The 121725-nt window shown below is 43.2% G+C and overlaps 3 protein-coding genes, 1 non-coding gene and 1 pseudogene across 7 annotated transcripts; 1 reads left to right on the forward strand and 4 right to left on the reverse strand.

Moving 5' to 3' along the window:
• Window positions 1-30108: 30108 nt before the first annotated feature.
• On the reverse strand, window positions 30109-44067 carry ZNF287 (zinc finger protein 287). The gene is made up of 6 exons (XM_057714573.1): window positions 43859-44067; window positions 42436-43034; window positions 41466-41566; window positions 40015-40141; window positions 39522-39608; window positions 30109-34272 (listed from the first exon to the last, which is right to left on the reverse strand). Exons 2-6 carry the CDS (start codon window positions 42836-42838, stop codon window positions 32708-32710), a joined length of 2283 nt encoding a protein of 760 aa, XP_057570556.1. The 5' UTR covers window positions 42839-43034; window positions 43859-44067; the 3' UTR covers window positions 30109-32707.
• Window positions 44068-44096: 29 nt separating this feature from the next.
• On the forward strand, window positions 44097-49588 carry LOC130840307 (ferritin light chain-like; annotated as a pseudogene).
• Window positions 49589-56737: 7149 nt separating this feature from the next.
• On the reverse strand, window positions 56738-56809 carry TRNAW-CCA (transfer RNA tryptophan (anticodon CCA)). The gene has a single exon. It is a non-coding gene; the product is annotated as a tRNA-Trp (tRNA).
• A 10177-nt stretch (window positions 56810-66986) lies between these two features.
• On the reverse strand, window positions 66987-93698 carry ZNF624 (zinc finger protein 624). 3 transcript variants are annotated; one of them, XM_057714572.1, is made up of 6 exons: window positions 93637-93698; window positions 89147-89235; window positions 86893-86958; window positions 83288-83414; window positions 82479-82565; window positions 66987-67463 (listed from the first exon to the last, which is right to left on the reverse strand). In XM_057714572.1, the coding sequence occupies exons 2-6, from the start codon at window positions 89231-89233 to the stop codon at window positions 67429-67431; spliced, it is 402 nt and encodes a 133-aa protein (XP_057570555.1). In that variant the 5' UTR covers window positions 89234-89235; window positions 93637-93698; the 3' UTR covers window positions 66987-67428. The 3 variants fall into 3 exon arrangements, with proteins under 3 accessions (XP_057570555.1, XP_057570553.1, XP_057570554.1); XM_057714570.1 differs by lacking the exon at window positions 66987-67463 and adding an exon at window positions 75345-77812; XM_057714571.1 differs by lacking the exons at window positions 66987-67463; window positions 83288-83414; window positions 86893-86958; window positions 89147-89235; window positions 93637-93698 and adding exons at window positions 75345-77812; window positions 83199-83244.
• A 5395-nt stretch (window positions 93699-99093) lies between these two features.
• ZNF286A (zinc finger protein 286A) lies at window positions 99094-115362 on the reverse strand. 2 transcript variants are annotated; one of them, XM_057714575.1, is made up of 6 exons: window positions 115262-115362; window positions 114765-114975; window positions 113850-113938; window positions 110224-110338; window positions 109088-109180; window positions 99094-102150 (listed from the first exon to the last, which is right to left on the reverse strand). In XM_057714575.1, exons 2-6 carry the CDS (start codon window positions 114799-114801, stop codon window positions 100922-100924), a joined length of 1563 nt encoding a protein of 520 aa, XP_057570558.1. In that variant the 5' UTR covers window positions 114802-114975; window positions 115262-115362; the 3' UTR covers window positions 99094-100921. The 2 variants fall into 2 exon arrangements, with proteins under 2 accessions (XP_057570558.1, XP_057570557.1); XM_057714574.1 differs by having other exon boundaries at window positions 99095-102150; window positions 115151-115268.
• Window positions 115363-121725: the final 6363 nt, after the last annotated feature.

Here is a 121725-nt window from a genome sequence, read left to right on the forward strand (position 1 = left end):
GTGCTGTAACTACTGAAGCCTGCACACCTAAAGCCCGTGCTCTGTAACCAGAGAAGCCACTGCAATGAGGAGCCCACACACCACAACAAAGAGTAGCCCCCGCTCGCTGCAACTAGAGAAAGCCCTCGTGCAGCAATGAAGACCCAATGCAGCCAAAAATAAACAAATAAATACATTTAAAATAGAAAAGATCGCTCAGTCACATCTGCGAAGTCCCTTTTGCCACAGAAGCCAACACACTCAGTGGTTCTGGGGATGAGGACGTGGACATCTTTGTGGACCACTGTCCTGCCTGTCACACTTGTGCTCTTGCCTTTTTCATGGTTGATGTGAGCAGAGCCCTGAGCAGCACAGGGCAGCAGAGGCCAGTCCCACATGGAGGCCAGCGCCAGCTGCACCTGCTCCCCACCCTCTCTGCCGGGCACCTACAGGTATTTGGGAGAGAGCAAATCCCCCACCCAGACCCTCTGTGAGCCACTGGCCAGGGGATAGTCCCAGGTTCCCAGGTGCCAGGAGACACACCAGCCTCTTGTGTCCTGACAGCGCTTCACTTCTTTCTGACATGTTATATTTGTCAAAGCTTTCCCATCCACAATTTCCCTTGACTCCAACGCTGTCACAAGTGCAATGGGGTAACTGTGCTGGAAGCTTCCCAGCTCAGCACTGAGACCAGCAGATCCCGGGCTCCTAAACCCCAACCTGGGGTTCTTCCTAGGATGCTGGGCTTTAGGGGAAAGACCCAGGGCACTTGTGAGGGGGCTGGTTCCAGCTCCCCTATCAACTGCCACGTGGTGAGAACTGCAGTGTCATGAGCCAGGGCTTGGAATCACACAGGCCTGGTCTGAGTCCCCGCTCAGCCACTTACAGCTGTATGACCTTGAGCAGGTGGTTTAACCTCTCTGGGCCTCGGTGCCTCCTGCATTTCAATGCTGTGAGGATAAAATGAGATTGTGTGTGTTTCTAGCTTATATAATCCCTGACGTATATACTACACTTCATGAATGGCAGAGAGAAAGTTTAATAGATGACCACAAAAACAAACAACCTGACGTAAAAACGGGCAAAGGACTTGATAGACAAGTCTCTAAAGAAGATGTACGAATGGACAATGAAAAGATGCTCCACATCACTAGTCATTAGGGAAATGCACAGCAAAACTACCATGAGGTGCCACCTCATACCCATCAGGATGGCTACCACCAGATACAAAAACAAAAATAGGAAGTTTCAATGAGGATGCGGAGAAGCTGGAACCCCTGTGCTCTGTTGGTAGGAATGTAAAATGGTGCAGCCACCGTCATGGGAAAAAGTATGGTGGTTCCTCAAAAAATTGCAAGTAGAACTACCATATGATCCAGCATTCCCCTTCTAGGTATGTACCCCAAAGAATTAAAAGCAGGCACTTGAACGGATATTTACACACCCATGTCCACAGCAGCGCTATTCATAATTGTCAAAAGGTCGACGACCCAGTGTCCACTGACAAATGAAGGTCTGAACAAAATGTGGTCTGTGCATCCAATGCAATGTTATTCAGCCTTAAATGAGAAGGAAATTTTAGCAAAACAGAAGCACAGTCATAGAAACAGAAAAAATAGGTGGTTGCTGGCGGCGGGGGGGGCATGGAGGGAGGGAGGAGAGAAATAGGTGAGGGAGATTAAGAGGTACAAAGTCTCAGCTGCAAAATAAATGAGTCAAGGGTATGAAATGTACTATGTTGACTATAGGGGATACAGTCAATGATTATGCAGTATCTTTGTGTTGTGACAGATGGTAACTAGACTTATTGTGGTGATCGTTTTGAAATGTATAGAAATATCTGACCACTATGTTGTGGACCAGGAACTAACATAGGGTTGTAGGTCAATTATACTTCAAAAACAAACAAATAAACTCGTAGAAAAAGAGATCAGATTTGTGGTTACCAGAGGTGGAGGTGGGGGGGAGGGGGAACTGGATGAAGGTGGTCAAAAGGAACAAACTTGCAGCTATAAGGTACACAGCTACTAGGGACAGAATGTACAGCATGGAAAATATAATGAACACTGCTGTGTGTTAGACAGGAAAGTTTTAAGAGAGTAAATCCCAAGAGTTCTCATCACAGGAAAAATTTTTTTCTGTTTAATTTTGTATCAATATGAGATGATGGATATTCACTAAACTTGCTATGATTATAATTCCATGATGTATGTAAATCAAATCATTATGCTGTACACCTTAAACTTGTATGGGGCTGTATGTCAATTATATCTCAGTAGAGCTGGAAGGAAAAAGAAAGAAAGAAATTCTGATACCTGCTAAAACGTGGATGAACCCTGAGGACATTATGCTGAGGGAAATAAACCAGACATGAAACGTGGAATATATGATTTCACTCACCTTGGGTACCTGTAGTCGAATTCATGGAGACAGAAAGCAGAAGGGTGGTTGCCGGGGATTGGGAAGGAGAGGGATGGGGAATTAGTGCTTAATGGATACAGAGCTTCACTTTTGCAAGAAGAAAAGTTCTATAGGTGGATGGTGGTGATGGTGGCACAACAATGTACTTAAAATGCCAGTGAACTTCACACTTAAAAATGGCCAAGATGGTAAATTTTATGTTATGTGAATTTGATCACAATGTAAACAAAAACAGACAGCCACAGTGACAGTCAGGGCAGTGCCTTCCTTAGACTGTTCTGGAGCCCAGGGGTTTACACAGTCCAGACATAGAGTAAGCACCACAGCAGCTCAGCTGCTGCTCCAGCTGACGCGGCCTGTGTGGTCCCTCTGAAGGCAGGAGGCACCTCTTGCTCTCCATCAAGCTTGAGCCCTAGGATTGTGTCTAGGGCTCCTGGGCAAGTCAGCTGGTCCTTCCCGCCTTGGGCAACCACTAGCCACCCCCTACGTAGAGCACGCCAGGTAAATGGGACACCAGTGGGTCTCCACCTGTTGCAAAACTTCCCTCCAAAAAAGAGCTGTCCCTTCAAAGGACTTGAATAGACATTTCTCCAAAGAAGACACACAAATGACCAACAGGTGTATATAAAGATGCTCAACATCACTAATCATCAGAGAAATTTGAATCAAAGCCGTGACATATCACCTCAACCTATCAGAGTGGTCATCAAAAAAAAAAAACCCACCAAAAAGCATAAAATAACAAGTATTGCTGAGGGTGTGGAGAAATTGGAATCCGTGTGCACTGTTGGTGGGAATGTAAAATAGTGCAGCCACTACGGAAACAGTATTTTATCTGTTTAATTTTTCCTCAAAAAAATTAAAAATAGAGCTACGATATGATCCAGCAATCCCACTTCAGGGTATTTACCCAGAAGAGTCAAAAATAGGCTCTCAAATGAAATATTTGCACTCTCATGTTCAGACCATCATTATTCACAACAGCCAAGGGGTGGAAACAACCTAAAAGTCTGCTAATGGTTGAACGGATAAAGTAGATGAAATCTATACAAACAGTAGAATACTATTCAGCCTTAAAAAATAAATCCTGTCACATACTTCAACATGAATGATCTTGAGGACATTCTACTGAGTGAAATAAGCCAGTGACAAAAGGCCAAATACTAAATGATTCTACTTATATGAGGTACCTAGAGGGGTCAGACTCATAGAGAAAGGAGGTAGGATGGTGGTTGCCAGGGAAGGCGGGAGGGGGAAGTGAGAAGTTGTTGTTTGAGTATTAGTTTCTGTCCTGCAAGATAAAATGTGCAAGCGATTTTCTGTACAACAATGTATGTATAGGGACTTCCCTGGTGGTCCAGTGGGTGGCACTGCGCCCTTCCAATGCAAGGGGCCCGGGTTCCATCCCTGGTCAGGGAACTAGATCTCGCAGGCATGCCACAACTATGAGTCTGCATGCCGCAACTAAAGATCCCACACAGCGCAACCAAGGATCCTGCATGCTCCAACTAATGCCCAGTGCAGCCAAAATAAAGAAAAAGTGATACTTTATTAAAAAAAATCTATATCTAGTAACAACACTGTACTGTACACTTAAGTATTTGTTAAACGGGCACATTTCATGTGTTTTTTTTTTAACCACAAACATTAATAATAAAAGAGCTGTTTCTTCCCAGTCTTAAGGAAGCCATGCCCTCCCCTGGTCCCACCACTCCAGAGGGGATGGCTTGGACCAGCTTCCCTCCCCTCCCCCATCTGTGGAAACTGAAGTTTAGTTCATTGATCTGCTTTCCCTTGGGAACCGGGTCCCGCGTGGGAGCTTCCCTCAGGTGGCCCCAATATTCAAAGAAACAGTTAACTGATTTCTCTGCCCTGTTCCCCAAAGGAGAGCCTAGACTGGCCCTTCTCACAGGAGTCAGGAACACAGGAAATTGCCTTTTCCTTCTTCCGAGTTGCCTCCAGTTTGTGGTTTACTTATGCAATCAGTGTTTGAGTCTGTGCTATGTCCTAAGCCCTGGGGTGGGCTGTGGAGACATTGTAGTAAACAAGGACAGAACCCTGCCTCGGGGAGTTTACTTCCCAGCAGACACACAAGGTAGCTTTAGAAGGTGCCAAACACTGTGATGAAAATAAACAAAGGGATCTGACAGAGTCATGGAGGTGTGCTGAGGAGGTAGTAAGGATGCTTGCCTTGAGACTCAATGTGAGGAGTATAGGGCCAGGAGGGATGGTATTCCCGGCAGAGGAAACAGGTTGTGCAAAGGTCCTGGGGTGGAAAAAGCCTGGCGCATCTGAGGGACAGTGGAGGCTGGTGGGGACGGGGGCTGGGTTGGGTGGGGAGTGCACTGGAGGGAGGTGGGGACATAGCAGGAACGGTGTGTACAGGGCTTCCTGGATCAAGTAGGCTCAGGAAACTATTAGCTACTAATATGCAAGTAGCTCCATGAAGGGCAGCACCTAGGGACATCCTTGGGTTCTCACCCAGGTCTGTAATCTGCCACCTATATAACTCTAAGTCAGGGGTTCTCAAACTTGGGCATGCATTTGAGTCACCTGGGGGGTTGTGACAACACACAGTGGGCCTCATGCCAGACTGCCTGATTCAGTAGATCTGAGCGGGACCCAGAACTTGCATGTTGATCAAGTTCCCATGTGATGCTGATTCCCTTGGGCCACTTTGAGAATCGTGCTCTAAGCAAGTTACTGAGTCTCTGAGTCTCTTTCTTCACCTGTAAAATTGTGCCCTTCTCTCCTGGTCGATGTGACGGTCAAATGAGATAAAGCCCTTTGTAAAAAATAAAAAAGACACACAGAGGGAATGATGAAATTAATGTTTAATAATCACTCCACCCGTGTGTGTCCTTCACAGTTTACAAAGAATGTTCGTATGTGATGCTAGCAGCAGGCGCCTCAGGAGCAGTGGCCGTTTTATTTCATTTACCATAAGTCTGGCTAACTCTTGGACCACGTATGTGTCTGAATCCCACTGGTGCCGGGAGGATGGACACCTGCCTTGCCCTGCCGGGGGGGGGGGGGACCTTGGATTCCCCCCTGTTGTTCACTCCACAAACAGAGGCTTGATGATCTCCAGTGCCTGTGGTTATTTTTGTTAACCATCATCTCTTCCCACGCCTCCCCAAGAAAAAGTCATCCTGTGAGTCATCCGGAGGCCCAGGAGGAAGCCACGGTTGCTCGGCTGGTATCTGGCCACTGGGACAGGGACAGGAGGAGTGGTGAGGTCTCCTTGGGCTTTGAAGAGAAATCCCACAGATCCACAGACTCCTGGAAGGTCGGCTTCTAGAATATGTGCTCATGATGTACGTTTGGTGTGTATGTCTTTATTTGTATTCACTTGCAGAGTCAACAAATATTTGTTGAATATCTGCTACGAGGCAGGCTCTGAGGACACAGTCGTGACAGGGCAACAAAGTGCGCCTTTCATGGAGTTTGTGTGTCTGATATTCACGCAGGGAACATATACTGAAAGCCCACGATGTGTCTTGAAATTTATAGTCTGGCAAGGAAGACAGACTTTTAATCAGATAAATGAAGTAAAGTGTAATAGGGCTTGTGATGGAGAAACACACAGGGTGGGGGACGGTGAGTCATAAAGAGGAGGAGGGCCCTGAGGAGGCGTCCCGATGAACTGGTTATTAAAGGCGGTAGCGTTTTCGAGGTTAACTAAGGCAAGGCCTTCTGCAGAAAGGAAGCAGCGTGCTGTAGCTCAGCACATGGGCACCTGCAAATGGTTCCACAGAGTTGAAGTATCGGGTGCCAGGGCTGGAGGGGAGGCTGGAAAGGGCAGCAGGGGTCTGGCCACGGAGGCCCTTAGGTGACCAGGATGTGGGGCTTAATCCTGCATTCAGGGTATCGAAGTGTTGAGAAGCTCAGGTGAGAGAGTGAACAGCGATGGGGCTGTGCTGTGCGGGGTGATTATCCTGGAGGACATGCGGAGGGAGCCAATAGGAGGGCAGGACTGGAGGTCAAGAGAGGAGGCTGCACTGGAAGATGTGAACAGCGATGCAGGCTGGAGCAGAGGCAGGAGAGGCAGGGTCAGAGACAGACTCTGAGGATGCAGGAAGGACAGGCCTGGTTACGTGCTGGATGAGGGGCAGAGACATGCCGAGGGCAAGAGCAGCAGCTAGAGGAGGGAGAGCGTGGGGAGAGAACGACTTCTGTCCTGCACACGGAGAGTCTGAGATGCATGCTGGGAGAGCGCAGGACCTAACTAGACGCGTGAGGTTGAGAAGCAGCACCTAGAAGGAACCGAGCCCATGTGAGCGGTGAGGTCGGGGGTGAGGACCTGGACGGGCAGATCAGTGGGTGCTGTGTTGTTTAATATGCTGGAGGAGGAGGGGAGCCTCTGAAGAGAACTTGGAGGTGAGGTCAGAGGAAGATGGCAAAGTTGGAAGAAGTAGGGTCTTGGACAACTGCTGTGGGAGCCAAGGGTGGAGAAAGTTCCAGAAAGAGCAGTCAATGGTGGCAAATGCTGCAGACAGGTCCCTGCAACGACTTGGAACTTTGGGTTCAAGAGAGTGAATTGAGCCCCTACCAAGAAATAACTATTTATGGAATGAATGGAAAAAACTCGGGAGGTGAGACTCTGAACACCATCTCCAAAGGGCAGTCACTGTCATATGGGTTCATGCCTTTCTCATTTTGACTCTTCTGTTTTTATGAGAAATCCCCATCTTCTAGGTGATCAGTGAGAGAAAGAAAAGGATGTTACAAAGGAGTGGGAAATTACACTCGAAATCAGGAGAAAACACACATGTCCAGGTCTAAGAGACTTCAAGGAATTACTACAAGGGGTGATGCAAACAAGAGCAGATTCCAAGAAGAGCCTGCAGACACCTTGGTCATCCCACAGGGAGGACGAGTGGAATGGCCCTCAGCAAAGCCCATGTGCCTGAGCTTTGGCAGAAGCAATGCTCTCTTGCACATGTCACGCCAGGGCTACACCAGGCGCCAGGCTGGGCAAGGACAGTGCAGGGACTGAGACAGACAAGGTTCCGGCCCTCAGGGGCTTGTGTTCTAGTAGGAGGGATGGACAGTGAACCAGTAATCACAGAGTGCGACAGATGCTGTGGAGGAAACACACTGGGATCAGCCAGTAGAAACAGGAGGGCATTACTTGAGACAGATGACAGGCAGTTTATCTCACTGAAGAATTTCCAACTTTAGTCACATAGCAGACTTCAAGTGCCATCATGTTTATGACTGATCACATCCTGCACTGTTAGAATTTTCTTCTGTTGCATCTCGGACGACCCTTGCTGGCAACAGTAGGAGTGTGAGGGGAGAGGTTGTGGGAAAATAATTCTGTGATAGGCTCCCTGAGGCTACACCATGACCCCTGGCTCACAGCAGCAGGACTGGGGACAAAGTTAGGTCACTGGGAAGGTGAGCAGATCTCCACTGAATAGAGTGTGTGTACGGTGATTGTGTATGTGGGCGCAGCTCCGTTCCTCACTGCTCCCAAAGCACGTCCCCCTCCAGCCACAGCAGGAGCTCAAGGAGAAGATGCCTCTCCCTCCTGTGTGGAGAGGCTTGACTGCAGAAATCGCAGAGGGAGCCAATGCCCCCAGAACGGTGGCGGCAGTAGGTGGAAGAGGAGAGTCTCATCACTCCGCCGTCTCTGGGGCAGGTCCACCTGCTGCTTTTCCTGGGGTTTGGTTTCCTGAGACTCTTCCTTTTGTTGCCTAAGCTGGTCCCGTTGAAGTTCTGTCATTGGCAACTCAAGTACCCCAATCCTTATAATGCAGCTGAGGCCACACTGAGCTGGGATCAGATCACAGGGTATTCTGGAGTCGAGGCTGTGCTGAGCAGAGCAGGGCCCCGGGCAGTGGACTCTGGCAGGTCCGGCCCCATCATTTAGGGGAGGGGAGTTCCTGTCATGGCTGCCTCACTCAGAGGTCTCGGCTCCCTAAGGCTCCTAATCAAAACAGACTTTTGGGGGATGTCTGTTTTTAGCCAGGATGAACTAAACTGCTGTGGCAAACAGACCCAGAGATGCTTATTGGCTCAGACACAACATAAGTTTACTTCTCATTCACATATGACTGCAGCATGTGCTTCCAGCTGAGGGTGACTGTGCCCGTATGGTGACTCAGGGTTCCAGGATCCAGCATGCGGCTCTACCGCAGCCTAGCTGTCATCTACATCTTGCCAGCAGAAGGGGACATACGTCGCTTCAGGTCACATTCTGTCGGTGAGAACCAGTCACATGACCACACTGAACTGCAAAGGAGGCTGGGAAATGTAGTCCAGCCTTGTGCCTTGCTATAACCCCCATCGCTACAGAAGGGGAGAATGATTTTGTTGGGCAGAAGAGTTTGACTTTGAGAGGACTAAGTGGGAGGCACTCAGCTGTTCTTGACCTTGATACTCCTGATGTTGTAACTGGACAGTTCTTTGAGGGTGGGAGGGGGGCCGCCCTGTGCGTGGTAGGATGTTTAACAGCATCCCTGGCCTCTACCCACCTGACGCCAGTAGCATCCCTCCCCCCACTCCCAGTCACGACATCAAAAGTGTCTCCAGACACTGCCAAACTCCCTGGGGCACAAAGTCACCCCTGATTGAGAATCACTGCTCTAGACACTGAGAGTGATGTCAGAATCTTTGTCAACCGAGGATGAAATGCAGTGAAATCACCTGCTCTCACTTTGCCACTTGGGAAGCTCATGGTGTGGCTGTTGGCTTTTTATTTTTTTAATAAATTTCTTTATGTATTTATTTATTGGCTGCGTTGGGTCTTCACTGTTGCACATAGACTTTCTCTAGTTGCGACGAGTGGGGGCTACTCTTCATTGTGGTGCACGGGCTCCTTATTGCGATGGCTTCTCTTGTTGTGGAGCACAGGCTCTAGGCACGCAGGCTTCAGTAGCTGCGGCATACAGGCTCAATAGTTGTGGCTTGTGGGCTCTAGAGAGCAGGCTCAGTAGTTGTGGCACACGGGCTTAGTTGCTCCATGGCATGTGGGATCTTCCCAGACAAGGGATCGAATCTGTGTCCCCTGCGTTGGCAGGCAGATTCTTAATCACTGCGCCACCAGGGAAGTCCTGGCTGCTGGTTTTTGCTCACGAGACAGACAGATTAGCTGAGGCGCTGACTCGAAGACTCAGAGAGAACTGAGGGATACGAAGCCCAGCCCCAAACTCTTGAGGGATGAGAACAATGTTAGGAGGTTCTGCAGACGCCCGTCACAGCCAGGCAGCATACAAAGAAACGCTCTACGCTTTCACTCCATACAAAACTCAAAATGGCACTGGCTTGTCTGCAAAAAACAGACTTTCTGAATTATTTGGTGCTGATTCCTTGACATTTCTGTGAGAAATCTTTTTGATACCTTCTCTATCACGAGGCGATATTTGTAAGCACTTGGTGAGTCCTTGCTCTTAACGGACACAGTGAACAAGGGGTGGGCAGACCCCCTAGGAACATATCTGTTTGCAGGAAATGGGCTGCCCTGGAATAGGCAGCGAGAATTCCTGGCAGCCTTGCGAAAACCAGAAGTACTGCCACCCAGCAAAGCATTAGGATGCCAGGAGTCGGCTTTATCTCCTAGAAACCCAGCAGTGCTGTTCTGACTTCAGAGGAAACAGTCTTCTGCCTGTAGCTGGCAGAGATTCCTTCATATTCCAGGGAGAACTTTGGGACATGCTTCTGGCTTTGTGCTGTAGTCCCTGACAATGAGCTCTAGGTTTGTGTGTAGCTGCCCGTATAAAAGTATTAGTTTCCTGATTCACCGGGAATATGCAAAGCTCTTGAATATTAAATAAATCTGGTTACATAAGTCTTTTATTTGAAAGCTATTTGAAATGAATACAAGGTCATAATCAATAAAGCTCAGCTGGAAACACTGGTGAGAAAAGGAACAGAGACACTCTCTGCTGCTGGAGTTGCACAAAGTAGCAGCTTTGTGTCAGACCGAGCTTTGTGTGCAAACAGCGAAGCGCTCCTTCCGATGGCGAGCGATTTGAATGAGCAGCCGATGCCTCGCAGACCCGTGCGGCTCATCCTCCCTGAGCAGCCTTGAAAACACTGGGCTGTTTGGCTTTTCACCAGTTGCTGTTTAGTCTGAAAATACGACGAGAAACTGGATAACAATCTGGGATAACAGAGGGATGGTTCCCGCGGGCCCGGAGCCCTCTGGGATCCGGCCCCGGCCTCCTCCTGGCCACCAACACCCCAGGACATGCCAGCCCCACACTGCCCAGATTGCTCCCCCTGCAAACCCCAGGGCTCCACGACCACTTTGTCAGGTTTCAGGATTCAGTTCACATGTTTCCAGAAAGGCTTCCTGACTTCCACTGGTCTCTCAAGAGGTGCTGGCTGGTCGCTCCCCGTCATGCCATCGACGGGCCTTTGTCACCCAGGACACTTTATAGCACTTTACTCCCCACGCTGTGCAGATGCCTCGACCCTGCCTGATCACGAGCTCTGAGGGCAGGGCCCGTGTCTCATTCCTCTTGGGAGCAGCAGTCTGAACACAGGGTCTGGAGAAGGTTCGTTCAATAAAAGTGATTGAACAAAGAAATGAACAGTAATTTTACAGCAGATGCTGTCATGTGGCTCTTTGCTTTTTTTTAAAATTGTGGTGAAATACACATAACAAAAAATTTACCATATTCACCATTTTGAAGTGTACCGTTCAGAAGTGTTAAGTACATTCACAGTGCTGTGCAGCTGTCACTATCACGCATGTCCAGAACTTTTCCATCTTCCCAAACTGAAAGGCTACCCATTAAATGCTACCTCCCACAGCCCTCTTCCCCCAGCCCCTGGCACCCACCCTTCTACTCTCTGTCTCAACGAATTGGAGAGATCCACATTCTAGGTACCTCGGATAAGTGGAATCATACACTATTTGTCCTTTCGTGTCTCGCTTATTTCACATTATGTGTCCTCAAGGTCCATCCAGGTTGCAGCATGTGTCAGAATTTCCTTCCTTTGTAAGACTGAATAAGACTGCATGCTGTGGGTAGAGCACATCCTGCTTGTTTATTCGCCCCTCGATGGACACCAGGGTTGGCCCCACCTCTCGGGTGCTGTGAATGGTGCCGTGTAGACACAGAAGCACAGACACCTGCTGGAGTCCCTGCTTTCAGTTCTTTTGCGTGTGTACCCAGGCTGCTGGACTACATGGTGATTCCATGTTAATTAATTGTTTGAGGAACATACATGCTATTCCATGCACTTTACACGCATATTTTCATTTAGTGCTCATAACAGTCCTAAGAGGGAAGGCGACTATCATTCCTTTCTCAACGGACGAGGAAACGAAGGCAGAGCTAATCTGCCAATTTCACAGTCGACCAGTGGCAGAGCTGGGATTGAAACTCACAATCAGATTCCCACCCATGCTTTTGTGCCATATTTGCTTTCTTCCAGAAGTGGCGGGGGGGGGGGGGGGGGCTCCCTCACTCTGATGGGTGAAGGACCTGTCTTGGGTTGGGGGAAAGGACCTTCCTAAATAAGAGGCATCTTGTTTGTAGGTGGTCACGGAGGTTAGATGGGTCCAGCCCCAGTCCTTCACGGGCTTGGATATTCTGTCGTGAGGCTGTAACACGCGCTCTGGTGTTACATATCCCAGGATGAGACAGGTTAATGAGCTCACACTCAAGTGTGGTAATTACAAATTTGCTGATTCAACTCTCAAAAACAGCCTGGTTGCTGTGTGTTCCTCTTAAGTGATGACTTAATATGGCTCGGAGGTCATTTAAATCTGGAAAAGACCTCTCAGGTTTTGTAATCCAACCTCCCTTTTAGTGGTTCGGGCATTGAAGAGAGAGTTGGTTCATAATCTATTAAGTCATTCAGAAATCATCTACCTGTAATGAACCTTCCCCATCTGTCTCATCAGAGACCTGGCAGCTGGTTACTTGCTAAATGGTGGTCACTCACAGCCAGATACACCACTGCGTCAACAGACACAAACTTCCCTTGCTTAGTAGCCACTGGACGTAAAGACTTGGGGCAGAGAAGAAAGGCCAGGAATAAGACGCAGGTACATCGTGCCAGATAAAATATTGAAACAGAAAACACAGTATACCTAGATAAACTCAAGGATAAGATGAATATTTGAAGATAGAAAAGATCAAGCGTAAAAGAGATAAATACTCCCTTCACAGAAATGCAAAGCAGAGCAGACTGCAGCCTGGGGTGTGCTGTGCTCTGGTCCGGAAGTCAGAAGAATCGACTGGGAGTTTGAATCTTATGGGATAAAGAGAACTAAAAATGTTCCACACAAGGCTCACTGCTGGAAGTGAGAGGCAGAATAGGTCATGAAAGGAAGTTGGGAAAAAATAAACAACTATTGCTGATGGCCACCTGGGGAGATGGCATTTCCTAGACTGTGAGACTGGGGAGGAAGGACTCTGAAACCACCACGGGGCAGGGGAGGCCTAAAATGTCATTGTAAGACTATGGCTTGGCCAGGGGTCAGGTGCAAGCAACTGTAAAACCAATAGGCAGGGAAGTGTGACCCAGGTAAGAGAGAAGAGAATAAAAGCTTTCCAAGAAAATAAAAAATTGGAATGTGAATCCACTCCAAATTCACACTTTGGAACAGACGGATAAAGACTCCAAAATAATGTACATGTGGCATGCTCAGAGAAATACAATAAGGGGTAACTTCCACTTTAAAAAAAAACAAGAAATTTAAAAGAAAAGCAATCAGAGGGGCTTCCTAGGTGGTGCAGTGATTGAGAATCCGCCTGCCAATGCAGGGGACACGGGTTCGAGCCCTGCCCCAGGAAGATCCCACATGCCGCGGAGCAACTAAGCCCGTGCGCCACAACTACTGAGCCCGTGAATCACAACTATTGAGCCCATGTGCTGCAACTACTGAAGCCCACGTGCCTAGAGCCTGAGCTCCGCAACAAGAGAAGCCACGGCAATGAGGAGCCCGTGCACCACAATGAAGAGTAGCCCCCACTCAGCACAACTAAAGAAAGCCTGTGCACAGCAAAAAAAAAGACCCGATACAGCCAATAAAATAAATAAATAAATAAATAAATAAATAAATAAATAAATAAATAAATAAAAAGAAAAACAATCAGAAATAAAGCAGCAACCGGTGATGTTAAAAAGAAACAAACAAATCTTCAAATCTTGGAAAGAGAGAGAGTTGTTGAAATTTGTAAAAATTACTCTGCATATGGAATAAGCTTGATACTGGACAGATTCAAAGAGAAAAATCAGTGAATTGAAAGAGAGACAAACTGAAACTAAGGACAAAATAGCTGCCCCTATTTTGGGGGAAAATCAACAGCTGCCCACATGATCTACTTGGATGACTCCCCCCTCAGGTCCTTTTCTCCCCTGCTGGGCCATGGTGCTGAGGTCCGCGTTCCAGCTCACTTCCTAGGGGAGCCTCTCGGGGCTCAGGACCACCAGCCTCTCCCAGAACAGCCTCTCCTGGAGTCAGGCCACAGCTTCCTCAGGAAGCGCAGGCACAGAGCGATGAGTCCACTCGGGCCATCTCTGATGATCTCTGTTCGGGCCTGAGCTTAACCCACTTCGAGCTGTTTTCATACCCACATGTTATGGGGCCGCTTCAGTCCTTCCCTAGTCTTACAGCTTCAGCAATACACCTAGAGAAGCCCGGGGTGTTTCCAAACTTCTTCTCAGTGAGAGAAAAACCTCCAAATACACGTGTGAAAAATGTGGTAACTCCTAGCTCCTTCCCACTCTTGGGTCCACCCTCTTACACTAGGAGCGTTCCGTGGATTCTAGATTCCTCCTGGAGTCACAGCTCACAGCTAAGAGCAGGCTGAGTGCAGGAATGAACTGTGTCATGTAACCTTTATATAACAAACGCAGAAGGTGAGCACCCTGTAGAAATGGATGCTCTAAAAGGTCTTCGGACCACTTCTCTAAAGGTTCCTGGCTGTGTATGCTTCTCACAGTTACAAAGTGCCCTCCTGTCCTGGTCTCCTCTTGTGTTTCTCTTCCACTAACCTGATGTGCAACCCATGATTCCATGCAGTGAGACCTATGTCCTGAGGGAAACAGGGGCTGCACAGACCCACAGGACAGTGGTTAAGGCCACCTTCACGTGGAGGCCCCTGCACTAAGGTGAGTGGTGTTTACAGACTGGGAAGTTTTTCATTTTCTATTTTCCTCAGCTGATACCCAAACTGTATCCAATAACTTTAATTTACTTCCCTCCTCTTTGTTTTTGCCATTCTGAAAATGAGTGCTTCCTGAGGTCATAAGATAGTAAGTCTGTAAGATAGAATAAGCTCTTAGCTATTTTACAGAAGTCTAATTCTGTTCAAGTATTGGCCTGCTTTTCAATCAAAGGCTAAGCTACTAGTTGACTAGGTTCTTTAAAAGCCCATACACTTGGGACTTCCCTGGTGGCGCAGTGGATAAGACTCTGTGCTCCTAATGCAGGGGGCCCGTGTCGGGGGAATAGATCCCGCATGCTGCAACTAACGCTGTGCTTTGCTACATCACTCAATAAGAACCACAGAGCTTATGGGGACGTGGGGATGGGTGACAGCACAAAAACGCTGTCAGTGACAAATAAAGATAGGAATTGAATAAAAACGGTGGCACAGTTTTACACATGCTGGATGTTTAGGAAATACATAAATACTACAACACATGGGACTGTACCTTGAGAAAGTTAGCTTGTGGATGTGGGTATCAGAAGGGCTGCAGCTTTTGGCTTATTGTGAAGTGTTGGAAAGAGGGTTACCTGATATTGCATGGGAAGTTGTGATGACAAGTATGGATGGGGTAGACGTCTGAGGCGTGTGTGCACACACGTGCGTGCGTGCATTCTGTATATTCCTGAACATGTCTTGGTTCTCCGGGGTGCAGTTATCTGCACTCACCTCATGTTTTCCATGGGTGAGATCGCACATCATCAAACTCAAAATCTGCCTTAGACTCAAACTGGTTCCTGACACAGCAGTTGCAATGCAACAAATCTGTTTTCAAAACAAGCATCACAGAAGAACTGACTATATTTTAATTATTGAAATGCTAATTCCAGGATTTTTCATTAATCTCTTACTTCGCATTTTGATTCAATGCACCCCCAAAAGATAATTTCATGAACAAATCATGTGGTATTACCTAGGAGCTTAAGATATTACAATTAAAAAGTGATTATAGAACTTTAAAGGCCACCAAAAAAGGAAGTTCTTATGGTGATTTAGGAAGTCCTCATAAATTTCCCAGAGGTTTTTGCGCACATTAAAAAAAAATCATAAGCACCTTGATGTTGGAGAACAAAGAGAATTAGATAAGAACTTAGACTACAATATTTTAGGGCCAAAAAAACCTTTAAAATTTACCATGAGATTAAAGGCTATTTTATTTACTTATTGGAATAAAGAGATTTAGTAATTAGATTGGGAAGATATAACATTAGAGACATGGTTATAGGTTAATGTTTATATACTTTTTTGAACTAAACAGTTACTTTTTTTTAAACGGGTTATTTTAAAATTTAAGTTTCTTAAACTACATGTTACAATTTTAGTTTAGCAAACGCATTTCTGTTTTTAGAGAAAGTTTGCATTTTTATGACCATACATTAAAAAAATAGCCCCCTTTTCCTCTGACTTATTCATCTTCACCAGGATCTGGGAACAGACTACAAGGAGGGAAATCTTAGAAGGATTTCTCACATTCAACACCATTTAAAAATCTCCTTCCATCATATATTATATGATGCTATCTAGGCAGTGAAGGATATGCAGTGAGGTATGAATCTTCGCTGGAAGCTTTTGCATGTACTTCATGAGATTTCTCCCCAGTAAGAATCTTCTGAGGTCAAAGTGGGCTGAAAGATCATGTTAGTATTTGTACATTAATTAAGAAAAAAACCATTTTTATTCACTATGAATTTCCTGTTGTTTAGGAGGGTGTATACTTCGGTGAAACGGTTTCCTCAGTTTCTACAGTGATGAGATCTTTTCCTAGTGAGGATTTCAGATCTGATCTTTAATAAGATATCTACTCTGTTTGACAACTGTGTCACATTCAGGACATCTAAGGTCCCCCCCACCCCCACCCCCCATAACAGGACTCCTCAGCTGGCAATAAGGGATGAGTTATGATTTAAGGCTTTTCACAGTTATTACATTTATAGGGTCTCTCTTGAGTGTGAGAACATGGAGAATAAATTCTACGCTCTAAGTGAAGTTTCCCACACATAGTGCATTTGTAAGGCTTTCTTCACTATAAATCTTCTAATGTTCAAAAAGGACTTTGTAATCACGGAGAAAGACACCCTACACTCATGATGGTCAGAGATTTTCCCTAGTTTGGATACTCTGATGGGAAGTAAGAGATGACCTTTTACTAGACACTAGGCATTTGGTACACAGGTAGCCTCTGTCTGTATGAATTCTGAGTCTATGGAAGGGATGAGCTGAACTGAGGCATTCCCACAGTTCTTAGCACTTGCTTTGGAATCATGTATTCCACTATGGATTTTCTGATGATGCTTGAGAGATGAGCTCTGGCTGAAAGCATTCCCTCACTCCTTACATGCAAAGGGTTCCCTGCCTGTCTGAATTCTGTGGTGTAGAATGAGATGTGTATTCTGCTCCAAATATTTCTGCATATTGCACTGAAAAGATGTCTCTGCAGAGTGGACTTCCTGATGTAGAGTTAAATACGAATACAAGTATTTTCCACATTCATTACAATGATTGGATGTGGTGATTTGCTAGAATGGCTCACAGGGAAACATTCACTTATGTTTACCAGTTTGTTATAAAGGACACAAGTCAGAAAGAGCCAAATGGAGAAGTCTCTGGGACAAGGCAAGGGGACGGGCGCAGAGATTCCATGCCCTCTCTGGGCACATCGCCTACCTGAAAGACCTCTGAACACCGCTGTTCAGGGTTTTTATGGAGGCTTCATTACTGTGAGATAATAGAAAAAAAAAAATATATATATAGGTCTCTGCCTCCAGTTCCGATACAGAGTTCCTAAAACTCTAATAAATTCTTAAGTGATAAGAGCACCAGGAGCATCTTTTCTTCTAATGAGGTGACTCTGGGTGGGCTCCTGGATGGGGGCTGGTCACCAGGAAGACTAAGCCATGATTGGAAGCTTGGAATTTTCCGTTCCATCCCCCATCCTCCTGAGGGGGGAGGGGCTGGAAATGGAGTTAATAACTGGTGATGCCTCTGTGAAGAAGCCGCCATGAAGTCCCAATAGTAGGGGGTTCAGAGAGCCTCCAGGTGGGTGAACACATATACATCTGGAGGGTGACACACCCCAACTCCATGGGGACAGAAGCTCCAGTGCCCCTAATCTTCCCAGACTTCACCCTACGTATCTCTTCACCTGACCATTCATCCGTATACTATATGCATCTGTTTATTATATCCTTTGATAAACTGGTAAACCTAAGTAAGTACAGATGGTCCTCCCTACCCACCAGTTTCACATCCAAGAATTCAACCAACCAGAGACTGAAAATATTTGAAAAAAAAATTTCAGAAAGTTCCAAAAAGGAAAACTTGAATTGCCCTGCACTGAGAACTATTTATATAGCATTTACATTGTATTTACAACCATTTACATAGCATTGACACTGTATTAGGTATTGTAAGTAATCTAGAGACGATTTAAAGTATAAGGGAGGAGGTGTGTAGGTTACATGCAAATACTAGGCCATGTTACATAAGGAACTTGAGCATCTGAGGACTTTAGTATTCTTGGGAGGTGGGGATAGTCCTAGAACCAAATCCCAGCACATACTGAGGGATGACTGCATTTCTCTGAACTCTCTGAGCCTCTCTAGCAATTTAATCAAACCCAAGGAGGGGGTTATTGGAACCTCCCATCTATAGTGGCTGGTCAGAGCGCAGGTGATAACCTGGACTTGTGATTGGCATCTGAAGCGTGTGTATATTTGTGGGGGGCAGTCTTATGGGACTCTGCCCTCAATTTGTGGGATCGGACACCAGCTCTGGGAAGATAGTGTCAGAACTGAGTTAAATTGCAGGACAACCAGCTGGTGTCACGAAGAATTGTTTAATGTAGGGAAAAACCTTCACCAAAAAAATTTGGTGACCAGCAGTGAAGTGTTTTGTGTGACTCACAAGAGAGACGAAGTAGTGAAGAACTGGGTTTTTCCTTGACAATCACATATGCCTGATTGATTAAATCATTGGACATTTGTGATTAAGTCAACCTCCAGTTCTCTCCCCTCCCCAAAGATCCCCTTGAGCTGAAATTCCAACCCTCTAATCATATGGTTGGTTCTCCTGGTAACCAGCACCCCCCATTCTTAGGGGGCTTTCTGAAATTCACCCCATTCATATAAACTCAGGTGTTATTATGAATCACAAAAGATGCTCTTTTCACGTTTATCACTCACAGAACCCAAATATTATAACGAATGATGCTATTTTATTACTTAGGAAATTACAACGGTGTTAGAAGCTCTGGCCAGGATTTTAGGATGAAGCCCCAGATATGTATTTCTTATTATATTCCAATATCACAGTTAAAATTGTAGTTAAATTTGTATTGTTGCATCTAGCCAATAGCCCAGCCAGAGCAACATCATTGCTGCGGACGGACCCATCCCTACAGCATCAAGGGCAGGAAAGGAATAGCCTCCAGGACATTATAGAAGCTGCTCTTTTCCGGGCTGGACTTTCCCACTGGGAGGTGATATTGAAACCGAGCAGGACCCTTCAGGGCTCTAAAGGGTACCAAAGCCCCTCTGTGTCCCCTGATTCTTGTTTGCAGAAAAAGACTTTAGTCTCCCAGGCCTTCCCTGAGTTCCAAAGAGCAGGCACAAGCAGTAACTAATTAGGGAAGTGAGGGAAAGCAGAATCAAAGGAAAAACAGTTAAGAAAAGTAATGACAATAGGTCAGGGATAAAACAGAGTCCTAGTTCTTCCCAAGGGATGTAAATAACAATGTGACGCATGCAGGAACTAAGACCCCCCACTCCCACCCCGATGCTCACTGACTGCAAGCACACAGACCCCAGACAGGCTGGAACCAGAGGTTGATGATTAAGATTCCTGAAATACCACCCTGTTACCTCACCACCAACCAATCAGAAGCAAGTCATGCACTCCTTGCTTGGCACCCTGCAAACAAACGCTGTACTTTCCTTCACCAGAAGCCCGTGCCAGCAAATTGGCTTTGCTGTGCGGTAGGCTAGCGGACCCAAGATCAGTTCTGTGACAACACTCACAAACCCTGGAAATGAGGTGAAATTAATTTCTAAATCAATAATAAAATGAACTGTAGTCCGTATTCTCTCACAATTTAGTGGCAGCATTAGAGCTATGGGATTTTTACCCACTCCATGTAAATAAGACTTGAACAAAGCCACTCCTTTGAATGCCACTGATTTTTATTTGTTTTTTAGTTTTTCAAAGTGGTAACAGACATCGCCCCAGAATGCCCTGTACTTAACTTGGTAAAAAGATTTCTACAGACTTAAAGATGTGCTTTTCTCTTAGATGAGGACTGATTGGCTAAACAATGATTCCACTCCACTTTAATTCTCCAGGATATAACCATTTCCACAATACAGAAGATTACATTTTAAACATTCCCTTCGTTTTCTTACAAGCTTAAGATCTCCGATATGCAAAAACCATCCAGTATCTATGTTCACTGCACATCATAGCTATTCTGTGAATCCTCAGACTCACCATTTCTCTGATCCTCATGAGAAAAACACAGGAGAAAGGACTGCACGATTAGAGGCTCAACCAGATTTCAATTATTTGCTTTATTTTCCTTTAAACCTCATGGCACCCAGGAGACAGTTTCACTCTGTGTTTTTGTTTCCTGCAAACCTGCCGGCCGCCCACTTCCTGCCTCATGTATTGAAGACTTTTGCTCCCAAACTCCCTTCCACCCCAAGTCTTAGCTTCCTGCTCAGTGAGCTCAGCGTCCACAGGATGACCGACCCCTCCCAGACGCGTTGCTGTTTGAGTATCTCCCCGCCACCCACCTCTGCCCTCACGCTGAGGCTGCACCCACAGGTCCCTCCCCACCCCCACCCCCCCCCCCGCCCCAACCAGAAACCTGCCTCTGGAACATCCATTTCAGACCCCCGTTCTCTCCCCACAGGGGTAATAAGTCAGGTCACATGAACCTAAGATGCTCATACCCTTCTACCTCTGGGAGAGCTCCATTCACTCACCCCACCCAGCAAGTTGGTCATGTAGTTCCTCACTACACTCCCTTGTCACGCCCCCAACTTCCCCACAAAAGCCTATTTAACTCACGAAACCCACATTTTAGATGAGCCCCAGTGGACTCCTTCTCCAGGCCTACTTTCAAAAGACTGCTTGTTTCAAAGAAAACTTATACTGTCGTGTTAAGTTTGCTCCACTTTAAACTCATGACCCAACGGCTCAAACCAGCGTGCCTGGAGACAATGTCCTTTCCCTGGCTGCGCCTCTCTCCGAGACTTCTGCTTCCAAGACTCACCTTTTCACATAATAATGGTTCTTGCACGGCTTCTGGTCTGACGTACAAGGCTGCAACAGACCCGTGCCCCCACGACAGCACGTAGGAGTGCGGAAGAAACTTTAAGAATGACATTTCTAAGGACACATAGGTGAGATATGGATGCAAAGAAGCCTGGAGGAATTGGATGCCAGAGAGCCAGGGGCCCTTCCCAGCAGGCAGTGACTGGCCTCCCTCCCCAGGGACATCCTCAAGGGATCGGGTTTGCTGGGGTGCGTGGAGGGTCTCTGCTCGCTTGAGGAGATGTCAGCGGAGGGTTTTGGTTTTTTTCTGAGTGTTTGTAAAATATCTGGTTGGCATGTTGGACCGAAATCTGTAGGAAGCACAAATGCAGAGCTAATGCTACCTTTGCTGAGTGTGGGCAGTGGTGCTGATGGCACGGGGTCTGCAGTCTGGCAAGATGAGGGCAGATAAGAAAGACGAGCGGGCACTGGGATCAGCCCGGCCACACTGCAGGGGACATCTGTCACCGGGGGACACCTGCCTTCAATCCTGCTACCAACAGCGTGCTGCCTGGAAGCTGTCCCAGCGCTACAGCCTGACTGCACACGCTGACCTGTCTCCCTGACTCACAGGCTGCCTCTCCTGCAGCCCCTAGAAGGAGGCTGTTTTCAACCGGTTGAGTCAATGGGGAGCAGCGTTGGCCTAAGGCTCCAGGCCACTTCTTCCGTCTTAATTGCAGTCAATAATGTGCTTAGAAGCTCGTCACATCCTTACAGGAAAAACTCCTCTTCCCGAGCACCCTCCTTTATTGAGAGGGTGAGGGGAGACGTTGTCACACATGGAGCTTTAGGGAAGGATTCTGGCTTACACACGATTGAACTCGAATTCCACGTCAGCTAGAACAGCCTGCTGTGGCCGGCGACGTGCATCGCACCCCTGCTGTGACCATGCGAAGAAAGGACGTGCTGGCTAGAAGCAAACACCGTCCTGTTAAAGATGAAGACGAAGTGCCTGCCTTCCTGGGCCACCGAGGCTGGGACCTCTTCGATGAGCAGCCTCCCTTCCCAGGCGCCGAGGCCATGCTGGCCCGCGGGGCACGTGCTGCTCTCCTCTGAAAGCTTGGAGGGATGGACCCCTGCCTCGCCGGACCCTTGTTCTGACAGGACGGAACGCGTCCCCAGAGCCGGGCCTCTGAGCTTCCGAGCGGCGACCCTGGGGCCGCAGGCCTCGCTCCGCGCAGATAACACTCGCTTCTGGCCCTGCTAGAGGACACGGGTGCCGGCAACCGCCCTCGCCGCTCCGCGTCACCCGCAAAGCGCCCTCACAGTTCCCAGGACATAAACACAGAATCTGGGTAATAAAGTCAAGTCTAACCTTTCTTGTTCGCTGTGCTGAGTCTAGTCTCACTGGCCTCGCGCTCGGCCCTTCAGACCACAGTTCCGGGACAATGGCAGCGACCGCACCTCAGCGCCTCAGCGCGGGGCGGGTGCAGACGCACCGCCCACGGCACTCAATCCAAGATGGCGGCAGCGGGGCTGTGCAGACGCTGCACACGACGCTCAATCCAAGATGGCGGCAGCGGGGCTGTGCAGACGCTGCACACGACGCTCAATCCAAGATGGCGGCGACGTGCGGCGCGCAGAGACGCTGCACCGGGCACCGCCAGCTGCAGCCTGGGCAGCGCAGCCCCGCGAGAACCCTGTCGTCTCCCCACCCTCGAGGCCCTCTAAAGCGGCCCCACCGCCGCCTGTCTGGCTTGTGGGGAGAGCTTGTCCTCTGCATCCTCTGACCGGAGAATAGAGCCTTCCTTTGCTTCCTAACCCTGCGTGGTCTCCTGTTGGCTCAAATGACGTGGAGCAGGAGGACAGTTGTTGGGGCCCGACCTGGGAGGGTCGGTGACCATTGGTTCTCTTGTCTTGGGCTCACTGGTTCCCCCCAATTTTAACAAGAGTCAAATCGGCTGCCAGCCTGGAAATCAGTGTGAAGAGAGAGCCTACTTCTAATGTTTTATTCCTTAACAGCAAGAAGAGAAATCAGGCAAATCGGGCGTGTTGAGAATGCACAGGACAGAGTGAATGCTGGTGTTGGTTCTGTTCTTCACTTTACTTTTCAGCAGGGTTGAGATCTTTAATTAAAATAATGCAAAAGGGAATATAACTTTAAAAGATGTCGGGAAGGCTAGGTTTGCTCCCTCAGGTTAGAAAGTGAAGGCTGGAAAATAGAGACACAGATGTAGAGAACAAACATATGGACACCAAGTGGGGAAAGCAGGGAGGGTTGGTGGGGAATGAATTGGGAGATTGGGATTGCCATATATACATTACTAATAAGAAGAAATAAAATAAAATAAAAATAGGAATGTCTGGAATTTAACAAAAAAAATAACCAGTAGTTTGACAATTTTTTAAACTAAAGATTGGTTGCATATACTGTATATATAGACATAGCTTGATTCTGTTATTATGGAAGGCAAAAGTTCAACTTTTCTATTTAGTTTTTTCTGTCTCTGTGAGTCTGGACTTTTTTTTTTTAAGAGTAATAAAAGAAAATGTGACAGTGGGAAAAAAAAAAGAAAGAAAGAAAGTGAAGCCAGTGAGAAGTTGTGAGGTGGGGGGAAATCCTGAATTCCTTATTTCACCAAAGGGAAAGTGAAACATTAATTTTGTGCCTCTGCTAACAGAGTAATTCATATGCATTATGTTCACTTTTTGTTTTTATAAAAGAAATATATTTCCATGGAACTAAAAATACAAACAGAAGGATTTAAATGAAAGCAAATCACGCAATTGCTGGAGTAGCAAAATCACATTCTTTAGATTGTCAGTATCATTACTGATTTTTCATCTGCTTATTTTACCAGTGACTGACAGACATATGTTACATTAGCACAGTATGACTGAGCATTTGTTTATTTCTCTTTTCAGTTTTGACAGTTGTTGCTTTGTATATTTTGAGGTTATGTTAGGAAGTGAATTTCAAATTGAGAACTTTTGTATCTTTCTGCTGATTAAGCTTTCTATTGTTATGAAAGTTGGCTCTTCATGTCTAGTGACACTTCCTGCTTTCAGGTCTCTCTTGTCTGATATTAATATTACGACACCAATTTCTTTTGATTAGTGTTTGCACAGTATATCTTTTTCCATACTCTTACGTTCTACTTTTCTGTGTTCTTATATTTAAAGTGTCTCTTTTATGCTTTTTTTTTTTTCTTTTTTGGCTGCGTTGGGTCTTTGTTGCTTCGTGCGGGATTTCTCTAGTTGCGGCGAGCGGGGGCTACTCTTTGTTGCCGGATGCAAGCTTCTCAGTGCAGCGGCTTCTCTTGTTACAGAGCACAGGCTCTAAGTGCGCAGGTTTCAGTAGTTGTGGCGTGCGAGCTCAGTAGCTGTGGCACATGGACTTAGTTGCTCTGAGGCATGTGGGATATTCCTGGGCCAGGGATCAAACTCATGTCCCCTGCATTGGCAGGTGGATTCTTAACCACTGTGCTGCCAGGGAAATCCCAAAGTGTTTCTCTTTTAAACAGAATAATTGTTTAAAAAATCCAGTCTGACAATCTCTGACTTTGACTTGAAGTATTTATTCCATTTATATCTCCTGTAATTATAGATGTGTTTGGGTTTCAATCTACATTCTTCCGATCTGTTTCCTACTTGTCCCACTTAATCTATGGTTCTTTTTCTCTCCTTTCTTGCCTCCTTTTAGAAGCAACCCGAGTGTCCATCACTAAAGACTGGTTGAATATACTACAGCATATCCAGACACTGGAGAGATACACAACTGTGAAAAGAGGAATGAGAACCACCTCAGTGATCTCCAGGGTCTGTTTTTATGTGGAAGAGGTGGAGTGACGTGTGTATAGTAGGTTACAGTCTATCTAAGTAAAGGTGCAGGGAATATACCATTGACCCTTGAACAGCCTGGGTTGGAACTGTGTATCCACTTACTTGCAGATTTTTCTCAATACAGTACTATATGGCCTATGGTTGGCTGAATGAACAGCTGCTGAGCAGAGGGGAGGAAGGGACCTACTGTAAAGGTACAGGTGGCATTGCCCTGCAGGGTCGCTGCTCCCAACCCCCACGTTGTTCAAGGGTCAACTATGGACGCATACATTTTCTCATATTTTAAAAAATGGAAGAATAAACTATAAAATTTCTAAATGGTTAGCTTTGGGGGAGGGAGGAAATTGGGTAGCCAGAACAGGGATAGAAGTTGGAGTTCTCTGAAGTACTTTATTTTGTAGATTTTACTTTGATAGCATGTAAAAACTTTACCTAATTATAACACAAAAAATACAGTAAAGACAAAGCAATCCTCCAGTCTTGTAAAGTAGAATGAAACTTTATATTAGTGTCTTAAGACCACTGTCTGCATTGTGTGGAACGCTACCAGACAAAAGACCAGTTTCTCCAAGAAATACATTGAAAGAAATAGAACTGTCAGAACTTACAGATTGAAATAGAGACTTACAAGACATATCAATAACTTCAAAGTGTGCAACTTTCTTGGATCCTGAATCAAATATACAGAGTGTAGAAAAACACAAAAAATTTTACATCCAGCAGGGAAATCTAAAGACTCAGTTACTTTTTGATAATACTAAGGAATAATTTTTTTAACGTCATAAGTATATATCATTATGTTTACAAAGTCTCCATCTTTAGTTATGTACAGCCATGTAATCAAGAAAAACAAAGGGTCTAGAAACGCATGGAAAAAAATTAAAGAAATACGAATAAAAAAAAAAGTCTTCATCTTTAGAAATGCACACTGAAACGTTTACTGATAAAATAACATAGTGCTGCGATTTGCTTCCAGATCACGGGCGGTGAGTGTCGGCGGCGGCCTGCAGAGAGACCGGCTGGCTGTCCAAGCAGGTGGGCAGGTACGGAAGGGCCACCCGCACACGAGAGAGGCTGCTGCACTCTTGCAGGGAGGCGATGGGAGCGGCTACAGGGGCTGTTTGAATACCGGCGCCAGCACGCCCCCGGCCCCTGAGGGCGGAGCTCAGGCGGCAGCTCGGAGGAGGGGCCGCGATGCACGGCCGCGCGGCCCCGCGGCCGCCCCGCTCCCTCCGGCACCGCTTGCCCTTCTGGGAGCGCGCCCGCAGGTGCTCGGGGGCCGAGGGGCGGAGCCGCGGCGACCCGCGGTGCGCCTGCGCAGCGAGGCGTCTTCCCCCCCCCCGCATTTCCCAGGAACGCTCGCGCGCCGGACCCCGCCCGGCATCCCAGAATCCTCTTCAAGCCGGAAGCGGGGCGTGCACTGGGGCCTGCCGCGCGGTCGTGGTCCCGGGAGGGCGGCTCAGGGACGTCTCCTTCCGCGGGGCTGGACGGCGACTCCGTGACGCCGGCCGCTCGGGAAGGCAGGGCCTCTGACGGCCCGCGGGGCTCCACGCGGATGGGGACGCCAGGCGGGGGCTGGTCGGCAGCGGCGTCAGAGCTCGTGCGGCGCTCTCGGCCGCCCTGGCCTCGCTGCGCGGGCAGATGCGCACGCCCCCCGAGTTCGCCGGCCTTCTGTCCCCGTTCACGGCCGCCCCGGAGCTGTCCCCCTGCCCCCACGTGCCCCGAGGGTCGCGTCGTGTGCCCGCGTGCCTGGTGTCTCGCTTAGCCGGTAGACCTGAGCCCTGTGGTGTGGACGCGGAGCCGGCTGGTTTGCTCGGTAAAGAGTCAGGTCTCTTTAAGGCTCACAGCTTTTGTCTTCGCGACAGGAAGGCAGCCGCAGACAGTATTGAAAGGAGTGAGTGTGGCTTCGTTCCAAGAAAACGATTTACGGACACTGAAATTTGGATTTTATGTGTCGGGAGATATTATGGTTTTTTCCCCAACCGTTTAAGTTTCATGCAGTTATTACGCTGGTGCAAAGCATGGTGCTCAAAGTGAGTTAAAGTACTCACGCGTCGTTTTAAATCAGTGCACGGTGGAGTGAGATCATTGCATTTCAGCCTCTCGGTATAGGTCTGATTTGGAAATCGGAGTAGAGGAAAAGATCTCTACTCTGTAGGCTTGAAACAGGCAACTTCATTTTGCTTCCTGTCTGTACCTGTAGGCAGGAACGGCCCCCAGATTCTCAGCGGGAGGTTAAAGTTCTTTGTGACCCAGGAGTCTCATGTCTTCTGCCAGCACCCATGAAAAGAATAGGCTAGTTTATTACCTTGGGTGTCAAGCAAAATCCCAGACCCTTTGCAGTTCTGGACGGACATGTAAACGGATACTTTTTTCTGAGGAAACAGTCTTACTGTGCGGAGGTTCCTGCAGAGATGCATGCATCAAACCTTTATTGAGGGGCTACTAATTGCCATGTGCCCAGCGCTGTGCTTGCTGTAGGAGACACAGAAATGAACACGCCACAGCCTCTCCCCCGTGGGGGCAAAGACAGCCATTCTTGATTTCTCTCTGCCTCACATTCCAGACCAACTCATCATCAAGGCCTGTACTCTGCCTGTAAAACACACCCAGCACTGGGTCACTTCCCCCCACCTCTACTGCGCCCACTATTTCTCCTCTGAATCACTTGTAAAACACACCTTCCCAGCTGCCTTCCCTGCTTCTGCCCTTCTCCACTTGAGAACGTTAGGGTCACCTGGGAGTTAAGAAATACTGAGACCCAGGCCCCACCCCAAATGAAGTGAATCAGCATTCCTAGAGGGCGCCCTGGCCCTGGTCATCTTAAAATCTCCTCAGGTTCTAACATGTAGCTGAGAGTGAAAGCCACTGCTGCTGACGGTGAGAAGGTGCTGAGGGGTTTTCAGCAAATGGTGACAGTCACATGCGCTCCTCAACCTGCATAGCTGTACGTGGTGGTCCTGGTTAGATGTCTTCAGATGACTTCTGCACATGCAGGAGACACATTGCAAGGTGCAAGATCTGGAGAAGGGTGAACACTTAGCTGGCTAGGAAGTAATCTGAACAAGAACTGATGAAAAGGCCTGAAATGAGGGAGTGGCTGTGGGGATAGAGAAGAATGAACTCGAATGTGTAGAGGCAAAGCCCAAACCTGATGGCCAGATGGTCACTGACCACATGGTTGTGGAACAGGGGAAGGATCTGGGTGGGAGACCAGAATCCGAAGGGGGAGGGGAGTGCATCGTTTGCTGGGCTATTCTCATATAAATATTTGAATTTAAGAACTTCCACGGGAGGAGGAGACAAAACAAAAGCTTTCAATGCTCTAACCTCATCAAAATACATAATTGTATAAAATTGTAGGTATGCACTTTTTGTGTTCTGAGTTTTCATTCAACATTTTACAGGAAGAACTCAACTAGGTGCTGAAGCCGTGGGTTCCAAGCCTTGTTCTGTCACTATGTGCACGTGACCTCAGGCCAGCGTCCTGGGCTCCACTTTCCTGTCCATACAGAGGACTTGATGCTGCTAAGCTTACACACGTGTATACACGTCACCGCAGTGTACACGCTTGCCGTTTTCCATGGTTATAGTGTTCTAAGGGGATAATGATTATAGTGAAATACAGAGGGCTGGAAGCACATCTACAGGCACATGCACGTGAACTGATACCAGAAGATGAGTCAAAGGATGAAACCTAATGGCATCAAGTTTTAAAGACCAAGTAAAACTTTAGCAAGAAAAACTAGTACTTTGCATGAAATAGATCCTCAGGATTCAAATTCAGATCAGAAACCTGCCTTAAGGAATGTGATAGGAAAGGAGTGTGATTAGCTTATCAACACAGTAAGTCATCATGATACGTCATAGTTAAAACACACCATAGCTGGTGTTGTCCACTTAACTGCTCTCTACTTAATCCACTTGCCAGGTTAACTAACGAGCTCCCCTGCTCTGGAAATGCACTGCTGATGGCCTTGGTACAAGACCTCTTGTGGTTACATTTGCTTTCTTGGTACAGGTAACACTTGTGTTCTCTCCAGTTTAGTTTGCTCCCAAAGTCGTCAGCCCTGGTATGTAATTGTCTCCATTACATAATTAGATATTATGTAACTGATGAAACAGAGGGCAGAGCTGCCTTTATGTGGACTCAGCTGAAATGGGTGGAAGGGCTACTTGCTAAGCACATCCAGTAGCCAGATCCTGGTTCTAAATTGCTGCCTGTTAAAAAGAGCCAGGGATTCCTGGAGAAACGGCTCATTCCATTCCTGGGGCACTGAAAGTGTAAAGTGAACCTGACCTGGCTTTGTCAAAAGGCCACTAAGTACCCAAAGATTGGAGAGGGAATGTCAAAGGACAAAGGGCTACCCGAAGGGTTCTAACTGGCCAAATCTGGGAAGATTAGAGCATCAGAAATGATAACTGCCTGTGACACACTGAATCACCTGTCATAACTGCCAGTGACTCCTGACTCTGAAAACTAATAATTTTAGGAAGGACTTGAGCATGACCCTGCTTCTAGTGCACTCTCAGCTGATGAAGGAAAGCTCTTCCTTACAGAGCACCAGTCAGGAAATGTAGAAAGGACAACGGAAAGTCACCATTTTGCAGGTGGAACTCCCTGGCGGTTCAGTGGTTAAGACTTTGTGCTTCCACTGCAGGGGACGTAGGTGGGAACTAAGATTCCACATGCCCCTGGCATGGCCAAGAAAAAAAAAAGAAAAAAGGAAATCACCATTTTGCAAATCTTGATGAAATGATTCGAGCAAGGATCATCACTGGATCCCAAAACCACCAGGTAAAAGGCTGTTGGTAAACTGGCTATGCAGGCACTGCTAGCATCATTGCACAGGTTATCTGTTAACTGCAACAGCAAAGTCATACCTTTACATTGTGAAGATGTGGGGATCAAATTCTGCATCACAGACAGTGAGTCAACTGGATATTAATGAGACTTCTCACGTGATGCAATATGAGACATCTGTGACGTGTTAATGTCAAAAATGTATAACCTGAACACACCAAGCCTTTGGCCCTAACTGCTGATTTACAGAAACTACAGGAACAAGATAAACAGACCACATGTAAACAATCAGTTAAATCCTGAAAAACATTCTACAACTGACCTGCACTATTTAAAGAAAAAAAAAAAAAAAAAAAGTCCTGGAAAAAAATCAAAGGTTGGAAGCTGTCCTGGGCAGATGGAACAGCTTGTGTGTAAGGCTTGCAGTGAGACTGGAACAACAGGGAGGGTGGAAATGTGGGCTGAGCACTAGATGTTAGGGAATTACTGTTCACTTTTTGAGGCACGTAATGTTATTGTGGTTGTTTTCATGAGATGCATGCTTACTGCTTAGGGGTGAAACATCAGTAAGTTATTTTCCAACTGTTCAGTAAAAAATATGGCAAAATGTTAATTTTTAAATCTAGGTGGATATATAGTTCATTTTATTATTATTTAACTTTTCTGTATATTTGAACATTTTCATAATAAAAAGTTGAAAATAAGGCTACTTGTTAAAAAAACTTCAAAGCGTGGGACAGACAACTGTAAAAGTGGGAAAAACACAAAGATCTAGGATTCTCTACTATTATTATTATTGTTACTTTATAAGGGCATCAACTGCCTCAGTGTTTCAGTGGAAGACCTTGTAAATGCATTATTTACATAAAACACACAAAGGTAGGAAATAAAATTAATGCAAAGAAAGGCTCTATGGATTGTAACACTCCACACACTCATTCCAGGAGAAAAGGTGTTGTGTAAGGTACGAAGTGCTATTATAAAACTGCATCTTTAATACAATGGTTATTTTTTAACATGATAATTATGGCATAAGCATAATGTATTATGCAACCTGGAGAAACTCTGCACTTTGTGAAGGATGATTCCGTGACCTAGAGGTTAACTATGAGGAGGATGAGGGAAAGCAACTTCCTGAAGAAAACACTCACCCAGAGGGCCCTGAAGATGCTGGCACCCCAGGTTCTTCACCCCCACCCCCATCAGGTCTTTCCAACGTCCAAATGAAGCTGCATGGTCAACATGTGCTTAAGCTGGTATTTATGGCCCCAGAGTTTATATCAGGTCCTCCTCACCTAGCGCAGGACAACTTCCTGTGCGAAGATGTGCCATGATGTTTTAGGAATATCACCATTGTTAAGATCCGGGGGTTCTGATTCTTCACTTCTGAGTAGTTCCTGTTACTAACAAATGGCTGATATTTGTTAAATATTTCTTTGCACGTATGTACCAAAAAGTATTTAAAATTTGGCCCATTTCACTCCATTACCAGTCACTTCTACCTCATCACTCAAGTCTAACTTGACTACTTATTTATTCGTTAATTCAACCAACACCTCTTGACCACCTACCACGTGCAAGGCACTGAAAGAAAGAAACGAGCAAAAGGAAAGGGCAGCTCTCAGAACACAGCCTCAGGTTCTGAGAGTGCATTGCTGCAGACAGTAAATACAAGAGTGTTTTCACCCGTTTCTATTTGCGTTTCTCCCAGTTTTCCTTTCATGCTGTTTGGGACCCCACAAACTCAGTTATTATCACTGAATAATTACTGCATCAATGACAGTTTCTGCATCAATGCTTTTTCCAATGAAACTTTTTTCCCTGTTATTTTAAGAGTAATCGCTATGTTACTTACATGGACGAGGAGTACCAATTTCAATTATCCTTTTGAAATCAGTCATTTCAGTTTTAGTTTCTTCTTATAAACAGGCTGAATTTTGCTTTTTTATTCAAGTAGTTGCTCTTATTTTCTTAGGTAAACCAAGTCCAGTAACATTTCGGTTCTAACAGTTGCCTCTGTATTCTCTTTCCTCACCCTTAAGTCTTCAATTTTTTCCTGACCCACTTTCTGCACTGAACTCAAACCTACTCTCCACTACTTATTTTTTCCTCATACTGGTTAAACAGCTGCTTTCATTACTTCTGTAAGGTAACGGGGTTGCATGTGGCTACCCATTTTAGCAGGTTTCTTATGTTCATTCCATGCTGTGCTGGTTAAGGTCACGTCCTCGACTTTGTTACCTTTCATTACTTTAGAAAGCTTTCTGTTGCTTAAATCAGCTGTGATTTTCAGCCTTTAGGCCCTGAAAGGATCCAATTAGGAAGTTTGGGCCCTGAGCACAGCAGACACTCAAGAAACGTGTTTCAAAGGAAGAAATACACTTTCCACAGTAAGACAGTCATGGAGGAATCTTAGGTACGAATTTTGGAATCAAGTGGGGGAAAAAAGGAATTGTATTCTTATTTTTTTCCTTCTGGATGACACTTGTCAAAACCTAGTGAAACTAAGGCTAATATGTTTTAAATATTAAACTTGGGTGTTTAACTTTTGCCTGTTTAAATCTGCATGTGTCTAAGGATTATAGACACAGTTTCTCCTAACAGATCATCCTTCATTAAGCTTCTCTTCCTTCAATGTTTCAGTACTTAAAGGAAGGTGTAATTAAACAGTGGTCACATAGAAATCGTTGATACTTTCAACTATTTTTGTTTTTTGTTCAAACCTACTGGCTCCACATGGAAGTTATGGCATAATAGGAAAAGGGAAGCAAAAAGGTGGAAGGGACCCTTTACATATTTAAGGCTTCGAAGCTGGGAAGAACTAAAGGCCTGAAAGCAGATTTTTCTTTTCTGTTACCCCGGGATTACTCTCTGGTGTGAAAGTGCTACTGGATGGAAGCTTTCCCAAGTTACATTCCTAAGGCCTCCTTGAGAAATACTTGAAACACGGGAAGAGCTGATGAGTTACAGGTTTTTGAGTACTTTTACTTTCCTAGGGTTTCTTTCTGGAATGAATTCAACTGGTGTCAAAGGTTAAGAAGTGAATATTTTCTTCTTAAATTTCACAGTACATTTAAATAGGTTATATCCATATCACCGACGCTGATAGTTCTGCTGAGTGAAAGTCTCACCCATATTGCACTTCTTTTGAATAATGTTTTTAACATGCAGAATACAAAATAGAATTCAAAACGACTGAGTTTTAAAACCCAAACGGAGTCTCCCATGTGCATCAGTTACGATGTCTGGTGCCTGTATGAACACGCTGGTGCTGAATGAGGTTTGTGCTCTGGGTGAAGGTTTTACCACATATACGGCAGGCGTAGGGCTTCTCTCCAGTGTGGATTCTCTGGTGTTGAATAAGGCATGTTCTCTGGCTAAAATCTTTGTCACATTCGCTACACTTATAGGGCCTTTCTCCAGTATGAGTCCTCTGATGCTGATTAAGTGACGACGAATAAATAAAGGCTTTCCCACACTCGTTGCATTTATAGGGTTTCTCTCCGGTGTGGATCCTTTGATGCTGAGTAAGGTTTGCACCCTGTCTGTAGGCTTTCCCACATATATTGCATTTAAAGGGCTTTTCTCCATTGTGAATCCGCTGGTGCTGAGTAAGGTGTACGCTCTGGCTGAAGGCTTTCCCACACACGCTGCACTTGTAGGGTTTCTCTCCAGTATGTGTTCTGTGATGTTGGGTGAGGTTTGCACTCTGGCTAAAGGCTTTCCCACAGATATTGCAGATGTAGGATTTCTCCCCAGTGTGAGTGGTCTGGTGTTGGATCAGAGTGGAGGAGTGAGCAAAGGCTTTCCCACATTCGTTGCATTTGTAACACTTCTCTCCAGAATGGATTCTCTGATGTCGAATAAGGTAGGTGCTCTGACTGAACACTTTCCAACACTCATTGCATTTATATGGTTTCTTCCCCGTGTGTATCTTCTGATGTTGCAGGAGGTGTGTGCTCTGGCTGAAGGTTTTCCCACACTCGTTGCATATATAAGGTTTTTCTCCCGTGTGAACCCTCTGGTGGTTAATCAGCGATGAACTGTGGCTGAAGGTTTTGCCACATTCCAAGCACCTGTAGGGTTTCTCTCCAGTGTGCGTCCTCTGGTGGATGGTGAGGTGTGCACGCTGGCTGAAGTCTTTCCCACAGTCGTCACACTTGTAGGGCTTCTCTCCCGTGTGGATCCGCTGGTGGATGGTGAGGTGTGCACGCTGGCTGAAGGCTTTCCCGCACTGGTGGCATTCGTAGGGCTTCTCTCCAGTGTGCATCCTCTGATGCGCGATGAGGGACGAGACGTGTCTGAACTCCTTCCCACACTCTTCACATTCATAAGACTTCTCTTTGGCATGGCTGCTTTGGTGTTTGATGAGGGACGGGTACTTCCTAAACTTCTTCCCACACACATTACACTTATACGGCTTCTCTCCAGGATATATTTTTCTGTGTACAATGCCACAAGAGACGTGGCTGAAGGTGGCCTTGTCTTCATCAAACACAGAAGTTTTATCATCTGATTGGGTGCCAAACTGTATAAATAGGTTTGAATGCTTTTCAAAATTACTTCTATAAATATCGTACTTATAGTCTTCTGTAGGATCATCTTCCTGTGAGGAGACTGACTTCAAACCAAAATCCCTCTTGCTGGCAGGAATTCTCCTGAAGGTTTCTGTCGCTTGCCTCCCCCATCTGTCATCATGGTCACAGGGTTCTTCCAGCTTGATGGTCTTGGCTCCACCCTTTGTGAGTTTAGAAACATTTTCCACTGGAGGACACTGTTGGGCTTCTGTTTCCCATTCTGAAATTTAAAAAATACATGAAAAGTCTTCCTCTTTTTGGAGAAAAGAAACTGCCAAAGCAGAAACAAAATGATGAACGTGAATAAAAGACTCTGGCTCTGACAACCTCATAACATGGTCCTGCATGTGTAGGAAAGGAGGATAAAAGGGCAGAAAACAGGCCTAAGTTGTTGAAGAAGGGGAGGCTCCTCCCTATTCAACACGGGTGCGGAGTTAATAGGTCAGGTCACGGGACAGAGCTAAGAAGTGAAAACAGACGATAAACTGTGGGACAACCTGGGATGACTTGCACTGCACACTCATTTATAATCATATAAGCTGTAATTTGCAAACCTGGTCATAAAGCAGGCTGTCACCACCCCTCCTTCCAATCTACCCTGCACATCCTACGTGATATTCTGGGGTAGTTTCACGACGTGTCCTGTGCTTTAATACATCCAGTAACTCCTACAGCCTGAAGCCATGTTTCTCAGGGGTACATTCCCCAGACCAGTGGCCCGAGCATCACTGTCACCTGAAATACATCAAGTGACTGGGCCCCTCCCAGATGTACTGAGTCAGAAACCATGGGAGTGGAGCTGAGCACTCCAGGAGGTTTGACTCACACTGAAGTTTCAGGATTAGCAGCTTAAAGGATAAAATTTAAAGAAAAGTTAAAATACCTCCACTCAGTATTCAGACTCCAAATAATCTAGCCTTTTCTATTGTACTCTCTCCTCTACCACACCTCATATTCAGCTTACAGTTCAAAGTTATCCACACAACTTAACACTATGTCCTCATAATCTTCTGAAGGTGCCACTAATTCCAGACTCCAGGCTTCTCTTATGACACCTTCTCCACCTATTGAAGAAGATGCTTATGGCCCAGCTCATGTTTCTCTCTCCTTCTTAGAATCCTAAAGTACAGATTAGGTTGAATCATATGAAATTGCCTTTTTTGTAGGTCAACATGGCTAAATATCAGCTGTTTCATATAGCCCAACCTAATGTAATACTGGGCCCATAGCAGAACTTGGCCTTATGTTATTATTTGTTTTGTGTGTTTCTTATATTTCCAACTCAGATGCAAACTCTGGAGATGACTTATGCTTCTTTTACATTTCTTTCAGGAAATGGTCCAAGACTCTGGATATGGAGGCCACTCAATGGAACTGGTAAAATAAATGACAGTAACTTGTTGTAAAAAGGGGAACACAAATGAAAGCGCACACACACAAGCATAAAAAAACTTTAGTCCCCAAACCTGGCAGCAAAGCCACCAAACACGCATTTGCTGATGCCTATTACACTTCCTTTATGATGGTTTAAAACAAACTTAAGTTGCAGTAACTTTCTCCTTTGAAATTAGGTAAGAAACATATAACTTGCAAATAATAATTATATAATGAAATGCCAAATATGGAGTTTATAATACAGCACAAATGGCACTGGATAGTTCAGATACTTTCTCAGATTCAGATCAAAGTATAATAACTTTGCAAATATATCCATTCAAGAGACTCATCCATCAATAAAGCACTAGTTAGAATAGGAGATAATGGAATATGGATAACTGATAAAGATAGGTAGGTACATTGATATGAAAAGGTGTGCAGGACATATTAAGTGAAAAAAAAAGATATAAAATGATACGTAGAGAAAGATCCAATCTGTGAAAAGACCTGTCTCCAACCCTGGTCCCCAAACCTGGGCCCTCTCCCCTTAAATCAGCGCTCCCTGCAGGTCTGTGTACATACCTGGGTGAGGGGAGGGAGACACACTTCATTATGCTTCCTTGTGCTGCTTCAATTTACAAACTACTTTTATTACCTTGATTCAAACACAAAAATTAGACACTATAAAATGCTTAGGAGTAATGTTAAATGAGAAAAGCAGTATCATAACTAGCATGAAGACTCATTAGAACTAGATATATATTACCAAAATGCCAACAATGAGAAGTTTCAAAAACTATTTTCTGATTTTCAAGAAATTGGCTGTATCTCTCTTATTGTTATTTAGTACTAGGAATGTTGCTGTATTAGTTTTTCTAGAGGAAAAAAAAATTTTAAATACAACTTTCTCATTTATCACTCCCCCCTTAAAAAAACAAAATGAGAATGTTAATGGACTGCATGGGTAGGTGTGTATATACACAAAAACTATGGGACAGTCCCAGAAGCTGAGTTTAGCTTCTATGTAATCGGAATCTGTCTATGACAGACAGTTCCATACCCCTGAGCAGGAAGTACTAAAGTCATAATTAACAAGCTTAAAGTAACAAGTCTGAATGATGACCATGAAGCAATCACTACCATAAGCCTACATTTTTAAACCAATCAGTTTATTGGTAATTCGCAAATTTAGATCATTAAGCAGGGCTTAAATATGTGTATATAACTAACCAGAAAGCACCGATTAGAAGCGGTAAGTATCAGACAGTGGTGTGCTATCTCTAGCAGAAGAGATCAGTGTGGACCAAGCGATGAAGGAATGCTCTGGGGGGAGAGCTGGCTTGGGCTGAACCTGAAAGAATGGTGGGTCCTGTATAATGTAAAGACCATAAAGTTCTGAGACGGGAATGGCCATCGAAGGCCATTTCTGAATCATCGACGCTGCTGTGCCTTCAGGTATGACTGATGAGATGCCCTAACCAAAGGTTCAACTCACATATCTCTGAGCTGGTAAGAAAGTGAAATCCTCAGAGGCCAAAAATCAAGTAAAAGCAGGAAGCCCAGAAGTCAGCAAAAGCTGAAGCTAACTGCCTGAGACACTCTCCAACCTGCTGATGACTTTCAGCTTCCCCTTGAGGGTGCAGGGGGCTCGGGGTCAGAAGACAAAACCTGCAGCTGACTGGGGGGCAGCTAGCAGGAGTCTGCATACTCTGTGCCACACCCTGTATACGGACAGGCTAGAAAAACAGACAAAACCCCAAACCTCACCTCTACAGAGGAAAAAAGGAGCTTGCTTTTCTCAGTTTTGTGCTCTTTGGTGGAAGCAAAATCTCCCCCGAAAAGACATAACCATAAATTGCCCCTCTTGTGGGTTTACAGCCTTAATTCAACCTGAGCCATCTAAAAACCTCAAGTGGTCCCAGATGGGCAGCACCTCCCAGAAGACGGTCCTGACTCCAGCGCAGGCCTAGTTCCAGCTTACCATGTCTTTTCTCAGTGTTCTGACTATGCTGAAATCTCTCCCCAAAGAATTGAGTGTATATTTCATATCATCCTGCCAACTAAAGCAAACAGGCCATAACTTATGAGAAGAATTTGCTTTTCAAGCAGTATGACCCTTAAAACATCTGATGACCAGATTAAATTAACTTTTTAAAAAACTGAAGTGATCCATCCTAAGGGAGCATATTATACTCTGTTATTGCTGCTTCATTTACTGTTAATGCTGTATTCCAGCATCCATATTGGCAGACATACCAGAAGTCAGTGCCTTAAATTAAAAAAAAAGGGGGGTGGGGGTGGGGATAAGAAAGCAAAATGCCAAAGAGTGCAATGTGCTTCTTTCATACACAAAAGGAGAGATAAGACTGTATTTATGATGTATCTCTGCACAGAGAAACACAGGAAGGACAAACCAGATAAGTGACCACGGTGACCTGCAGGGAGTGGACGGGAACAGGGTGGAAGGGATGGGAGTGTACATCTTTCCATGGTTTCAACTTCTGAACCGTGTTCATGTATTCACATACTCAAAAATGTAAAATTAAATAAAAAGGAATCAAGAAACAAGAAAATACTACAATTGAACACAAATGGAATCAAATAAGCTTCACTGTACATCAAGCTGCTGAGATAACCAAAAAGGGAGGAATTCAAGTAACTCTGAACCCAGGGGCCTGTATATCTTTAGTGGAACAGCTTCTAAGGACACGAAGGAATTCTGAACGTTACCTGAGCAGTTTGTTTTCTGAGTGATGATGATATACTTCTGAAACCATTTTTGTGTGATTATGTGATAGAGCAAATGAGTATATACACTGCTGTTGGGAAGCAGGTGACTCACTGTGAGGGAGGGGAGGTAGACAACAGATACGGGGAGGCACAGGATGGACCACCCTGTGATGCCAGATCTGGATTCGAGTTATCAGTATGCACTCAGGATTCAAGAAACCTACACACATGAGTGCGTGTAAACACACACACGCGCGCTTCACAGCTCCACCTATGGAACAGATCCAGAAACAATGGTTCCCAGAGTAGCGAGTGCCCTCACTGCCCAGACCCTGGCTTCTCACCACTAATCCCCACGAAGACGAACCACTGCTCCTTAGAGAAACTCCAGGTCTAAGGTAGGCATGAGGTGAGCCCAAAGACCATTCTCTGCCAGAAAGCAAGGAAATGCTCAAAGACTAATGGGGACATCTCAAAAAGACTTGGTCTGAAAGGCTCGCATTGCCCCAATTTGGGACAATTGAGCATCAAAAACAAACATCCCCCCTCCCCCGGCCCCAACTGGAATCAGCGGACTGATAATACACTGAACTTTTTAAAATTCTATTAGTCCACAGTGACATATGTACATAAAAATGGGGCGGGAGGAGGGTCAAGTATTCTTTACATCTTTACAGATTAATCACTTAGAAGAGATGGTGGAATTAGAAAATCACCATTTTGCAACCAGCAGTGTAATAAAGCAAGGATCCTCGGTGGATGCTAAGAACCTCACGTGAAAGGTCACCAGGAAACAGAACAGTCCTGTGACCCTTAGGTGTCCATCCACAGATGACGGTACAGTTGCAGAAACTGGGTGAATGTGGCAAACAGGTGGGGACTCCTGCCTGCACAGATCTGGCTTTATGTATTTTTACAATTTTTGATCTTGTAAACATATTATCTTTTTAAATAATTAATTAAAAAAAGGAATGAGTTAGGAAAGTGGAGGCAGAGGGCTACAGGGTTTTGTCAATAAACAGAATCAAAGAAAGTCAGAAAGAAGCTGAGAAAGTTTGAGATTTAAGATTTCAGGGGACATTCATGCATGCTTAAAAACAGAGGGAGGGAACACAAGGAAAGCCCCAGACAAAGCTCTAAGCGACGGAACCCAGGGGTCATGGAGAAGCACAAATGATGTCTGGAAAATCACTTCCTGAAGACGGCCTCTGTAAGGAAGCAACGCCAAGCAGCTCAGTGCTCTTGACAGGCTGGGATGTCTTTGTGTGAAGTGACAGCCATATGTAAAAACACATCTTGCCACACTTAGGAGGACACAGGCTCCTTAGCACAAGGAATCTCATCGGCTAGAGGTTCTCTCACCTGGACTAGGGCCTTCTAAAATTTCCTTTATCACCATCCATGGTTCTTCCAATATGGGAATTACAGTCGGTCTGTACACGGTAAGTCCTGTTCAGGAGGAACAGAAGGAGTTTTACGCTGGAAAGAAACAGTTGTTCAAGTTTCCCTACCTGACTTCTTCTCACCCGTGAGGACAGACCTCTACAGGAAAAGAATGGTTCACGGACATGATCTCACGAAAGAGCTCACTGTCCTTTTTGGAGCTGGCACAAAGCTTTCCTGCACCTGGAAGACGCACGCGTTGGAGATCGCGGGGGAAGCAGGCACCAGACAAGGCGCCGTTGGGTGGTGGCCCTGGGAGGCCATGCGTTGTCGTTTCTGACGACCTTTCTGTTAGAAACCTTTCGTTTGGGAAAAAGGTGCGGAACTTAGCCATTTCTGTGCCTGAACTAGGGCTGCCCCGTTTTCAGCAGCTGAGGAGAGATGCAGGGAGGAGGCTGGGCGCAATGCTCACCCAAAGAGACCATGTTCCAGTAGTTCTGCAGTGTCACCGTCTTATACAGCTCCTTCTGCACCGGACGCATGAGCTCCCAGTCCTCCCGAGTGATGTCCACAGCCACATCTGTGAACGTCACCGACTCCTGAAACGTCAAACGTGACTTAAAAGGGGCCAGTGACAGCACAGGTGCAGGTGTGGTGAGGGAGGGGCCAGTGACAGCACAGGTGCGGGTGTGGTGAGGGAAGACAGAGTCCTGAGCGTGGCAGGACCCTAAAGGTTACAGTCGACACCTTCGCCCAATGTATGTATGGATGAGCAGACCTGAACGGCCTACAGGGAAGTTTGAAAATAAACCAGAATTTACCGTTTTCAGTGCATGCTTTAGTGACTCCATCTTCAAGAATAAAGGATCTAAACATAGATGACAGAGCTGAATAGTTCTGCTTTTCAAGCTCCGCCTTACAAATTACTTAAATGTATTATAATTTGAAATTTTAAGATATTTTGTGTCCTTTATAACAGAATGCAGAACTCTTCCTTCTTTCTTTCTAAAATGAAACTAGTACCAACAACCACACTGAACTACTATACTGGTAGATGAGTTTCACAGTCCGGGAAAGTTAGCATCCCTCTGCTCTTTCTCCCTTCGTTTAAAAAAAAAAAATCTTGGTTATTCTTACATGTTTTTCAAATAAACTTTGTTTCTTTAAAACTTTGTTTTGGGGGACTTCCCTGGTGGCCCAGTGGCTAAGACTCCACGTTCCCAGTGCAGGGGCCTGAGTTCAATCCCTGGTCAGGGAACTAGATCCTGCATGCATACTGCAACTAAGACCTGGTGCAGCCAAAATAAATAAAATAAATATGTAAACAGTAAATATATCTTAAAAAAAAAACCAAAAACCAAAAACCAGATGGCCTGAGCTGCTCCTCCTTAAAATAATACAGACTCCTAATAAACAATAGCACCACACTACGCATGGCCTTTAATTACCTGTTAACAAAGAAAAATAATAACTTTGTTTAATCTTCCTGTGACCTTGATCGCTTACTGTAATCCAGGCTACCAGGTCTCGTGACATTGAATCGTCACATCTAAGAACATTCTAGTCATTAGAGCTGAGTAACTCAGGCTACAACTGGTTAAGTGTCTTGCCTCAAATCACAGGTTCAGAACCAGTAACCAGACTGAGGTCCATGTGGCTATGGAGATCGATCCCTTAACCTCTATGCACCACTGATGCTTTAAAGTAAAAAAGTGAGGAAAGGGGTATCGAGGGAAGCAAAGGATCCCGTTTCCTATACAAGGCGTTCACCTACCTTAACAGACTGTGGTGACTTAATGAGAAAAAGTGAAGCTTAGGTCCTTCATAGGACTTCTGGGGTCACAGAATGTAGAGGGCCAGGTTAGAAAATGTCCTCACATACAAGGAAGGCATTTTAAAATCACAGAAGAAACTGACACTTACTTTGGCCACCAAGTCACTGAGCCACCCTGCCTGGAAAACTTGTTTTCCTTTGGGGCCTTCCTCTGCGGTCTCTTGGGAAAATGTGGAGTTCTGAGAAGCAGCTAGGAAGAGAAAGAGACCATGATGGAGATTAGTCCTGTTTGAATAGCCTAGGAGAGCACTCCCCAACCTTTCTGGCACCCTGGGCTGGTTTCATGGAAGACAATTTTTCCATGGATGGGGGGAAGGGGAGGTGTTTCAGGCGGTAATGTGACCTATGGGGAGCAGCAGATGAAGCTTCTCCCACTCGCCCACCTGCTGCTCACCTCCTGCTGTGCAGCCCAGTTCCTAACAGGACCTTAACCAGTCTGTGGCCTTGGGGTTGGGGACCCCTGGCCTAGGAAACTCTTCACCAATTGATGCCTACACTTTCTTAAAGCAACGAGGAATCAGAAGGTAACCAAAACCAGCACCCCTGCTTCACAGAACCAGAGGGAAGGGGCAATGACTTATCCTGAGACATTAGTGCAGGCTTCAAAGACAAGTCTGCTCTGGGACTCTTCAGAATATGTTACCAAATTTGCAATTTTCTACTAAACCCTCATGTGATAGAAATTTCGTAAGTTGTCTTTTTACTTAGTGAAGAAATATTCTCTGGACACGTTTCTACCTATTTGGAAGTATGTTACCATAAAATCCAATTCACAAAGCGAATGATTTATTGGCAGAATGGTTCAGACCTCTGTAGGGAAACTTCCCAAGGGTGCACATGGCCACTGTTTTACGACACGTGGTCTCTGGGTTTAGAGAACGTGCACTGGGTTCCCAGCAGCCGGACGGGGATGCCATGCTGGACGGGGCTCAGTGAAGCCTGTGCTCTCTCACTCCCTGATCTCCGTTCTCCTCATCACCTCAAAGGGCTGCTCTCTGATGTGATGGCTGTCTTCTCAGACCACCCAGGACTCCTCCCCCTCTGCCCTACAAGTCTTACCTTCTTCCTCCAGAATCTGAGTCAAATCCTCCACCAGAGTCACCACTTCCTCACTGCTCTTTGGGTACTGGGACTTCACCCAAGTCCTAACCTCCCCGGGCAGGATGCTCAGGAATTGCTCCAGAACCAGCAGATCCAGGATTTGTTCCTTTGAGTGAATCTCGGGTCTCAGCCACTTAAGGCAGAGCTCTCGGAGCTGATTCAATGCCTTTCGAGGACCAGCCCGGTCTGGGTATGAAAAATTCCTAAAATTCTGCCGACAGGTCTCAGTGTCACGCAGAAGTCTTGAGGCAAGGATTTCCCTCTCGGTGTTGCGGGGTCCATTCTGAGCCTTGTCTGGCTTCCACATTAGAAGGACTTGGGCACGTGAAGAACTGGCCGTCCTTTTGCTTGGGGAAAACATGGCTACAGACAGGAGAGTCAACCTGGCAACAGCCTTATTTCTCCAGGAGTGAGCCAAGTGCTTGAAATCACATGCTAGAGCCACGGAGACATTGACCAAGGGCTGCTGCAGCCAGGGGCGGGACAGAGGCAAGGTAGAGTTAGCAGTCTTCCTTACAAACTCTGAGTCCAGAACTTGCAGGGATGGCTAAGAGACCCTGAAACACAAGAAGAGACCACAAGATCAAGAATTCCTGGTGCTCTCTGCCCTATGCACAAACAGAAACAGACGACCCAGAATGTACAAACAAACAGAGACTTTACTGTGCTGTCCCTCCCAGATATCCTTAGACTTGTAAGATGGATGCAATCTGCCCTGGGCACGGGTTGGGACTGCCACAAAAGGGTGGTGACAGAAGCGAAGACTTGAACCCTGAGCAAAGAGACAGATCAAACTTCCAACTTGTTGAAACAAACATTTTTTTACAGGAAAAAAAAAAGTCTCAGTGTTTTAGTCACTGACGTTACAGAAGCTGTCAGGACCGAAGTGACTCTCAAAAACAACAGCAAATCTGTTCCTTGGAGCAAACTGGGAGAAGAACAACTTGTTAAAGTGCCCAAGGTTCCCAAGGGAACGGCTAGGGGAAAGGGACAAGCCATCCACCCGCTCTGCACATCAGTGCCACCTGTTCCAGCCCCGCACGACCCAAGCGGAGGGCACGGGAAAGCAGCACCGGGGCGACTCGAAGCCCATGGAGAGCGTCCACAGCACACAATTCCTCAGGAATACATCTGAAACCAGGATTCCCGCAGAAAGCCTGCCTGCAGGCCTGACCTGGAGCAGCACCGACGCCACACGTCCACGGGCTCCAGCTCTGAGCCCCCCGCAACCCCGCCGTGTCCCCCAGAGCCGGCTGCCCACCCGGCCTGCAAGGCAGGGGCGCCCCTCGCCTCCCCACCCCGCGGGGGCCTCCTCACTCCGCAGCCGGAGGGTCGCGGGCCGCCCCGCAGCCCCCACCCCGCAGGCCGCCCGCATCCTGACCTGAGGCCGGACCTGCGGCCGAGCCGCCCGAGAGGCCGCGGGCAACAATGGCGGCGGGCGCGGCGCCTGCGTGGCGGGCTCGGTCCCGCGCTGCGCAGGGGCCTCGGCCCCGCCACGTCCGTCCGGGAGAACGGGGCGCCTTGGCCGCAGCCGCCCGTCCAGCCCGGTCCTGGGAAGCCCGGCTCGGAACCACCCCGCGCCCCGGCTCCGCCGCGACCTCGCCTCGGCGCCAGCGCGCATGCGCGCAGGGAGGACGCCGCGCGCCCACGGAACCAATCGCAAGCTGCGCCCGGCCCGCCCCGCCCGCGCCGCGGACAGCGGACCGTCTCCATGGCAACCTCCTCCACCCCTCACCCGGGCTCGCTCGGGAGCCGGCGGGGTTCTGAGAGGACTTTCAAGTTTCCCGGGGCGGAGGCGGATCTGGTGGACGAGTGGGAGGGAGATCGGGGAGCTACAGGACCTGCGGGAAGGGGATGCAGATGGAGGGGTGGGGGTGGGGGTGGGGTGGGGGTGGGGGCGGTTGGAACCCTGCGCGATTCAACCTGAGAAAACCTGGTACCAGAGTTCCTAGAGGAAGGATGAGCAGGGAAGATGTGGTCTTCAGGCAGAAAGACCCGCAGTGCTGGTTCGGGCCTTACTGCTCATAACCATCCACTGTGAAAGACTCCGAGTCTCTCCGCAGGAATCTGAGTCTGAGACTTTCAGGTTGGAAAAAAGAAAAACATCCAGGGTCATGTTGTTTATAAAAGACTCACAACATTATATAAAATGCTTGAAAATACAAGGATAGGAAAACATTCAGGTGGTCCCATTATCTAATGCTGTGTTGACAAACCACCCGCAAACTTAATGAAGATAAAGAACAAGCATTTTATTATGCTCGTGGAGTCTGCGGGTCAGGAATTTGCAAGGGGAACAATGGGTGTGGCTTTTCTCTACTCCACTGTGTCTGGAGCCTCCGTTGAGACGATTTGATGGCAGGGAGGGTCCACTTCCGAGACGTCTTCTTTACTCACGTCTCCTCGTGGGGCCGAGATGGCTTAAGGATGAGCTCAGCTTGGATATGTGGCCTTTTCAGTGTGAAGGACTCAGCTTGGAGCTGAGAGGGCGGCTCCGGGCTTCAAGAGCAGGTGTTCTAGTGAACAAGAGAGAAGCTCCAAAGCTGATTATGATATAACCTCAGAAGTCACAAAGCATTGCTTCCATCATACTCTTGGTCAAAGTAGTCACGTCTGTGCAGAATCAAGTGGAGGCAGATGCAGACCACCCCGTATCATGATGGGTGGAGTGTCAGAGTCTTAATGTTACCACACTAGGCAAACTTGAACAACAAGAAAGTTGGGTAATGTGATGATCTTTTTTTTTTTTTTTTTAGTCTTCATTGAATTTGTTACAATATTGCTTATGTTTTATGTTTTGGTTTTCTGGCTGTGAGGCATGTGGGATCTTAGTTTCCCCAACAGGGATTGAACCTGCACCCCCTGCATTGGAAGGCAAAATCTTAACCACTGGACCACCATGGAGGTCCCTAGTGTGACGATCTTTGATGTGTCAACTTGGCAAGGCTACAGTCTCTCACTATTCAATCAAACCCTAACCTAAGTGGTGTTATAAAGGTATTTTGTAGGTGTGGTTAAAGTCCATAAACTCAGATGAATTCAGTAAAGGAGATTATCTTAAATAACTTGGGTGAGTCTGAATGAATCAGTTAAAAGGCCTTAAAAGTAGAATTGAGTCATCCTTGAGGAATAAGAAACTCTGGGCAAAGATTCCAGCCTGCCCTCCTTGACAGAACACCCTACAGATTCTGAACTTGCCTAGTCAGCCTCCACAATTGAGTAATCCAATTCCTTGCAAAAAATCTCTTAGTATGAATGCCCTACTGGTTCTGCTTCTCTGGCTGAACGCTGACTGATGCAAGTCATAATCCTAATGTCTGACAAAATAGAATCTTAAAAAAATCACTAGGGGAAAAGATAAGCATGATATCCACTTATAAAAGTTATAAAACTTGACAAAGATATATCATCATAAACATATACCTCTAACAATAATGTCTGAAAAAAATACCAAGCAATAACTGATATGACTGCAGACAGCAAAGTGGAACTCAACAACTGAAGCTGGAAACTTTAGTATATACTACAGGGCACTCTGTGATGATCTGCCAGGGTCCTCCCCTTCAGGGCTTGGGCACCCACTTCCCCAGCTGCCAGTGTGGGAATACCTCCCTGGGAACTGTCCTGGCTGAAGGGAGCTGCCTCTCTCAGGTCATACCTCCTCCCCAGGGGCAGTTCACATCCAGTGGTGCTCACTGCAGTAGTTCAAAGACCTTGCCCCCTTGCCTCAACTTGCAACTTCTCTAAAGGGCCATCCTAACTGAGGTTCCCTGTAGGATCAAATGAGGCCCCTGTTGCAATCGTACAGCAGTTCATCTTTTCCTCTGTCCAATCTTCCTTCCAAATACCACTTTTTTTTTAACAGGTATTTTTCTAAAGAACACTATCCAGTAACATCCCTGCAGGCAATTTCCATCTCAGAATCTGCTTCCAGGGACACTTGCCCTATGACAGTTGGTACCAGCAGTGGTCCTAGGAAGGCAGACTCTAAAACGGGATTTGGGTGATAGATCACCTGTCAGCTTGCTGGTGATGACGACCCTATCACTTGTGATTGATGGAGCACTGATAGCACATGTCAGGCTGTAGCAGCACAATCATTAAACCTGTCCCTGGTGTTGAACCAGGATGGGATGTTGATGGAAGGGAACCACTGGTGGGTGCTCCCTCTTAGGTCTTTATGAGGATGGAAGAGGTAGCAATTTTCTGGACTGTGGAATTGAGTGGCTATTACTGGGAGTCATCAACAAGAACAGGCTGAGGGTGGTTAATGACCAAATTAAGGAAGAGTGTGAAAACTAGAGGTCTTCTTGAAGCCTGATGATAAAAATGTAAGAGTAGCATAACTTCGGACAAGTTGAATTTTCAATCCCAGGAAGTTTGCTATGTCAAGGTCAGGACCTTGTTTGGAAAGGAGAAAACCCTGAGACTTGGGATGGGGACATTCAGGTTGATGCAGGCACACATCTTTGAACACCAATCGCTCCGAATTCTCTGGGCCTGCAAACATGACCCACTCCACCCGGTCTTGTTTGAAAATGTTGAGGCTGAGGCCTGTACTTTGTGATAAAACCGGGGCCTCTCTCACAATCTACTCTTTCCTCCTTTTCTGATCACTAGACCAATAACTAGGGTCAAGTCAGCGCAAAACCGGACAAGAGAAACGCTGGGCTTGATAAGGGAGGAAGAGGACTATTCAGGTGCTGCAGGTCCTGGCCAGCCCGTGTCTGTAGGAACCAGGAGAGTCGGGTCTGGATCCGGAGTTTGCTGGACCACGGAATTAGAACATAGAGCTGAGCGCTGGAGAGCTGATTGGAAAGGAGCACAGTCCTGAGATCAGGGTTTACACCCTCTGTGGCGGAGGCCAGGAGGTGGTGCGAACCCCCTGCAGGAAGGGCTTTGGGCGGCTTGGAGAAATCCGTGGCTCCACGCTCAGCAGTGACGCCAGAATCGCTAGGCTCAGAGACGTCGGCAATCCAGAGCGGAGAGAGGATGTGGGGCTGGAAAATGTACCAGCTCTGTTTCTTTGGAAGGCTGGGAAGATCCTCCGTCGAGATACAGAATGTGCTGGTGGGAGGGGGCCCCAGCGTCACTGAGAAGCTCCGGGGGAGCTGATGGTAGGGGTTCGTTATGAAACTGGGCTCTCTGAACCTCAGAGACGAGGCGTGAGCACAGTAGGGCCAAGGAGTAAGGGGCTGGGAGACGATGGGAACCACACGGGTGGTGCTGGATGATGGGGAGGTGGAGGTCAACTCTTACTTTACTGACCAAGAAGAAGAGGGAAAACACAAAATAATCAAATTGGAATGGACAGTGGAGACACTGCTATAGACGTTGCGTGCAGAAACCGTATTATAAGAGAGTGCTGCGGACTGCCCACAAATGTAGGTAGTTTAGACGAGACGGAAAATTCAGCTCCTGTGATTCAGCGGGCGGCCTGCCTCTCTGCGCTGCCCACCTCTGGCCACCGGAGGGCGCGCGAACCCGCCCCGTCCCCCGCTCCTGGGGCGCATGCGTGTTGCGGCGGCGGATGGGGCACCTGGTCCACGGTGGGAAAGCGCTGAGTGTGCGCTTCCTGGCGTCTCCTGCGTGAGCTTTCCTTGCCTGGCATGTCCCCGCGTGTTTCGTTCTTTACATTCTCGTGCAGTATCTTGTCAGGACTTATTTTACAAAATAGCCGCTTATTGAGGCTTTTGAACGTCGTACGCATGACGTGGGGGAGTATTTTGTGAAATTCAGAGAAAGGAGAAACGCAGAGAGGGTGGAGGAATGGACAGAATGTTGGTTGCTTCCAGCCCGGTATCAACTGGAAGCGAAAGGGGACACGACTGCTGCTCGCCTGGACGTGCTTTTATTAATTTTTAATGTTTCCCTTTATCTGTAACGTTAAACTACTAGAACACATTGAAAGATTGCAAAGTAGGGGTGTTAAAAGCCACATTGTTTTTAGTTTATACCAAAAGAAAACCTATTATAAAATTGCTCGCCTGGCTTTACTGGAAACGAACTCATCAGTAATATTTTAAAAGTATACTTCTTACCTTATCTCGTTCTGACTTGAGATCACTGACGTGTTTGGCAATTTCTCACCACCCAGTGACAATCTTAAATGGTCAGTAATTTCTTTTCTCTCTCTCGAAGGACCCCATTGTGACTGCAGTGGGCTGTTTATCTCCAAAGACAAATTAACAAACTTTTCTTCATTATTCTGGGTCGATTCAACCCACATTGTAAAATGCCTGTGTTGGGTTTTTCAAATAGAGGAAAATGAACCCTTCAAACGGTTTACTGCAAGACAGGAGGCATGCTTATTCACGTCTCTTCATAAAGAGCAACCCTGAGCAGTGTGCTCGCCTTGCCGCGGGTATGTGTCTGGCTTCAACAGTGTTTGGATGGAACAGACTCAGGGATGCCCCTTGCTTCAGCCTCTGACCACCCTCCAACCTTTTTTTCCAGTCGCAGTCTTCGGAATCAGCCACTCAGCTGTCCTTGCCGCCACCGGGGCCAGCCAACACCATTTTCTGAGCTTAGCTCCTTATTACCGATCAACCGTGAGCTCCCAGATTTTTCAGAATTATTCCACCAGGTGGAGGCCGCCGTCAACCACCCGGTCAACATGCATCTGCGGGCCTCCTGCACCCACCTCTCTCTGGGCTTCTATTTCGACCTCAATGATGTCGCTCTGGAGAGTGTGGGTCACTTTTTCTGAGAATTGGCCAAGCAGATGCGCAAGGGCGGCGAGCCTCTCTTGAAAATGCAAAACCAGCTCGGTGGCCGAGCCCTCTTCCAGGACATGCAGAAACCATCCCGAGATGACTAGGTAAAACCCAGGACGCTATGGAGGCTGCCATTCTCATGAAGAAGAGCCTGAACCAGCCTCTTTTGGATCTACGTACCCTGGGTTCCGTCCCTGCAGACACCACCCCCCCCCCCCCCCCCGACTTCGTGGAGCCACTGTCTGCATGAGAAAGTGAAACTCATCAGGAAGATGGGTGACCATCTGACCAACCTCCGCAGGCTGGCTGGTCCCCAAGCTAGGCTGAGCCAGTATCTCTTCCAAGGCTCAGCCTCAAGCACCACTAGGAGTCTCTGGAGCCCCGTGGCCTTTTAGGAGCCCCTCTGATGTCAGGGCTTCTACCTGAAGCTTCTCTCTGCAGCCACTAGGCAGCTTTTTAACCACGCTGGAGCCCTGTTCCCAAGCCTTGGACCAAATGGAAACAATAAAGCTTTTTGCAGCAAAAAAAGAAAAAAAAAGGTAACCTTGAGCCGAACAGGTTCGGGGGCGGTGTCACTGTTAGTGCAGGGGGCACACTCCACAATTCCCAGCAGACAGGCCCAAAGAGCCAGTCTGGTGCCTGGTCACCACTGCGAGACAGTTTTCCCTGTAGTAAATCCTTGGGCTTCTCTCCAGAAGAACAATGATGCCTCATTGGCCCAAAGAGCAATTTTTGTGGATTTTGCCCAGAAAAGAAAGTGGTGTTCTTCACAAAGTCTCCCAGCCTCTGGGGGGTGGGGGTGTAGTGGGGTCTTTCTGGATTTAGTTTGTTAATCCAGCATTTCCCTTGTAGCCTTGTCATTTAAAAAAATTATTTGCAAGTTTCTTGAATATAGACAGAATGACTTGAATAAAAATTACAAAACCAAGCCCTTTACTAGATACTAAACAAGTTAACCTTAAAATTTTCAAAACAACCTGAAAAAAAAAGTCAAAATTCCATACCTGTGGTTCAGGTGGGCAATCTCCCTGTTAGTTTCAACTATCTCTTTCTGCAACATGGTTCTGAGCTGTAGGAGAAAAATACATCCACATCTGTCCTGGATGACCCTGCATAAAAAGAAAGACAAAGTCTTATCTAGTTGTCACAATGTTTCTTCTCAAGAGTAGAGATCACAAGAAGACAACATATCAAAGCATATATGAAGCAAAGATTATATGATCAGGGGGCTTCCCTGGTAGCACAGTGGTTAATAATCTGCCTGCCAATGCGGGGAACATGGGTTCAGTTCCTGGTCCGGGAAGATCCCACATGCTGCAGAGCAGCTAAGCCCATGCGCCACAACTACTGAGCCTGTGCTCTAGAGCCCGCGAGCCACAACTACTACAATTACTGAAGCCCATGTGCCTAGAGCCTGTGCTCCACAATAAGAGAAGCCACTGCAATGAGGAAAACCGCGAACTGCAACAAGTATAGCCCCCGCTCTCCACAACTAGAGAAAGCCCACATGCAGCGACGAAGACCCAACTCAGCCAATAAAAAAATAAAATTAAATTAAAAAAAGATTATATGATTAGGGATTCCAAGAGCCATTGTCTGCATTTGGGAGTGAAGAATTCTGCAAAGCAGACTGAATGTCATCTGGTATCAGAATGAGCATTTGTCACCCATATTTGCCTATGAGTTCCTACTGCTTTCATCAGCTACATCACAATATTGAACACAAGTCTAGATAGTCTGCCCATGTTCCCCTTACCCTAGCAACTAAACTCTAAGGGTGAGAGTCTCATAAACCAAGGAAAACGAAACAAAACAGTTGACAAAATTACTACCACATGTTAAGTTTATTTAAATGTTATGATTATGCAGAGCTATTGTATTGCTGAATAACACTGGCCAAACATTTAACTAAAATTGCTGTTTAAAAATTTGCTAAATGATTTGTCATTGCTGGGGGAAAAACAAAAAAAAATAAATTTAAAAACTTTGTTAAATGTACCATCAGTGTGTTCTATATTAGGGTGTAAACAAATCATACATTTTAAATAACCACTTAGCAGTGGATGAAGATCAAGGTGCTTTTCTACAAAGGACTGACCCCCTTGAAAACCCCCATGCGTCCTGAACACGATCCCCACAGGTGAGGCGAAGGCTTGCATTACCTTTTGGCCTTCGCATGGCTGGTGTCAGGCTCCCTTGCTTAGGCCTCCTGCGGTGCCTCTTCCCATCCCAGCTGGTCTGCTGGATGAAGACGGGCGCAGGCTGCACAGGTCCAGCTGCATGCGTCAGCAGTCAGTAGATTCTCCCTGTTACCAGCCATCCTGGGATGCCTCAGCAGCCCCGGGGCCTGCGGGCTGCCGCTGTCTACAGCAGGTGGCGCCTCTGACCGGAGCGCCACCAGCAGTGGCCGGAGCTGGGCAAGCCCCCCCGGGAAACCCCAGGGCTGCCCAGGTCCCTGAGGGCTGGGCACAGGCTCCCTGGGATGCCCCTAAATCCCCTTTCTCTCCACCGCGCCCTGGTCTACCTCCCTTACCTGGTCCCACACTGGCCCTTGCACTGCCTAAGGAGGTGGGAGGTCCTGGGCTGTGGAGCTGGTGAGTCCGCTGGAGTCCGGGTTGTGACCCCTGGTGCCCACCTGGTTGCTCACTCTGGCTCGCATCGGCCCCTCTTTTCCGAACTAGTCGCTGCCCCTTCTTCGTGCTCCCAGACATCACTGCCATCAGATTCCGCAGAGCTTCCAGGACACCCGTGCATCTCCCTGCTTGGACTTGGGGACAAGGGATGCGAACGTCCAAGCAGCTGGGAGTCGCCCAGACTAGACGTGGAGGTGTCTTTACTGCATGGAATATGCATGCAAGGAATTTAGGGTTTTCTTGAGGCCTTTGGAGAGGGTCGTGTCCCTAGGAAGTGGGAGGAGCTCCCTCGGGACCAGCCCCCGGTCACAACTCACAGGAAAGGTCTGAGCCGGCGATGAAGACGTCTGAGGTGCATGCCTTCCTACCTTTTCCCGGGAAGTGGACTGGGATTCCCTGATGTTCTCACCTGTGTCTCTCTGCCAGGCCATTGGCCCTCTCTGGGCCTCCTTAGGGAAGATCGGACCTCCTGAGGAGATGCTGAGGGTTCAGAGGCCGGTGGTCCGTGGTCAGAAGGGCTGAGGCAGCGGGGCATCGCTGTGGACTATTGAGCCCGGGTGGCCGGGGTCTGGAGCGCGGGCCGGGGGAGGGTGGAGGCTGCTGCAGGCTGAGGCTCCACCTCCTTCAAGGGCGGAGACAACCGAGGTGCTTCAGCACTGGGGCCTGGACAGCGCCCTCGGCGCGGGATGGAGCCGCCCTAAGAGGAGGCTCATGTGACTGGCTAGAGCTTCAGGGGTGGACTGTGAGTTAACTAGTATTTTTTTTTCTTTTTTTCTTTGTGAAATAAAATCTCCCCCTCTCCTCCCCCTCTGTTTCCCTGGTTTTTGCTACACCATGAGACATGGGGGATCTTAGTTCCAAGACCAGGGATCAAACCTGTGTCCCCTTGCAGTGGAAGTGTGGAGTCTTAACCATTGGACCACCAGGGAAATCCCTAACTACTTTTTTTTTTTTTGGCCATGATCTCTTTCCCCTTACTTTTTAAAAAATTAAATAAATGGATTAAAATAAAATAATGCAAGTCCTGCCCTCAAAATGAAAAATTTTTTAGTATTGTTTAGCAAAAACAATAAAACCCAAATTGTTTTAAACATCAAAAAAAAAAAAAAAACCCCACAAAAATACAGAAAACAAAAAACAAAACACAAGACAAAACAAAAAAACTGAATATCTTTTTAAGGGATGATAGGAAACAAAGTCACTTTATCATCTCAGCTCACTGTGTCTGTGAGAACGCCCTCTGAAACAAACAGAAGGTCCCATATGCTTCCAATCCAAATCCCTTGGAGATAATGCAGCCGGCTTAGCCTCTGTCAGGAGAGCACCTCTCTGGCCAGGTGACATGTCCCAGAGGTACTTGGCTGGAGGTAAGGAGTCGTCCTCAGTGGGAGAAACAATGGGACAAAAATATGTATCATGTACTGTGCCTGTGGCAAGGCTGTGCTCCTATTTTTAAATTTTACCTCCCTTCTGAAATAAAGCAATACAGCTAGTTTGATGTGAAGCAGGAATGTACAATAGAACAGAAAAATCTCTAGGAATTTTTAAAATTTAAAAATATCTGATGCATTGGTGCAGGTTGAATAAACTTTTGAAATTAAGTCTAGGGCAGTTTTTCTTTTTCTGTCTATTTATCCCTACTTTTTCCGTCTAAGAAGTGATACTTTTGTCCTTGTCCCAGTTTTTCTAAAAATGTATGCTGCCTTTTTCTTTTATTTTTTTAAGAACTTTTATTGAGATACAGTTAACAGACAATAAACTGCATATATTTAGAGTGTAGTATTTGGTATCCCAATCTCCCAGTTCATTCCCCCCCCACCCTCCCCGCTTTCCCCATTTGGTGTCCATATGTTTGTTCTCTACATCTGTGTCTCTATTTCTGCCTTGCAAACCGGTTGATCTGTACCATTTTTCTATAGTCTGCATATATGTGTTAATATACGATATTTGTTTTTCCCTTTCTGACTTACTTCACTTTGTGTGACAGTCTCTAGGTCCATCCATGTCTCTACAAATGTCCCAGTTTCATTGCTTTTTACAGCTGAGTAATATTGCATTGTATATATGTACCACATCTTCTTTATCCATTCATCTGTTGATGGACATTTAGGTTGCTTCCATGTCCTGGCTATTGTAAATAGTGTTGCAGTGAACACTGGAGTGCATGTGTCTTTTTGAATTATGGTGTTGGCTGGGTATATGCCCAGGAGTGGGATTGCTGGGTCATGTGGTAACTCTATTTTTAGTTTTTCAAGGAACCTCCATACTGTTCTCCATAGTGGCTGTATCAATTTACATTCCCACCAACAGTGCAAGAGCGTTCCCTTTCCTCCACACCCTCTACAGCATTTACTGTTTGTAGATTTTCTGATGATGTCCATTCTAACTGATGTGAGGTGATACCTCATTGTAGTTTTGATTTGCATTTCTCTAATAATTAGTGATGTTGAGCAGCTTTTCATGTGCCTCTTGGCCATCCGTATGTCTTCTTTGGAGAAATGCCTATTTAGGTCTTCTGCCCATTTTTTGATTGGGTTGTTTGTTTTTTTGATATTGAGCTGGATGAACTGTTTATATATTTTGGAGATTAATCCTTTGTCTGCTGATTTGTTTGCAAATATTTTCTCCCGTTCTAAGGGTTGTCTTTCGTCTTGTTTGTAGTTTCCTTTGCTGTGCAGAAGCTCTGAAGTTTCATTAGGTCCCACTTATTTATTTTTGTTTTTATTTCCATTACTCTAGGGGGTGGGTCAAAAAAGATCTTGCTGTGATTTATGTCGAAGAGTGTTCTTCCTATGTTTTCCTCTAGGAGTTTTATAGTGTCTGGCCTTACATTTCAGTCTTTAATCCATTTTGAGTTTGTTTGTGTGTGTATGGTGTTAGGGAGTGTTCTAATTTCATTCTTTTACATGTAGCTGTCCAGTTTTCCCAGCACCACTTATTGAAGAGGCTGCCTTTTCTGTTTGTGAGTCACCCACCCAGCATTTACCGGATTTGATTTTAACGCGATTGCGCCCCTCCTACCGTCTCATTGCAGCCTCTCCTTTGTCTCTGGATGTGGGTTCTCTTTTTTGGTGAGTTCCAGTGTTTTTATGTCGATGATTGTTCAGCAGTTAGTTGTAATTCTGGTGCTTTTGCAAGAGGGAGTGAGCGCACGTCCTCCTCCTCCGCCATCTTGACTGTGTCCCTGCCTTTGTTTTCTGAGTGTTGAGGGGAACAAGTGCTTATTCATCTGAAATAAAGGAGCTGAGGGTTAAAACTGATGACTGAAAGTCTGCTTCTATAATAAAAATGAGACTGTAATGGGAAAAGATTATCTGACAACTTTACAACCTTTTACAATTGGACTTATGAACATATGAAAAGAGAATTTTATCGTCATAAGAAACTTGAAGGATACCATTAAAACCTTAAAATTAATACAGTTTGCTTAGAACTAATTCTTAGGCTAGAATATCTACCAATAGATGGTTTGAATGTAAAATTCTTGAAAGAAGAAAAATCCAAGGGATTTCACAGTATCTGTTCGGCATTAAATTAAAGTGTTACTTTTAGGAGATTTAAGTGAATGCAGTGATGTTGTTTTCTGCTTTAGCCAAGGAGGCAAGACCCATTTAAAACATTTAAGTTGAAACATGCTGAAATGTGGTATCTCTGGGGTTAAGTACTGCTTTCACTGGCTCACAGTTGCAAGGGAACCTCACAGGAGAGGAGGAGAAAACATCACTGCAACAAAGCCCTAGGGGACACCTTCCTGAGCACTGGGAATGGGGTGGCTGCTCTGCCCCAGCCTGTCCTCTGGCCATTGGCTCCAAGAAGGGTTCTGACCTCCACCAATGAACAGAGAGCAGGACCAAGCCTTAGCACAGTCCCATCTGTTGCTTCACGCTGCGTCTGAACAGATTTTAAAGGATTAAACAAGAGGAATTTCAGAGTATGAGTAAGAGAGAAAAGCAAGTTTTTGTTGCTGTTTGTTTTTGTTTTTTAAATTCTGCAGATCTAGGAAAAGAGGGTAGTTCCTGACAGAAGAAAAACATACCACTGAAAACAATGGAAAGTTTCAGAATTTTTTTTTCTTCAGAAAAACAGTGGGAGACTTCCTCCAAGATGTGACCTCTCTGAAATGAGGTGTGAAAAGCCTCGTGGGGCAACTGACTGAGTTTAAAAGAGAGGAGAATAAAACAGGGGACGCTTTATGGAAACTGAAATGATGGAAGTAGGACCACAGTGCTTTTTTAAATTGCAGAGTATGGAATCCCAGATGGTGGACACACTTGAGAAGACTGCCCAAAGGGCAGAGAAAATGTGAAAACAGGAAACGTTCAGAGAGGAGTTTATAGATGCAGAGGATAGAGAAGTGTGATTATTCACTCTATGGAAGGGTGAATGCATTCCTGGAACAAGTCTAGAGCACAAGGAACAGAAGCAATACTGAAAATATAAGAGAAAACTTTTCTAAACTGGCTGAAAAGTATTCTTTTATAATTATTTTAGTATCTTCTGGTCCTGGGTTGTGTCTCTGTTCTTTGTAGCTTTAACGGTGAGAGCAATGCAATTTAACATCAGCTTTTTGATCATAGGTTAGCCAATCTCACAGGTTAAAAATAACTCATTGAATTTTAATTTGCATTTCTCTGACTATGAAAGAAGTTATTTTTATATGCTTAAAAACAATTTACATCTCATTTTCCAATACCTGTTTTGTCCTGTCTTTTATTGTGTTGACGTCCCCGGCTCGCCTCACGCTCCCGGAGTTTCCCAAATCACCCCGATCAGATAAGAAAATGATGCTGAAAGCCTAAGGTTCATCCTCTGGCCGTGGTGCAGAGGAGCAGGGAGAACCGAATAGAGCCGTAGGATGGAATCCTAGGCGGCCCCAAGTGCCAGGTTCCCTGGGGGAAAACCGAGTAGCCGTGACCCCGACGTGACTTGAACACGCAACCTTCTGATCTGGAGTCAGACGCGCTACCATTGCGCCACGAGGTCACGTAGGCCGCCTGACTTTTGATGCTTTAAGGCTCTTTCGTCCCGCGCATCCAGGTCGCTTTTCTGCATAAATCTTTCGCTTTTTTCGGGTGAACTTCAGGTCAAACAGAAAAGGAGCGAGAGGCGGGCGGAGGGCGCGGCTGAGCGAGCCCCGGGACCCCCGCCCGCCCGGGCTACGTCGGGTCCAGGCCGGGACGCGGCTGCAAAACCCGAGCCCGGGCCGACGCGCCGGGGCAGCGCGGGGGAAAGGGGGGCGGCGGCTGCAGGACCGCGTTCCCTTCCCGGGAGAGGGTACCTGGGGAAACCAAACCCGGACTCTGCGGGCGCACCTGGGAGGTGGCTTTGGAACTTAGCAGAAAAATAGATGCTCGTGTGTCCACCCCCGCCCCCCCGTTATAAAGCTGAAACTCATTTTTGAACATTTGAACATTATAGAATAGTGTAATAATTAAAATCTATAATCCCACCGCCCGCTGTAAAGCAGTTTGATGTGTTTCTTTCCAGATATCCTTCCTCTCAGGTACACACACGTGTCCGTGTTTGTCAAACTTTCTTTGCTGGGAGGTACAGCGGTTACAGAAAACGGCACAAAGCAGAGACCAGAGAAGGATCACAGACCTGTCGGCCCGCGCAGAGCCCAGCATCTGCCTTCCGCCCCCACCTGCAAAACCCCGACGTCTACGGAAAGAACTTCCTTGCTTTTCTTTATAGTTTTATCACCCAAACGTGCATCAGTAAACTCTGTAGTGGCATTCTGCCTGACGTATATGTCACTTTTAATCCATCCTTTCCCCCTCACATCCTCCCCCCGCCCCCAACGAAACGACACAGCGACCTGACTCTCAGCACCGGTTTCAGGTCCGCATTGCCAGTGCGTCTTGTTACTGGGGATGCTTAGGTCATTCAGTTAACAAGCTCTCTGCTGTGGCCCTCCACTGCATGCTACTATTTCCTGCTTGGGAATTAATAAATATTTGGAGGTAAACGCTTCCAGGCTATGCAAATATCCTGTTTCTCTTCAACCCTCCACCCGCTAATTTTAGCATCCGGCTGGACTGCAACGCCTGTGACTGCGGTGTTTGCCTCGTGGTCGTTTTCTATTTCCCCCTTTCCAGCTACGTTTAGCAACATAATCCTCCTACGAGAAAGAACTGGTTCTTCTCTTCCATTTACTTATGTATTATATATTCAATATTTCTTGCATCAATACAGATTCGTGGATACTTTTTAATTTTATAGGTTTAACCCATAGAATATCATTAAAAAAATATTGTTTCTGAACATTTCCCAGCTTTGGCTGTTACACACTCCTTCAGGTTGGCTCCTGTGTCCTTTGACATCTGCCATCATGCTTTTAGCACTTAGTTTCTGACACTAGATGTTCCAGGCTTATCTTCTAGTTTCCCTGCACCAGCCCTGAAATCAACCATTTCTCCAAGGAGCTCTGATTCCTATTTTTGGAGAATGGTGCTTTCAAATCAAGATCTGGTTGTTAGGTGTGATCATTACAATGTGCTGTCATTCCTCTTTTCATTATCTGTAGCTTCTCTGACACTGAGAAGTGCAGCTCTTATTAGCTATAATATATGCACTTGTTATAAATATATATGTATATGTACACACACATGTATGTGCATACATGTGTGTTTCAGAATTACTAACCCATACACCTATAAGAAAAGATTTACTAGGAGGATTACCTTATATGTGTGCAGGGTTTTTTGTTTGTTTTGTCTTTAGCTTTACAGGCAAAATATTGCTTTGCAAAGTTATTTAGGTTAGTTTCCTTCCTCAGGCCTTCACTCTTGGTTATAACAGTTAGGCTGTTAATTTTATATTCCATTTCAGGTTCATGATTAGTTTTCATTATTTTCTTTAAACTTTTGCATTTGTAAAATATTACCATAGTTCTAAGAGCCAGTGCTGTATAAAAGGGTGTACTAAAACTTGTGTCACTCCCTTGTCACCTCTGTTACCGAGACTCACTGCCCCATTCTTTCCACCGCTTGGCCAACTACGCCTGTAGGTAACTAATCTTTTCAGTTTCAGGTTGATCCTTCCTGCATTCTTTTGCACAAACGAGCAGGTATATGTTCATTTTATTACATCCCCTTCTTTCTTAAAGGATAGCACACTATAAGTACTATTTTGCACTTTGCTTTTTTTAGCTCAGCAGTTTATCCTGGAAATCATTCCATGTCAGCTCATTGAGATCTTTATTTAAAAAAAAATTTTTTTTTTTTTAACAGCTACACAGTACTTCCTGGTGTGGATGCAAGCATAGCTTATTCAACCACTTTCCTGTAGTTTTTGCATAATATTTCCAAGGTTCATCCATGTTGCAGCATGTGTCTATACTTCATTCTTTTTATTGCTGAAAAATATTCCATTGTATGGATATATCAAATTTTGTTTATCAATTTGGTAAGATTAAAATCTACTGAAAAACCAAGTGGATAATTTTTTCAAATTGAGTGGGAATCAGATTATCTCCCTTCACAGGTTTTGCTGGGTTTTTTTGATTGCTGAAGGCTGTAGTATCCATCTGTTTAGTGACCCCCACAAATTATTTTTGCAAAGGCTGTATTCCTTGTTGTTTGTGGTTGCTGAAGTGTCTCTGTTCTTTAGCTTGTTTTTAGCTAGTTTTTTGACAGAGATTTCCTTGAATTCCAGGTATTTTATTAAAACAACAACAAAACCCTCCTTTTTTTTTTTCAGGTTGGCTCTGTGCTGGCCCTCCTTTACCATTTAGCCAGGGTTAGGGAGAGCCTGAGGTGAAATCTTAGTGTTTTCTCAGATCTGTTCTGAGGGTGTGTGTCTCTCTCAGCATGCATGAGGGTTTCTAAACTGCCCCGTATTCATGAGGGCATTCTACTTTGGAATGCCCTAATTTCCCAAAGAAACTCTCCCCAGCTTTTGCTCCTGGGCCATAGTCCAGGGATGGGGTGGGGCAAGGGCAAGTAAAAATGCCACAAAGCTTCCCTACTGCTTTGAAGTCATCCCTTTCTTGATTCAGTGTTCACTTGGTTGTTGCAAACTTTTGACTGTTTTCCAGAGTTTCTGACAGGTTTGGTTCTAACAGTTCTGCTTGTGTTTGTTGGTGTTTCTGTGTGGAAATGAGAGCTTGGAGCTGCCTACTCTGTGATCTTGCTGATGTCACCCATCTGCCTGAAAATAATTTTTTCTCTGCCTAAGAATGCTGGCTTGACAATTTTTAATTCTTTTACATTTAAAAAATATTATTTCTTTGTCTTCTACCTTCCTTAGTTTTTAGCTGATAATATAATGTGTCTTTTTACTTTTTATTTTCAGCAGATCAGTATTTGCAAGTATACTGACCTTTCTATTAACCTTTTGGGAGATGGCTGAACTTGTTGACTTTGTGAGTTGACATCTTTCAATAAATTTGGAGAATTCTTCATGTTAATTTTGCAAATACTGCATCTGCCCATCCTCTCTCTCTTCTCTTTCTTGGACAGCAATTACATGTAAGTAAGAGCCTTTCTCATACTTTTTGCTCCTTCTATTCTTATTTCTCTCTGTTATTCAGTTTAGTTGTTTTCCACTTACTTGTTTTCAAGTTTAGTATGTGTTATTTTCTTCTGTGCAAAGTCTGCTGCTAAAGTCATCCAATGAATTTCAAATATTTAATTTTGCAGTTCTAAAATTTTCACTTGACTTTTGGCAGATTTTAATTGTTTTGAAATACTCTATCCCATGTTTTTTAAAAAAATCAGTCCTCACCCTCTTTTCTTCCACCTTTTAAAACATGAATCATAGCAATTTTGACTGCTCACTCCAAGTCTGAGTCATTTCTGGATTTGTTTCTATTGACTGTTCTCTCTCTTTATTATCACTCACCTATTTTCCTCTTTTGTGCATGCTGATTTAACTTTTTATTTTTTCTGGGCAATGTGGATGATAAATATAAATTTCAGAAGCTCTGGCCCGTTTACACTAACTTCCTTCCCTTCTGCCTTGTGAAGCCATGAGCACTGGCCCCACAGAAAAGCCATTGTGAGGGAGACTACTTTTCCATCAGGAAACATGAGTCCAGACTCTGCCCAGGAGTTTCCCACCAAAGGAAAAGAGCAGTGATGCTGTCACACCAATCCTCTTCTCGCATTTCTGGGCATACCTGGGTTTCCTGACATATCTACTGCCTGGCGATGTGGAACATCAGGATTTTCTATGCCGATAATATCACCTTAAGTGACGGTGTGGTGCTCTGAGCACATGAAGGATTCAGAGAAATTCCTGGTTCAGATGGGATTGCAGGAGTTGAAAATTTTCTCTCAGAGATTTGGATCCCGCTCTCCTTAGTTATTTGGCTTTTCTCAAAAGCTCATGTCCTTCTTCTAGAGATTTTACATGGAAAGAATGAGGTTCCTTTTCCAGTTTGTATGGGATGCAATAATCCCCAAACTTAGCGAAGGCAATGTCAAAATAGCAGTTATTAAAAAGGATGTGATAGCCCAATGCTGGCAAAGATGTGGAGGCAGGAGGTATCCTCATATACAACTGGTGAGAGTCCAGGACTTTTGGAAGGCATTTGGCACATGTATTAAAAGGCCTTTTCACTATGTGTACTTTGCCCCAGAAATTCCCTTTTTATGACCCCATGGAAAACAATTAAGGATGTCTACAATGACTTTCAAAACTTTGTTTATAATAGTGAAGAAACAGAAGCAGTTTTAGCTGCTCTGTTCCATAAGCAGAGTCTACAGATTTTTGAAATACGAGAGGCAGGGGGGAGACTATCCCAGGTCGGGTTCCGGGGGAAGCTGACTCTTAAGTGGACATTTGCATGGAGGCTTCTGGGATCACAAGAGAAGGAAGCAGGACTGGGTGGAGAGAGAAGAGGCCTGTTATGCAGTCTCGGTAAAGGCATCAGCTGACCCTACAAAGAGCTCCAAATTCACAACTGTCCCAACATCAAATGAAGGGGCCAGATCTTTGCTCCTATGTTAACCAGTCATTGGATGTGGGCTGTTCCAGGAACTGGTCTGCTCTGGGGCAAGGTGACTCTTTCAAGCTGAGGACTGCCTGTCTGCAGCACTTTTAGTGGCTGGAGAATAAGCTCCTCAGTTCTGAAAGGGGGGACTGGGTGGCCCACAATTTCATCACCTGGATTCATTTTGTCATACACATTTTGGGAGAAGCACCACCAGGATTCCTGGTGGGCCTGTTTTCCTGGGAGAAACTTACAAGCAGATGAACTACAGCCTCCTCTCCCCCTGCTGCTGGTCTTAGGACTGCAAATTATACTCACTGTTGCATTTCTCAGCTCAGCACCTGCACTGGTCTTGGAGGCTTTCCCGGTAGCCAGACGCAAACACTCATGCCTGAAGCCCTGGTTGCTGTGTGCGTCTCAGGCTGTGATTGCTGTGTTCACTATTCACGCACAAAATGGGGTAGTGCAAAGAGGTACTCTAGGATTATGGGGAATCAGCTGGGTGCCAAGCACAGGCCTCCCTTCTCCCACGGTGGTAACAGCCCCACCTTCTCCTGGTGGTCGGGATCAAATATCCCCGTCACAGGGGTGACTCCTCTTGCTGCGGGCTGGTCCCCTGGCAGCAGCTGTAGTTTATATCTTGAAAGGACTATTGATGTGTTTCCTGAATGAACTGTCCTGTCTTCGGAATCAAGCCTCTAAACCTGCAGCGCCCAGGCTTGCGGGACAGAGAAGCACGTATTCCTCGGTTGGGTCATGGGAGTGAGGTACGCACGGCCTCTCCTGCTTCTCCCTGGTACCCAGTCTGTATGGCCCACCTACCAAGAGCACAGCCATATAAAGGTAGCTGACTTGAGGCACAGCTGCACCGAGGACGGTGCCCATCCCGGTGAAGAACAGCCTTCACGCTGGCACCCACAGTGTGCCTCCATCCCCCGCGTGTCTCAGCCTGGCAGCGTCTGGGGACGTGGCATGTGATAGGACCAGTGGACCCCGTGATAACATGCTCACTCCTCTACCTCCTCTGCTGTAGAGGTGGAAAGGTTCATTGGTTTGATGTGGTATCACATGGATGAATCAAACATTCTGTAAACCCTCAGATGGTGAGTGGTTCTGTCTAAGGCCTGGCAAGCAGGTAAGGCAAGCAAACACCTAGAGTCTGGGTTGGTTCCATCGTATCAATTGCCATTGCTTCCAGAACAGAAGGGGTCCAGTGGAGCCACCTGGCCACCAAGCGTCCGACTGGCCTCCTAGTGGGACGGTAACCATACTGGGGACTCAGCATTGGAGAGCCTGCTGCTGGAAGGCTGGACATGCAGCGGTTGCAGCAGGTAAACAAGACTTGGGGAGGGGCAGCCTGCGACGCTGGGCAGATGCCAGCATGGCTCCTCCACTCTTGCTTTTGTGGTCAGCACCGAGTGACTGAACAGAAGCTGATGGACATCAACTGAGATTGCTGACAGAAATCAAGTGGAAGAGGTGAGCTTACAACTACCTGGCCTTTCCTCTGTTTATGGATTCCAGGCAGAAAACACCACTCTTACTGTCAGCATTTAGGGGTGTCGCTGGGAGACAAGGGGCGGTGTCCTAGACGAGATAGCTCTACAACTTGCATAAAATTTCTCCTCAAACCTTTAGCTGACTTCTAAGCTGTGAATGGTGAAAATAAGAGAAAACCTGTAAAAAGCAGCATGAGAGGTTAAATGGATAAGCAGATTTGAGCAGCTGCCTAGTACTGGAAAGACAGAGATTACAGCTCAAGATCAAGCCCTACCAAGTTGGAGGGTGCTGGTAAACACCATGGAGTTTCCACTGAGACTCCAAAAGAACCATGCCGTAGAGCAAGGACAAAACTGAAACAGACCAAGTTTAATTCAGCCTAACGTCAATCACAAATGGGAGTCAGGGTGATCCACTGGTAAGCTGCTAAAACAAAACCTGATCCTCTTTAGAGGAAGATGAACAGGATTTCCAGAATTTTTTCACCTATAACGTCTGGCATCAAATGAAATATTAGAAAGCATGTTAAAGAAACCAGCTGACAAGACAGTAAGAAAAACAACAGACTTCTGGGAACAGACCCAGAAGTGATTCAGCTACTGTACTTAATGTCAAGGACTTTAAAATAATATTATTAATATATTCAAGAGAAAAGAATGGAGAATTTTAGCAGATACCTAGAATCCACATAAAGACAGGACAAAAATTCCAGAAATAAAAAATCTGACTAAAATTAAGAAATCAAAATATGGGTTTAATAGCAGAATGAAAATAGCCGAATAGGCATTAGTTAATGGGAGGACAGTTCAGAGGAAAGTGTCTAGTTTGATGCACACAGAGAAAAGAAGAATGGGAAATACAGAAAACCTAAAGAGAGACCTGGACCATGGTGAAATGTCTAACCTACATATATTAATAATTAGAATCCTAGTATAAGGGAGAGAGGAAATGGAGCAGAGGTAATATTTAAAGAAGCACTGGCTGAGAATTTCCCCACACATCATAGTACAGTCTCGAGAAGCTGTACACACTCAAAATATAATTTAAAAACAAACAAAAACCTCTACACCTAGGCACATCACATTAAAACTTACAAAAACCAAGGGCAAAGGTACAATCTTAAAAGTAGCTAGAGAAAAAATCAAAACAAGAACAGAACACATAGTTGATTTTTTTAAAAATTTTATTTATTTTTATTGGCTGCATTGTGTCCTTTTTTTTATATACATAAATTTAATTTATTGGCTGCCTTGGGTCTTCATTGCTGCACACAGGCTTTCTCTAGTTGATGAGAGAGGGGGCTACTCCTCATTGTGGTGTGCAGGTTCCTCCGCAGCATGTGGAATCTTCCCAGAGCAGGGCTCAAATCCGTGTCACCTGCACTGGCAGGTGGAGTCTTAACCATTGCGCCACCTAGGAAGTCCTGCATTGTGTCTTGCTGTGCGTGGGCTTTCTCTACTTGCAGAGAGCAGAGGCTACTCTTCATTGCAGTGCACGGACTTCTCATTGTGGTGGCTTCTCTTGTTGTGGAGCAGACTCTAGGTGCTTGGGCTTCAGTAGTTGTGACACATGGGCTCAGTAGTTGTGGATCGTGGGCTCTAGAGTGAAGGCTCAATAGTTGTGGCACACAGGCTTAGTTGCTCTGCAGCATGTGGAATCTTCCCGGAAGAGGGCTCGAACCCATGTCTCCTGCATTGCCAGGCGGATTCTCAACCACTGCACCACCAGGGAAGCCCCATAGTTGATTTTTTAATAGAAACTTTGGAAGCCAGAAGACAATGGAATGCCATTTTATTTTAGGTGAGGAAAGAAAAAACAGCAACAACAGTGAAAAACAAATGCCAGACTAGAACCCTCACCCAGGTGAAAATATCCTTCCTAAGTGAACACAAAGTAAAGACACTTCAGACAAAAGCTGGGATAAGCCATTGGAATGCTACAATAAATGCCAGAAGGAATTAACCCGGCAAAGGGAACATGATCCAGCTGGAACAAGGAAGGTCAGGGAAGAACAAAGAACACAGGAATAGGTAAATAGGTAAATATGTGAGTAAGTACAAGTAAACACTGCTGAAAACAGCAATAGTAATAAAATCTTATGGAGTTTAAAACATGTAGAAATAAAATATACGACAACAATGGAACAAAAGGCAAAGAGTAAATGGAATTAAACCATTAGTTTTTTTCATTGCTTTGAAATGTTGAAATATTAATTTCAAGAGCTCTCCAAGAGGACTTCCTTGGTGGTCCAGTGGTTAAGACTCCATGCGTCCAATGCAGGGTTTGATTTCTGGTTGGGAAGTTCCACATGCCATGCAATGTGGCAAAAAAAAAAAAAAAAAAAAAAAGTGCTCCAATGAGCCAAAGAAATTTTAAGGGCATTTTTTTGACATTTCAGTATCAGGACAACCTTACAATTTTAAGAATTACTGAAGAAACCAAAGACCTTTTATTTATGTAGGATACATCTGAAACAGGAGGGAAGGGGGCAAGGCACAACCTCTGAAAGAATGACATAGCCCGAGGACATGACATAAACTGATTAGAACCAAATGGGTCCAAGATGGCAGACAGATTGACTTCCAGTAGTCCTTGAGCCCCAGTACACGCTCACTGTAACACATCAGCAAGCTAAATGACACTCCCACAGGCACCATGACAGTTCCAATGCCGACCATAAGGATCAAAAAGTGGGTAGTGGCCCAATTCCTGGAAATCCCCGTCCCTTCCTGAAATAGCTGGAATACTCCTCCCACTCATTAGCCTATGAAATTACCCGGCCCTATAAAAACTGACAACCCCCATACCATGGTGCCTTTTCTCACCTTCTGAGATGGCCCACACTCTGTCTGCAGAGTATGTTTCTCTCTAAATCTCTAAATAAACTTCTTACCTATCACTCTGTCTCTCACTGAATTCTTTCTGTGACGAGATATCAAGAACCTGAGCTTCATTAAGTCCTGAAACCAGGTGTGTGATCTCAGTTGGAAGATCTTGGGTTTTGGCTGGGTTCAAGTCCTGGCTGCGTGGATTCAAGTTCCAATCGGAGGTACATGGTTACAATCTTTGAAAGACTGACATAGCCCAAGGACATAACATAAACTGATTAGAACCAAATGGGTCCAAGACGGTGGACAAGTCAACTACCAGGCGCCATGACAGTTCCAAGGCTGACCATGAGGGTCAAAAAGTGGGTGGTGGCTCAATTCTGGAATACTCTGCCCACTCATTAGCCTATGAAATTACCCACCCTTACAAAAACTGACAACCCCCATACCCTGGTGCCTTTTTCACCTTCTGAGATGGCCCACACTCTGTCTGTGGAGTATGTTTTTCTTTAAATAAATCCACTTCTTACCTATCACTTTGTCTCTCACTGAATTCTTTCTGTGATGAGACATCAAGAACCTGAGCTTCATTAAGTCCTGAAACCAGGTGTGTGATCTCAGTTGGAAGACCTGGGATTTTGGCCAGGTTCTAAGTCCTGGCACGTGGATTCAAGTCCCAATCTGAGGTGCATGATTTCACATCTATTGATTTTTGCTGTATTTGAAATTAAAATTGGAAAAATTTTAAATGTTTATTAATTTAATAAAAATACTATTAAACTACTACACGATATTGAAAAATGTTTTTAATAAAAACAAATCTACAAAACAAAAAAATTAGTGCAAAGAGTGGTATTATTTAAAATTTTTGCAAATCTCTTTAATGTCTCACTGGATTAGTTTGCTAGGGCTGCCATAACAAGATGTCATAGACTGGATGGCTTAAACAACAGGAATTTATTTACTCACAGTTTTGGAGGACAGAACTCCAAGATCAAAGTGTCTGCAAAGTTGATTTCTCCTGAGGCCCCTCTCCTTGGCTTGCTGGTAGCCACCCTCTTGTGGCCTCTTCACATGGTTGTCCTTTCGTGTGTACACACTGCTGGTGACTTTCTGTGCATCCAAATTTTCTCTTCTCATAAAGACACCAGTCAGATTGTATTAGGAGTCACTGTAACAGCCACATTTTAACTTATCATCTCTTTAAAGGCCCTGTCTCCTAAAACAGTCACATTCTCAGGCACTGGGAGTTAGGGTAGGAATTTGAGGGGGAACACAATTCAGTTGACAATACTGGCTCAATAGAAGACAGCTGAATTCTGAGGTCTTCTTTTGCACTAAATATTCTGCAATATCACATGCCATGCAGCTTCTGAAAAACAGCAAACTATACTCATGAGAAAAATGAGAATGGAAAAAGTAAGTAATGTCTTAGAATTATTATGAAAATAGTTCTGCTGCTCTAGGTTAACAACCAAAATAATAATTGAATGCATAATTAAATTGAATAGAGTAGAAAATGAGAAAATGAAACATATTTGATTATTCCAAAGAAAAGCAAGAAAAAGAAACAAAAGAAGAAACAGGTAAAACAAATACAGACTTACATCCAAATATATTAGTAATTACATTAAATGAAAATGGATTACACTTACCAATTAAAACACAAAGATTGTCAGACTAGATAAAAATAAGACCTGAAATATATGCTACTTACAGGAGATACACTTTAAATATAGGGAACACAGACTAAGTTAAAAGTAAAGGAAAAAGACATATACTGTGTGTATTTGTTTTCTACTGCTACATAACACATTAATGGAAACAATGGCTTAAAACAACAACTGTTTTTTAGCCCACAGCTCTGAGGGTCAGAAGTCCAAGCATGGCATGGCTGGCTTCACTGCTCAGGTCTCAAAGGCTGAAATCAAGGGGTCAACTGGGATGATTCTTGTCTGAAGGCTGAGGAAGAAGCCACTTCCAAGCTAAGTCAACTTGTCAGCAAAATTCAGTTCCTTGAAGTTACAGGACTGAGGTTCCTGTTTCCTTCCTGTTCCTGTGACTGCTGGCTTTAAGTCACAAACGGCTCTCAGTTCCTAAAGGTGCCTACATGCCTTGTCACACAGCCCCTCTGCCTGCAAAGCCAGCAATGAAGAACGCTGCTCACACTGAATCCCCTTCATATGCCAAATCTCTCTCACCAGGACGAGCCCCACACTTTTTAAGGCCTCAACTTATTTGGTCTGGCTCACTGAGGGTAGTCTCACTATTTTGAGTCAACTGATCTGGGAAAGTAATTATATTTGCAAAATCCCTTGACAAAAGCACCTAATTAGTGTTTGACTGAATAACTGGGAACTGCTTGGATATCAGGGGCTGGGAATCTAGGGGCCAATTTAGAATCCTGTCTACCACACCATGCACACACTAACCAAAAGAAAATTGCTTTGGCTATATTAACATCAGTAAATGTAGAATTTATGGCAAAAAACCATTACTAGACAGAGGATACTTGATACCGATAAAAGGGTCAACTCAACAAGAAGATAGAACAATCCTAAATTTATATGCACTGAATAATATATATTCAAGATGTAGAAAGCAAACATTAATAGAAATAAGAGAAAAAAAAAAGATAAGTCCACACACCATTCTTAGTAGCTTATACCTCAAGCAGAAAAATAAATCAGTAAAAATATAGAAGATTTGAAGAACACTATTAGCCAACGTGGTCTGATTAATATTTATAGAACATTACATCTAACTGAAGAAATTTCAAGTGAAAATTCTTATTTCCATGCTATTTTCATGTGAGCATGGAGCATTTACCAAAAGAGGCCATTGGATGAGTCACAAAGTAAGTATCAGCAAATTTCAAATGACTGAAATAATACAGTGTGTTCTTTGACCACAGTGGAAATAAGCTAGAATTTCATAATAAATAAACAGAAAATTCACAAATTCATTAAAATTAAGCAATACGCTTATGAATAACCCCAGGGTCAAGGTAGAAATAACAAAGAAGTTTAGAAAATATCTTTACCTGAATGATAATAAAAATACAACATATCAAAATCTGTGTCAGAAAAGTTAACTCAAAATGGATATATATAAAATCTAAAACCATACAGCTTCTAGAAAAAACGTAGGAGAGATAATTTCAGAACCTCAGGGAAAGTGAAGATTTCTTGGATAGGACCCAAAAAACATGACTAATTAAATGGAAATGTTAAACTGATATCCTTCAAAATAAAAATGTCTGCTTTTCAAAACACACCACTAAGTTAAAAGGGAAGCCAAATTCTGGGAGAAAATATTTACAACACATATCTGACAAAGGACTTGTGTCTAGACTACATAATCATTACCATCATCATCTAATTTTAAATGGGCAAAAAATTAATACTTCACAAAGAGAGATACAGACATTAAACACATAAAAAATGTTCACCGTTAACCATCAGAGAAATGAAAACTGAAACCACCGTGAAATACTACTACACACATTAGAAAAGCTAAAATTAAAGACTGACTTATAAACCTGAAACTGATACAATATTGTAAAGCAACTATACTTTAATAAAATTAAAAAAAATTAAAGACTGACAATACCATGAGTGGGCAAGGCTAGGAGTAACTAGAACACTTATGCATTGTTGGTGGGTTGCAAAGTGGTACACTTTGGTAAACAACATGGCAGTTTCTTATAAAATATTACATACATTTGCCATGTAACCCAGCAGCTCCAAACCTAGGTATTTCTATAACAGAAGTGAAAATATGTCTACACAAAGCTTACACATGAATGTTCACAACTGGCTTATTCATAATAGCTCTAAAGAGGAAACAATCCAAATGTCCATCAATGACTGAATGAATTGTGGCATGTTAATACTATGGGCACGAAGTACCAATCCACACAACAGAAATGAACCTCCAAATTCATGAGTGAAAAAGGCAGACAGAAAATAGTATATACTGTATGATTCCATTTGTATGAAACTCTAGAAAAGACAATTCTAATATATAGCTACAGAAAGCGCATTAACAGTTTCTTGGAATCAGAGGTGGGGATAATTTTGGGGTGATGAAAAATGTTCTATACCTTGATTTTGGTGATGGTTACACAGGTGTATGAAGTTACCAAAACTCATCAAAATATAAAGTTAAATTTGGTACAACTTATCATGTGTAAACTACATTCCAATAAAGTTGATTAAAAAAAACTTTTAGTGGATGCAGCTAAATAAGAACTTCTAAAGAAATTTAGACTTAAATATTAGCAAAAAAGGTTGAAAATCAATTATCTAAGATTTCATTTCAAGAAGCTATAAAAAGAACAATGAATCAAATTCAAATAAAGTAGATAGAAAAAATAAGAGCATGAGTCAATGAAAAGGAAATTAGCTGTAATATTAGTTAAGAGGTGGCTTTTGAAAAGATTAATAAAGTGTTAAATCCCTACAAAGCCTAACCAAGAAAACAAAAAGAGAGTACACAAATTACCAAGCCTGAAAAAGGAACATCTCTTTAGATCCTACAGATATTAAAAATATAACAAGCAGGCATTATGGATTATTTAAAGCCAATAACTAGATATTTTAATGAAATGATATAGACAAATTAGAAATAAAAATTAGCAAAATGGACACAAGAGATAGAGTATCTCAATAGTCTTATGCCTATCAAAGTAATTGAATCTATAATTTAAAACTTTCCTGCAAAGAAAACTCCAGGCTCATAGGGCTTTACTGCTGATATTTACAGAAAAGATTTACGGAAAAAAATAATAACAACTGCAATAACAAAAAACTCTTTCAGAGGGCGAAAAAGTAATTCCCAATTCATTTTATGAGCCCAGCAATATGCTGACACTAAATCCCGACAAGGCTACGACAAAAAAGGAAACATACAAGACAATCTGGACACAGACATAAAATCCTACACAAAATTTTGAAAATATAATTGAACAATACTTTTAAAAGGTAATATGACCAAATAGAATCTATTCCAGGTATGCAAGGTTGGCTTAACATTCAGAAATCAATCCAAAATTCATACAGATGAATTTTGAGAACGTTTTGCTAAGTGAAATAAGTCAGTTGCAAAATAATAAATATTTATATACGGTATCTAAAGTGGTCAAATTTACAGAGACAGAAAGAAGACAGAAAATAGAATGATAGCTTCTAGGGGCTAAGAGAAGCAGGTAAAGAGGAATTTTTATTTAATGAATACTGAATTTCAGCTTAAAAAAATGAAGAGTTTTGGATGGTGGTGATGGCTACAACAATACGAATGTACTTAATATCACTGAATGGTACACTCAGTTCAGATGGTAAGTTTTATGTGTATTTTACCACAATTTTTAAAATAAAGAAATCAATCTATATAATTCAACCACATTAACAGAATGAGAAAAACCATATGGTTATCTCAATAACTACAAACTATGTACTTGATGAAATTCCTGTCCATAAGAAATCTCAGCAAACTAGGATTTGAAGAGAATTTCCTTAATCTGATGGAGATTATCTACAAATTTATACCTTACATCATTCCTAATGGAATGTTTAGGATTTTCCTTTAAATTCTGGGAAAAAGGCAAGGATGTCTACAATCACTGCTTCTGAAGGTCCTAGCCAGTGCAATAAAGCAAGAAGAAATGGCATAAATACTGGAAAGGGTGAAGTAAGAAAGAATTTACTTTACACAGATGACATATTGTGCACATAGAAAGTCCAAAAGAATGAATGAACTATTATAATTAACAAGTGAATTTAGGAAGGTCACTGGATATAAGGTCAGTTAAAAAAATCTATTACATATATTACTTATTATATATTATATATTTAATATACTACTATATATAGTTATATATTATATGTATTAGCAAAAATCAGAAAATAAGATTAAGATAATAGCCTTTATATAATCACCAAAACATCAAATACATAACCTAACAAAATATTCAAAACTTTTATATTGAAAAAATACAAAAATTACTAAAATTAAAATGTCTATAAATGAAAAGGTATGGCCTACTAATAGACTGGATGTCTCGATATTAAGGTACCCATTCTTCCCAAAATTAATCTATATATTTGATGTAATATCCACTGAAATCCCTACTTTTTCATGTGGAATAACAAAAAATGATTCAAAAGTGCATATGAAAACGCCAAGGACATAGAATTACAGTGACAATTTTGTATAAAAGGAACAGAATTAGAAGACATACAGCACCAGATGCCAAGATTTACTGTCAATCTGTTCTAAGAATATCTGTATTCAATAGCACAATGGAACAGAATAGACAACCTAGAAACAAAACTCTCACATAGTCTGATCATCTGACTTATCACCAGAGTACCACGGCAACCCAAGGGGGAGAGGGGAAAAGATTGTCCTTTCAATAAATGATGTTGAATAAATTATATATTTGCAAGGAAAATATTAATTTTGATCTCTATTCTACACCACACATAAAAAATCAGATGGATTGTAGCCTGAGAGTGAAAAGTAAAACAGTAGCTATGCAGAAAGAAGACAATGTAGGAAAATATCCTATGACTTTGAGTTAGGAAAAGATTTCTTAAACTGGGCACAAAGAAGCAGTTATCATAAAAGAAAAGATTGATGAATTATTCATCAACGTTAAAGACTTCTGTCCATCAAAAGACATCATTTAGAGAGTGAAAAGGCAAGATGCTGATGACATATTTGTAACACAAGTATCTAAAAAATACCTTGTATCCAGAATATATAAAGAATCCTACAAATAAATAGAAAGTTATAAATAAAAACGGGCAAAAGTCTTGAACAGGCACTTCTCAAAAGATATTCAAAAAGCCAATAAACACCTAAAAGGGGACTCAACATCAGTAGAGAGTAAGGAAATGCCAGGTTTTGGCACCTTACCAGTTCATGGAAACTGCTCTAGTAAAGGGGCCCTGTGTCACCTCCATCCTCTAACCTGAAGGACACCTTTCAGTTCTTATGTCATTTGAACCTACTGACCTTACTCCTCCTCTCCCTTCTAAGGCAGGGAAGGGAGACAGGGTGTAGATGTGAGGATTTGAAGGTAAATAGAAGCAGTCAATAAAGTTAGTACCAAGTCATGTAGACTATCTGACAATAGAGTTTCTTGAGGGTAGTATTTCAAGGTCAGACCCCCAAACGTTCCAATCAGAAAGTGGTACATTTTGTCCAAAGTAGATACATCTCCTGGTAATAGTTAATAAATTTCACTGTTAAAATTCAATCAGAAATAGTCATTTCAACCACAATGTCATATTAATCATTTAAAAATTGGAGACAGCTCACATCAATCATCCACTACCCCCTTCCCAATATTAAATACTTATCCTAGCATTATGGGAGGGGTATCTGATTTTTCCTTCCGTCTTCACTGAAGTGTAGCTCTACACACCTTGTCCTTTTCTGACATCAGCTCTACACACTTTGTCCCTTTCAGACATCAGGTCCACGGTCTGTTAGGGCCTTCCAGTACCAGGATCACAGCTTCTGGGTTCCCATTTTGACTCGAGGACTCTCTTAGTATTCCCAGAGCTTCCAAGCCTTTATACATGGACCTGGAAGTTCTCGGCTCTTTCCCTCCCTGTGCTCCATCATGCAATGTTCTGCGGGACTGTACACAGACCTTCTCACCACTGCGACCTTCCCTTCAGTGCCGTGTTGAAATTGGAACTTGTCTCTGAAGCTTGCAAGTCTTCTGGTCTCTAACACAAGTTCCAGAGATTCTTGGATATGTTTTTCATCTACCTGAAATTCCTATTACCTCCTCCAAATGAAATTGAGAGGGTGGGGAGGAGGGTGGATAACTTCTTTGGAATCTAGGTGGCATCAAAACCAGCTTCCATGCTCTTAGATCTATAACCACTCCTGTCCTGGGACATAAAAGGTGCGCAATAAATTAGCTTCACAAGAAAAAGAGGTTTTTCATGTTTATGTAAATATTACATGCTCACTGGAGGGGAAAACTGAAAAATACAGAAAAGCAGAGAGAGGTAAAACATACAAACACAAACACTGGATTTTCCAACAAGTCTAAAACAACTGTCATTAACTTTTTGGAGACCATCCCTTCATTCATGGCTACCAAAAGTTCACATAAATACATATTTTATACCATACATACTGTATCTATATTTTTTAATTTTCCTAGTCTTCCCCCCCACTCTCACTACTTCTCCTTTTCTCCCTCCCTTCAAGGTAATCTATATTAACAGCCTGATGTATACTCTTCCACACGTTTCCATGCTTATCTAATCACATGCACACATATGCACATACACAAAGGCATGTGATCATCACTTTAACAAAAATGAAATCATGTACACACACACCTCTGGAATAAAGCAATTACTTATCAAAATATTGGGAAAATACCTTGAAGTCAACTAGTGTAGCTATAACTCATTTTAAAAATTACTCTCATACTGCGCCATGGTATGGCTGTATCACAATTTATTCCCCATTTCCCTATTAACTGGCATTCACTTTGTCTCCAGTTGGGTTTCTTCTTCATCTTTACAAACAATACTTTAATAAGCATCCTTATTTATGCATATGCTTTTGCACTGATGCTATTATTTCTGTAGGGCAGATTCCCAAAACGTGAGACTGCTGGGTCAAAGTGCTTTTAAGAGTTTACTTAAAATTTTTAAATATATATTGCTGGACTGCTGGTGGAAATATAAGTTATATAACCATTTGGTAAGAGTACATGGTTTGCCAAACTCCACTAGCGAAAGGTCTCTTAATTTTTGCCAACTCCATGAAGTAAAAGTAACATCTCATTGGTTGTTTTCATTTGCATTTCCCTGAATAATATTTAGTTCATAATATTTTAATAAGTTAATGCATTTGGAGTTGTTCTTCTATGGACAGCCATCTAGTCCAGGTGGATTAAAACTTAAATCATCAAAATATTAGAAACAAATTTAGGAGACTATATATAACCTGGGGATTAAGGGGACCCTTTTAACTAAAAGAGTAAATCAAGAATATAAAAAGAAAAAGATGTAAATATTTTACTATGAAAAATTAAAGACAAAATCTTTTACTACATAAAAAAGTACAAAGACACATACTAGGTTAGGAAAAACATTTGCAACATATGACAAATGATTAATATCTCAAATATATTAAGAGCACCTCCAGATTTATAAGAAATATAGACAAACCAATAAGAAAATTGGCTATATATACATACATATATATAGGCAATCCATTGAAGATAATTTGTTAAATGAATAAAATATGAAATTTGGATGAAGGCTTTCATTTGCTCTTTTTATTATGAATTTTCTTATAAATTCTAAGATTTAATATGACCAATTGCTTTTCCACATTCTTATAAAGTGTCTCTTCAGTGTGTACTTTCTGGCAAATTGCTCCTGAACATTTTCCCACATTCATAAAATATACGGTTTATAAGATTCTTGTCACATCTGGGTGATAATTCAGTTTTCTATATTAATTGAGTTTCTCTCTGATGTATTCTTTGATGTACAGTAAGGCTTGAGCTACTCCTAAAGGCTTTCCCACATTCACTACATTTATAGGGTTTTTCTCCGGTATGCATCCTCAGATGTACAGTAAAGTCTGAGTTAGTTCTGAAGGCTTTTCCACATTCCTCACATCTATAGGGCCTCTCCCCAGTATGAATTCTCTGATGTAGAGTTAGCTGTGACAGAGTAATGCAACCTTTCCCACATTCCTTACATGTATAAGGTTTTTCTCCAGTATGTGTTCTCCAGTGCACTGTAAGGTATGAACCTCTCCTGAAGGCTTTTCCACAGACATCACATTTATAGGGTTTCTCTCCACTATGGATTTTCTGATGTTCTGTGACATGTACCATCTGGCTAAATGCTTTGCCACAGTCACTACATTTAAATGGTTTCTCCCCAGTATGTGTCCTTTGGTGGGTATTAAAGCCTGAGTTACTTGTGAAAACCTTCCCACACTCATTACATTTATAGGGTTTTTCTCCAGTATGCCTTCTTTGATGCACAGTAAGCTGTGATGTATTAGTGAAAGCTTTTTCACATTCATTACACTTATATGGTTTTTCTCCAGTATGGGTCCTTTGATGTACAATAAGGTATGACTTAGTTCTGAAGGATTTTCCACAATCATAGCAGTTGTAGGGTTTCACACCAGTATGAATTTTCTGGTGCTCCTTGAGATTTACCATTTTAGTAAATGCCCTCTCGCAGTCAGTGCATTTATATGGTTTCTCTCCAGTATGAATCCTCTGATGCACAGTTAAGTGTGATTTTATTCTGAAAGATTCCCCACATTCACTACAGAGATAAGGTTTCTCCTCAGTATGAATTCTCTGATGTATAATTAGAGATGAAGAACGCATGAAGGCCTTTCCACATTCACTACATTTATAAGGTTTCTCTCCTGTATGCATTCTGTGGTGTACAGTAAGGCATGAGTAATTAATGAATGCTTTCCCACATTCATTACATTTATAGGGTTTTTCTCCTGTATGAATCCTCTGATGTTCTGTGAAATTTGCTATACGATTGAATGCTTTCCCACATTCATTACATTCGTAGGGCTTTTCCCCAGTATGAGTTCTTATGTGTACAATAAGGCTTGAATTACTTCTATAAGCTTTTCCACATTCATTACATATAAAGGGTTTCTCTCCAGTATGAATTCTCTGATGAACATTAAAGATTGTGGTATTCTTGAAAGATTTCCCACACTCAATGCATTTATATGGTTTCTCCTCAGTATGGGTCTTCTGATGTACACTAAGATACGACTTATTCCTAAAGGCTTTCCCACAATCATTACATTTGTAGGGTTTCTCTCCATTGTGAGTTTCCTGATGTCGCGCAAGCTTTGATTTATCACTAAAAGCTTTCCCACATTCACTACATTTATAGGGCTTTTCTCCAGTTTGAATTCTCTGGTGTTGATTAAGGCGGGCACACTGGCTAAAAGATTTTCCACAGACGTTGCATTGATAAGGTTTCTCCTTAGTGTGAATTCTCTGATGCACCATAAGGGATGAAGAAGCAATGAAGGCCTTTCCACATTCATTACATTTATAGGGCTTTTCTCCAGTGTGAATTTTTTTATGTTGACTAAGATATGAAGGCTGGCTGAACATTTTCCCACATTCATTACATTCATAAGGTTTTTCTTTAGTGTGAGTTCTCTGATGTTGAATGAGTAGTGACCTGTAACGGAAGGCCTTTTCACATGTACTACATTTATAGGGTTTTTCTTTATTATTGTTTTTTTTCCCTAAAGTAACTTCTGAAGCAAGGCTTATGACTTTGTTGCCTACTGTATCCTTGCAAATTTTCTTCCCCAGATGGGTATCTGTAATCAAATCTAAACTCTCTATGAAGTTTTCCTTATGCGTTTGGTATCTGCTGTGGGGGTCTTCTGTGATAACTCCTGGTTCTGGAAAAAGAACAGATCCAAATCTAAAGCTCTTCTGAATAGAAGGAATTTTCTTGTGTTTAACTATTCTTTGACTCAAATGACTCTCTTGACTATCCTGCGATCTCAATATCCTGTTACTCCATTTCCATAATCCTCCCATTCTGGTGTCCCATAGGCCATTCTCTGTGAGTTTCTCTACTATGGTCTCCGGTGATAAACGTTCTTCTGAAATATCCTTTGTTGGTATAACATTCTTGGTTGTAGGTTTGGTCTCCAACTCTGGGAGGGAAAAAGAGAAAAATCAAATGACTCCTATTTCCTAGGCTGAGGAGATTGCACTGAACAAGCTTGAGTTGATGATGAACATACGTTTTTAACTGCTTGCAAACTGGCCTTGTTTTCTCGGAATAAGGAGGTAGGGTTAAAAGAAGGCTGATTGAGCAAAGAACACAAGTAGTAAACTCAAGGAGTTTTTATCCTATTAAAAAAAATTCATTTGTGGTAACCCTTCTACAATCCAAGTTTCTCAAATATCTGCTCCTTTTCTCATTTCTTTTACAGTCAAATTTTTCAGGGAGCATTCTTCGTAAGTTATAACTACTTCCTTGCTTCCCATTTACTCCACAAACCAGACATTCGCCCCAAACAATACTTTCTATTTGTTCTCATTCTTTGTTCACCAGCTTCTTCATGAGGGCTTTCTCAAATTTCCCTGTCCGAATAGCTTTTCCAAGTCTTTGTATGTACCATTTTTTTCTTTCGATTTAGATTTTTTTAATTAAAAAAATTTATGTATATTGAAGTACAGTTGATTAACAATGTTGTGTTAATTACAGCTGTATATGTGTATATACACATTCTTTTTTAAAAATATCCTTTTCTGTATGTACCTTTTTATAGGACATTTGTGGAAGAAGACACTTTGATTTTCCAGAAAGTAGTCAAAATTAGTATAGTTCTGAATATTACAAACAGTTTCAAAATTTTCTTAAGCAATTATACTGGGGCTGGTGGTCCTACAATTTGTTTGTATATGTGAAATTAATATTTTATTTTTTAAAACACTTTTAAACTTCTTATGAATTTTAATTTATTTACAGGTAATCATATCTAAATGTTTTTTAAAAATTGAATCAAAATCTTCTGTGGTTAGTAAAATGGCTTTGGGACTTTAAAACTCAAGATAAGTAGAACTTTCAATGAATTCACAGGGTTAGACAAAGATCTGAATTCAGGGTCACCAAAAAAAGACAACTCTAGAACCCAAGGACTAAAACCCAGCTCATTTAAATGTCTAACTGAATTAAGGTGACAGGATATTTTTTTTTAGGCAAAAAGAAAAATGGCAAGAATATGACACCAGCAGAGCTGAATAAAAGAGAATATTAAAGGGAATTCTTTAAGTAGAAGAAAAATAATTCTAGGTAAAAGTTCAGAAATGAAGGAAAAAATGAAGAGGAAGAGAAGGTAAATATAGGTACACCTGAATGACTATTGACTGCATAGAAATTAATAACAATATGAGATCTGACATATATAGAATTAAGATACATAATTTTATAACATATAATTAGGTTAAACTGAATAAGCTGTTCAAGATTCTTGAAGTGTTTGGGAAGAGGAAAAATCTGTAACCACTAAACAAATAACTTAAAAATTTATAATTACCAACTGATTAGAAGGGGAATAGAAAAATAAAAGATGATAAATCTAAAGGCAGGCATGAATGGGAAGAAAAATAATATAGAACAGGCAAGATACTCTCACAATACAGGGTAGGTTTAAACATTATGTAACTGTATTATGTACAAACAGATTAAAAACTCCAGAAGATACAGGCTGTCAGATTAGTTAAAACAAAAATCTAACAAAGTGCTAATTATAAGAGAAATAAAATACAAAGATACATAAAAAATGACAGTGAGCAGATAAAAAAGATACATCATATATACAATAACCAAAAGAATGACGCTGCAGTAATATTAGTATCAGGCAAAATAGACTTTAAGGCAAAAACAATTAACAAAGATAAAGACACTTCATAATGATAAAATGTCCAATTTACCAGAAAGATACAAGAATTCTAACTTTGTTTTTACCTAAGAACACAACTTCAAAATACATAAAGCAAAAATTAAAGAACTAAAATAAGACACTGACAGATCTATACTCATAGTAGGAGACTTTAAAAAAAAATCTCAGTAACTGATAGAATATGCTGACAATCAGCAAGTAGACAGACTTTAGCAATATAACTAACAAACTTGACATCTATAACAGCACTCAATACCTACAGACTACACATTTTTCCAAGTGCACACAAAATATTTACAAAAATTGGCCAGGTGGCAAAGCAAATTTCAAGGAACCTGCAAAGACTGAAATCATACAGAGAATGTTCTCTGACCACAGTAGAACTTAAGACAACAAGATAATTAGAAAATTCCCATATGGTACAAAATTAAGAAAAATACCTCCAAGTAACCTGAGGGCCAAAGACATCACAATGGAAATGATCAAATACTTTGAACTCAATAATTATGAAGGTGCTACATAAAAAAAACTATGGTAATCTTGGTAGTTTTAAATACAATAGAAAAAAGAATGGCTAAAATCAGTATGTATCCAACTCAAGAAGTTAGAAAAGACCAGCAAATGAAACCCTAAGAAGGTGAAAATAATGAAAGAGAATAAAGTAATGAAACAGAAATCAAACACACAGTAGCAAAGATCAAAAATTATTTTTGAAAGCCAAATAAGATTGCTAAATCCTAGCAAGACTGATTAAGAGAGAAAATACACAAAAATTTTAGTATCAGGAATAAAAAGGAGGCACTCCTTCAGATTCATATAGAAGTTGACAGATAAACAGAGGATAGTGTGCTCCAGATTTAAATTTTACATTAAGTGGATCGATTCCTAGACAAACACAACTTACTAGACTGAAACAAAAAAAACATAAAATATGAATAGTCCTACAACTACAAAAGGAATAGAAGCTGTAATTAAACACCTTCCTCAATAAAAGCTTCAGGCCAACATGGTTTCCATGCGAGTTCCATAAAATGTCTCACTTCCTCTCTCTCAGAGCTCCTTCCCATGCTGCCTGCAAACTGAGGGCCTTGCTTTGTAGTTTACTAAGAAGCTATCATAACAGGATGTTTCCATCTTCCCCACCAGTTGACTGAGATCTGCTCCCATCTACCCCATTTGGCCTAGTGTTACCTCAGGAGAGGTGGCCTCCCTGTCTATCAGGGGTAAATCTCACCTTCTCCATTCTTGATTTTATCCCCTTTCATTCTCTCAGACACTTCCGTTCTTCAGTGACCCCACCCTGTCGTGCAACATCAATTCTCCCTCTCCATCGGGACATCATTCCTATTAGCACTCAAGCTTCCATCTCAAAAATGAAAGAGTTTTCTGGGGTTTTTATTCCTTACTTTCTTCCAGCCACTGCCCCACTTCTCTTTCCCTCTTCATGTGGAGGAGGGCTTTCTCAAAGAGTCTTCTAAACTATTTCCAATGTCTACTTTTCATTCACTCTCTAAAAAATATATATATAACATTCGCGATCTAAAAATAATATATGTAACATGTGCACGTTATGGATGGCATAATAAAATAAATATGCAAATGATCTAGAATCCATTATTCCTTTCCATTTCTACCACCAACCCTAATGAAAGTTACTATAGTCTTTTGCCTGGACTATTTTAACAACCTCTTTACTGACTACCTGCTTTATGCCCTTAAGTTCAATTTCCATCAACAGGGTTATTTCCCCCAAATCCTTTATTAAAACCTTTCAGTGCCTTCACACTTACTTTGATTAGAATCCACACTCCTTATCATGGTCCACAGAGCCCTGAACAGACAGTCTCCTGTCTGACTCTATCTTATTCTATACAGTCTCCCTCTCCTTCCAGGCAGCTTCCTCAGAATTCTAGAATGCAATACACTATGTTCTGCTGCCTGGAATGCTCTTCTTCTCTTCCCACGGCTGGCTTCTTCTGATTCTTCAAGTTTCACCTTAAATGTCACCTCAGAAGCCTTCCCCGATCACATTAACTGAAGGAGGCACCCTCATCCTGATCCCAATTACTCTTTCACATCCTCATAGCTAAGTTATTATAACCATTATTTAGCTTGCTTTTGTTTATTTACTTGTCAGTTATCTATTTCTCAAAATTTGATCTTCATGAGAGCAGGGACCTGGTCCATCTTACTGCTGTAGACACAATACTTAACTCACTTCACAGCAGAGATAAGCATTAAATATTGATTGTTCAATATTAATAGATATTGGTTAAGTAGATAAACACTGTTTTTTGATTCTCAACGGATTTACTGCTTGTATTCTCAATTAGTTAAGATCCTGGAGAAGAGGAGGAGGGTTCCCCTGGTTTCAGCAGGCTTGAAGGTGAAGAAAGTTAAATAATCAGTCAATAGGTTTAGCTTAAAAGAAATCAGTGGTGATCTCTAAGAAAGCACTTTCAGGAAAATTAATGAAGGAAGAGATATCAAACAATGGTTAAACAAATGAGAAATGTGTAAAGTTAACTGGAGAGGACAGAACTGAAGGGGATATTTTATGCATGTCTGAGTGAAGAAGAAATGAAGGAATAATTATGAAAATAATGTCCCCAAGAAAGTAAATTAGGATGTGATGGGAACTAGAAGTAGAGGGCAGAGACGGGGGAGAGGGAAAAGGAGAGGGGAAAAGAGGGGGAAAGGGAAACAGAGGGAGAGAGGGAGGGAAGGCAGGAGGGAGGGAGGGGGGGAGGGAGGAAGGAAGGAAGGTGTAGGGAGAGAGGAAGAGAGAGGGAGAATCTTTTCCTCTGAGATAGCTTTGAGCAAAGATACCCCCCAAAATATTTCTGATGTTCTGCTCCATCCATGAGCTATCAACTTCAAATAAATCCCACCCTGGTTCTTATTAACTCACCTGAAATTGAAATTTCTCTCACTACCACCCATGGTCCTTTTCCATCCTCCAAATGAGATATCATGTCTGGTTTGGAAACTGCAAGTCCTGTTCAGAGAAAAATGAATAGGATTTGATTGTGCCTATGAGCAAGAACTAGGGCCAAGTTCAGTCTCAGCTCGTGATCTTCTGTGCAGAGTGGCTACACAAGAAGTTCTAGAGCTGCACTATCCAATGCAGCTGCAAACAGCTACCTGTGGCTATTTTAATTCTGAATTTAAATTAAAATTATGTAAAATTTAAACTCCAGTTCTTCAGTTGGACTAGCCAGATTTCAAGTTCTCAATAGCCACAGTGTAGTGCCTGCCACACTGGACGGCACAGATACAAAACACTGCCATCGTAGGAGAACATTCTACTGTACAGCAGTGTTGTAGAGAATTACAAAGGTACCTCAAAGAAGCTCAACACTATGATCCCAGGTTTGGGAATAATCTCAGTTTAGAAAGAAAAACAGACATATTTGTTCCTTTCTTTCTAGAGGCACTGATAACTCTTACTCATGGAAATGACTAGAAAAAACTTTAGTCCTATTGGAGGGACTGTCAATAATTGCCAAGATTCCAATCAAATATGTATTTCTTACTCTACAATTGGCAGACCATTGAGTTAACAGCAAGAGATAGCATAACTCCCAACAATATGCCCCTAAGATTGAGATTTTAATGCTTAGATTCTAACCCAAAATTCAGTTAAGTACTTCAGAGGGTCTATATCTTCAGTAAACCCGGTCCAGTGGGCAGATACATAAACCTGGAGGTTATCTTTACCCAAGGAGACAAGATTCCTATAATTCTCTAGCATCACATCCTTGTGCAGGTTCCTTTGTGTAGGGTCCATCAACCTCCACTCTTCCAATGTGAAGTCTATAGCCACATCTTTAAATGTCACTGATTCCTAAAATAAATACAGAGATCACTCAGGGACTGTAAGTTAGACCTATCAGGCAGATTAACACATACAAAACTGTGGAAGAAATCTAGAAAACTAGTAGTTTCCACCCAAATCATCTTTCCTCCCTCAAAATCCTGCCTTATGTATAATATCAACTATTTTTCAGTTCTATAAAATATGGCTTAATAAAAGACAGTTTATCAATCAGGTTGTAGATACAAAATATTATAAGCTCTCTGAGAAAGAAACATAAGAAATCATGAGACTTTGGGGAGCTTCTTCAGTCAGGATATAAAATATATGTACATGTGCTTGTAAAAAAATATCAAAGAATGAGCCATAAAATTGTTTTCATGGTTACCTATTGGAGGAAGGGGGAAACAGTGAAGAGGACTAGAAGCTAGATTCTCTTGAATGTTTCTTGTTTTTTAGATTTGACTTTTGAATCATGTAAGTATATTATCATAAAAGAAAAACTAAACTTAAAAAAGCAATTCCTAAAAATTAAAAGTAAAATGAAACCAGCTGGTGGCATAAACATTCATCAGAGAGGAACTATTTTGAGTATCTTTAAAACACAGTAATTTTTCTGTACATCTCTTGTGAGATATATCCTGAGGAGAAACAGAATTGCAAAAACCAAAACAACACATTTTCCAGTAAAATAATCATATTGTTGGTGGCAGTGATGGAAATGCTATTTTGTAACTGCTGTGTGTGTCGTGTTGGATAAAGCAAATTAGTATATTGATATCATTGAAAGCTAATAAATTTGACATGGGAGAAAGAAGATATAAATGTAATATCAACGAGATTGAGAAATCCAAAACTGAATTGGAAATATCGGTATAAACTCAAGAAGTATTTTATGGAAAACACCCCACATACTTCCTAGCTTCATCCACTGAATAGGTCTAGAAACAATAACCAAAAAGATACCATTATGCAGTCTAGACTGTGGCCCCTACAGATTATTTTCCACTAAAAGAAACCAGGGCCTAGGACTCTCTGTCATACTAAAAAGCAAGGACTACCAAAGACTAGGAGGATCATGTCTGAGACGTGGGAGACAACTTGAAGAGGCTCTCATGGGCCAAAGATGGGACAATTTAAGCATCCATAAGAAAAATAATCAAATGGATTTCAAAAATATCTAATACATTTAAAATTATGATTTCATTATAAATCTAAAAAGATACTCATTGATCATCTTTGTAGGATGCCTGGAAAATGGTAAATAAAGAGAAAGAATCAACCCTTTGCTCTTCTTTTCCCATGCAAACACAGAGTTCTCATAGTAATAAAATGTAATCAGATGGTTGATGAGGAGAGGTCTTTATGGAAGTACACCAGCTAACACGTGAAGAAGGAATGAAAAAATGAGAACATCACCATTGTGCAACCTCTAATGAATTAAAGGGTTATCAGTGGCTGCTAACACACCAAAGAGGCTTCAACTAGACACTATGTAGCTTCTGGTGGTAGATACCAAAAATATGAAATACCAATGCCAAAAAATTTTTAAAAAGTCAAAATCTGAATCTGATCAAGCCTCTAGATTTAACTAACAATGTAAGGAAATACAGGAGACAGAGGAGCATGTTAAAAAAAAGAAATGGGGATGCAATCAGCAAAATCCATGTTGTGTGAAATTCTAAATCAACGCTGTTCAATAGAAATATGATGCAGGACTTCCTAGGTGGCATAGTGGTTAAGAATCCACCTGCCAACGCAGGGAACACGGGCTTGAGCCCTGCTCCAGGAAGATTCCACATGCCAAGGAGCAACTAAGCCCGTGCACCATAACTATTGAGCCCGTGCTCTGCAGCAAGAGAATCCACGGCAATGAGGAGCCTGCACATCACAACAAAGAGTAGCCCCCGCTCACCACAACAAGAGAAAGCTCGTATGTAGCACTAAAGACCCAACACAGCCAATAAATGGAAAAAAAAAAAAAAAGAAATATAATGCAAATCACAAATGTAATTTTAAATTTTCTAGTAGTCACATCAAAAATAAAAACAGGTGAAATTAGTTTTAACAGTATATTTTAATTAGTCTAATATGTACAAAATATTATAATTTCAGCATGCAATCAATGCAAAAATTATTCATGAGATAACTTACATTATTTTCTGTTATCAAGTCTTTGAAATATGTTGTGTATTTTACATTTAGAGTACACCTCAACTTGAACTAGTCACATTTTAGGTGCTCAACAGCCACATGTGGCTAGTGGCTCCTGTACTGGGCAACACAGCTCTAAAATACAAATGACTTGGTTTCTTCAATAAATGATTACAAAGGGAAAAAAAGAGGGAGGGGGAACCTCTAGATTAAAAGCGACCTAAGAAACAATATCAGCTAAAATGACTCAACTGGGGAAACAAATACCAAATTAATACGTGATAATATTAAGGCTTACTGTTAATTTTTTGGCTATAATAATGGTATTATACTTAAAGCTTAAAAATCTGTTATGGATATTAATATAGAATGACATAGTTGTAGATGAGATTACATAATGTCTTGGATTTGCTTCGAAATAACAGATGAAATGTGACTGCCACTGCTGTTAACTGTCAAAGGTTCAATGGGACTCAACCAACTACTCCCCTCTCTGGCGTAAGCGTAGTTCATATTATTTGTCAGGTACTGATAATGAGGGCTTTTAATGTAATGACTGAATCCTCACAATAATGAAGGTGCTATTTACAGATAAGGCAACTGAGGCATGGACACGTTAGGTGTCTTGCCTAAGTTCACAGAAAACACAAACTCAATTCAAATCCAGGTAGTTTGGTTCCAAAATTCAAACTCATACTTACTTACTACACTCTGGTAAATTAAGAACCCTAATTAGCTGACTCATCAGGCAAAGGTCTCAAGTGAGCTCATATTTGGCTAAGGTCTGCTGTATATCAGGAGAAACAGATACCCTCTGGAGTGTTTTCCTGCCATACAGATATGCAAGCTTGTCAAGTTGTTTAAATCTTTTTATTTATTAGGCCCTCAAAGTTTGTAAAGCATGTTTCATATAATTCTGCTAATAATAAAACATGGCTAACATGAGAGTAATAATGGTTCATAAACTGTTAATATTGTTAATCACTTCACACATAACTCAAATTATAATGAACTTACTGGGCTTGTTTTCTTTTCCCATCTGGAGCTAAGCCCCAGGAAAAATCTAAGAAGGCCCTCCGCTCTCACCTCTGGCTACTTTGAGGCTCTGCAAGCAAGAAGTGAAGTATGTGACACAGGATACTTCATCATCAAGAATTATAATGTGTCAAATCGGGACTGTTACCACTGAGAGAAATGAAATCTATCAAAATGACGCTATCAGCCCTGGGGTTACCACATCTATCAAGCAAGATGGTATTCATGGTGAACTTGCAATGTGTTGGAACATTAAGAATTAGAGCAGTTAAAGAGATGCTGTCTCTTCATTCCCCTCAGATACAATGCCAAGTATTACCTTTACCAATTCTGGTTCTTCTGCCTGGAGGTGAAGATCTTCATCTGGCAGGGAAACTTCAGGACCCTAAGGGGATATTGGATAAGATCACTCAGTTGACAGGCTGCCTACTACCTACAGCAGAGCATCAACAAGCACCACCAGTCCACGTGGATGCGGTGTATATGAGATCACCTCTTTTACTGTTTTATTTAGGGATGAAATTAAGGTCTCATAGCAACATCCAATCATAATCTTCTTTCACCTTGTTTGAGACGACAACACACACAAGACTGAGAAAGATATAACTGGATAGTTTTTAAAGGAGACTTTTAACAAATAACCTATCAAAACAGAAATAAAATAAAAATAAAAATAAACAAAAATAAACTTCTAATAAGGAGTCTTAGATGCTAAATAATTCTCTTTTTTCCTATGAGGATGAAATCTGTTTCTCGGAAATTATCTATCTTGCTCAAGAATAATATTCAAAACCTACTAACACCATCTGTTTTCTACAATCGGAAGATCATTATCATGCCTGGGGGTTGGGGGGGGCGTGTCTCAGTACTCAATCAGGGAATATTTCAGGGACATCTCACAACATTGTTTTCCTTCAAACCTTACACCCTATATGCCTATAAGGACCTGATTTTACAACTGAAATGAAATTTTACTAAACCTTCTAGCAGTACTTACTGATTTTAGATTTTGTGCCATTTTTAAAAGTTACGGATAATAAAACTACTAAATTTCATTGAAAAAAATCTTATCCTAGTTCTTCCCTTTCAAGTTCTTATCTTAAAAAATACAAATATTCAGCTTCCAGAAAATTAATGATGATGCAAACCTCAACCTCTGATAATCAGAGATGGGTTTGATCAAGCCTATACAAGACAAATACTTTAGATCTACTGATAAAGTGAAACATTTTGATTTTCATTTATCTTTTCAAGGGTATGTCTTAAGGACTATTTACATGTTATATATTCTTGCTACAAAGAATAAAAAATCACTACTATAGGTTATTATGGACCATTACTATAACAAATTATATTTGTTGGTACTACTTTCTGAATCTCCTATTTCAAAAAGTCACTTCTAAAATACAGCTTTAATCACATGAATACCCACCTCAAACACACACACACACACACACACACACTTAAATGTCTTCAGGGAAACATGAAAAGATTCAGCTTAAATGTCTAAATGCTAGTCCTGTCTTTCACAAATTTCCATCTTGAATCACTAGCTCACTCACTGTTCTCTGCCTCAGCACCTTGCCTTCTCACCTAAAGTACTCTCACAAATAATTTACTACAATTTATTTTTTTTATTCTTAACATTTATCTATTTATTTATTTATTTTGGCTGCACTGGGTCTTACTTGCCGCATGCAGACTTCTCCATTGTGGCATGCGTGTAGGATCTAGTTCCCCGACCAGTGACCAAACCTGGGCCCCTTGCGTTGGGAATGTGGAGTCTTACCCACTGGGAAGTCCCATTTTATGACAATTTAAATCCCACTTGTAATTGGGTACCATCTGAAATCTAACCATCCTCATGAGCTTTCCATGACCGACTTAGCCCCTACTAATAATCCCATTTCTTTCCTTACATAGCACTCATCAGCTTTATCATATGGCTCAGCCACTATCATTCACCTACATAAATTATGCAACTATTTCTTTTGCATGCCTAACCTCAGTGAGACTGTAAGCTCCCTACAGCCAAGCACTGTGTCTTAAACAACTTCTTTCTCTCCATGTCATCTATTAAGCTTGATCACTTCTTAATGGGTAGCAAAGAGGAGAACACTAAGCGTGGGCACAAGGGGAATGGTCCCTATGAATTAGGGTGTTTATATATGCATATGTGTGTGTAGGTGTTTTTTCTCCTTTCAAAATTTCCTAAACAAAATTTTACAATTGGAAAATATTCCATCCTACTACCCTATAAATAACTGAAACTTCCTGGGAACATTACAAAGTTAACATCATAAATCAATTTCCCAGACTGTCTATCATATCTAAAGATAGTGCAGATATTTTTTGCAAGATAGTGTGTCTTGATATTTGTTTCAATACACATAGTGAATCTTCCTGTGGATTACAAGATTTACTATGATGAAACCAATTTTCACAGATCAAACAATTTGATTCAGTTACCAAAAGGGGAATGGGTGAGGTAGAAAAGTCACACGACTCTGGGAAAAGTAGATGTGCTCTCAAACCAGGACAACAGGTCAGAACCAGAGGAAACCCCAACTTACCAGAGGCCCACGTGAAAAAACCACAGCAGCCATAATCTCTTCTTCTGGGCTCCCCTCTCTGGAAAGAGTAGAGTCCTGCAAAGACATAACTAAGAAAGAGATATAAGCCATGAAAACCAATTCTGCCTTGGAAATCTCAGACCTACCAAGTCGGAATCTTGACATTACAAGTAAGTATGACTTCTTTGAAGAATACAAGTTCACCCCCAAGATTAGTGAGGGAATAGGATTCTTACTAGTGTAGATCTTGAGACTTTAATACCACTAAATGTAGTCACAGCTAACAGATCAGATATTGTACAAGGAGGTTTTAAACTACTTTCTCACTTGACCTTCACATCACCCAATGGAAACTACATTCCCATTCCACAGATGAGGAAACCGAGGCTTAGAAAAATTAAACTATTCTACCCAAGGCCAAGTAGGATTCCGAATCAGTCTAATTCTAATGCTCACACCTTTTCCACTACATCAACGTGCTGTGTGTTGTGAAAGAAGACAATTCAATCTTTACTTGTCACAATCACCTCCTCATCTAACAATGAAATAATCTAATAATCTCTTCCCCACCCCCATCTTTCCTATGAAGAGTCAATTTACTAACACTTTCACAGACCTCAGCTTCATGTAAAGAGAATACCACAACTTCCAAACTTCAAAGATATTAGAGAGCTTGACATACCTCTCTCAGTCTTATATTCAAATAGACCTTTATCTATCCTTTCTATATCAGGCAAACCCAAATAAAAAGGAAGCAAGGATAACAATGATAATATAAGAGAAAGTGGAAGACAATGCATGAAGCATTGAGCAGCAGTCCTTCTATACCGAAAAAAGTTAAATGCCTAATAAAGGTTCCACACTGTGGAGAAACAGGGCGGCAGAGACCTCGTTCAGATACCCGGGACACTGATTCTGATTTTTGTCTTTGGTTAAAGATACGGCGTTGCTGATGCTGAGTTTGGTTTGAAAACAAGAAGAGCCTAAGGTTTGTAAACATTCTCTTAAAAGGGCATAGTTGCAGAATGATGCTATAAGGCATATAAAAGAGCAGTGGCACAGTGAGAACTGAGCTTTCCAGATCTTTTGAAATTCTACTTATTAATAACAGTTTCCTAGGCAGTGTGACATTCTCACCATCCGTAGAGCTTCTGGAGCCCAAAGGAATCTATGCTGAATTATGCCGAATCTGTCCCTGCCTTACATGGACAATTTACCTCCATTAAGAATGCACATCCAAGAGCTCTGTGCTCAAACGTATACTCTCAAGACCCGCAGCATCAACATCACCAGAGAGCCTGTGACACATGCAAGACCGCAGGGCCAACTCCAGAAGCTACTGAATCAGAACCAGCCTTTTGTTAAGATCTCCAGGTGATTCCTACGCACACATTAAAGTTTAAGACACACTGGTCTAAAATAGGTCATTCCAATAAATTGGACAACCTAGAAGAAACGGATAAATTCCTAGAAACAGACAACTTACCAAGACTAAATCATGAAGAAACAGAAAATCTAACAGACTGATCACTAGCAAGGAGACTGAATCAGCAATCAAAACTCTCCCAATGAACAAAAGTCCAGGACCATACGTCTTCACTGGTGAATTCTACCAAATGTTTAAAAAAGAATACCAATTCTGTCCAAACTCTTCCAAAAAATAGAGGAGGAGGGAACACTTCCAAACTCATTTTATGAAGCCATCATTACCCTGATACCAAAATCAAGCAAGGGAACTACAAAAAAAGAAAATTACAGGTCAACATCCTTGATGAGCACTGACACAAAAATCCTCAAAAAATATTAGCAAACTGAATTCAACAATACATTAAAAGGATCATTTACCATGATTAAGTGGGATCTATTCTATGGATGCAAGGATGGTTCAACATCTGTAAGTCAATAAATGTGATATACCACATTAACATAATGAAGGATAAGAATCATATCCTCTCAATAGAGGCGGAAAAAGCATTTGACGAAATTCAACATCCATTTATGATAAAAACTCTCAACAAAGTGGGTACAGAGGGAATGTACCTCAACATAATAAAGGCTATATATGGCAAGTCCACATAGTGTTGTAAGTTCTTTAGGCAAGAAAAAGAAATAAAAGGCATCCAAATCAGAAAGGAAGAATTTTAATTGTCACTTTTTGCAGATGATATGGTTTCACACATAAAACCCCCAATAGGCCCTGCCAAAAACTGTAAGAATTAGTAAAAAAAAATTTAGTAAAGTTGCACAATATAAAAATCAATATACAAAAGTCTGCTGTGCTTCTATACACTAATAATGAACTATCACAAAGACAAATTAAGAAATCAATCTCATTTACAATTTCTTAAGAAAAGAATAAAACACCTAGGAATAAATTTAACCAAGGAAGTGATAGACCAATATATTGAAGACTTTAACACATTAGATGGAAAGATAGTCCGTGCTCATAGATTAGAAGAATTAATGTTGTTAAAATGTCCATACTACTCAAAGCAATCAATCTATCAATCTATAGTTTCAACCCAATATCCATCAAAATTCCCAAGGCATTTTTCACAGAAGTAGAACAAATAATTCTAAAATTTGTATAGAATCACAAAAGATCCCAAATTGCCAAAGCAATCTCGAGAAAGAAGAACAAGGCTGGAGGCATCATGCTTCCTGATTTCAAACTATATTACAAAGCTACAGTAATCAAAACAATATGGTACTGGAAAAAGAAGACACAGATTGAGGGAAAAGAATAGAGTACAGAAATAAACTCACACATAAATGTGCAATTAATTCACAACAAAAGAGCCAAGAATATACAATGGGGAAAGAATAGTCTCTTCAATAAGTGGTTTTGCGATAACTGGACAGTGACCTGCAAAAGAGAAATTGGACCACTAACTTACACCATACGTGAAGATTAGCTCCAAATGGATTAAGTAATTGAATATAAGATCTGAAACCATAAAACTCGTAGAAGAAAACATAGGCAGTAAGCTCCCTGACAGTGATCTTGGTGATGACTTCTTGGACAGCAAAAGCGAAGGCAACCAAAGCAAAAATAAACAAGTGGAACTACATCAAACTAAAGTTTCTGCACAGCAAAGTCAACAAAATGAAAAGGCAACCTATGGAATAGGAGAAAAATATGTGCAAATCATACAGCTGGTAAAGAGTTAATATAAAAAAATATAAAGAACTCATACAACTCAATAGGCAAAATGCACACAATCTGATGTAAAAAATGGGCAGGGATAAATAGACATTTTTCCAGAGAGGACATACAGATGGCTAGCAGGTTCATGAACAGGTACTCAACATCACTAACCATCAGGGAAATGCAGATAAAAACAATGAGATATCATCTCACATGTTAGAATGGCTATTATCAAAAAGACAAGAAGTAACAAGTGTTGGCAAAAACGTGGAGAAATGGTAACACTTTTGCACGGCTGGTGGGAACGTAAACTGGGACAGCCACCATGGAAAACAGTATAGAGGTTACTTCAAAAATTAAAATTGTAACTACAATTTCCAGCAATTCCACTTGTGGATATTTACCTGAAAGAAAAGAAAACATTAACTCCAAAAGATACCTGCACCCCCATGTTCACCGCAACACTATTCACAACAGCCGAGACATGGAAACAACTTAAGTGTCCATGTTTGCATAAATGCACAAAGTGTGGTATATGCCTACAGGGGAATATCAGCCACAAAAAAGGAGGAAATCCTGCCATTTGTGACAACACAGGTGGACCTTCAGGGCACCATGCTAGGTGAAACAAGTCAGAGAAAGACAAATATCCAACGACCTCACTTATATGTGGAATCTAAACCCCCCCCCCACCCCGCGACACATGACTGGCGGTCAGGGAGGGGGGTCGCGAAACGGCTGAAGGTGGTCAAAAGGTACACAACTCCGGGTATGAGATAAGTCAGTCCCGGGGCTGTAACGCACAGCTAGGTGACTAGAGTTACTAACACTGTGCTGCGGGAATTCCCTGGCAGTCCAGTGGTTAGGCCCCAACACTTTCAGGAGGCGCAGGTTGGATCCCTGGTCGGGGAACTAAGGTCCCGCAAGCCACGCCTGCAACCAAAAAAAAAAAAAAAAGAAAAGAAAAAAGAAAAAACTGTGTTGCACATGTGGAAGTTGAGCTGGCCGGAAAGGCTGCCTGTTTCCCAAAGGCAGGAGAGCGGCACCTATCAGGGTCGCGCTACCGAAACCCAGGTCCCTCCGCGCGGGTCGGCGCCCGGGAGCCCAGTGCTCCCGGCTCCAGCCCGCCCGCTTCTCTCTCCGCCCCCCTCCCCCTCCGTCCCTGCGCGGCCGCCGCCCCCGCGCCGCCAGGCTGCCGCCTTCTGAGGGTGCCTCCGGGGTGGGCGGGTCAGCTCCGGGCCCGGGGCTCCGCCGACAGCGGCCCCGCCCCGCACGCCGCCGGGAGCCGAGCGCATTGGAAGGGGCGGCGGGAACCGGGCCGGGCGCCCGGGGCGACGAGTACCTGGCGGCCGCCTGAGGACAGGGCGCTCCCGTAGCAGGGCGGGAAAGCTTCCAGCAATGGCGCCCGCGGCGGAGCGGCCGCGGAGGGCAGTGCGCTTGCGCAGCCTGCAAGGACCACGGCGCCCAGAATCCTCCGCGCCGCCGCTCGGCGCTTTCATCTCGTCTTTGCCCTGAAGATGGAGTTGGCGTGGCTGAAGGTGTGTGGGACCTGAGAAGTTCAGTCGGATGGAGAGGTCACGGTTGTGTGTCAAGCACTAGTACTAGTCACACGAAGAGTGACACAGCCCTTTCCTCAGAGCACGTCATAAAGCCATTGAGTGAACTGAGAGCCTCCTGCAGCTAAAGTCCCGGGCCAGGGAAGGGGGAGAGGGAGAGGGAGAGGGAGAGGGAGGGGGGTGAGGGAAGGAGAAAGGTAAAAGGTTTTCGAGCCCACTCTTCTGCCTCTTATTCAACTTCTTGACCGAAAAATCATCATCCCTTCATTGTAATTTCTGGGTCTTTGATCTTCTTTCCTTGGCTTATCCTAATAATAATAACAAATTAAATATTAACATTAGTGTTCTTTTTAAACCAAGTTTTCCTCTGCTTCACATCCAAGGTTTTAATGCCAAAAGGCCATATTCTCCATATTGGGTTAAACAGAATCCTCAAGGTCTCTAAAGCAGCTTCCCTCAGTGATGAGCTGATTTCCTCTCTAATCCTTTCTTATTCTGTGTGCCTCAGATCTTCCGCTGCTATGATTGTGTCTGAGCCCCTCCAGATGGAGAGCTGCAGGGAGATAAAAAGCTCAGTGAAACTGAACACAGCGCAACACTGGGCTCTTGAGATCTCAAAGCCAATGGGTACCTTGGGAGGAAGAATGACCTAACCCAGTGACCCTTGAACTATCGTAGGAAAAATGCAGGTGGTAAATACAACTGCAGGAGGTAAACAAATAGGATACCTGAAATGAAAAACATACTGGATAGGACTAAGAGCAGATCAGACACTGGAAAGAAAAGATTAGTGAATGCCTGGTCTTGATGACCATGGTCATCATGTCATTCCCTCTGTGCGATACTGGGACATAGAAATCTTTTCTGATACCAGGATCACAGAAAGTGACGAAGGAAACACTTGAAATGAGAGTTTGATGGCCTGGGTTCTAAGGAATCTCATGTTTTACGTGGACAACCAGTGGATCAACAACAAGGCCCTATGGATAGCACAAGGGAACTGTATTCAACATCCTGTGATACACCATAATGGAAAAGAATATGAAAAAGTTGTATATGTGTATAACTGAATCACTTTGCTCTACAGCAGAAATTAACAAAACACTGTAAATCAACTATACTTAACCTAAAAAAAAAAGAGGTGACTTCTGAAGTTCTTGTCAATTGTCATAGGTTGGATTCTTCTGTGAAAGCCGTTTCATCAATGGGTGTGGCTAACCAGCTCAACTTTCAGCAAAAAGATTATAGATTTAGCAAACTGTAAGTATACTTGTGCCTTTCTACACTCAAATGACATTAAATCAAACAGTTGTGGATCTTTAAATATATATATATTTATATATTTATAAATATAAGCTCTATAGTTGAAACACTTATGCTTGGAGTCCTTCCGGTAACCATTTTTCATGAAATGGAAATAAGGTTGCAAACTCTTACTATAATTTATATTATTTGTCCTTATTACAAAAACATATTCAAATGCGTTAGTGAAGTATAACGTACACACCAAAAAGCACAGAAATCATAATTCTACTACTCCATGATTTATCACAAAGCAAAGACACCCTTGTAACTACAACACAGGTTAAGAGAATAAAATTGTATAAAACTAGCAACTCAGAGGCACCTCTCCTTGAGCTCCGCAATCGCTACCGATTCTATGCTGCCAAAGCTAATGATCATCTAGTTTTTAACACCACAGGTTAGCGTTGCCTGTGTTATAAATGTGTGTATCTAGTACGAATTATCCTGTGTGTGGTTTCTTTTGCTCAGCATTGTATTTGTGACATTCCGCCCTGTGGTTTCATGGAGAGATTCATTCATTTTCGCTGCTCTGTGTGTTCTTTGTGTGACTATCTCACATTTACCAATTCTGCTGTTGATGGACATTTGGTTTGTTTCCAGTTTGGGGCCATTAGCAATACAGCAGCTCTGAACATTCTTGAGGGTCTCTTTTGGTACACGTGCATAGACATTTTAGGTAAGTATAGACATACAAATAGAATAGCTTGGTCATTGTGATTGTAGATGTTCTAATTTACACATCACTAAAAAGCAATGGTTTGCTAACTCTACAATCTACTTAAGTGATGGAGAAAGTCTGGGAGATCTTTCTCTGATCTCACTGTGGGGGTCAGGGGGATATCACATGCCACCTCCTTTCTCTCACATGTTTATCCCTTCTTAGGACTCCTCCTCCTTTAGGAGGAGTAGATGTGGCCAAACTCTCCGCCACCCCCTAATCAGGTAAACCTCAGAAGATTTCCCTCCCCCACTTCCAATTACATCTCTCACATATGACAGAACGGGACTCAAACTGTGTGGTTACACATCCGTGGCTCTAAAAGGAGATGGAATTGAGGACTTAGAAACTAATAAAGGAGTTAGAATTCATCCCAGTCTGTCCTTTTCTTTTGGGAGGCATGAAAGATTTTTGTTTCACTATTTATGCTTATGTGCATATGAAGTCCTCTGAAAGAAAAATCTCTGGAAATAGAAAGCCAAGTTCTTCAACCCTTTTGAGCTGTCAGAAAAGTTCACATATCTGGAGAGTCTAAGGGGTGAAACCAGAGACTCAGGCACTGCCAGATCAGAGACAGTTTACCTCCATCTCTGCACATATTTTACATGTAGTCAGCTCCATCTAAGGACAGATTATCTGGTTAATGGACAAACACAAGTTCAGAAATAACAAGTTACACAGTAAAAAATGTAAAGAACAACAGTGCAGGAAAAAACATCTAATTTTTTGAAGACATTATTTGGAACTACAAGTAATCCACAGAAGCCACATTTTATACATTACACAGGGGAATATCCTTCCCCCTCGTCAATAAAACCTATGGTGAGAAACAGCCCAGGTGGGACCTCGGAAAGAAGAATTAGGCAAAGAAAGGGAGAAAGCAGGGAAAAAGAACTTCCAACGAGTCCTGTTGTAATAATTTTTAGAAAGTGAGAACTCACCTAATAAAGTGAAAAATTATGAGAGATTTAAAACAGATAATTGAACTAATTGTCAACTGATTTGAATAATAAAGTTTTTTTTTTTTTTTGGCTGTGTTTGGTCTTCGTTGCTATGCAAGGGCTTTCTCTAGTTGTGGCGAGTGGGGGCTACTCTTCGTTGTGGTGATTGTGGTGGCTTCTCTTGTTGCAGAGCACAGGCTCTAGGCACGCGGGCTTCAGTAGTTGCAGCACAGGGGCTCAGTAGTTGTGTCTCATGGGCTTAGTTGTTCCACGCCATGTGGGATCTTCCCGGACCAGGGCTTGAACCTGTGCCCTGCATTGGCAGGTGGATTCTTAACCACTGCATCACCAGGGAAGCCCCTGAATAATATATTCTTATACTATCATTTTTATACTTTTGGGTGATGAAGCCAAATGTAATTCAAAGTTTACCCTAAATGAGTTTTTTAGCATATTTGTCCTAGTTTTAACTATACTCACACGAAGTTCTTCCCTCCCTGGTCTCCCCAATACGCCTACTAAGCGAGGGGTGTACTTAGCCTGAGGACGTCGAGCACCATTTGGTAGGACCGACCTTCCTCAGCTCTGTCACCTTCTCGCAGATACGTGTGTTGTGACCCCTAGGCTCATGTCTGCAGAGGTTGTGAGGCCGAGGTGAACACTTAGAAATGCTATTGGTTTCCTGAATGATGTGGAGATATTTTACAGTTGCTCTTTCTTTGCCTCTTAAGACATGTTTGAGAATTTAAAAGCAATTTACAAAAGTTTCTGACAACAAATATATAAACATCTTTATTGACAGTGGGCCAGTAAGAACAATCAAATTCAGTTTATAGGTAACCAAAAACATTGGAAAAGCAGAACACGAAATCTTCCAAGATTCTTGTGGGAGTACAAACACACAGTCAGAACTGATTGAACTCCAAGCATGAGAGGAATAAATACTGAAATGCCAAGGGCCAGAGCGCTCAGTAGGACTAGCCTAGAGGAAGTCCCTTGACTCTGTTTAAACTGCAATCAGATGACATACTTGAGTCTCTGGAACCATCGTATGGTTACTGGCTGAATGATCATCAGAAGGAAAAATGGCAAATCCACAAGGTCTCAGGGGAGTTGTGCAGGGAGCCACCCCAGGTGGAAGCAAGAGCAGAGAGAAGTGAAGCCCTTCCCTATGATGCACCAGGGAGCGGGTGCTCAGCTCTGGATCAGTAAATAAAGGTGTGCAAGACACACTCATTCTTAGGTCATTTCTGATGGATGCTTAGACACTTGCTATAGACGGAATGTTTGTACCCCCCTCAAATTCATGTGGAAACCTAATCCCCAAAGTGGTGGTATTTGGAGGTGGGGCCTTTGGGAGATGATTAGGTCACGAGGGCTGAACTCTCATGAACAGGATTAGTGCCCTCATGAAAGAGGCCCCAGAGGGCTCCCCTGCCCTTCCACTGTGTGAGGACACAGCGAGACGATGGTCATCTGTGAACCGGGAAGGGGACCTCCCCAGACACTGAATCTGCCAGGGCCTTGACCTTGGACTTGCCGGTCTCTGGAACTGTGAGATGGTTGTTTATAAATAAGCAACTTAGTCAATGAAACTTACAGTAGCTTAAAACAGACTCACCCACTTCAATAAAATATATATAAAAGTTGACCCTGGAACAGCACGGGTCTGAACTGTGCAGATCCACTTTTACACGGATTTTTACCATGACTAGTTGGCCCTCCGTATTCAAGGGTTCTGCATCAGCAGATTCCACCAACAGTGGATCCAAATATCCATCCACGGTTGGTTGAATCTGAGGATGCAAAAGCCGTGGATACGGAAGGCTCCACTACAGGGACTTGAACATCCGTGGATTTTAGTGTATGCAGGGCATCTGGAAACTAATGAGAGAAAGAGAGAGAAGTGGGGCAGGGGTGGGGTGGGGGTGGGTGCTCTCAATACAATTGACTGTGTGCCAGGTTCTTTACGTGTATTGTCTTGTCCTCACAACAGCCTTGAGGGAGGGGTGATCTGTTCCCATTTCACAAATAAGGAAACTAAGGCTCAGAAAGACTAAGCAGCTTTTCAAAGTCACGTAATTGCCAAGTGGAGGTGGCAGAATTCAAAACCACAGATCTTGTGTTAGCCAAATACTGGCCCCCAGGTGATGAATTTCTTCTCACTCAAGCATTTGGCATGTTGAGAAACAGCAAGTATTTCAGGCTTTTCAGGACATATAATCTCTGCCGTAACTACTCAACTCTGCCATTTTAGCACAAAAGCAGCCAAACACAGCATGTCAATGAGGAGTGAGGCCCAGTTCCAATTAAACATTATTTATAGAGACAGGCAGTGGGTCCAGGCGATAGCTTGTCAACTTCCGCTTCAGCCGTTAATCTGAACACCGAGGCGATGAGGGCTGAGCACCTTTTTGTTTATTTTGTCCTATGTCAGCCATTCTCCAACCCTCACCTCTCAGACCTTGACCCCTTTCAATGTATTCTTGTTTTTTTTTAAATTATTTTCAAAGCCTCTTTCTCCCCATTTCTTTCTATCCCATTTCCTATTGTTTTGATTTCCACCATTGCTGGATTTATACTTGACCTTGATCTCTTTTACCGCCACTTCTTTAAACTCTGCTCCTCCACTTTTCCTCAATAATAGAGCTAAAGGCTACAGAGGGAACTGTAAGGAGTAACAGGGATAATGTGGAGGGGGGCAGGGAAGAGCTCGGGCTGGTTGCCGAATATCTAAGGATAGCATTCAGGAAAGGAGAAAGAAAAAACCTGTAACTAATCCTTCCCTATCTTTTCTATAATCTTCTTCACAGCGTATAACAGAGCAACAATAAAAACTGAGATTTGTATGGTATTTGCTAAATGTTTATTCGAACTTTTGCTTTTGTATTTCCAATCCCACTACACGGGTCTGTGATCACCCACGGAACTTACGTCAATAGATCACCGTGGCTTCAAGCCTCTTCCACCTTCCCTGGGACCCTGGGATAAAGCAAAGACCAACCGACATAAAGAAGTAAAACAACAAAAAACGTAGGTAAACATGAGGCCCGAGAAACGGCAACTTCTTCCTGGGGTGGGGGTGGTAGTGGGGGAGGGAGAAGCTACTTGTCCTCCGGGAGTCACTGTCCCTCGACTCTTTTCTGTACGTGACATGAAGGTGTTCCTTGTGCCTCGAAGTTGCTTCAGTTCTTCTTCTTGCCTGAGACCCTAATGTAACAACACACTGAACCCATCAACTTTTCAGACTCTCCACATCCCAGGGGCTTTCTCTCCAAACATACCGTACAGAGAGCAGAATAAGGTGAAGAAATGAAATCTCCCTGTTACTGTGATTACAGAAAATCAAGGATTCGTTCAACGCCAAGGGTAAGAAAAGAGGGACCTGATCAAAAACCAAAGTTAAGATTCTGGCTCTTTCTCTACCTCAGGGTCACTTCCACGGAGGTGTAAAGTGAAGATTTACCCAGCAGAGGGGTAGAAATAATCTGAATCTCATCAGAATCCACATGAGCACAACTCAGACCCTGCTTTTTATGTTCATCAAATGAGACAGCAGCCTTTGGGGGTGGGAGGGAATCCAAAGCACATTTCAACTCTTAACCTTTAAGTTTTCACAGTTAACATAAAAGAAACGACATTCTCCATATATCTGGGTCTCCACCTTGGATTGAAAGGGGAACAGCTCTGCGTCTTCCCGATGATAAGAACACGAGCTTGTTGCCTCCCGTACCAGATATGAATGTGCTTATGAAGTGAGACACTGTAACAAGCTTTGATGTGACAAAGAGGGGAAGCTGGATTTCACAATGACTGTACTGCTACCCGCACCCAAGGACTTTCTGAATTTCCACAAAAGGGTATTGGGGGACAAAGGGGGAGGGTTAGGGATCAACCTTTGAGATTTCTGGCTGGAAGCATTAAGAATGATCAAATCAATGGACATGAGACATTCTGTTCATGGCTCAAAATTACGTGTTATGCAGGCAGAGTTAGACGCACACAGAACTGGTCCTCGGGCAGCATCTTATGGATCTTCAACCTAAATCACTCAGGTGTTTAACGCAGCGGTGACGCCAACTTAACGTTTCTTCAGTCAGTCACTTCTCAGGGCTGCTCTTCCATGTGAATCCTTTGATGTCTGATGAGGGATGAACTGCACTTAAAGCTCTTCCCACATGCGTTACATCTATAGGGTTTCTCCCCAGTATGAGTTCTCTGGTGCTGAATAAGGGCTGATGAGTGAATGAAGGCTTTTCCACATTCGTTACATTTGTACGGTTTCTTCCCAATATGAATTCTTTGATGCTTAGCAAAATTTGAGCTCCGGCTGAAGGTTTTCCCACATTCGCTACACTCATAGGGTTTCTCTCCGGTGTGAATCCTCTGGTGCTGAACGAGGTGTGTGCTCTGACTGAAGGTTTTTCTACATTCGCTGCATTCGTAGGGTTTTTCTCCAGTGTGAACCCTCTGATGTTTGGTAAGGGACGAGCAGTGGCTAAAGGCTTTCCCACATTCCTGACACTTATAGGGTTTCTCTCCAGTGTGAGTTCTTTGATGTTTAATGAGTGCTGAGGAATGGATGAAGGCTTTATCACACTGGTTACACTCATAAGGCTTCACCCCTGTGTGGATCAGCTGGTGCTGCACGAGGTGTGTGCTTCGATTAAAGCCTTTCCCACACTCGTTGCACTCGTATGGTCTCTCTCCAATGTGAATCCTCTGGTGTATTGCAAGGGATGCGCTTTCTGTGAAGGCTTTCTTGCATTCGCTGCACTTGAAGAGAATTCTAGTGTGAGTCCTCTGGTGTTTAGTTAAATTGGCCCTGTGGCTGAAAGATTTCCCACACTCGGTGCAGCTGTAGGGTTTTTCCCCAGTATGGACTCTCTGGTGTCGGATGAGCACTGAATGGTAAGTGAAGAGCTCACCACAGTCATTACATTTATGAGGTTTTTTCTCTTTATAGGTCCTCTGCTTTTTCATTAAGGTTGACTTCTGTTTCAGTCTTTTTTCTAGGGTATGGAAGGCATAGGATCCTTTGGGAACTCTGTCTTGAGTGAGCCCTGACTTCTGGCCCAGGCTTTTCCAGTAAACATCATGCTCAAGAGCTCTCTCTTCTGGGAGTGAATTCATGTGGGTGAACATTTCTCTCAAGCGTCTCTCCTGATTTCCTTGCTGATTCTCTAACCAGTTTTCACATCCGAGAGTTGTTTCCAAGTTGGAGTCATAGACACCATTCCTTGTCAGCCTGTCTATGACTGCAACCTGGCATGATTCTTCTTTGGAAAAATCTTGCACTTTAGTTGAATCTTTGCTTCTGGGTCTAGTCTCCGAGTCTGAAAGAAATTGGAAATGCAAATTTCCTTTGTTTTCTGAGTTCAACAAAAGGCAGTTCTGTAACGGGTAAGAGTCAATGAAGGTGAAAAGCATGGTTTCAACGAATAAGTGGATTTGACTCTTAGAAGATGATTTGCAAAGAGAAGCAAATGGAGGGAGACAAATGCACAGTTGATGCAGAGAAAGTCAGCAGATCCTACCCAGGAGTCAGAGCGGGGGAAGATGACCATAAAAACAGGAGGAGGGACACAGATGAAGCACCGTGTTACTGGATGAGCGGGAAATGAGTACCCAGATCAGGATAGGGGAGGAACACCTTGATTAGAATATTAAGTGCTGTCATAAACATCCAGACAGTTACCACCTTAGTTTAGGGCACAGTGATGACTTCTAAGTTTCCAGTCACCCAATCCTACTCACATCCTAATATGCATTCCATTTCTAGTCTAAAATCTTCCCTAAGGATGCTTTTATAATATGTCCCTGTTGAAAAATCAATGATCTCCCAGATATAATGGCAGATATATTAAATTATATCTGCACAAGGCTAATCGTTACAACACTAGTTGAGGTAGCAAAAGACTGGTAACATCTCAAATATCCTACTATAGAGACCTGACTAAACTATGGTGTATACATACCATGGAGTACGTGCAACTTAAAGAACTACGAGGATGATCTTCATATACTGCTAGGAAGTGATCGTCAGCATACATTAAATAAACTTGAAAAAACACAGCAAGCTGCAAAGGAGTGTGTATGGTTTGCTACTTTTTGTGTAGGGGGAAAACGGGGACATACAGATATATAGACATATTTGGTTATATTTTCCAAAACCAAGGACAGATAAATGAAATAATAATAAAAATGATTACCTACAGAGAGAGTACCAGAATAGAGAGGGCAAGTATGGAAGCCAACCTCTCGGAATAGATCTACTATAAATCTATTAGAATTTTCATATTCAACATGAAACTACTCTATAAAGCTAAAATAGAGTTTGGCTCAGAAGAATAAATAAATAGACCAATGAAACAAAAGAGCAGTTTCAGAAGTCAAGCATATATAGGATTTAAGGACAATACAAAGGTGGTATTTCGGTCAGTGAACTAAAGATAGTTTGTTTTTACAACAAATGGTCCTGTGACTGATTAAACATTCAGAAGACGGTTAAGTTAGGTCTGCCCCTCATTGCACACAGCCAAATGAATTCTGTTCATTCATCTGCCTACTGTGCTATCCATTTATTCAACAATTATCTATTGGATGTGTACCACACGCGGCTCTGGAGAAAAACACACACGGTCCCTATGTATATCAGCGGAGAGGAAATTTAGTCTAACGTCCACAAAAACATATAAAAATGCACCTGTAGTAAGTACTAAGAAATAAAAGGCAAATGATGCTGTGAAAGATGATAAGAAGGGGAATCCAGGGGACTTCCCTGGTAGTCCAGTGGCTAAGACTCTGTGCTCCCAATGCAGGGGCCTGTGTTCAATCCCTTGTCAGGGAACTAGATTTCACATGCGTGGTGCAACTAAGACCCAGTGAAGCCTAAATAAATAAATAAATATTATTAACAAAAAAAAAAAAAAAAAAAAGAAGGGTAATCCAGGGGATGAGGGGAGGCCTCCCTGAGGAGGTAAATGACTGAGCTGAAATCTAAGTGGGTTTGGGGCTCAGGTGTGTGGTGTTCCAGGTAACGTACAGAAGCCCCAAGGTGAGAGGGTACATTTAGGAAGAGCACAGTGGTTGAAGGCATGGACTCTGAAATCAGAGTACATGAGCTTAAATTTAGCTGTGCCACGTGCTAGCCGTGTGACCTGGGGTGAGTCATTTTACCTTTCTACTGCAGTTTCCTGATCTGTAAATGGGGCAATAACAGTACCTACTTCATGAAGAATTAAAAACACCTATCTTAAGGAGCATTAAATGAGAATATTTACAAAACACTTAAAACTCTGACACAGCACAGGTGCTACATAAGTGTTTGCTAAATCAGTAAAACATAAATTGACATAAGGCTGGTATAGGCAGGTGTAGGCTGTGACCACAAAGCATGGTCTGTGGACCCCTGGGAGTCTCTAGGTTCAAAACTATTTTCAAAATAATGCTTAGGTCTTATTTGCCGTTTCCATTGTTTTGACATTTGAATTGATGTTGCAGAAGTGACAGTGGTAAAACTGCCCACAACTTATGCACAAATCAGGACAAGACACCAAAAGTACTAGTAGTAGTTATATTTTTCCCCACTATGTACTCTAAATTTAAAAAAAAGCCAGTTTCACTTAAAAATGTCTGAGGAAACAACAGGAAGCATTGTTAATTTAATAAATTAATTTTATTTATTAAACCTTGACTACATGCCTTTTAAATATTCTGGATGATGAAGTAGGAAATATTCGTAATGCAAGTCTGCTCATATCAAAGTATGATACTTGTCTTGAGGAGAAGAGATATTTTGAGAAAACAACGTATTACAACAAACTGCATTCAGAAGCAGATGTGAGAATAAAGCTGTGTTCTATTAAGCCATATATCAGAGAGAATTGTAAAAATGTAAAACAATGCCATTCTTTTCAACAGCATTTTTTTGTTGAAGTTATTAAGATTGTGTTACTTGTGTTAACACGTATGGGTTTATAATTATTATTTTTAAATTAATTACTCAAACAGTTTAAAATCTTTCTCACTTTTAATTTCTAATATGGTAACTACTGGAAGATACAACTCACATAAACAAAAGCTTGTTAGGGGCCTCAATAATTTTTGGAGATAAATTAGGTCCTATGATGCTAAAACCATTAAGAGTTGCTAAGACAACGTACAAAACCAGAGGGAGAGTAGGTATGAGACAGGGCTAGACTAGGAGACAGGGACAGATTTTACGAGGGTCTGTAGGCCTCAAGGATTTGGGCTGTTATCCTAAGAGCAATGGGAAGCCATCGATGTGCTGAAAGCAAAAGGGTGACACCATCAGACTTGTACTTTGGAAATGTCACTCTTGCTGAGACATAGGGAGTGGAGTTTATGGGGGTACAGGTGGAGTCAGGGAGGTGATCCCAGTGGTCCCAGCAAATGCAAGGGAGGTGGAGGGATGTGAACAGTGAGGAAACATTTAGAACGAAATTATATAAACACAATGATGAACTGGATGGGGGGTGGTTGTGTAAAGGTCGTTCACAGATTTCTGGCGTGTACAACTTGATGAGGCGACGAGTGTCATCAAGACAATTACTGGAAGAGGATCTGGTTGGGGGTGGGGTGGGGGTGGGATGGAGAACTTGGGCGCATGTCAGGCATTCAGTTTAAACATGTCCTGTGGAGGCATCTCTGACATAAGCAAGTGGAGACATGGAACAGTCACACCAATGCTCAGAACAGGAGCCCTGAGGATAGGTCTGGGATGGGAACCCAGATTTGGGATTCGTCCAGACAGAGGCAATAGTTCGGTTGTGGGGATGGAGAAAGCAGAAAAGTGGAGGCTGCAAACAGGTGACCTGTTGGACAGATCTGACCCTCAGATGTGTTCTGTCTGGCCCACACTGTTTACACAAGTTTCTGAGATTAGCTGCCAACGCTTAGAAATAAGATTTCACACAGAAATTCAAATTTTGGGTTTTCTCCTAAAAAAAAAAAAAGAAAAAAAAAAAAAAGGAAGCACACTGAATGACAACCCGTTAGAGCAGAGTTTCACCAACTACCGCCCATTCTAAATAAAGTGTTACTGGTGCACAGCCGTGCCCTCCCATTTACCAAGGGTCCGTGGCTGCTGTCATGCTGCTGTGGCAGACTGAGCAGCTGCAGCAGAGGACACGTGCCCCACGAAGCCTAAATTACTTCCTAACTCCCCTTCACAGGAACGGTTTACCAGCCCCCCAGCGGGAGCAGATGCAGTGGTGGGCACCCCTTTCCCCTGAGGCAGGTGCCCCCACAGGCTCCCAGCCCCCACCCCGCCCACCTCACTTGGCTCAGTCCTCTCCTGGCCCGCGCAGCCACTCACAGTTATGGTTCCAGGTACAGAAGGAGGGAGACTTGAACCAAACCTCGAGAAATTCAAACACTTGACAGTTCAGAAAAGAAAGCCATGAAGATACATACAACCAGAGAAGAAGACGCGGTTCCAAATGGATTAAGAATTTAAAGGAAAAAATTAAAGGACAAATATCTAGAGGAAGACAGAGGCAAATATTTCCATAATCTTGGTGTGAGAAAGGACTTTCTAAGCACAAATCAAAAGACAGAAAAATACAAGATTGGACTACGTTGTTTGTACATTAAACAGCATAGCAAAACGGAAAGGCAAATAGTAAAAAAAGCATCTGTAACATAACAAAGAATAAAGACCTCCTAATGTGAGAGTTCTTATAGATCCCTAGGGAAATGACATTAACTTCCATAAGAAAAGGGTGGTGAACCCGCAAGTAACAAAACAGGCCTCCCAGGGGAAACAGACGTATCTGTAATCACAGGGGAAGACTGAAAAACTGTGTTCGAAAGAATAAGAAGTTTTAAAAAACGGAATATTAAGGGAAGATTTTCTTAATGAGAGACACACATTATAAAGTATAGTAATTAAAACAGTATGTTATCGGAGCACAGACAGACAAGAAAATCAGAGAATCCAGAGACAGACCCAAGCATATGTGGGACCAGGGTTTTCCAGAGTGAGCAGCACAAATCAGTGATGAAACAGAGATTTTTTTCAAATAAATGATGCTAGACTACTGGCTTTAAGCATGAAGAAAGATAAAATTATTTCCCTACTTCACACCATATACAAAGCTAGAACATTTTAGAATAAAGTACAGATTATCTTCCTGACACTGGAATAAGGAAGACAATTCAGAAAAAGCAAAAACTATAAAAAAATTGATAAATGTTGTAACATTAAAATTTTTATATTATGCACGCATAAGACACCATAATATAAAATAAGCCACAGACTAAAAGAACCAATTTTTTTTCTCACTGTCATCTATTAGCATCTAAAATACATAAGGAACACTAACAAATCAAGAAAAAGATGTGAATGGCCCAATTGCTAAAAACGGGCAAAGGAAACCAGCAGGTAACTTACAAGAGGAAACCTGAATAGCTAAAAAAACACAGGAAATACTCAAACTCACTCACAACCAGAGAAATGTACATTAAAAGACACAAAATGTCATTTTCATCATCAGATTGACAAAAATTACTAAATCTAAGAGCATCAGCTATTGGCCAGGACAGTGGTGGGAACTTGGGAGTTCCTAATAAAGCTGATCATGTGATACTTCAGGTCCAATGATTCTTACTCTGGTTATCTACCCTAAATCAGCTCTCGAGATGAACAAAAGAAGTCAATCAAAGGATGATCACTGCAATTCTCTTACTCATGTCAAAGAAGTAAAAATAAGCTTTTCAGTTTATTCACAGGAGTTAAAATGAATAAACACAATTTATATGTGTTAACATAGATTAATATCAAAATACAATGTGAAGTTTAAAAAAATTGAGGTACAAAAATATAACATAATACTACATATAGTTTTTTGTACAAGGGTGCATCAAAAATTATCCGCACTCTGGTGGTAGAATTTATAGAAACTTTAATATAACCAGAGTGCGGATAATTTTTGACTCACTGTTGTGTGTGTGTGTGTGTGTGTGTGTGTGTGTGTGTACACATTAGAATGTCTCATACAGGGACTTCCCTGGTGGCACAGTGGTTGGTACTCTGAGCTCCCAATGCAGGGGCCCCAGGTTCCATCCCTGGTCTGGGAACTAGATCCCACATGCATGCTACAACTAAGAGTTTGCATGCCACAACTAAGACCCAGCACAACCAAATAAATAAAAAATAATAATTAAAAAAAAAAGAGTGACTCATACCAACTGCACCAACTACTTATTTCCAAGCAGAAAGGGAATGTAAGAACTTTACCTAAATCTATAATATTTTTTATTTCTTAAAAAGTGAAAAATACCACACACTTACTTGTAAGAGTGGCTAAAATGAGGACGACAGACAGTCTTAAGTGGTGGAGGGGATGCACTTACTACTCCTGCTCGCTTGGGGAATGCAGCGGTACAACGACTCTGGAAACCTGTTTGCCCATATCCACCAAAAGAGAGAGAACAGCGCCTGCCCTGACCCAACAACCCTGCAGGTATGCATGTGTCGTATAGAAATGCACGCCGTGTTCACCAAAGGACGCGGGGAACAACGCACACAGCGGCACTATTCACACAGCCTGAACCTGGACTACCCCAGTGCCACCTCGGGAGAACGGATAAACGAGCCGGGTAAACAGTGACAAGAGAGACTGGAAGACAGTGAGAATTCACAGAATACAGCCACATGCAACCACATGCATGGACCTCACAGCATGTTCTGGACACAAGAGTACACATGATACGACTCAGTTTAAATAAAGTTCAAGAACAGTCAAAACGAATCTGGTATTAGAAGGCAGGGTAAGGTTACTTTTGGGAGGCAAGAGGTGACTTAAAAGAGGTCCAAGGGGTACATCTGGGGTGCTGATAAGGTTGTTTCTTTTTATTTTTATTAATGTTTTTTGTTTGTGTGTGTGTGGTGTTTTTTTTTTCTTGGTAAGGTTTCTTGATCTGGACGCTAGTTACATGAATATGTTCAATTTGGGAAAATTCATAGAACTGTACAGTTATGATATTTTAATCTATTTTACGTTACAAAAAAAGGAAGAGAAAAGAAAAAAGGCAAATGAAGCAAATGTGAGCATGTGTTTGATTGCGGTGTTATTTTATTTCCTTGACTTTTGTAAGTATTTAAAATGCAATATAATTTAAAATAAGATATTTTAAAAATAAAAGCATGTTGGTACTTCTAACATTCTTTCTTAAGCATTGAAAATGCCACTTCTTTACTGTCCTGCGGGGCTACTGTTCCCGAGGACTCCCATCTATCTGACTCACCTGAAGAGCTGCTTTTGGGGGCTTTTCTCTCAAGCATCAGTGGTTCTTTTCCATTCTCCAAGTTGTGGTTCTCAGGTTTGGAAACTGGAAGCCCTGCTCATTAAAAAAGAAAGGAAAAAAAAAAAAAGGACAGACAGACAGACAAGAAAAGGGACTTAGTTCTTTGTGATGGGCACAAAGCCCTGTCCCAGAGCACGGTCCCAACCCCTGGATCCACAAAGAAGACAGGACATCACAAGAAGTTCTGTAATGAGGTGGGGCGGGGAGTGGGGGACAGCCTCTAAGTGAAGCTTAAAACAGGTGCCGCCAGACCTGGGCCTGGTAAGGAGTCGCACATATTTGAAAAGACAAACATTTAGCCTGTAAAAAATAGAAGAGAGTTTCTCTTCACTTGTTTATTGCGGGAGTTCTGGGAAGACACTGCCGATGGGTCCTCAGCTTAGGGAAGGAGCTGGGTGAAGTGGGACGCCCATGGCAGCACCACGAACCTGTGACTCTGTGTCTTCCAATGTTTTTCCTTTCTTCCTTCATCACTTACTAGAACCTGCTCTCTTAGGGAATTTATTATGTGAGGTTTGGAAAGAGCTAACAGTTCCTTCCACTGCTCATATGAACACATACGTGTACACGCATGTGTGTGCATGTGCACCCCACAGAGGCGGGCACAGAGAGAGCACAGTCTATCTCCCTGGCTCGAGTAACCCGTTTCACTGATGGACATGTGACCCTATTTGCTGAAACTCCCAGGATAGAAGCCCCCTTTTGCTCCTCGCTCTTTAACTGGAACAATAACGTGACCCTATAGCGGCCAATGGCCATCTCTGCCCCATGAGGAGGTCAGGGCAAAGCTGTGCCACATAGCTAAAAAATAAGTACATAAAAAAATCCCTGACAATATATCTGTTTCCCTTTGAAGCTAGTGTGAATTTGGTTTCTGTCACTTGAAGCCAACGACTCCTAATAATACAAAACAAGCCCAGACATCTCACCAAGAACCTAGAGCAGAAACAGATTTTCTCTGGGCCCAAAGGCATGAACACTTTAGGATCACTGGCTTTGTTACGCTACTTCAATGTCAATACGGTAATGACATCCCAGTCAGCAGGGTCCAGAGTCTCAGGAGAGCCCATCCTTACAGAGCGAGACCAGGTTCCGGTAGTTCTCCAGCATCACGTCCCTCTGCGCAGGATCCAGCCTCCCCCACTCCTCTGGGGTAAAGTCCATGGCCACGTCCTTGAACGTTACTGATGCCTAAGACACAAAACATATTTCTGTTCACCATCTGTGTCTCCGCAGCCTGCCTTTTACCGCCCCCCACCGCCTCCAGGTTTCTATTGGCCTCCATACACTCAGCAGGGGAAACAGCTGTGAAAAGTGACATGCATTCTCACGCATCCTGGACATTCCATGAAAAGCCACTGGGTACCAATTATGTGCCAGGCGCTGTCCAAGATTCAACATGAGAACTTCAAGAAATAAGACCATGGTCTCTCCACTGACAGACCATAGTCTTTCTGGGGAATAAAGAGTGAAAATGCGAACCAATGAATCTACAATGTAGTTTGGCAAAGTAAAAAAAGGAAAGTCCGTATAGTTCTCCTTGTGAGTCCTCAATAAGAAACTTGAAAAGATCCATCTACAGAGAACTTGTGACTGGACAAGCCAGGGAGTGAACAGACTGGCACCAACACCCAGGGAGCAGGGAACCAATGCAAGGCAAGAAGCATTAAATTGCAAAATGACAGAAACAAATTAATTAAGGGTACAGATATCACATATCAATGTTCATGTGTACACACCATACAATTAAGTTTATATAACACATAAAAACACAAAACTATATAGAGATAGACACATACCAGTACTGAACACTTCTCTTTAAGAAAAGCCATAGAGAATGGGAATACCATTCCAGGTTGTTGAAATAAATACATACCAAATACTATAACTGGATAGAAAACACCTTCTATTTAAATATGCAAGAGGCATTTGCAAAAGTAACAAAGTAAATGTCAATATATTCCAAAACAGAAATGAAAGAGCAATAACTGATGGTAACAGAAAGAAATATCAAAATTTCAAAATAATAATGAAATAAAAATGCAAAAATCAATGCCATAAGGCTAAAGTTGTACTCAGAGGAAACATTTCAATTTCATTAAAAAAAATTAATGTGGTTAAATGAACAAAGCATACAAGTCAAATTAGAGACAGAATTCAACAACAAACTGGGGAAAACAGAAGGAATTACAGGATAAAAGAAATTAAGGGGAAAAAAAACAAGAAAATAAGATAGCTGGAAAATGTGAATAAGAGCAGTAGCTTATAGTACTATACCAACATTATAGTACTATACCAACATTAACTTGCTGATTTTGGAAAAAGAGAATAATAAAGTGAGGTGAAACATTAAATTTTGGAGAATTTGAAAGGCGAGCATGTAAGAAATCTTTTTACCACTTGGTAAATTCCTGTAAGTCTCAAATTACTTCAAAATAAAGTTTCCCAAAATGGAAATAATCAGAGACTTAAAAAAATATAAGAATCATCCTTGGAAAATAAAATAAAATGTAAAAATCATTAAGCAGCTACTAAGTAGACAAGATATTATGAGAAAAAAAGACTTTGAAACTGCATGTCTATAGCTAAACTGACACTCAGTGGAAATTAACTTCCAAACCGTAAAAGAAAAAAAATCAGAATAACAAAAATGCAAACTACAGCACAAAAGGCAGAAAAAATACAAAAGAAACAAAGTATAGTAAACCGAATGATAAAAATCACGTGGCAAGAAAAATGTGAATACAAGGAATAATAGTAACATTAATAAATTAATTTCGCTTACAAAAAGGTTTTTTAAAACAGCCTCAGCCTCTTTACAGAAAGGAGACCTAAACAAAACCCCCAAAGTTGGGGGTGGTGGAGGGTAGTGGAAGGAAATACAGTGTACCACACGTCTGAATACCGTAGTTCAAGCTCAACAAAAGCAGACAGAAAAACAGACACCAGACTGTTATCCTCATTCCCTAATGAGGAAATGCACTTGGGAAGGTAAGTACGTGTAATATACTTTTATACACATCTGTGCCATTCACCTGGTTACCATGAGCAAGAATGAAAATGCTAACATTTTAAAAAATCTGATAAGTAAAAGATAAACAGCCCAGGCAAATGCTAGTAAGACAACTGCAATGTTAGCATCAAACAAAATCTAATGCAATGCAAAAAGGACAGAAGAAAGTTTTTTTTTTTCAGAAGAGAGTTTTAAGAATTTCCAAAAAGGTTTAATCCATCCTGAAACTGTAACAGCAGTCTTAAATCTAATATCAACGTGTTGAAATGTGTAAAGCATTCACCCTTCTTCTGGTACCTGTACCCTGATTTTCCCCTGGCTGCTACTCCCGGCCACTTTAGCCCATGAAGTTCAGGTAGTCCAGCCCCATCCTGACCCACGGGTGGGAGGAGTGTCTGTGCATGTGTGTGCAGGTATACTCTCTTGTCTGACCATCACACTCAGATTTGGCCAGTGATGGTCCAAGAATGGGCGTAATACCCATCACAGAGTTAACCTCAATACTCCTGGAACGACCAGAAGGGAAGACGTCCCTTTTCTCTGATCTTCAACACGGGAAGATGCAAGCCTAAATTTCTCAGGGGCCAGCCTGCACTAGAAGAAAAGCCTGCTTGAGTGCAAAATGCACAGAGGGAAAAGAAAGAGGCAGTGAAATGGAAAGAACAGGTTCTAATGTCACTGCTTGACCTCAATTTTAGGCAGACCTGGATATTTCACTTACAATAATCAGTAAATACCTCTTTTTGCTTAGGCCAGTTTGAATCAAGTTTTCATCAGCTGCGACTTAGAGCATCTTGACTAATAAAGTCTTCGGTATTCATGTAAGGTGTTCGAGAAACCGGTGGTGGCGGGGGGCGGGGGGGGGCGGGTTCTGAGTATACAAGGGCCCTGAGAAATCGCTTTGACAGACAGCAGTGATGTGCACTGTCCACTCTTCACATTTTGGATTGAAGTAGCAGAGAGAGAGGCTAGCAGAGGAATCTCTGGGTTGCGGTATGACACACACCTGGAGAATCTTTTCTCCTACCTAACTTTGTTTAATAAACTTTCAGACATACAAAAAGTTGGAAGAGTAACACATTCATCACCCATATGCTACAACTACCACTTAAATTCAACAATTCTTCATATTCGCCCTTGGGGCGGGGAGGCTGGAAAGTAAGCTGCAGACTTGGTAACAGTCACCTCTAAAGTACTTCAGCCTTCATCACCTTGGAGGGCTGGATTCGAACTCTTTAAATTAAGCCTTCTACAGGCTTCCTTTTCCAGCATTCCTTTGAACTATCTGAATACTTATTATCTTCATAATTCGCTCCAGCACTTAAGGTGCTTTCTTAAATTCCTACTTAACAGTCATGTGTATGTCGTTTCCCCTGGTGAACTGTACATTTTAAGAGGTATGCACCATATTGTCTTTTAAAATCCTTTTCCAAATACCAAGCAGAGAAATTAGCTAATAGGCTACAGAGGGGCAATGCTCCTTTCATGCCTGCTCAGTGATAATAAACAGCTCCGCAAGACACCATGAAGCAGCAGAAAACATTGTCCACTGAGTCCATCAGCCACTCGAGTCCCCTCATACAACTCAGCTCTAGTGGATGTAGAAACTCGGCATCAGAAAGAAGGCAGTGCGTCTGCACTCTGAGAAATAAGGTGGAATTTCAATAATCAGCAGAGGCTCTCACTCACCTGCGATCTGGCGGTGAGGCGCAAAGCTGCCACTTCTCCTTCTTCTGGGCTCTTTTCTTGGGAAAAGGGAGACTCCTGGGAAGACAGAGCTAAGGGCAAGAAATCCGTCATGATGGGGCTAGATCTGTCTTGTGACCCAGATTTACAAGTTCAAAATTCCCGCCCCCGTACCAGTGGTGTTCCTTCAAACACTGCGCCAGAGGGAGCCTGAACCGACCACATCCTGGAAGACGGCACTCTCTGATCTCGGAACTATAAAATAAGGTTTCCGCGGAGTTTAATCTACATTACATTAATATGGGAAAACCAAGCTCAACGGTTCTGAGAAATCACCCCGCCAGCTTAGTCCTAATGTAGCTTGGTGGATCCCAGATCCAAATAATTATCACTGGTTGGGACCGGGGTACAATCTAGAAATGCAACCAGCACGGGTAGGGCCGGGGTGCGGATTCTGCCATTAAGAGCTCGCAGACCAAACTTCTAGCAGACCTGGAAGCCAGCCACTGACTCCTCTGCCTGGAGTCTCCTCTATAAAATAAAAGTATCTGCTCTACTGAAACCAGAGGCTTTTTGTGCAAAGTGGAATAACAGGAGCGGAAAATACTTTTGCCAACCAGGGAGCCAAACTGTCAGACCCGCTGATGAGGCGAGCGTGGTATAATCACCCGAAGGAAGGAGGTGTGAGAAAAAGTACGAGGCTATGCTCAAGCCCCAGGAGCTAACATTTCGCTCACATCTTGGGGGTGGCTGTGGGGGGTCCGCCGGGCACCAGCTGGAGTGGGAAGCGCGGGGGGGGGGGGGGCGATTCCACAGCAAGCCCTCCACTCTCACCCAAAGAGCCCGGCCATCCCCAGACAAAGGAGCCGGACAGCACGGACTCCCGTTCAGCAGGAAGAGCTCGGCCCGGCCCCTCACCTCTCTTCCCGGGCACTTCGGCCACATCTGTCTCCATGGTCACCGCCTCCTTCCCGCCGCGAAGCTTCTGCCCTGCCCCCCGTGCAGCCCTCTCCGCGCGGAGGAGCGGGAAGCCCCGAGGCCTCGCGGTCCTCCGTCCCGCCTCTCCTCGGGGGGCTCCTCCGGAAGGCTTCGCTGCGTCCCGAACCGGCTCGGCCCTCGCGGCTGGCACCTGGAAAGCCGGGACAGCATCCTTGAGGCGGGGCGCCCGCGCCGGGCCTGCAGCTCGGAGCTGCGCGGGGGCCGCGCGGCCGGGGGAGGCGCCGGGGCCGCCGCCGAGGGGCCGCCGCGCAGACCGAGCCCCCCGCCCGCCCCGCGCCCCCAGGCCCCGGGGACCGGGCTCGCGCCTGCTCTCCACGGCCGTCTCCAGCGCCCGCTCCGCCCGGCTCGGCGCAGACCTGTGCCCGGGGGCGCCGCCGAGGCCGAGCGAGCGGAGCCGCACCTGAGCGACCACTCACCGCCCACCCCGGGCCTCACAAAGGCTGCGAACTTCTCCGGCCCGCGGGGCCGCGCATGCGCAGGAGTAGGGGGGCAAGGCTGGCGGGCCTTGTCCTGCCCTGGAACTACGATTCCCAGAAGCCCCCGGGGAATGGCCAGACGCCGCGCCTCTGCAGGTGCGAGCTCGCGTGGCGAGGTTTGGGGAATCCAAGGAGCCGCAGTCGCCCTCCCTCTCGCGAGAGTAGCGGTCGCTTCGCTCGTATGGGATCCCGCGCACACGCGAGAGCGCGAACCGCGGAGCCGCGCTATTCCTGGTCCCGCGCTTGCTCCGCGCGCGGGCCCGCGGAGGCGGCCCGACCAGGTCCCTGCGATGTGAGGTATGTTAGAGTACATGGCTTTCCCATATTCTTGTGCTCCCCAGATCCATCCTTTGCCCTCTAACCATGTGAAAGATGTACTTTGCAAACAGATGTGCATGCGTCCACAGGCTGCTTGTAATACTGGACATTCACACGTGTGGGATGGGCGAGTTGAAAACATTCAACCAGTTTCAACAAATTTGAGCAACAGGTTTTCTGCAAGCATAAAAATTAAATTTATCAAAGGAGGTGTTCTCTCAAGGAAGCACGTTTCCTCTCTAATTCTGTTATTGGACAGAACTCAAAATGTCTACGCGCCCCTCCTCTTCTCCGTGAATAATATCACTGCTCACAGACCATTTGCAAAAGCCAGAACCGGAGTACCCTCAACGCTCGATGTCTAGTTATCACTATGTCCTATTTATTGCACTTCTTAAACAACTCGCCAATCTGTCCATCCTTCTCTTTTCCCACCAGCATTACCTTAGTTCTCGCCACAGACATTTCACTAGGATTACAGTGCCAGCCTCCTAGCTGATTTCCCCAAGTCAAGTTTGCTTTCCCACCAGTCTCTCTGCCACACCTTCTGGCTGGCGATCGTTCTAAAGCAAGAATAAGATGTTACTTTACTGCTTAAAACCCTTCAATGATTTTCAAAAACTTTGGGGAAGGATGATTTTTAGTTCCTACGAGAAGGCACCCCTTATCCAGTTCGCATTTTCCAATGTGGTTCCCATCATCTGAGCCTCCTGGTATTCACACCTGTGTGTAATCCCCCTCCCTCCCCTTGAGTGTGAGTAGGACTTGTGACTCACTTTTTTTTTTTAAGATTTATTTATTTATTTATTTATTTAAAGTTTTGGCTGCATTGGGTTTTCATTGCTGCACACAGGCTTTCTCTAGTTGTGGTGAGCAGGGGCTGCTCTTCGTTGTCGTGCGTCGGCTTCTCGTTGCCATGGCTTCTCTTGTTTCAGAACACGGGTTCTAGGCACACAGGCTTCGGTAGTTGAAGCACATGGTCTCAGTAGTTGTGGCTCACAGACTCTAGAGCACAAGCTCAGTAGTTGTGGCGATGATCTCTGCACTTGCTTAGTTGCTCAGTGGCATGTGGGATCTTCCCGGACCAGGGCTCGAACCTGTGTCCCCTGCATTGGCAGGTGGATTCTTAACCCCTACCCCACCAGGGAAGCCCCTTGTGACTCACTTTTAACCCATAAAACACAACAAAGGTGACATGATTCTAATGCTTGTTTTGCTAGGAGAATCCTCCTTGCTGGCATTGGTGAAGCAAATGTGATGCTGGGGAAATCCACAAGCCGAGGAGCTGTCAGCCACCAAGGACTGACCCCTGTCCACAACCCCCGGCTAAGCTGTGCCCAAACCTTCAGCCACAGATGCCACGTGATAATAAGCGTGTGCTGTTTTGAGCCACTAAGTATCTAGTAACATTGTTATACAGAAAAAGGCAACCAACAAAGCATCCTAATGTAAATGGCTAGTTCCTTGTCCAAAACCCAACCTGGATGCCTGTGGAAGGAGGGGGGTTGTTGGGTTGAGAAACTATTGAAAAATTGATTGGAAACCCTCTGGGAGACAGCTGGCTACACTTGGTCCTAGTGTGTGTGTGTGTGTGTGTGTGTGTGTGTGTGTGTGTCTAGGTGGGGAGGGAATGATAGCGGCAATGCAAAGCTCCAGATGCCACAAGGGGACCGCAGGGAGGTGCTGTTGGGAGTGGGGGTGCTTTCAGGTGTTTTGTGTGCTCCTTTCTGCTCACTCCCCTGTTGCACCGGGTAAATCTTTGCCTGCTCTTTCACCATCACACAGGGTAACCTCAGAGCTGGGGGGGCAGCGGGAGGAGAGGAGTGGTTAGTAATAGATACAAGCAGATCCACCTCAAAGGGATTTATTCACCTTTCTCCCACCCTGATACACACAACCCCCCCCCCTACACACATACACATGCACAGACCCCCACGCCGTGAGCCAGATGATTACTGCAAAAAAGAGGTGGAAATAGAGAGGTTCCTTGTGGGATAAAATCACCTGGTAGAAAGAGGGTGGTAAATGGTCTTGCCCACATTTTAACACCATAGATTCTCTGCTTTGAAAATAACTCAAATTTCTCTAACCCCCCTTTCCCTCCCCACATACGTACATAGAATTCAGCTACAGCCTGTACCCTTTGTGGTGAGTTGAAGGAGGTATAGGAAACACCTCAGGGTTTTGATTCCCTTCGCTTCCTGCATACCAGCTTATCACCTGGCCTTGGGGAATGTGGGCTCACTGGGAAAAAATAAGGTATCTGAAGCATTCTGTTGCTATAAAAGAAAAATGATAATCTGAACAATCTGTAACAGATAAAGAAGGATTCGTGGGGCATTTAGAATAAAATATATGTATTTTTAAGAAGCTATCCTAAAAGGGTTAGAGGAGGGGGACTTCCCTGCTGGTGCAGTGGTTAAGAATCCGCCTGCCAATGCAGGGGACACGGGTCTGAGCCCTGCTCTGGGAAGATCCCATATGCCGCAGTGCAGCTAAGCCCGTGTACCACAACTACTGAGCCTGCACTTTAGAGCCCGTGAACCACAACTGCTGAGTCCACATGCTGCAACTACTGAAGCCTGTGTGCCTAGAGCCCGTGCTCCACAACAAGAGAAGCCACTGCAATGAGAAGCCAGCGCACCACAACGAAGAGTAGCTCCTGCTTGCTGCAACTAGAGAAAGCCCATGCACAGCAACGAAGACTCAACACAGCCAAAAGTTAAAAGAAAAAAAAAAGAGAGTTAGAGGAGGAAATAAGAAATATTAAGAACTTGTCAGAGTATTCAGTATTTTATTGAATAGCAAAATGTGTAAAACTGAAGAGTGAATTTGAAAGCTGGGCTCTAGGATCAAGGAACTCTGCTTTTCGATATCAGGAAGGGATAGAAACTTGAAAAATGTGAAAGGAATGTTAAGCAATATGGAAACTGACTAGATATTCATATAATGAGAGTCTTAGAAGGAAAGAAAGAACAAACAGAGGAGAACATATTTTAAGAAATAACAACCAAGGATTATGGAGAAATAAAGGTTCAAGAACTTGGATGGAAAGTGCTCATAGAAAGACAAACAGGAAAAATATGAAAAGACATTACATGTTATAATTAAATCTAACAACATAAATGTTGATTCACAGCCTCTGGAGTTTCCTGGGTAAAATTTGAAACTGGCCCCTGTATTTGAAGGGCAAGGAGAGACCAAAGAAAGAGGTAGACCACACCCCTGGTTGGTAGGTGGCAGGATTAATAAGGGAACTTAGATACAAGTCTTGTCTTGGGCCGCCACAAGATGAGATAATCTCTGCACTTGCCCACCAGATCTTAAAAGTTTATGCAGAGGCCTTAACTAGGTTCAATCACATATTCAGTCCAGGTGATCTCAGCGACACCCTGCTCTCTCAAGACTGCACCCCTGAAACAACTCCTCCTGTGGGAACATATGTTCTAAGGACGGGGAGGACATGAGGAGCCTCCAGTTGCCTGGGGTCCACCTCTTGGGTCAACCAGTGGTCACATCCTCTTGATGATTTCCTCCAAAAATAAATAACAAAGAAGAACTTCTAACAACTCCCAGAGACTAAGCACAGATCACTTGCAAGAAAAAAAACCAAAACCAAAAAGCAAAACCACAACAACTTTTGTTCAGTGCTAAATCCCATGTCAAGAACAGTGCCTGGCATTTTGTGGCCCCTTGATGAATGACAATGACTAAATAAATCTGACTTGTCAGTAGCACTGACTGCAACAAGAAAATGTAGTGATATTTTCAAATTGTAAAAGATAAAACTTTGAATCTAGAATTTTATATTTTACTTAACAATCATGTGAATGAGGTAAAATAAAGGTACTCTTATGCATGTAAGACCTTGGAAATATTCTTGGAGAAGTATTTCAGCAAGAAGAGAAAAAATGAGGGAGATGCTTCAAGATATAAAGAAAGTCAGGATAAGAATAATTTAGTAGAGTTTATTATTGTCTTAATAATCAAGGGGCAGAGACAGTGAGTCAGGTGATGCTAACTACATGTACATAACAGTGCAATACTAAAATTTTAATGGTACCAGTGAGGATGAGGGTGGGAAGTAGAAATGAGAAAGTGAGAGTAACTAAATTACTTGTCTTGATTAGAGAGGGGATGTACATATTTGCAAGCTTAATAAATGGATAGGGAGGGAAGAAACGTAGGTGTGGGTTTTATAAGTTAGGTACAAGTACCATGAGAATAAAAGTAGAACATATGACACTCAAACTCGAAGAAAACAATTGATTATTCAGTAGAAAACCAGAGAAGAGGAAAACAAAAACCAAGAAACTGTGGTAAAGGAAAACACAGAATAAGGCCTGTTACATCATTTATCACAATATATGTAAATGGGTCAAAAGGCAGAGAATCTCAGGTTAAATTAAAAAGAAACAAGTGGGAAAAAAACCCCGAAAAAGACAAACCTCAAGATGCAGCCATATGTTCTTTACATCAGAAACCAAGAAACACAGAAAGATTAAAAATGAAGTTGTGGCAAAGGATATACCAGGCAAATATGAATTAAAAGAATACCCAGACAATGATGTCATCATTAATAAAAATTTATTCAAGATAAAAGGTCATATTGGACAAAAGAGGAACATTATACACTTGTAAAACTCATGAGGAGGAGTGTAGTCAATTGTATCTGCCCATATTTCTGCTCTTTCTAGTTTTCTTTCTTCTTTCCTGATGCTCCATGATTCCTGCCTTTATCATTCATATTTTGGATAGAAATTTCTCGTAGCCATTCTTTAAGGGTAAGTCTGCTGAGTGACAAAGTCTTGTAGTTTCCAGTCATCTGAGAATGTCTGGATTTCCTTTTCATTCCTGAAGGATAGTTTAGCTGGGTATTCAATTCGTGGCTGACAGTTCTTGTCCTTCAAGTTGACAGCACTTGAAAATGTGCCCTTTCCTTCTGGCCCTCCTGGTTTCAAGTGAGAAGCCTGCTGTCATTCAGATTGGTGGTCTCCTGTAGGTAATGTGGCATTTCTCTCTGCTGCTTTCAAGATGTTTTTTTCTTTGTCTTTAGTTTGCAGAATTTTAATTATGATGTGTCTCAGCAGGGATTTTTTTGAGTTTATTTCTTGAATCTGTTAAGTTTATGTCTTTCACCAGATTTGGAAACGTGTCTGCCATTATTGTGTTGGGTCAGCTCCACCTTCTCTTTCCTGTGCTTTTGTGACTCTGATGTTAAGATTGTGGGATCTTTTGTCATTGTCCCAGCAGGTCCCTGAGGCTCTGTTCATTTCTTTTCAGTCTATTTTCTCTCTGTTGCTCAGATTGGGTACATTCTATTGATATGTCCTCAAGTTCACTGATTTCAAAATCTGTCATCTCCACTCTGCTATTGAGCCCATCCAGTGAGTTTTTTTATTTCCATATTTGTATTTTTTAGTTTTATAATGTTCCTTTGGTTCCTTTTTTTTATAACTTCATTTTCTTTGCTAAGATTTTCTATTTTCTATTTTGTTCTGAAAGAATTTGTAGATTCTTATCGAACATTTTTGTTCAAGCACTGGCTGCTTTAAATCCTTGTCAGATGATTCCAACATCCGATTTGTCTCAGTATCGGCATTATTTGGTTGCCTTTCCTCTTCCAGGTTGTGATTTTCCTGGTTCTTGGCATGACAGATGATTTTGTGTTGATTCCTGGATATTTTGTCTGTTTTGTTAGGAGACTCTGGCTTGTATTTAAATCTTCTATTTTAGAACATCATCACCCTATTTGTAGGTCTTGGTGTACTTTTGTGTGCTGTGGTTCAATGGTAATTTAATTTTCAGCGTGTTTGTGGTACTTGTTCGATCTGCTTGGTTTATCTGGTACTGCTGGGCTCCTGCTGGTCCCTGCTGATGCTGCCTGGGTGGGCGTCAAGAGCTTCCCCAGGCTGGTCTAAGGTGGGGAGACGGGTCTTCAGCCCTTGATGAAGAAGAGTGCTTCCTGGGTTGGGTGCTTTAAGTGGTGGCACCTCCCTGCCAGTACCACCCAACCACCTGGTGTCTCTAGGGGGGTGTGTGTGTGTGTGTATGTTTGGCGGGGAGTGAAGACTCCCAGGTCCGGT

Source organism: Hippopotamus amphibius, chromosome 17, assembly GCF_030028045.1.
Source record: "Hippopotamus amphibius kiboko isolate mHipAmp2 chromosome 17, mHipAmp2.hap2, whole genome shotgun sequence".
Classification (NCBI taxonomy): domain Eukaryota; kingdom Metazoa; phylum Chordata; class Mammalia; order Artiodactyla; family Hippopotamidae; genus Hippopotamus; species Hippopotamus amphibius.

Bases quoted from the DNA above. Each gene is read 5' to 3' on its own strand.
- ZNF624 (XM_057714570.1), bottom strand. From the start codon at position 89,233: ATGTCTTTGCAGGACTCTACTCTTTCCAGAGAGGGGAGCCCAGAAGAA. The intron at 83,415-86,892 runs GTAATACTTGGC...TATTTATTTTAG, and splicing joins AAGAACCAGAATTGGTAAAG to GAATCAGTGACATTTAAAGA. The intron at 82,566-83,287 runs GTAAAGATAACC...TTCTCTGAACAG, and splicing joins TAGGAATCTTGTCTCCTTGG to GACTTGCAGTTTCCAAACCA.
- ZNF287 (XM_057714573.1), bottom strand. From the start codon at position 42,838: ATGTTTTCCCCAAGCAAAAGGACGGCCAGTTCTTCACGTGCCCAAGTC. The intron at 41,567-42,435 runs GTAAGACTTGTA...TTCTCTTCCTAG, and splicing joins TCAGATTCTGGAGGAAGAAG to CTGCTTCTCAGAACTCCACA. The intron at 40,142-41,465 runs GTAAGTGTCAGT...TTGACGTTTCAG, and splicing joins TCAGTGACTTGGTGGCCAAA to GAGTCGGTGACGTTCACAGA.
- ZNF286A (XM_057714575.1), bottom strand. From the start codon at position 114,801: ATGGAGACAGATGTGGCCGAAGTGCCCGGGAAGAGAG. The intron at 109,181-110,223 runs GTAAGGATGGGC...TTTAATGAGCAG, and splicing joins CCGGAACCTGGTCTCGCTCT to GGCTTCCAGTTTCCAAACCT. The intron at 102,151-109,087 runs GTGAGTCAGATA...AATTTCTTTCAG, and splicing joins CCCCAAAAGCAGCTCTTCAG to ACTCGGAGACTAGACCCAGA.